This window comes from Pipistrellus hanaki (assembly GCF_964339955.1).
Source record: "Pipistrellus hanaki genome assembly, chromosome: 18".
In the NCBI taxonomy this organism is placed as follows: domain Eukaryota; kingdom Metazoa; phylum Chordata; class Mammalia; order Chiroptera; family Vespertilionidae; genus Pipistrellus; species Pipistrellus hanaki.
Genome location: NC_140520.1, coordinates 24149059 through 24259207, shown reverse-complemented (window position 1 = coordinate 24259207; position 110149 = coordinate 24149059). Strand labels below are relative to the sequence as shown.

The window sequence follows — 110149 nt, the reverse complement described above, 5'->3', positions numbered from 1 at the left end:
ATTAAATGTTTGCTTCATATCAGGCAATGCTCTGCATGCCTGATATATACAAAGTAATTTAATACTCAATTCTATGAGATAGATACCATTATCTCCATTATATAGATGAAAAACAGAGACAGAGGGGGGAAGAGAGGGGTTAAGTAACTTGCCCAAGGTCATACTGCCAGTAAACATCAGATCTTGAATACAAACTCCACAATTTATTTTTTATTCTTTTATTGATGGACATTTGGGTGGTTACAAACAAGAATGCCTTGAACATTCTCACTTGTACTCCTGTGCACACATGCATGAATTTCTCTAGGGTATATATGTTGAATAGTTAGGTATTAGAATATGTGAATGCTTAACCTTACATGATAATGCCAAATTGCTTTCCACTTTACAATCCCACCTATAGATGTCTTTTTTTTTTAAATTGGTTTCAGAGTGAAAGGGAGAGGGAGAGGGAGCAATAGAAACACCGATGAGAATCACTGATTGGCTGCCTCCTGCACATCCCCTACTGGGGATGGAGCCTGCAATCTGGACTTGTGCCTGACCAGGAATCAAACTGTGACTTCCTGGTTCGTAGGTTGACACCCAACCACATAGCCATATCATTTCTCCATTTTTCAGTCTAAAATGGTATATTCATTGTAGTCTCAATCACTTATGAGATTAAACATATTTTCATGTGTTCAGTCATATCCTCTGAAAGTATCTGGCTTCTGTCTTTTGCTCATTTTACACAGGATAATGATGAATATAAGTGTAGATAACAGGCATTGTTGTTGTGTGTTCCTAGTTTTTTATGTATACAACTTAATCATTATCCTCTTTTACATGATGCTGAATTCCCTTAATAGGATCTTGCCTTTTACATCTCTATTTGTAAGTGCTATTCATCTGGAACTTTATTTTCTCCTACTGAATGAGTCTGATTCCAGTACAGTAATAGTTATACTGAACCTCATAAATGAGCTGGAGTATTCTTTATTTATTCTTTGAACCTGCATTTTCCTAGACCATGGTCTATTTTGTCTAAGTTTGCAAATATATTAAGATGCTCCTGATAGTCTCTTATCATTTTTATCTTTACTATATCTATAGGTACTTTGGTCATTCATTTCTTCCATTGCTTGTGAATGTCTCCTTGCTTCTATATTGCTTATTCTATTGTTCTTTTCCTTACACTTAGTCTCGTTCCTTAGTTTAAAACCACGTCCCTCAAAGTGCTGTTTCTGTGGCATCGCCCAATTTTCCAAATGTAGTACTTATAGATTCTAAGTTTTCTCGTTTCATCTGTAAAGTTTTATTAAACTTGTAAATATAAGATTTTTAAGAATTAACTTTTATCACTAACCTCTAACTTATTTCTAATTATCCATTTAATACTATTTGAAATTTACTATAACTTATTTCATGTCTAGTACATGGTCAATTTTTGCTGATATACAAGGATTAAAAAGAATATTCTCTGTTGATTAAATATGTTCATTGACTCAATAGTGAAAATTAAATTACTCAAGTCTGTATTCACTAATTTTTTCAGTCTGCCCGATTTATCAATTAAGAGCTGTTGAAATCTCCCATTATGTTGTTCAATTTGTTAATTTAGTCCCATAGTTCATACATTTTGAGGTCATTTTACAAATTTAAAATTGTTATATATTCCTTGTGAATTGATCATTTTCCAACTATTTAGTAACCTCTATCTTTACATATAATAAAGTCTAATTTTATGTGATCACTAAAACTATACATATTCTCTTTTGCTATTTGCCTAATGATTGTTTAACCCAGCAAAAATTTTAAAAAATTAAACTGTTGGTTAATTTATTTTAGTCTATTCATATTTATTTTAATTATCTGATGTCTTATTGTCATCTTTTTTCCTCCTCCCACCCATAATTTTTTCCCCTTTTTTATAATAAGTTATTGACTTCCTATTCCATATGTTAAGTTTATTTTCCTCTACAATGACTATCTATTCTTTAGCAGTTATACTTGAACATTTTACTATACATATTTAACATAATTTTAAACAATATTTTACCCATTTTCTCAAAAGAACCTCAAAATACTTTAATGCTAGTCACCCCCCTCTCACCTTATAAGTCATTGTCCAGTTTCAATTATATCCTATTTTACTAGTAAAAGTACACATTAATGTTGCATAAAATATTTAGCTTTACATTTGTTTACAACTTTCCTTCTTATAAACACTTCCTTTTCCTTCTTGAGATCATGCTTTTGCAGTCTCTTTAATTAAGGTCTATTGATGGTAAAACCCGTTTTCCATCTAAACATGTCTTTATGGTCATGTCTGAATATGTCCTTCAGTCTTGCTTGGCTCAAATTTTAAGTTGAGTAGTTTGTTTCAGAATTTTGAAGGTGTTATTTTACCATATTTTGGGTATGTAAATTGTTGCCAAAAAGAAGCCTACTCAGTATTTGTCTCATCTTCCTGATCCTTTCCCCACTTTGATTGCTTTTATAATCTTGTTTGGTATCTACCAGTTACATTCACTGGGGTTAGGTATGAATTTCATCTATATGTGCTTGGGATATATATTGTGTTTGCTGAATTTATGAATGCATTTTTTCCAACAAATGCAGAAAATTGTTATTTTTTCAAATATTGCCACTCCTCCATCCTCTCCATTCTTTCTCTCCCTAGTACTTTAGTCCTCAAAATTATTCCTTCCATACCTCTTAGTATTCATATCTTCCAGTGGCTCATTTCTCCTTGCTTTGCACTGAGTCATTTTTTAGCTTTAGCTTTCAGTTTATTTGCTGTCTTTTCAGCAGAGTCTAATATGACATTCAACATTTCCAAGGATTTTTTTTTTTCAAGTAACAGTTCTCATTTCTAGCAGTTCTATTTGTTTTATTTTTGCACATCTGATTGTGGTTCAATCCTTCATGTATATTGGCGATGAAACCTTGGGAGAGTTTAATTTGAAGATGGCTATTTCTATAGGTTCTTTCTCATGCTAGTTAGTTTCAACTTGACTGGTGATCTCTAGTCATGAAATATTGTAACATTGCTTTATTTTAATCTATGAGAATCTTCAGCCTCTACCTTGCTTCTGTCAGGAGTTAGAGGAGACTACAAATTGAGGACCACTCCAACTGTCCTGGGTAGGGTAGCATCTCAGATTCAGAATACTCTCCTCGTTTCTGGTCTGAGGCAAACTGCATAAGGCAATGCTGCAATTGGTATTTGCCATGTGAGTAACCACAGCCCACCTATATACTAATACAGTATTTATAACTTCCAACTCAAAATGCATTCATTTTTGTGGTGAAAGAAAAGTAAAGGTATGGTCTTTGGAGATCTCCCCTACTTCCCTTGGGTGTATTAATGCACTCAAAGGTACATTTTTATTCAGGATCTAGGTATTTCATAGAACCTAGTCTAATGTACTGCTGGAAGAAAAAAAATCTTATTTAATATAGTAAAACAATTATGCTATACAAATACAAGAAAGCACATGATTTATTGCAATCTTTACTGATTCAAATCCGGAAAGGTTTCCTACCACTTGATCAGAACTTGGTCAATATTTTGGAACTGGGTAAACATTAGAAAGGTCCTACAGTATGAACTTACCCAATAGGTTGTTGCCCCACTTTGTAGAAATTTCTCCTGTTGTTCTATTACTAAGATATTCAGCCAACCCTGACTATTCAAATTTTCAATGTCCTGATGAATATGTGATCCAGATCAAGAGGACTAAAATCTGTGAAAATAAACCATCAGTTTGAACATTTAAAAATAAATAATAATGATATGTTACATGAAGCTTCCATCTAGATAAATAATTTTATTGCAGGGCTAAACAAGGCAGCTGGTGATTTCATTTGTCAGAAACACACCTAATAGGAGTTTGGCAGCAGGTCTGGCTGCTGTTGTCTTAAAAGCAGACGGCTTGTTTGCATCTTTATTATTCATAATTTTGGTCAGTGTTCTCTGGATGATCAGGAAGCTCTTTGTGCTTCACCCTAATCACTGAAGTAGTGAAAGGAGATACCCACAGCAAGGAGTGCAACTGCAAATGCTGCAATCATACCTAAAATTAAATAAACACAAAACAAATGGAAATGGAATGAGTGGAAGAAAAGCTTACTTGACTCTAGCCTCTGAAATGCAGGTAACTGATGGGCCTAACCAATAACAGAACACACACACATGCATATTCTTACACACATATAGACATGTCCTAAAAGCTGACAAAGTCTTAGAGGAAATACAGCAATAAGTTGTTAAAAAAGTAGATTGCAAAGGTTAGACAGGTAATCATGTTCTTCATCACTTTAACGAAATCTTAAACAACAAAAAATAGTGTCTTATACATGTATGCCCTCACACACATCTAAGAGAAAAACACATAATTTAAAAGGGTCCTATCTATTTACATTGAAATTCCAATTGTCTCACGCCATTAGGCTTAAACCAAAAAGACAGCTCCAATGTGCAGTGGTTCTCAATCATTAAATGCAGTCACTTGGTTAGCTATTGAAAACTACAGAAACTCAGATCACCATTCTAAAATCTAGGAACTAGTAACTCATTTTTGCCCCTAGATTATTAAGTTAAAAAACAAATAAACAGCCGAAACCGGTTTGGCTCAGTGGACAGAGTGTCTGCCTGCAGACTGAAAGGTCCCAGGTTTGATTCCGGTCAAGGGCATGTACATCGGTTGCGGGCACATCCCCAGTAGGGGGTATGCAAGAGGCAGCTGGTCAATGTTCCTCTCTCATCGATGTTTCTAGCTCTCTATCCCTCTCCCTTCCTCTCTGGGAAAAAAACAAAAACAAAACAACAAAAAAATACACACACACACACACACACACACACACACACACACACACACATATATATAAAATTAATAAATAAAAATAAACAAACAAAAAACCGGACTAGAGAATCAATCTCTCTCTCTCTCTCTCTCTCTCTCTCTCTCTCTCTCTCTCTCTCTCTCTCTCCTCTCCTCCCCGCCCCCCCACACACACACACACACACACACACACACACACGTATAAAGAATTTATGAAATTAACTTAAGTTTATCTAGTAAATAAGTGATAAGAAAAACAACTAAAACTAGCTGTCAAAAACCTTAATACTTTCCATGAAACAATAGTGTACATGTTCTTTGATCAATAAGTCTGAAAAATGTGAAAGTGACTTCCATACTATAGTGGAACCTTTTAAATACTGAAGTGCATTACAAATTTTCGTTCTCAAAGTTGACTTTTTTTCATAAGAGATATCAAATCTGCAATAACAATCCTGGGAAAACCAATTTGGAAAGTATTGGTCCTACTATACTAATCAATTCCCCAAATTCAGCCTGCTTCTCTCCTAAAAGCACCAATAAAGTTAGGAAGTGTCATCTTTGAGGGCCCTTGGGATAATGCATCATTTGTACATCTTTTCATCTCCAGGTCACAGCATGTTCCACAATTCTCAATAAATATTGGCTTAATCTAGTACCTTTAAGTAAAATAAAACCCAGTGATTGTAAAGTAACAAGAAAACGGAAGTCCAAAATATCATCTTTTTCAACCTTATAAAAGAAATAAAATACCCATGTTTCGCCGAATTTTCGACACTATTGTAGTTTGCATTGGTTCTTTTGGTTGTTCATCATCTCTATTGTCCAATGGAGCTTCAGAATTCATAGAGGAACTCAGAAAAGCTGCAAGAGGATAATAATAATGAATCCTATTGTGGTTTTGACAATAATTTCAAATGATTAGATATTAGTAATAAAGATGGGATCAGCAAACTGCAGCCCATGAGCCAAACTTTCAGGGGTTGTTCAAACACCCACGGGCCAGATTTGCAGGGATTGACCAGACCTTCTGTGTTCCACAAAGCCTAAAATAGTTACTATTAGAACGCAAACAGAAAAGTTGTCCTGACTCTTGATCTAACCTGAAATTTGAACTATATAAGCAAAATATGGTAAGTGTGACCTCTAAAAAAAAAAATCACTGTTAAGCAAGGCAAGCACAATATCTCATTTTATAGATGAAATATAAAACCTGGGAAGTTAGTGCATATTTGAGGTCATGGGCAGCAGATTGAGGATCCAGATACGAGGTTTTTTTTTTCTTCTTAATTATGGGTGAGAATAATTTTTGTAGGTTTGCTTAGCTGCATTTATTTAACACCAACTAAAAGTATTTGAAAAGAAAACATTCTTAGAGATCATATAGAGCAGTGGTTTTAACCTCTCTCCTCCTAGTGCTAAAGAGTCTAACATAAACTCCGAGCATGTACAGCCAGTGAAAGCAGAATGACTCTGGTTGAAGTAGGGGTGGGCGGCTCCTGGAGCCAGACTCCCTCTTCCTCGCAGGGGGCAGTGAAGTTCGGTTCTATAGAACTCTGGGGAACTATGTTTGAAAGCAACTACTTCATATTGATCCCTTCATTTACAAGAAGAAAACCACAGTGAGAGACAATAAATACTACTGTTTAAATTCCAAGTAAAATAGCCTAGTACATGGGTTTAAAATGTGCTTATAAATGTGTGTATCCCAATATCCTAGCACATAAGCTTATTGAAATAGATACCTAACGCACCAAAATGGATGAAAGAAAAAGGGAAAAATGCCTTGTTCTCATCAATTTCCCATGAAGAAAAATTTACTGTCATTTTCAGAAATAATCCTTCATAACTGCCTCATTAGAATCAAGAGAAGTCCCATTCTTTTTATATCCTCTTAACATATAATAAAGAACTTTAAAAGCAAACATATTTTTCCTTTTTCCTACTCCAATATCAAGCTGTCACAAAGGCAAACAAATCCTTATTATGAACTGTTTCTAAAACTATTCAGTCTCTTATATTTCTATAGCTTCTTGTTTGCTAAAGGGCCAAAACACCTTAGATCTAGACTACATTAGCCTATCAGCTTCCAATTTCCCCTAACTTCATCTGACAAAACTTGAATGGGAGGTGGGAATGGAGGAAGATGAAGTAGGTAAAGGGAAGACTGACGGAGACTTGACTTGGGGCGGTGAACAGACTTTATTTTATTTTTTTTAGGGGGGTGGGGGGGGTGAACACACAATATAGTGTACAGATGATGTGTTGTAGAACTGTGCACCTGAAATCTGTATAATTTTGTTAATCAATGTCACCCCAATAAACTCAATTAAAAAAATGGAACGGGAAGCATCATTTTATTCATGTTAAAACACACACACAACAATCTTTGGCTTTTCTATCAGCAAATATCACTGGTAAAAAACTTTTTCTTTGGGCCACTATATCTTTGTATCAGGTAATGAATAAACAAAAATACTGATAAAGCATGAATTATTTCTATTTGCTAAAGGAATTTTTTTATTTAAACACTTATATATAATGAGCACAAAAATGGTTTTATTTGTCATGATATACATTTAATATTGAATTGTTATATGTAAAGATTTTTTTAGTAATAAAAATGGGATCAGCTAGTAATTTACTTCTATTAAGAAGAAACTGGTCAAAATCCTGTGATTTGATACAAATTCAAGTTAAGTTTACAGAAACAGCATTTTTCAAGAATAAATAAAGCCCTGTCATAACTTACTTTTTTGTGAAGGCCTGTAGGCTTTTAATTCAAATCTCAGGTACTATGTTATTTTACCAAAATTTTAATTTAAATGTTAATGACATATGTTCAATAAGAAATTAGATTGTAACCATTCCTTAAAATCAAATAAGTTAACTTCAGACAAATCATGTAAGAAAACAACTTTCTTGAACAACTGTTAACTGAAGAGAAAACAAGGGCCATGATGAATACATGCTGTCCACGTGTTCCATTTCCCGCCAAGTTTGTTAATAGGTGGGCAGGACTATTTAGAACCTTAAAATGAAACATTAGGACTCGAACTCCTTTGGTTAGTTGTCTTCTTCTCCATCTCTGACTCCTAAATTAATGAGGTTTCACTATAGTCAGGGATTTAGCCAAAAAATATAAGTTCTGTATTACTTTTTCCTCATAATTAAATTAGCAACATTTAAGGAAACAGCAAAAAATAATTTTAGTCCAGATAGCAAAATAGAATTAGTAAAATGAGTTTCATCCAATTTTAAAGGTGTGTCTCCAAATTTTAGCTGATACTGTGGATAAAGCACATCTGAATTATTAAGTTAATATCTACTAGGAGGTGACTAATGCATCTAAGTAATTTTAAAGCCAAAGTTATCCCTAACCTTAAGTGAGTCATTTTGACAAATTGTTCTTCATCCCTTAAGTCATTTAAAACTATGTTATTTTAAGATATTTACTTGGCAAATATGTATTATAAACATAGCAACTACTTGGCAGCATATTAGAGAACAGAAATAAGTAATAATCAAGCTAAATACTTATAAGTTTAATGCTAACTGTATAGAAATTGACTTCAATTTATAAATTTAAATATTTGAACTCCATTATGGTTTATTATATATAAAAATATTAATTTATTTAGGAAAATCTATGCACACTATAAAATATTACTTTCTACTTTAACATTAATATTTTTCATTATAATTCAGGAATCATTATTTTACAGCCTTATAATGCTAGTTATTATCATGCTGCCTTTATGTTTAGAAAGCATTTTACCTAACATTTTTACTAAATTCTCATACCAACCCCAAGAGAATCTGAGGTTCAGAGGGGACTTGTTTAAGGTTATACAGCTGCAAGTGGCACACCTGGACTAAGCTAAAATACTATCTTGGAAAAATTATGCATCTAACATTTTTGAATAAATTAGTAAGTGAATAAATGAGTGACTAAGTGAATCTAATTCTAAACCAATAGGATGTTTATGTAAAAGCACTTAATTTTTATATTACAAGGTTTATGTTTTCACCCTACTTCATATTTGGGAATATGTCATTTCATTATTAAAAATACACTAATTACTAAATCATTCCTTCTAATTTAAATATTTGATGAAGCAAAACGAATATAATTCTATAAAAGTAATATTCTTGGGTATAATATAACTCAAACCAGTGTTCATTTCCTAAAAAGCCTAGAGTTACTTTTACTGTATTCATCCTTCCAAATGAACTCAAATGTTACCTGCTCTGAGAAGATTTCCCTGAATCCCTTACAGGTATAGTGCTTAAGCTAAATAAAAGTAGTAAATAAATAAGACTATAGTCTTAAAGTCTGTATTGGTTAGGTCCCATGGAAAGATAATAAAACAAAACTGTTAGGAAAAAAAAAAACACAGATTCTAGAGTCAAACTGCTTAAGTTTCAGCTCCACCATTACCAGGTATGTAACCTGACAAAGTTGTTTGACCTTTCTGACCTTCAAGTCTCTCATCTGGAAAATGGGGCTAATAATAATCTGCATCATAGAGTTGTTGTAAGGATTAAATGATTTTGTATCTGTAAGGCTTTTAAAACAGTATCTGGAATGTAAGGTTCCATATAAATAGGTAATGCTGTTATTTGAGTGTTAGGTTTAATTCAAGGTAATACATTTCAAGGAAGGCAAATTCTATATAATAAAAAGATAATATGCAAATAGATCTATTGGCAGAATAACCAGTTGCTATGACATGCACTGACCACCAGGAGGCAGATGTTCAACGCAGGAGTTGGCCCCTGTGATCAATGCATTCCCACAGTGGGAAGGCCTCTCAGTAAAAAACGCAGAAGCCGAGCTCAGTAAAAAACCCGAGAGCCTCTCCCGCCCCTGTGGCAGTACTAAGGATGTCCTACTGACGACTTAGGCCTGCGAGGGAGTGGGCCTAAGCCGTCAGTTGGACATGGACATCCCCGAGGGCTCCCTGACTGCGAGAGGGTTCAGGCTCGGCTGAGAGAACCCCTCCTCCCCCAGTGCATGAATCTCGTGCACCAGGCCTCTAGTCAGAGTATATTTAAATAAGTAGTTTTTAATTTTTCTTAAGTTATCAACCCTCTGAAAGCTATAGATCTCTTTCCCAGAAAAGATAATACAATTACTTTAAAGTGATTTGTGGATATCCCGAAACCTGTCTATTACCCCAAGGTTTTGGACACCACAGGTTAAAAATTCCTCATCTAGAGAAAGGCAACCAAAGTGGCAAGATAAAATGAGGTATGAAAACTATAGTAAAGAGAATAGTTAAAGGTGTATGGGAATGGCTGGCTTTCAAGTATTTAGAACATAACCGTTACCCTCAAATTTAAAGCATGGACCCTAAAAAGCAGTACTCATGTTTTATTGCTGCAGATTACTGAACAAAGTAAAGATTACAGGAAGGCAGACTGGTATTAGGAATAAGGAAAAATAGAGTCTAACCATCCATTTGCAAGCAATATAGATTCAGGATTCAGTATTATAAGACAGAGGATGAACCAGGACAATTCCAATGATCCCACATAAAGTGCATTCAGATATCAACAACAGAATGGGTCAAGAATTACTGGTAGGCATTAGTGAAAGAAATAAACAAAACAAATAAAAACCTCCACCCTCATGATTCTAAGTTTGGTTTACAGGGATATCACAGTCACTAATATGGGAAAACGTATTTTGAAAAGTAGCAATTATTTTTTCAACTAGTCTACATTCAAAATCTCTATTTGAAAATCGTTTTCAAAATACTGAAACACAGCTGCTGCTTTAACATCAGGTAGCAAGCAATTTGGAGTGTTGTTATTGTTTTCCTTTAAAACGAACTTACTATTCCACATCATGATTAATACTAACCTGGAGCTGTTAAAAATCCAGCCTGTTAGTCTCCAACTAACCCGAGGCTTTACTGACAGATTTGTAAATCACCAAACAAACACCTACTTGACATCATACTAACAAGAGAACTCTGAATTAAACACTCTACTTTGTGAGGGGTGGGGATTAGTTAAGCAAAAGAGGAACAAATATAAAAATTAGAATTAGAAAAAGGACTTAAAAATTGCTATATTCTAATTTCATAACATCCATATTCAAAAGCAACTTAAAAACTTTATTAGTATATCAGAAGTTTCAAGATTGATAAATGGCTATGTATGTAATATTCATTGATATTTGCAAATAACTACTTTCATCACATATTTTTTAATGTTTCAGGAAGTCTGTCATACCTGCCTGTACACATTTATTCAATGACATGGTTTCATAGCCTATTTTCACTAGAAACAAAAACAAAAATGAAGCAAAGCCAAACAAAACAAAAAAACAGCCTTCCAAAATGCAAGGTCAAATGTAAAAATGATGGGTAGGAGAAGAAAATGTATTCACAATTAAGACAGTTTGGCAAATCTATACTCCATAAAAATAATTTTTGGAACTGCCCATTTCAGCTTAATATCCAGTTATATAAAGGGGGTAAAAAAAATAAAAATAAAGGCAAGTAGTATGAAAAAGATATTTAATAAAGTATTTTTAAAAACACTGTGACATCATCTTTAACCAAATAATCAAAATAATGGGTTTTGAGAAAACTTCTATTATAATGAAAGAAATACCTCAAAACTATATATTTCCACCTACTTAAGGCAACTCTTGTTTCCAAATCTACTTGCTAGGCTTAGAAAAACCTGAAATATCTTAAATGTTGATTCAACTTCCCAGAAAAACTGACTACATGTTTATATAATATATGCAGAAACTAGACACCTTTTTAAGTGCCTCGGAAATTATCTATCAGAACTAGCTTTAAGGAAAAGACATATTTAAATTAACGTCTCATAGGTGATCTTAGCAATAGTCTAATCAGATTCTTAAATAACACCATGGAATTACCTGTGTTGATTTCCTCTGTAATTTCCAAATCTTCAATTTGAATCCTATGATCTAACATCTCTATAAAATGGTCTCTGATTTCTTCAGCTGACTCATCACCAAATTTATAATCACATAACATCACCGTGGATCCCGGAATGGGGACAAAAACTCGGTGAGGAAGGATGTGAAACTCTTTTTCAGAATCTAAAAGAAGAAACATTATCAATATTTAGATAAGTCGGTCACTGGTATCAGTGACATAAATTCTGTAAATATTATAAATGAAAGCATCATATACATACCAATAGAAATAAAACCTAAAAGTTGTTTTTATTCTCTAATTGACTTGACACAAAATTGCTATTACTGAATCCTGTTTTATTTCAATATCCCTGGCCTCTGCAAGGGATCTAAATGATATTCCTGTGAAATATAAGCTTATCACTGCATTATAAACTTAAGGCATATAAGGATATTGCTGATTATATATTCTTGTATTCTTTCTATGAAAGAATAACCAAGAGAAAATTTTGTCCCTGATTATTATTATTATTTTTTTTAACTTTACAATTTCCCCCTCTTCATGCAAGTTTGGAGCCAAATTAGTGGCCCATCTATATGGAGTGTATAGAATATGACAGCATACATTTTTATATATGTATGTATAAAATAGTCTCACCACTCACATAATCTACAAAGTGCTAGTGGTCCCCTCTATCAAGCCTGTGTATGACAGCAAGTTATATTTTATATACTAACCTCACTACCAACTCCATCTTGTTTTTTTTTCATTTCCCCTTCGTCTCATTCTTATTACTAATATTTATTATTCTGATCATTAATCTTAATTAAGTTCTTAGTTACTCCTAGAACCTTATTAGATGCTGTACATAATAATGCATACATATTCTGTTTTTCAAATCAGGTTATTATGCTTCTTGAGGAATGGAATCTGGTCATTGATTTGTTTCTAGCACATTGCCTTGAACAGAACAAATGTTTAATGAATATTTAATAAATAGACATACTAAATGCTATAAACTAGAAGTAATATTCCTGGAACAACAATTAGTGCTACATATTGTCATAAATAGCATTAAGTGATCTTAGAAAAAATAACCTGGATCTAAATAAATAATGAAGAACTATGTTTCACTCTTCTTTGAATACTCACGAAGTAAGATATATTCCCCCCAATGTCTAATATCACTGGTCCAAACAAACACAACTGGCTCTATACCATGATTCCAGTGAACTATCAATAAAGATCAAGCTTCTGTATAAAGAATGGACTCTTTCAGCAATGGATGTAATTTTTAAATCTACTACTGTACAGGCCAAGTAGAAAAGCAGGGCTCACATTGATAGTAACCTTTTTTCTTGCCAAAAAACTAGTGGTAGCTTTATATAACTGCAAACAGAAGACAAAGAATGTCTGTCAGGGGAAATGCAATGACTTAAATTATGTGTTTCTGCCATATTATACTTATTATCTGCTTTTCATAAGAAAAGGGAAAAACAGTTTTACTCTTTGAACAGACTGCCACCTATCTGTAAAATTATATAACTACAATTTGTTTTGCAGCACGTTCACACAGATGGTTAGGCATCTATTATTTTATTTGGGGCCAGATTCTTAAAATAGGTGAAGTTCAAAACTTTTAATGATGGCTATAATATGTATGTATAATTGGCATGCAAACTACAGTCATTCTAGTTTTGCCTAAAATAGATAAATACGTCATAAAATCACATGTTAAAGATTTGGTTATGATGAATTTAAATTACTCACTAAAAAAGAAAATGCTCTTATAATTTCAAATTAAAAAGTTAATTTAGCCATTTAATATCTAAATAAAACCAAGTTTTCTAATTGGTCTGGGGCTAAAAATGGGAGGGAGACCTTTGTAAAAAGACACATCTTAAAAAGTATTCCAAAAAGGAGTCCTTTAGGAATAGTCCCACAGCAGAATATCTACAGTAGTTCACCGTTATTTCAAAAAGTTCAAAACAGAAAAAACATTTAAATTTAAGCCAATACGATCAGAATTGGGCTTCTATTGATTAATAGAGCCCCAACTCATGCTGAAGTATTAGAGTAATTTTTGTAAAATAGGTGCTATCTAAGCTGACTCTTAAAAGAGCCATTTGCATGCAGGGATGAGAAGTGCCATCCACAGACTGAAACCACGACCACAGGCAAAAAGGATTGTACATGACTGAGAGGACAAGTGATATGAATGGATATGGTGTAGCAATAAAAGAAAGTAAGAGGTTTCAAAACTGATGGCCTCATTTTCATAAGGAGTAGGACATCCTCTGAGAGAAGGTTGCGCAGGATTGAATGGAGGCTGACACAGAATGATGAAGATGGTCTGAAATACTTTCTATGGGGAAAATCCCAATAAGTAAAAAGAATGAATAGAGTTCACATATATATTTTTAAATTTTTTTTATAGTCATTGAAGTATTATGTTCTTTCACCTGGATAGCCAGCATCCAAAGATTATTCTTGTTTTAAAATGAGGAATTTAAAGTTAATATGCCCTTTGCAGACTTCCTGATGCATGCAAAAATATTCTACGGCATATATTCTACATTTTACCATTCTACAAAATCTTACTAGCATAGGAGAAACATAAACTAGGTAAAATGAGGACTAAATCTAAGATCTAACAAAATATATATATACTTTTTTATAATATAAACAAATGGAAACTATATTTTTTATAATATAAACAAATTGAAGTTTCCATTTGTTTATATTATAAAAATATATATTTATATTTTGTTTATATTTGTTTATATTATACTTGCAATTTAGTCTTTTATATTGATATCCTAAGATCAACTTACATGTTAATGGAATAAGTGGCCTGTTACTAAAGTTTAAAAAAATATATTTACACTTGCGTTTCTTCTGGAAATATAATGCTATACTTCACAAAAATTAAAGTTAAGAAATTTTAAGACAAGTATCATTAAATAATTCCCTTCCTTCATCACCTCTAACATAATAGCAACTACTATTTATTGATAGCTTGACTTAACTTTAAAAACAGCACCTTGTTTAATCTCACAGGCTCAAAAAGTAGCTACTATAATCTCTGTGTGTGTTTTTTTTTTATAAGATAATGGATGTTTAGATAGGTTGAATCATTTGCCTAAAGTCACTTAACTAGTGGCAAAATAGACAAAGAGCCCAAGACCTTTAGTCTTTGTTCTTTCCACCAAACTACAATGCCTATTCTCTTCACGTAGCCTTAAAGGTTATTCAATTGCAGTGAAAAATGTTTTTTATTTTTAAATAATTTAATTTGTAACTTCTGCAACTGCTCTTTGAAGCAATTAATTATACTGAATGGACATCATCAAAATTTTCAATACTCACTCACTTATAAAATGATACCAGGACAGTCATATAATATCATTTTTATGAAGCATTTTTAAACAGAGTAATTAAATAATATGTGTGATTAGATAGATCTTTGGCATTAATGATGGATATATGTCTACATCTCTGAAAATCTCAAAATTCACTGTTCAGCTGTAATCATACTGTTGATCAGAAAGTGAGTATTTAACACTACGAGAGCTATACCATCCACAAAGCCAAGTAGCAAAAACAGAGCCATAATGAGGTGAGGTTGGTAGGCTGACTAGGTGGCTAAGTGACCAAGTTTCACACAAATATCTCAATCCATTCTTATATGCTGCATATAAGAATCAAAGTCATGTCTCAGCATAACTATTCATTTCACTATCAGTGGAGAGAACCTCAGGGTTATTTGTGAAGTACAGCAAGGACAAATATGAAATCTGGCAATTCCAGAAATCTATCATACTAGCAATATAAAAAAGATGATTAGCCCACTGAACCTAATATACTATTTACTAAAAGAAGTTAATTTTGTAGAGGAGCAATGCTTTCTTCTATAAATATAAAAATACTCACTTAACAAGTTAATATATATGTTTCAATTATATGTATATTCAACTGTGAATTCCTAATCTACTCACATTTGAATGGTAGCAAGATGAAAGATGAATATGTAACTCTAACAAGCATTCTCAATACTTTAATTTTCTTTTTGAATAAAATAAATATATTTAATAAAAATTATAAAAAATTGTATAAATTGTTTATGTATTACAATAGATATAATAGTTAGAATAAATAGGTTATGACAACATGGCCCAAACTTTTTAAATTTAATTAAAGTCTGTTAGAGTAATTGATAAGAAGTATATAAACTAGTATACAAAAAATTTGGTAAGAATAAGATGTCAATTGCATATAGACCACAAATTAATACCTATTAAATAATATATTATATAAATATTCAACACTAATACATGTTTTGATTATGAATGAATTATTTTAAAAACCTAATATATATTAATTTTTAAAATTAGCTTTAAATGTTAGCACAGTTTTCTAAACTGGTAGAAATTCATGCATAAATTTTTTTAAATCTTTCTAGAAATTGTTTTAAATATTGATAGATTTCCTATTATAAGGTGTTCACAAATTATTTTTTGTGCAACTGAAAGTTCTTCATTCCATGAAAACAATAAAAGATGACATAGTTATTAAAGATAGATGTAAGTATGAAAAATGATTTATCTATTATATCTTGACATCCTATCTACTGAAAGCATGCCCAAAAAAGTACTTAATTTTATACTCATAACTTTTTTTTCTGGAATTTCATTCAAAAGCAGATCCTCAAATAGTATTTCACAACGATCAGCAACTGTATTCAATATATCTCTCTTCACTGCCTACGGAAAAACAAAACAAAACAAATTACAATAAGAAACAAAATCTGTTACTATAGGTTTGCATTTTTATTACTAAGAAACTCTTACATAACTGGTCCCCCTGTATAATCACATCCACTAAAATAAGTGATACATCATTCTTTTTCAAATGTCTACTTAACATTCTTATTAACAACATTAATAGTTTAAAAGCAAATTTGCCTGCCCCATTTAAATAATAAATTAAAACCAAATAAAGAAATGCAGTTTTGCATCTAAACACATAATGCTACTATTCTGAACTAGGAAATGTATAACTATGATAAAAGTGCTAGTCATGGCACTTTTTCTTAATTACAGAAATTATAGAATACTACCTAGTCATTCTTCCAGTAAATACTTTTCCTATTATTTAAAAAGTTCAATTTCCTTTAAAGGAAATAATTTCCAATGTACTAAGACACACCGTGGAACACTTAATGAACTTGTATAATCATCATTTTAAAAAAGACATAAAATAGACATTCTACATATGAAAATCTTGTGATCAATTACATGGTATAAATTGTACTGCCTAATCGACTGGGCCTTTATTAGTCAAAGTTAAATTAATAAAAATGAAAGCTGATATTAAAAAAATTAAAACTTAGGTCTTTTGAATAGTCATGTTAACACGCTTCTGCTTTTCATGGACCAGTTATTATTCCTTTTGTACCTGCACAGCATCCTTAACCTTGGGTTTATTGCTATGAATGTAAGCTCTGCATTTCACAGCGCCCTTAAGGTTTACAGAACCGCTGCAGATCTGGACGGTGGCTGTGGATCTGTGGTCTGAATTCAGAAGCTGAAAAGACAAAAATCACTTTAAGTTCTAATAACTAGCATTATATTAACTATATAAACTACATTAATAACTACATGAAACATTTAAACATTATAGAAGCCATTTCGTAAAGTGAGAAGACAGTTTTGACTGAACCAAGTATTTGAAAATTTTCTCCATATATTATTAAAAGGCCTTCATATTTCTCCTTATATAAGTTATATATCATTTGTTAAGTATTTGAGTATAGTCAAATACTTTATGTTAAACTTTTAATAGTTTTGGGCCAAAAGACTCAAACATTAAAATAATGTTTTTTATTAAAATAATGTTTCTTGCGAATAACTTTCTAGAACTGGATATTTTTTAGTCTCTTACATCTCTAAAATTCTTTGACTCTCTAATTATAAACATAAAAACAGAAACAATTTCATTAAGCTTATTCTTAGAAATAATGTACTTTAGATAAGAAGGATTTTAAAATATTTACCAACTGCGTTAACACTCTGACATCAAAAGAACAACTACTTGCTTGAGCATTTCCTCGAGGTTTTTTCTAGGGGGAAAAAAGTTAAAACTATATTACTGAGGTCAGAATGGAACATAAAAGACAATTTAGGAACTATCTTACACATACTAAATAACTTAGAGGAAAAAAAAGTATTATTATTTGTTTTATTTTAGCTATTTCTATAGACATGTTACTTTGTATATTCTATAGCAATCAATGTATGTTGATAAAAACAAAAAACAAAACATTAATTCCCTACTTTTATTCCTCTAAAGCAAAGACTAGCAAACTATGGTCTATTGGTCAAATTGAGACTACCACCAGCCTTTATAAATAAAGTTTTACTGGAACACACTAAGATCATTCATTTATGTATTGTGGCTGCTTTCATGCTACAACATCAGAACTGAATAGCTGCAACAGAGACCAAACGGCCCTTATTTCTGCAGTTTGCAGGCCCTTGCTCTGAAAGGAGAGATCATAAAGTTCCTCTTCAGATCAAAGCTGTTTTAGGAGCCCATGTAGTCCCTTCTTTAAATAGCAAAGGTTAGTCTTCAAACTGCCATAAGGGCAAGATTCTAATTATCTACAAAATAATCTCATAATTTTATGAGAAAAATGTCTGCCCTTTACTTCAAAAGGCCTTAGAAATAAGAAGTAGGTAACAACTGTTTTCATGAAGGAAATAATGATAGAACTAAGGATACGTCATCTTTTGTTTTTCCTTAACACAAATAATTTCATTAGATGATTTTCTCTGAACTCACCTGTCCTTCTAATAGGTCACAATCTTCAGCTTTAACTTGTCCATTAATCAAATAAACACCATTTTCTATTTGCTTCGCCCAGCGTGCAAGTCCATTCTTATAAGAAACACAACGGGGATATCTTTCAGATATGATGCCATCTCAAACTCCCCACAATCAACTTTTCCTCCTAATTCACTGGCATAGTAAAAAGCTCTATTTGGCAGGTTTTTGCACCTTATTCATCCTATATAATAAAAGCCTAATATGCTAAGTCAACTGTTCAACCAACTAAAGCGTAATATGCTAATGAATGCTAAGGCCGCTCAACTGCTCACTATGACGTGCCCTGACCACCAGGGGGCAGATGCTCCGACCAGTAGGTTAGTTTGCTGCTGGGGTCCGGCCTATCAGGACTGAGCAAGATAGGCCAGACATGCCTTGGATCCCTCCCGCAGTGCCTCCCCAGCCCCAATAGTGCACTGGTGGGGTTCCTCAACCTGGCCTGTGCCCTCTTGCAATTTGGGACCTCTTGGGGGATGTTGGAGAGCCAGTTTCAGCTCGATCCCACAGGCTACCCACCTCAGGAGGGCACCGGACACAGGGCTCACAGCTGGCAAGCACTGCTGTAGCAGCTTGGAGCTCTCCAGATTGGATCTGATTGGGCGTGAGCCCGTGGCAGGATGAGTGAGAGCAGTAGGTAGGAGCTGCAGGCGGCTTTGGACTGTGGGTTTCAGCCCAATCCCCTCAGGCCACCACGAGGGACCCCCAACCATGCATGAATTCATGCACCGGGCCTCTGGTATTTAATAATAGTTTTTCTAATCTTTATCTCAGACTACCATTTACATCACTGACTTAGAAGGTTTAATCACTACATGACCATAGTCAAATAAGTTCAAAAATTCCCATTATCTTTTAAAAATGTGACAAAAGAAAAAAGCCTCAAATATATAAAGCAGTATTTGCCTCCAACAGAAATGAGATAGAAACAAAAGAATGATACAAAAATTCTTAAAAGGGACTAAAAAAGAGAACACAAAACTAAAAATCATGCAAAAGCAAAAAGACCAAACAGTAAACCTTCTTACATAACTATATTTTACAATGTACATAACTAAGTTAATTAGCATATTTATGGAGCACCTATTATGTTAAATATGTTAGTATTATGACATTGTCCCTCCTCTAAATTTGTAATCTGGGGTAATAAATTAGTTACCTCTAACAATATTGTTACAATTAGAATGCAATTTTTGAGGATTATAAAATGAACAGTAGACAACCAGAATAAAAGCAAATTATCTATTCAGCAATCACCACAGAAAATTCATTTTACCCTGATACCTTTGTATTTTTCTCCAGAGTATAGCTGACAGAAGTAGTAGACAGTGGGATGTGAATATTAATATGAACTGTACACTCTAAAGAAAGCCATGAAGTTGATAGTCCATTTTGATACTTCCAATCTGCTGGTTTTGCTGAACTCTTTAGTGAGAGAGGGGTAAAAACATAAAATATGTGCTTTAAGTCATCATATGTACAACCTAGTAACTTGAACAACCTGATAGTTAATATGTTTGGCCATATTCTTTGGCCTTATTCAAAGGGCAATAGGTTACAACTAAATAAAAACAAAGCATGCATTTAATTTTAGTAATCTTCAGAATACTGAACTTGGTGACTCCCTCCTCCAGCAGTTGGCTGGCAAAAACCAGGTGGTCCATGTTTAGAATCCCGAGGAGTCCTCTGGTCCTCTAGCTCTCATCTATAGCTTTGACAATGTTAATTCTGAAGCTGCTGATGTGAAACAAATAACCACTGAGTGACTTTCAGGTGCCAGATGTTCTCCTTTCTATCCCATCCACCTTAACAGAATTCTACAAAGTTACTTTTTCACATTACTTTTAAACACCTTAGTAAACGTTAGTTTGGATTCTGCTGAGTGCAAATAGCTTGCTTACTAGTCACTATAGCTACCAAAAGCCCACATACTTTTACCAGCCTCTCAAATATAACACTAAACACATAAACAAGGCAAGGGGAGTTTAATAAACATATGTTAAAAACAAAACAAAACACAACAAAAACCACATAAATTTTCCTTGACTGTAATGAAATATTTCAAAATAAAAAAAAATATATACGTGGTTGTGGACATCAATAGGAGGGAACAGCACTGAAAATTTTTTAAAACTAAAGAACTGAATTGTATTTTAAAAATACTAGTTTGCAACATAGAAAATCTTTAAAGAGCAATTTTTCTTACCTTTGGATCATGGATATCATAAGTTCGACAAAGTATTCTTTACTAATTAAGGATAAAAATGACCCAGACCATCAAAAAATAAAAGCAAAACAACTATAAGCATCCAAGAATTTTTACAAAATTATACCACTTTACACACAACGATATATACAAATATGTATGTAATTGTACAAATATATATATATATAAATTGCTCAGACTATAGTTGTGGTGCTTTAAACTATTTCTATGGCTTATAAATCCTACTAAACATAATGAATAAAAAGCACTTGCTCAAATACACACCCTCTGTAACAAATAGATGTGCTGTTTTGGATGGAGTCAAGCCTGAGAATCTTATTGGGTCAAGGGGCCTGTACATGAAGCTTTCTAGTCAAATATACAAAGGGGTTTAAAGCCCAGTTTCTGCAGGAGTGACCACTGTGTGAATTTTGTCTTCTCCAAATCCTGATTCCTTGGGCCCTTGCATTCCTGCACTCTCTTCCCAAGGCTGTCACTTGCTTGGGAGGCATTCTTGCCCTGGCAAGATGTATAGGAAAGAAGCTAAGGGGACCTTATAACTGGCTTTTAGTGCCATTTGATCTTGGCTGAAGTTCTAAAAATTTCTTAGATATCCTAACTGTCCATCTCAGTGCACCTGTGCTTTGAATTGAACATTTTACCAATAGCTATTGGAGGTTAAAATTTAACATAATAAAAGCATTACTTTGCTTAAGCTGTCAGCTGGGGTATCTACTTCTCTGTAGGGGATTTATCGTGCTGGTAAACAGTTCTCAATCCCTAGTCCTTGACACCTCTGTCAAACTCTTTGCAACCTTGAGGCATAATTATATTATTATTAGTAGTAGCAGTAGTAGCTGTTGTTATTGTGCTAAGTATGTGTTATTTACAGAAAAACTTAGAAACTAAGCTTACTTTTAAAATAATTATTTAAATAAATGGGGGGAAAACTTATAAGAACATTATTTTGGAATTATAAACATTTAAAACACAAACACCTAAATAAAAGATACTTTTTTGTAGAAGAGCAAATGTGAAGTGTCACTCGATCTGAGACTTCCTCCTCCGTGAAACTCCACAGTCTCTTTTTACTCATAGATTTTTCCACAGCAAATACTAGCTGAAATAGAGGAAAACACACATCAATTGAACGCAAAATGAAAGAAGAAAAGTGAATACAGAAAAACATACAATTATAATGTCCCTAAGCTCAATCTATTTAAAATTTCATGATTCTACAATTAAATTGTCTTTTCTTCAAAAGAAAGAGTGAAACTGATTATTAACTGTTTGGGTTCCATTTACACAATTGCTTTTCTAAAATAGAAAATATAATCCATCATCATTAAGACTCTACTGGACATAAAATTTAATGTTTGGCAAACATTTAAGTGAAATATAGAATAAAGGCTTTATTATAAGAGTGAGAAAGGACAAGTTATTTTTAAACTATAAAAATGGAGCATGTCACCCATTTGGCATTTCTTATTTAAATGTCACAAAAGATTGCCAAAACCGGTTTGGCTCAGTGGATAGAGCGTCAGTCTGCGGACTGAAAAGTCCCAGGTTCGATTCTGGTCAAGGGCATGTGCATTGCTTGCGGGCACATCCCCAGTGGGGGGTGTGCAGGAGGCAGCTGGTCGATGTTTCTCTCTCATTGATGTTTCTAGCTCTCTATCCCTTTCCCTTCCTCTCTGTGGAAAATCAATAAAATATATTTAAAAAATAAAAAAATAAATGTCGCAAAAGATTTAAAGCAATATATAAGGACACATATTGTACAATATAGTAGCAACATAAATTTAAAGTGACAAGAAAAAGAGAAATAGTTGACATATATTTATACCAGAAATAAGAATTATAGAAGGGCATACTTGATATATGGAGAGGAGTTATAATATGGCTCTAAACTTTCTAACAATAATGTGTATAACAAAACCTAATTTGTTACCTACTGCACATGGTCCATAAATTAGCTGAAAACAACTGATCAGAAGAAGCACAACTTTTTTCATAATTATATCAAAAGAAATTTCTTCAAAGACAATGTTATGTGATATAATGAACAAAGTTCTTAACAATGATCTTATGTGAGACGCTGGCAAGTTTTATAATGTTCTTTCTTATAGTGTTCCTCAATGCTGGCCAATGGAAACCAAGTTAGATAATTCAAACTCAATAATTACAACATTCTGAGTACACACTCACCCCCACTCAATCCAGCACCAAACACAAAAGGATGCACAACCAATGTTATTAATACATAAAGATTTAGATCATATTCCAAAATGCTATTGAGACAGAGTAACTGTAATATACATTTATTAAAAACTAGAGGCCCGATGCATGAAATTCGTGCATGGGTAGGGTCCCTAGGCCTGACTGGCGATCAGGGCCTTCCAACTGCAGGCTGGGGCCTTCCTTCATTCCGCACCACCACCTGATGGTCAGCGCATGTCATAGCAATAGAACTCCTGGTCTCTTGGTCAAATTCCCTTGGGGATACTTTGCATATTAGCCTTTTATATATATAGAAGATGGGAAAGACAGCAGAAGGTTGAATAACTTTCCAGGGGAGGGAAAAATCTCCATTTTCTTCCCTTACTCCCTTAGGTACAAATATCAAAAGTTTGACAGTGGTCATTTGATAAGTAAGGTTATAAAACAAAAAGAATCTGTAGCATCTGGAATTCTTGGTTGCACACTTTTTTACTAGAAAAACTTGTGGGGACTTCCTGTGGGTTTTTGTACTTTTTAAGATTATGAGGTCCGCTTCTCTCTTGATGGGGGAAATAACTTTTTATTATTTATTTTTAAATATAGTTTTATTAATTTCAGAGAGAAATGGAGAGGGAGAGACAGAAATACCCATGATGAGAGAGAATGACTGATCGGCTGCTTCTTGCACGCCCCCCGCTGGGGATCGAGCCTGCAACCCTGTCATGTGCCCTTGTCCAGAATTGAATCTAGGACCCTTCAGTTCACTGGATGATGCTCTATCCATTGAGCCAAACTGATGAGGTAGGAAATAACTTTTTATAGAGATGAAAGCTGGCTGCAGAGTTTATTTTAGGTTGTCAGGGGAAACAGGTTGTGAAACTTCATGTTTACATGTAGACTTTATTACCCAATTCACTGATGTGGAAATAAAAACAAAAACAGGGGATTCATAATACTCAGTCCAGGAATAAAGAATAAATATCTGATTATTGTGATGACTTTATGTCTTACTCTCAGGATACTGAGATAATTGAACAGAAGAATCGCAAAGCCTATTAATTTCTCATTAGAGCAATCACTTGGAACTAAATGAAAGGTCTGATAGAATACTACTATTGTAAACAGAAACAGTTAAATCATTATAACTTGTTTCATAATAATAAAAAAAAATCTTTAAATTAAGACTATTTTAACATCTGCAGCTTTGACTGACAATATAAATATTGACATTATACACAAGATACCAAGCAACTGGGTGGGAAAGCTATGTCAACATAATCTATAATAATAAAAGCATTATATGCTAATTAGACCAGACGTCCTTCTGGATGTCCTTCACAGATGGCCTTCAGGAGGAAGTGGGGCTGCAAGTGAAACCTGGGTCCCCAGTGCCAGAGGAAAGCCAATGCTGGCAGCTGGGGTCAGGAAGGTCTAATCTTGCATGAGTTTTGTGCATCGGGCCTCTAGTATAAAGAATTATGGGACAGAAATTCAAATATGTATTTCAGGAATACATAGATCCAAATAGCACCCATTAAAATAAGATGTAACTTGACTACATTAAGAATTTTTATATTTCAGACTTACTCTGCGCAGGGTATTTTGAAAATCATTTCCCATTTCTAATGTTGTAATAATAAATATTCCAAGAACTAAAAGTCCCCCAGGAAGCATTCTGGATACCTAAAAATAGAAATATAGTATTAGCCAACATAAACATTTGGCATTATATACAATCCTTTGTGTCTGAGAAGCTAAATATTAAATCAGCAAATCCCTACTGAGTACCAACTATATGAATAGCATTGAGGCAGGAGCTTTGAGAAACGGGTTAAAATGCTGAGAAATGGATGATAACCAAGGCAAATGGGGTGTCAGTATGAACACAATCTTTGAGTTTTCTTTATACACTATGAAAATACTGTGCTTGGCACAGAGGATATAGCCATAAACAAAACAGATATTAAACCCTGTTCCTCATGAAACTGAGTCTAGCTTAGACTCATATCACCTTTTTTTTTTTTTTTTTTTTTGGACTATTGCTGTTATATGTATTTGGTTCTGTCTCCAGACGCTCTACTCTCCAATTACACTGACCAAGGCATTTAACTGCCATGTGTCCAAAATGGAAACCAACCCCACACGCCACGATACTTTTAATTTAATTTTAAAAAGTCAATTTGCAATGAATGTTATAAAAATAAACGTATTACTCACAATTTGGGTATTCTTGATTATTTTCAGTTGAAAATTCTCACAAAAAAATGATTTTTTAAAGCATCTATAGATGCTTATGGCGTACAAAAGGTTAAAGTTAATTTCTAAATTACTGACAGATCATATTACCTCCTTCTCAAAATAAGGTCTAAACTTTACCATAGAGCTACTGTCTACCAAACAAACTCCTCACTTCTTAGGATAGGACTCCAAAGCCATCCATAACTGGCCCCTTACAGTCTTATGTATAACTATATTCTTTTATATATCCTGTATTTCAATTATACCCAATTGCTTGCTATTTTCCTAACATACCTTTAACTTTAATGCCCTCAGGTCATTTATGCATACCTTCCTTTGGACATTGAATTTGTTCCCTAACTTCTACTGGCAAAGTCCTATTCATGTTTCGAGTTCAGAGCCTTCTATCAAACTGTCTGAATCCAACCACTGGCATTTAGTCATTCCCCCTCTATATTTCTGTAACATTTTCTATTTTTATCTCATTTCTCTTATAACTGGTTTGGGTAATGTCTTTTAATTGGTTAAAACATAGATTCTGAGGATTTTTTAAAAATTTTAACTGTCATTTTATTGCCTCAGTGCCTAGATTAAATCTTTAAAACAATTTGACCAGAAACTATATTATCAATGACTAGTATTATTTAAAGAAAAACTGAAAATAAGCTAAATGAACATAGTAGGAGATAAGTTTAAAAAATGTAACAGATAAAAATTAACAATGGAAAAGCATAGCATATAAGATCAAAAAGTCAGACTGCCTTGGTTCAAATCCCGGTTCCACTACTTATTCTGTAATCTTGGGAAGGTTACTTAACTTCCAGTAAGACAATGCAAGTTGTGAAAATTTAAGAATGAGTACTCTGAAATCCTACTCTGGTAATCTGAGGATAAAGTGCTTTTATTGTGTCAGTCAATAAACACAAATTTAACTATATAAGGAGAAAACTCTGGTGACCTGGTTAGCATGTTCTGTGACCCATTCTTCATCCAAGTTATCCAGCTGATCTTTGGGAGGCTTGAGATTCTCATTTTTCTCCTCTTTTGGTGGTGTTCTAGTGGCAAGGATCACATAATCCTTCTGTGAAGAACACTTAAAAACAAATTAGAAAAACTTACTAGAGTGATATCTGACTGAAGAATGTAAAGCTCTTATGGCATTCAAAAATAGTAATATTTATAACAGCTTAAATTGTTAATGTCTATATTATAATGGAATCTATACAGAGATCAATTTTCATAAATATGCTTACAACACTTTCCCCATGTGTCATCTTTTAATATATTTAATATCAGCCTCTTATTTATTTGGACATCCAAATATGAATCACATAGTGTTCACTAAAAATGACTGACTGGATGAGTAAATGAACTACATTTAAATAAAAAGAAAACAATTATGCTCGGTTAATTTTCTAGTTATTATATTTATTTCCTATATAATTTGAACATATTGATGGTTCAATGAAATAAAGCAACAAATAACCTTATGCATCTTACTTTCATTGAAATGACAAATACTGTGTATCAACAGAAACTAAAAACAAACAAAAAAAAAAAACCACAAAAAAATGACAATAGTGGGAAACTTGCATATGTGTGTCCACAGAAAAACAAGGGAACACATAAGTGAAATGGTATCAGATTTATGTTCCCCAGTTCTAATAGCAATTAAATGGTAATCGAAGGTGGGAAACCCAAATATAAATTTAGGAACATCTAACAGCCTCGTATTATTACAGTGGAAGGTTCCTATAAAGAAAGAATAAAAATAAGGCTGATAATACAAGTTAGTATGTGGTCATCCTCAGACATGACCTGAAATTCCCATCTTTAGTGTCATCTTGAACTAGAAAAGAAAGAGAATTTATTTCTATAAAAGTTTTTTCCAGAGAGTTACATTCAAATGTACACAGGAAAAAGTACCGGTAGGTGCTGATTAAGAAAGCTATTCCTTCTCATGAAAGCTATGTCTTTGAAAAGAAAATGACCCTGGAAGTAGGAAACAGATAAGCTTGACGGGAAGGAGAGAAAAATGATGAACCCTGGAATAAAGAGGAAGAAAGAACATGTGGAAGGGTGGACGCAATTAAAAGGCAGCATGAAGCAACACCAGAAGGAACATCCCAACTTGGGAGACGCATTTGTGAGAAGCCATCTGTGTGCACTGAGGCAAGTTTGGAAGAGAGTATTTCTCACTAGACTTTTATTTCACTGAACCCATCTTTCTCTAAAACTCTCCTTCCCTTATATTTAAAAATAACAATAATAATGGGAAGTAAAGAACCTTAAGTAAAAAGTTCCTAGCAGCATGCATATAAGCCTAACCAATGGACACAGACAACGGGGGGGGGGGGGGGGGGGAAGGGCATGAATGAGGGGATTGGGGGGGATTGTTAATGGGGGGATAAGAGGGAAAAAAGCTATGGAGGGGGGAAAAATCATAAACACCAGCATCATAAAAGATTTACCATTTAGCACAAAAAAATAAACATATAAAGTTAAAAAAAAAAAAGTCCCTGGCAAAGGAACCCTATATTAGATACTGTGTTTCCAGAATAAAAAGGAAGTTCAGGTTGTTGCCAAGAGAGGCAGGCTGGCCGTCCAATGAGAGGCCTCATAGGATGGGACTACCTGGGTGAACAGTGCAGGGTCTGCCCTCTGTCTTACAAGTTCAGAATCAGGTTTGTGACCGTGAAGGTGTGACCAGGGGGGGTCATGGGAATATGGGATAACAAGGAGAGTTAGTTATGCAATGTGAATACTCTAAGGCATCGTGATAAAATATCCGGAACTAGAGCTGTGTCACAACAGAGCTTCATTTGCTAACAGGCCTCAAACTCGAGCCCTTGGGCCACAGTGCACTTTCCCCTAAACAGAGTTTAGCTGGATACAGTGTTTGTCTATGTTACTCCCATAGTTGCTGTTGCTGCTTTGTATTGCTGACGAGTCCTCCTTGCTTATTAGCACAGCCTTCCTTCAATTGTAACAAGTCAGTTGGTGCTTATGCTTTTTAAAGTAACTGTCCAAATCTCTATTCCATTTTGTGTTGACTTTTAAGGCTTAACTTTATGGGGGAAATAGAACGTGTGTAATTTTCAAATTTCTCCCACCTCTTCCCACTCCCTCTCCATTAAATTAACATTTTAGTAAAAATCAATATGGTAAGTACTATACTATGTAACAAAATATAGGATGACTGTTGCTCTAAGACTAAGATAAGACAAATTAAAATGGGAGTAAACCTGTCAAAAGCTACTTCTATAAAAATACTGAACCATCAGGAATTAATAAAGATTAGAAGGAAGTACAAAACACTTTGGAAACACACACACACACACACACACACACACACACAATGTAAAATAATAATCAGTAAAAATTCTAATTTTGAAGTTTCCACATTATAAATTATTTTTGCATTGTCAAACAGGAAAGTGTTCTGACTTGAGCACAAGTCTGTCATACTGCTGCACCCCATTTTTTCCTGAAAAATCCATTTTAAATTTACTTCTACATTCCATCCCTCCATCACCGAACCTTGAGTTTATTGTTAAACAGCATGGTTCAACTTTAAATAAACAGGTAATTTGTCCTGTCAATTAAATACACAGTAAAAGATACATACCTGTCCTATTAAAAGACCTGAGACCAAAGACTTTCCTTGGAGACTGAGGTTTGAGAGATACTGGCCAATAGTCTCTTCTACAATGTAGGTTCTTCCCATTATTGAGAATTAATTCAATCTCCTAAATTACAAGAAAAAAATACAATATTTTTTTTGGGGGGGAGAGAAATATAACTTGTAACATTTTCCTCATCGGGGAGAAGTAGAGTGAGAGAAGTGGTATTACCTCAATGTTACCCTACACCTTGCAGTGATTGCTTATTAAATAGGGTATTCTTACTTGCAAAGTTCAAATGTAGTTTCAAAATTCTCAAAACAGTGCTGCAACCAGAGATGATGTGAGACTGACCAACCAGAGTTGATATGAGAGATGAAACTCAATACCACATTTCCGATAAGGGAAAGGACACTAAATTAGTAGTCAACACACCTGTATTTTTATTTCAAATGTACTACTCCTTAGTTGTGTTAAACTTAATAATCTATTGCTAAGCCTCAGTATGCATTTTCAAACAGAAAAGATAGTTTTTTTTTCAATCCTCACCTGAGGATGTCTTTGATTTAAAGAGAGAGAGAGAGAGAGAGAGAGAAACATTGACTGGTTGTCTCCCATGAGTGCCCCAACCAGGGATCGAACCTGAAACATAGGTATGTACCCTGACTAGGAACCAAACTGGCAAAGTTTTTGGTGTACAGAGGACATTCCCACTGAGCCACATGGCCGGGATGATAATATTTGATTTGCTCACGGGGAGGTAGAGAACCTAAGCATACTGTGAAGAACTACTACATACTAGAAGTTGTGCCAGGTGAGATGCTATGAAGGTAATGTTTGATGTCTGCTCTTGAGTAACTCATAGAACAAGAGCTACTGAGGTAAATAGCAATGCAATAACATTTGCATAGCTTCTACTAAAACAAAAGAAAGGTAATGTAACTTGCCCAAGTGACAAAGCTGGTACATGGCAAAGGTACAATGTGAACTCAGTCTGGTTCTAGAACCCATGCCCTTAAAAACCATGCTTGGAAAGAGGAATCAAACTCAGTTTCTCTTCTAAACCCTTACTAGGAGTAACTCCCGACGGTGGATGAGAACCAGTATATTCCTCTTACTGGCCTGTGTTCCTTTGATTTGATTTTCTGTGGCTAAAAAACAAAGATGCCAACTGAAAGAGTAGGCAATAATGAACGATGATCTCAAAGAGTTCACATTGGGTGTGGGGGACAAAAATGTAAAGAGGTGATATTCCAAAATATTATAAAACATATAAAAGACTAGGTACACAGTTGGCAGCATTTTGAATAGAGATAAGACGTCTTTTGAGTTTTATAAAAAATTTCACTCTGAGTCAGCACAACAAAGTGGAAGCAACCAGAGATGTGCAGGGGTGGCGTATCTGACACCGGTAAACTGTCACAATGATCTGCATTCTCCAGAACGAAAGCCCAGAGGACTGGCTCCAGCTTGACATGGCCTGCTGGATGCTGTGGTTGTTGCTGCTGCTGCTGTTTTTCAAAGAGCCTGTTCAGTTTTGTCTCGAAATGCATTCAACGTCTTCCTACCTCTTTTCTTAATCTAAACAGTTTGCACACAATTTTTGTTTAGAGTAAGTCTAGAACTGCCTGTCTAAATCATGAATACCTCCATAAAAGTAAGGGCATTCGACTTTGATAGTGCCTTAAAGTATGCATTTCTGTGTTTTAAACTTTCCTCTACTTCATCATGCTATTCCACTCCTTTCCTTCTGGCCTAATAATTCCTAATGCTTGCAAGAAAGAGTAGTGACAGTGACTCCAAAGTTATGGTATGTACCTGTCTCACCTTATTTCTTCCAAGGTGACACCTACTGGCCATGTCAATGTATAAGAAACTGAATGCAACAGGAAGAGGAAAATGTGTTGGGTTGTGAAATCTGGTTGAACGTTAGATTTTTTTTGTTGTTTAGTGCTCCTTTCAAATTTTGAAATGTAGCCAACGATACTTTACAAAGGACAAGACTAAAAAGGTGACCTTTGCTTACAGTTCAATTTTTCCTGAAAAACTGTGCATCAGCAAGAGCTTTCCAAGTTGTCCAAACACTGTGACTTGAGACAACTCTACCGCCCTGCACTCTGATGACCTAGTCTACAAAATAAACCCTAGCAGGATCCCAGAGGTCTGAAAAACCTGTCTAAAATTCAGAATAACTGCCCTTTCCAAATGCGCGATAACAATATGATAATATTGTGTACCTAGGGCATAGTACAGTACTGCACAGTCCTGCAAGTTTAAAGTGATTACATAAAATATTTCAGAGATTTTAAAAAATCAACCCTGAACTCCTTACTGACATTCGAAAGAGGCCTACTACTGTGGGAAGTGCAGGGGGAAGGACATGGGCAATGCTTTCTGTTCAATAAAAGAACTTAAGTTATTTTAGGAGAGCGATCACACATGACGTCATCTTTAGATTCAGCTTAGAGGCCAGAGTTACATCTGGAAACAAGCAGTTCTCTTCAGGCGGTGGAGTGAGAAGTGGTTTATAAGAAATTTGCTTAAAAATGTTTGTGATGGCAGTTTTTCCATTTAAAAAATATATATAAATGGAAGGTCCCCTTTTCTGCAATGTTACCTTGGCACACAAAACAGAGGTGACACTCCAACACGCCTCCGAACTTCCTTTTTGGAATAAAATCTTCGTCCTAAAAAATGAACCGGGCGGGCTCCTTACATTCCTGTTTGGCTCCCTGTGACCCACCCCAGCACACACACACACACACACAACACACACACACTCATACACACACTCACACACACATACACACACACACTCACACTTACACACACTCACTCTCACTCACTCACACACTCTCACTCTCACTCACACACACACACACACACACACACACACTCACACACACTCACTCTCTCACACACACACACACACACACTCACACACACACACACACTTACGGCATCTAAGTAGCTCTTTCCAATAAGGTGAGTCTGTCCAAGTTGGATTTAAGTGTGTGGTGCCATCGTGTCTGTCCACACGTTTCCTACAGCCTGTCTGTTTCTTCCTTAAAAAAGGGAAGTTCTCCTGTCCAGGTGCGCGCGCGCGCACACACACACACACACACACACACACACACACGCACACACACAGCCTTCGTCTGCACGCGTTGCAGCCTAAGGCTGAGTCACCTGCACGCGTGGCAGCACACTCACCTGCCGGCCCGTGCGGGGAGCTGAGGGTCCAGGTACCAGCCTCCAGGGACCAATTCCCGGCTCAGGGCTCAGGGACCCAATAATTCATCCGAAAGCGACGGACGTCCCCACCCCTTTACTTCCCACTCCCCACCCCGGGTCTCCGGAGGGGGCGGCGCAGACTGATGACGCAATGGCCCCCGGCCTCCGCCGCCGCAGTTCCTCTGCCAAAGCGCCTGCGGGCCGCCCCGCCCCCTTCCGGGCACCGTGCACAGCTGGGCGTTAGCCAGGCGCCTGCTATCCGAGCCTGCCGCGGCCGGTGCCCTCTAGCGGCTCAGTGTCTAGGAGCCGCCAAAGAGGACTCGCCATGGCCTCGCGAAGCTTTGACGGTAAGCGGGCCCTGCTTTGCAGGGAGGGACGTGGGTTATAAGAAGCACCGTGTGGCGCCACCTCGCGGACAGTGGCCACGGAGAGCGGGGGTGGGGGGGGGGGGGGGGCTGAGAAAGAGAAACAGGAAGAAAGGAGGAAGCTGACCGGATGTTACGTAACTGGGCTCCCCGAGGCATTTGTGAGAAAAAGAAATACATTTCCCAGAATCCCGCGGGGCTTACCGCTGATGAAAAAGGGAAGTCGGAGGGCAGGTGCGGAGTCGGAGGCGGCCTCTGCACTGCTCCCAGGATGCACCGCTGCCGGTTGCTGCGCGCGCATCCGGACGCGGGCGCCGCAGCGCTGGTGGTGGTGCCGCCGCCGCCGCTAACGCAGGGTTTGGTTCCCCAGGGTCCCGCCGCGGGAACCTCCGGCGGGCCGGCGCGCGCGAGCCCCCGAGCGAGGCCGCAGAGGTGGCCGCCCCGGCTCCTGGGTCCTCCTCCTCCTCCTCCTGGCCTTCGCCTTTCTTCGCCGTGTCCGGTCCGTCGGCCGCTGCCGCGGCGGCGGCCCCCGGCCTGGCGGACATGGCGGCGGTGTTGCAGCAGGTCCTGGAGCGCACGGAACTGAACAAGCTGCCCAAGTCCGTGCAGAACAAGCTGGAAAAGTTCCTGGCCGACCAGCAGTCCGAGATCGACGGCCTGAAGGGGCGGCACGAGAAGTTTAAGGTGGAGAGCGGTAAGTGACGCGCTTCCCGCCCTGAGGTGGGGGCCCGGCTCCCGCCTACGAGCTCGCTCTCTATTTCTCTTTCTCTCTGGCCGCGACTTCCCTGGTAGCATCGCTTCTTCGCTCTCTTGGGCCCCCCCCTTGGCCTTGTCTTCCCGGCCCCTTTCACTGAATGATAAGCAGGAGCCTTTTTGCAAATCTGACTCCACAGTTGGGTCCGTTTTCTTTGTCATTGGGGCAGTCTCCCAGAACGAGGAATGGTGACCGCCTGGGGGTCTGTTTACCCCTCACCGCAGAGCCTACGGCCTCTCTCTGAGCCTAGAGCACCCCGAATGTCGGTTGCACGGGCCGCCACGGTGATTGCCGCCTGGTTGTGTGCTCACCTGCATGCTATCTGTCTCATCGACTGCCTCGTGCGCTTGTTTTGAGGGTGCGTGCGGGGCTCTGGTCCCGTAGGAGGAACGAGATGCTTTGCAAAAAAAAAAAAAAAAAAATGCATAGGTGCATATAGGATGGCGTTGGCAGCGAAGTGAACGTTTACGATGCTGGACTTAACCTCTGAAAGCGGGAGTTTAATAGGAAATAATGTGACGGCCTATTGGTCATGCCTGCAGTAGACCCTCCAGTAAGAGCAGAGTTACCGACTATGGCGACTTGAACGTTCTTGGTAAGAGAGAGGTTAGCCATTGGTAAAACACTGACTCCCTGCTGTTTGCTTCGGTTCACCCAGTTTTGTCTTCGGGGATTGTTACTGGGTTTTGTTTGCTACGTTGGTTGAAAGTTGTGAATAAGTTTTTACTTCAGAAAGTGTTGCAGAATTGACATTGAAAATGAATTTCCCGCGTCCCCAAGGTGAATCTGGTGTACTGCATTGACACAAAAATATTGAGCAGTCTTTGATGTGCCTGATAACAGTGCTGAACAGGGCTTAAAGCCCTTCTTCCCGTGATAAGAACACATTTGTTTTTACTTAAATGTAGTTATTGTATACTTTGGGGGTATATTTTGGCTGTTTTAACACTAGCCTTTGAAAGCAGATGGTTTTTAATGGAAATGATTTTTTTCTCCATTTAATAAAGCTTATTTGGCTGCTTTTTATGCTAAGGTATCTACTGACCTGTGGGGAAAATACTGAGATAGAAGACAAGTTTTCTGCCTTGAAGAAGTTCTTAATCTTGTGTGATAGACTAGTAATTTGCAAAATCCCCCTCAGGCCTTGTTTTCTTTTGTCAGATACTTAGCATTTAAGTCCTTTGAAGTCATTTTCAGTGCTACTGGTATTGACCTTTACTCAAGTTTTCTTACTTGGAGTGCAGTTCCAATACTATGTCTTAAGTTTTAAAATGAAGCTTATTAAAAATAAGTGGCATTATCGAAATTGAGGTACATGTGTGCTTTATTTTTTTTCTCTGCTCTTCTGTAGAACAACAGTACTTTGAGGTAGAGAAGAGGCTGTCCCACAGTCAGGAGAGACTTGTCAATGAAACCCGAGAGTGCCAAAGCTTGCGGCTTGAGCTGGAGAAGCTCAGTAAGTATTTAATTATATATATATTTTTTAAATATATTTTTATTGATTTCAGAGACTAAGGGAGAGGGGGAAAGAGAAACATCAACGATGAGAGCCAATCATTGACTGGCTGCCTTCTGCACGCCCCTTAGTGGAGATGGAGCGCGCAACCTGGATATGTGTCCTTGACAGGAATCCAACCAAGGACCCTTCAGTCTGCAGGCTGATGCTCTATCCACTGAGCCAAACCAGCTAGGGCTTAATTACATCTTTATCATATTCATGGAGTATTGAGATCTTCTGACACTTTTGTATACTTTGGAAACATCTAATTTATATGAAGATACTGTTTTCATTAATGGTAATATTTTGATTTTTCATTCAGTGGTAAAGACTATAAAAAGAAAATAGGGTTTAATGGTCAGGAGGCCTTGGTTCTAATTCTGAGTGCTATTAAAATGTTCTTTTGCCATATGTAACTCATAATGGTGCCTGACTGTTGCTTATAAAATGGCTAGAACCACATGCCCATCTACTTACTATACAGATCAAATGTGATATTAGAAAGCATTTTGAAAAGAATAAAAGCAATTAGGCAACTGAAAAGGTAAAGAGAGTGCTTAATTATTTTGTTGTTGAAAAATTAAAACCTTTTTGTTTTAATTTTATGTAATAAATATTTATTAATCTCAATATATTTTGTACTTAATCCTAGTTCAGGTGAAAGAAGAGTAGCTAATTTCCTTAATTAGCTACTAAAAAGTACACAAGATTTTAATTAAAGGTCTTGATATTTATTGGGAAAATGGTGTGTATTTGCTTTGTCTACAATAGAAAAAAGCAAATGTCAGAAAAGACCTGGTAGAGTATGGGGCATAATATTTGTTACTAGATACAGATGGATTTTAATTTGATTAAGAACTTAGGAAGTAAATGATAAGGAGAATGGTTAAAACATCCATCTTCTTTCTTAACCAGGTTCATGCCCTTTGGCTATTTGGGTCATACTTTTTTCAGCTAATTTTGGCACAACTCATTTTTAAAACATGACATACATATGATGGTATGGTATGGATAAATTTGTAATGAAGGCATATGTACATATTGAATAAATAGATCCAGTTTATTGTCTATACATTGTTTTGCTTTGGCATAATAAGGACTATACAATAGTGATGCTAAAGAATTTCAGGAAAATGACTGATTATAGCTGCTTGTGTTAGATCTGGAAAAGGGAGAGAGAAGGGAAGATGGGGTAAAGAAACATAAACATTTGAGGTGTATAATTACATTTATTTTTTTTATTTACTGGATGTGTAAGTTTGTAAAGCAATAGTAACTTCAAAGCAAAATAGAAAATTTAGACTAATTTTGTAAGGTTTTTTTCTTGTAATAAGCCAATTGTTTAAATAGAACTTGACACTAGAAATAGTAATAAAGTATTTGCTCGTTAAATTGCTAGCACATAACATTTTAATTGAAGAAAACTTAAAGTTAACTCTTTCCTAATTACCTTCATGTGTTTAGCAGAGAAACTATTAAGGAGAGAGAGCCCATTCATTATATGTGGATATTTTAGGATTGATAATTGAATATCAAGTATAATTTCCTTTCTTCCATGTTAAAGTCTCTCTACAGTGATTAATAAGCCGAATTATAATCACAGTGTCTATTGTGATTTATTCTGTATACATTCTTCTATAAAGAAGTTAAATGTTATTAACTATTTTGGTATGTTTTAGCTCAGTTTTCTTATTTGTAAATTTAATTCACTTTTTTTATGTTTGACTTGCAAGATGTCATTGAAAAATAAGGAAGTTGGTAATTACATATGCTTTTACCTATAAATGTTGGCTGGAATGATCACATGGAATTTTGGAGACAGGATAGCATATTTTAAAATTTGGTCTAGAAATACAGTAAATTTGGGATGTATTTATGATTTGGAATGCAATGTATAACTCAGTTTTTCTGAAACTCAGTTTCTTAATTTTAAAGTGTATATGAGTGGCAGTTGGGTAAAACCTGTTCATTGCAAGTTTTAAGCCTGTGTGTGATCATAAAATTTCTTTTATCCAGACAGTCAACTGAAGGCACTAACTGAGAAAAACAAAGAACTTGAATTTGCTCAAGATCGCAACATTTCCATTCAGGTAAATGTTATTCCTATGAATAAAACTAATTATAAACATGATACTTGAGGAAGTTTTCTATTCTGATGGATTAGTTATTTAGTCAATGGGAAGATGAAACAGATGTTCTATTAGAAGAAGCTATTAGCAAAAGCATATACATAAGTTTCTTAATTGAATCTTTATATGTTTTATTGATAGATTGGACATTTTACTCATTAGAATATAAATTGGTACTTGACATAAAAAAATTTAAAAAAAACTTGATTTTTAGCTCTGAAGCGCTCTTAAGTTGTGATTTTTAAAATTATTGTAAGTAAAGTGCCAAAGAATTAGATGTAGTATAGATGGACGTTCATAAGTCCATCTAGTCACTCACACACTTACCTACTTGCCTTCCATCTTTCCTTTCTCTGAGAAATTATCTATTTAATGCTTATTATTGCCCAGGCATTATTTCAATTACTGAGGATATGGGTGATTACACATCAGAAATTATTTACTTAGAAAAGTGAATGAAAAACAGACTGGATAGGATTACAAGGATTGTTGACCAATTTGTTTAATAAAATGATCATACCCATAAAAGACTTTAGACTCCGTTGCTTTTTTTTTTTTTATCAAATTTGTATTTGATTTGAGTTTGAAAGGTATAAAAAAATTCAAGAGGGAAAATGGGCAGGGGAGTTTTAAAAAAGCAAAACAGAAGTAGCTGCATAAATGGCTAATGATAATGTGAGATGTTGCTCTACTTCACTTATCAGAAAAATGCAGATAAAACAGTAACGTAATTATCTTTCACCTTCCATGTTAGCAGTAATTTATTTTTTGTTTTAAGAGCAATCTGTACTTTGACATGAGTGGCTGGAGAATTGATACTTATGACTCAAAAGCATATAAATTGCTGTTGTCCTACTACAAAAGCAGTTTGACTATGACTAAATATGTTAAGATTTTTAAGTAACTTCATTTCTAGGGATCTCTTATTGGGAAACTAGAGGCGCAGTGCACAAAAATCATGCACTGGGGAGAGAGGTGGGCAGTCCCTTAGTCCAGTGTTTTTCAACCTTTTTTGGGCAAAGGCACACTTGTTTCATGAAAAAAATCACCAGGCACACCACCATTAGAAAATGTTAAAAAATTTAACTCTGTGCCTATATTGACTATATATAAAGTAATTCTCTTGAATAGGAATCAAATAAACACAAAGAAAGTATTTTATAATTACTTTATTATGAAATATTAAGTAAACAAAATAGTGAAAAATTATAAAATTCTTGTCTTGTCTGCACCTACGGCACACCAGGCAACATCTCGCGGCACACTAGCGTGCCGCGGAACAGCGGTTGAAAAACACTGCCTTGGTCCAGCCTGCGCCTTCTTGCAGTCCAGGACCCTCAGGGAATGTCTGCCTGCTGGTTTAGGCCTGCTCCCCCATTCCCACTCAGGTTCCAGCCTAAACTGGCAGTCAGACATCCTTATCGCATTCGTGACTCTTGCAGTCTGGGACCCCTCGCTTCTTACCACCCGCCTGCAGCAGAGGCAGGAGAGGCTCCCACCACCTTCACTTTGCTTGCCAGAGCACCACTTAGCCAGAAGCTGGGCTCCTGCTCCTTAGTGCTGCTTTGGAGGCGGGAGAGGGAGCCTGGGTTCTGAGCAGTGCTCCCGGTGTGAGTGCACTGACCACCAGGGTGCAGCTCTTGCATTGAGCGTCCACCCCCTGGTGGTCAGTGCATGTCATAGTGACCAGTCCTTCCACCGTTTGGTTGATTTGCATATTAGGGTTTTATTATATAGAGGATAATTTAAACTGAGGTGTAAATGTGGTGACAGCAAAAAAATGAGTAAATTAAATGCCCTATGAAAGTATATTTAAGTAGGATGCTTTCAAATGATAGCAACATGTTTTTCATGAGGCAAGAAAAAATAATTTTTAAAAATCTAAAGCATGAACATAAATGTTGAGAGCATAGGTAATTTTTAAACTTTCTGCTAAATGAGCTAGAAAAAAACCAAGCCATTTTAAATCACAGCTAACATGAACTAAAGTGACCATTTCATATTCAGGTTCTAAATTGATGATCAGTTTGACTTATTTATGTATGTGTTATGCTTACTCCTTTGTATGACAGAGCCAGTTTACAAGGACAAAGGAAGAATTAGAAGCTGAGAAAAGAGACTTAATTAGAACCAATGAGAGATTATCTCAAGAACTTGAATATTTAACAGGTATGAAGAAGTATTTTAGCCTCTAACTCCACTCTTTTCCTTTCTCTTCTAACAGTGCTAAGAATTAATCTCCTGTACATGTCTATTGTTTATTTATCATAGCTCAGAATAGAGTTCTATTGTTTCTCCCACTTATTTTATTTAGATCATTACCAAGGATTTAAAGAAGTGTCCAGACATGTATGCTAATGAAAAACATCTCAAGTAGTAATTTAATTTAGACCAAGATCTACATGCAAAGATACTCAATAGAATGTTATTTGTAATATTGAGTTGAAATGTTTCTAGAGGCTGAAATCATTTATTTTACATATACACCTTTCTAGTATAAGCTGTCCACGAGTATTCAATATAGGAAGCTAAATGGGGAGCCCATACTTAGAAACATACACTGAAGTGTAGATAGGAGGCAGGAATATAAAATATATAAACATAGGCTATAATATATAGTACAGTTGGTATATTTCGGTAAATATGACATGCATTTTACAGGTATCAAGTTCAGTTTGTTTGCTTTTTGTAAGCAATTTGAAAAGTTTTAGTTCTATTAAAAGAAGAATTAAGTATGTATTCTGGTTTTGTATAGGAGATCTTTATATGTATCTTTTTTTTTTTAACTTAGCAAGTAGCTGTTTGTGAAATATTAATAGAACTTTGGTTATATGTCAGAAAAATTAATGTTAATTTTGTATATTTAGCTTAAAAGTATTGCATTTAAATAAAACAACCAGTATAATTTAAATGTCTGATTGGGTTTAGTAATTTGGTTTTTCATCATCTGCTTACTAAAATTAAATTTGTATTAAGTATCTCAGAAGTAAATTATAATAGAACAATTGAAAACTACTTAGTATTAAATGTTTATATTCTTAGATATGCATTTTTTAAAATATATTTTTATTGATTTCAGAGAGGAAGGGAGAGAGAGAGAAACATCAATAATGAGAGAATCATTGATTGGCTGCCTCCTGCAACAGGCATGTATCAGACCAGAATCGAACAGGGGATCCTTCAGTCCTCAGGTCAATGTTCCATCCACTGAGCCAAACCCACTAAGGCCTAGATAGACATTTTTGATGTTTGACTCCTCTAAGCAATAATTAGTTATTACTTTCAAATTGTCTTCTGACCTTTCTAGAGGATGTTAAACGCCTAAATGAAAAACTTAAAGAAAGCAATGCAACAAAGGGTGAACTTCAGTTAAAATTGGATGAACTTCAAGCTTCTGATGTTTCTGTTAAGGCAAGTAACGAATAATTCCTAAATATATAAAATATAATTTTTGCTTAAAACTCACCTAAATTAAATTAAGGCAAGATATCTATAAAGTAACTAAAGCTGTGTTTTGTTTTTTAATGTCAGGGAATTAAGATAGTTTTAATTGAACTGTTTTGGTTATGTTATATTTTAATGTCTTATTCTTTTCTGATTATGTTTTCTGTTGAGAATCCTTGCAGATACGGTACTTATTTCTGTTATAAGGTATTCTGCTTCTGTTTCTTGGCTGCAGACAAAATTATAAATATATATTATGTTTTACTATAAATTTTTTTTAAAAATTTCTTTAGCATCGAGAAAAACGCTTGGAGCAAGAAAAGGAATTGTTGCATAATCAGAATACATGGCTGAATACGGAGTTGAAAACCAAAACTGATGAACTCCTGGCTCTTGGCAGAGAAAAAGGAAACGAGATACTAGAGCTTAAATGTAATCTTGAAAACAAAAAAGAGGAGGTATGTTAGTAAAATTGTATCTTTGTGTTGGTTACAACTTCATTTGTGTGACCATTTTTTAAACATTTATTCAGTGGTGAACACTTGTAAATGTATTGTAGGATTAAGGGTCACATGTGGAGAACATAACTTGTAAACATTTTGCCTGGGAAATTAACCAGTTGTTTTGAATTGGAATTTATGAAATTTTTTAAAAGTGGTGGTAAATTTTTGTGAGCTATATTCAAATGTGTTCCATAAACTATTATTTATTTATTTTCTCAAATATCCATATTTTATATAAAAAGTTTTAGGCTATTGGAGATTATTTTGCATTTGGCAGCTAAATTTCATATAATTAATTTCAGTTAATATAGCATTCTCCCACCCCCAACCCAACTCTACTTTTTGTTTCTAGGTTACTAGAATGGAAGAACAGATGAACAGCTTGAAAACTTCAAATGAGAATCTTCAAAAGCATGTGGAGGACCTGTTGTCCAAACTGAAAGAGGTACAGTGACCACTGTAAAATGACTCTTACAGAAATAATAAAGCACTTAGGAAACTGTTTACTTTATAAAATTATTTTATGCTTTTAACTGGCACCACAAAATAGTCAGGACACTTACCTAATCAGATATAGCAATTGTATGCTATGTCCAAAGTAATGTCTAAAAATGAGTATCATGCCGAAACCGGTTTGGCTCAGTGGATAGAGAGTCAGCCTGTGGACTGAAAGGTCCCAGGTTCGATTCCGGTCAAGGGCAAGTACCTTGGTTGCGGGCACATCCCCAGTAAGGGGTGTGCAGGAGGCAGCTGATTGATGTTTCTCTCTCATCGATGTTTCTAACTATCTGTCTCTTCCTCTTTGTAAAAAATCAATAAAACATATATATATATTTTTAAATATATATGTTTTTTTATTTACTTATTTATTTATTTTAATATATTTTATTGATTTTTCACAGAGAGGAAGGGAGAGAGATAGCTAGAAACGTCGATGAGAGAGAAACATTGACCAGCTGCCTCTTGCACACCCCCTACCGGGATGTGCCCACAACCAACTTACATGCCCCTGACCGGAATCGAACCTGGGACCTTGCAGACCGACGCTCTACCACTGAGCCAAACCGGTTATGGCTAAAATATATTTTAAAAAATAAAATAAAATTAGTATCATTAATTTTAATATTAGAGTATTCCCCTTTTATTATCAATATTTTATCCTTAAAGTAATTCATCTTTATCATGGAAACTGATTTTAATTTTATCTCATTACCATCCAAAACTTTTTTTTTCTTGGGGCTTGATAAGCCTTTTAAATTCAATTTAAAGGTGTCTGGTATAATTGATACTGTTTTTGATTTTTTTATTTTTTTTTATTTTTTTTAAGGCTAAGGAACAGCAGGCTAGTATGGAAGAAAAATTCCACAATGAATTAAATGCTCACATAAAACTCTCTAACTTATACAAGGTAGGTATCCTGCCTCACATTTTAGTGTCCTAATGTTATATTATTGGATGTTGTGGTAACTTTTTAAGTTTACATTTTAGAGTGCCGCTGATGACTCAGAGGCAAAGAGCAATGAGCTGACCCGAGCAGTGGATGAACTACACAAACTTTTGAAAGAAGCTGGAGAAGGTAAATTTTCAGTTATGCGAAGATTATTGTATTTTTAGATAGTACTTTTTTCTTACCTTTGTGTAGATTGTTGGGTTTAAAAGTTACATTAACTTTTTTCTTACCTTTGTGTAGATTGTTGGGTTTAAAAGTTACATTAACTTACATTGACAGAAACTCTGGTATAGAAGAAAGATCCTGGATTAAGATATTTTAAATTATTTTTTTAGCAAATACTGTATTTGAAAATATAGTTCTGATTTTTATATTTTGTTTAGCTAATAATTTTATGTACAATCTGATTTCTAACAGAAAAAAATTTCCCCATGAAATATTTACTTTGATAAGTTCATAGTTTGGTTAAATAAGTTTATAGTTTGGGTACTTTCTTAATTTATAAACTAGCAACCTGTTGCAGGAATATTCCTGCAAGACTTCCTGCAGGCTTTCCTCCTGCCACCGCCACCTCTTCAGTCCACCCTGCCATGCCTGCAGCCACTGCCTTTGCAGCTGTGCATGCTGCCACCACCGCCCACCCCACCAACCACACCTGCTGCCTCCCATCGCCTCTGCGGGCCTCCCTGCCCCATACTCACTGCCAGTGCTTTCCCTCCAGCAGGCCCAGTGGCCTTGCTTTCAGCTTTCCCTCCCTTCTATGCTATCTTCAGTGTTCACTCCTCTCTCGCTCCCCCCACGTATGCAAATTAACCACCATCTTTGTTGGGTTAATTTGCGTACCCCACCCTGATTGGTTGGTAGGCGTGGCTTGTGGTTATAGCAGAGTGATGGTTAGTTTGCACATTACTCTATTAGATAAGATTCACTTTTAAATTATAGTGTATTTTAAAGTCTTTGATTTTTTTATATTTTTGCTTTTCTTGAAATATAAGTTTTTTTTATAGTCCTTTTCAGTTATTTCCTATCTTCTAAACTAGAGATCAAATTAAAACCCAAGAGATACTTAGAGGCACTTTTTTACAATTTGAGTTCCTTTATTTTCCCTGTGAATAGGAGACATCAAAAGAAGAAATAGATTTGCCAGGCCCGGACACTTTAGGATTTATGCATAGAGCAAGAGCATTAGTGGGCACTATCAACCACAGCCTGTCTAGAATATAATATTGTTAGATGGAGGGAAAAATGACTATTCTGTTACATTTTGTAAACTCCAACTTATTAATTACATGTTTGAATATTGTCTTTTAAAATATTTTTAGCAAATAAAGCAATACAGGATCATCTTCTAGAAGTAGAGGAATCTAAAGATCAAATGGAAAAAGAAATGCTTGAGAAAATACGGAAATTGGAGAAAGAATTAGAGAATGCGAATGACCTGCTTTCTGCCACTAAACGTAAAGGTATGGATTAAAATGCTTATTAATGGTTTGAAATACTAGGACTTCCCTACATGGTCTCATTTAATTTTACTAATAGAATTGCTCTGTAAAGGGATGTAAAAAACTCCATCAAGCTGTAGTATTAGAATGTACTTTAGTTTAAGATTAATACTTTATATGTACTCTTTTTGTATTGTCAGACAGAAGTACCATTTGGTCACGCATAATTGTATTCATTTTCAAAATAGTTTTAACCATAATTACTGCATGATTTTTTTTAAATCATGTTATATTACTCTTTGATGTCATAATTTTAAATGTTCGTAGGAATTTATATGTAACTAGAAGCCTAGTGCATGAATTCGTGCACGGGTGTGTGGGGGCAGAATGCGATCTGCCCTCCAGGCAGGCAGTGGGATGCCCTTGCCAGGAATCCAGACCTTTCGCGCCTGTTATCGGGAGCTACATGGCGGCTGCTTTTAAATCCTTTATTCTTTGAGGGGTGTCTAGAGAGGGGAAGTGGCCGAGGCCAGGCAGCACTGTCATGCCAGTTCATATCGGTGCCTGGCCCATTCTCCTGAGATTGGACATACAGGACTACTGAGGGAGTGGCTGCTGCCAGGGCAGTAGACCACTGGGACAGGTCTGTCAGCAGAACAGCACTCCTGCTGTGGGAGTACACTGACCACCAGGGGACAGCTCCTATGTTGAGCGTCTGTCCCCTGGTGGTCAGTGCGTGTCATAGCGACCAGTCATTTGGTTGGTTGGTTGTCTCGGCTTTTATGCATATAAATAAAAGTGATACACAGTAGGTGTCACATTTTACTTAAAAAAATTTATTAGTACTTTTAATTTCAAATTTTACAAAAATATACTAGATTTCTATGTGTTGACACAGGAGCCATATTATCTGAAGAAGAGCTTGCAGCCATGTCTCCTACTGCAGCAGCCGTAGCTAAGATCGTGAAACCTGGCATGAAATTAACTGAGGTAAGAAAGATATTAAATATTGTTATTTTCCTTCATCAAAAGTATTCATATATCTCTGTAACATAGTCCTCAGTAAAATTAACCTTAAAATCATCTGAGGATTAATGCGTTTTCTGAGAAAGGTTTTCTTGGTTCTTAGCTCTGTGTAATATATAGTAAATATTCCCTCTGTGAGTGCTACTGAATGTTTATTATGAAGATAGCCAGACTATGTACTTCTCTTGTTATGCTTGCATTTGAAATGAACCCTCTTCTACTTTCAGCTGTATAATGCTTATGTAGAAACTCAGGATCAGTTGCTGTTGGAGAAGCTAGAGAATAAAAGAATTAATAAGTACTTAGATGAAATTGTGAAAGAAGTTGAAGCCAAAGCACCAATTTTGAAACGCCAGCGTGAGGAGTATGAACGTGCACAGAAAGCTGTGGCAAGTTTATCCGTTAAGCTTGAACAAGCTATGAAGGTTGGTTCCATTCCCAAATTTTAGCTGTAGGAAAATACATTTGAGAAACGGTAATTATACGTATTAAAGCTTGTCATTACATTATGAAATACTTGTAATCACCAAATGTTCTTACCTTTATTTAGCTAAAACTGTGAGCGCCTTTTACCTTTTTAAAGACATTGGGGATTATTTCTATGTAGCAGATGATAAATAGCCATTTCAAGTCTTATTTTTGTAATAGAATGCTTCTAAATTTAGCATAGTCATTTTTTGTCAAACAGTTATGGTGCGAACTTGATCATTAACTGCATAATGTTGCAGAAGTGAGGAGAACTAGGTTTGCTAAAATAATTGAGGTCATAGAAATGTATCAGCCTCAGAAACTAATGGAATCCTCATGTAGTGTGAGGGAAAAAACAGTTGTGATAATTCTGTCTAGAAATGACATTGTTTCACCATAGGGCTGAACTTCAAGATTTATTAAATAATTTTTTGAGGAAATTCAGTTAAATCAATTTATATCTGCTATTCTAAACTGAAGTTCCCCCCCCCCTTTTTTTTAGAATAGTATAAGTTGTATCTTTAATTAAAACTTAAACTTTTGTTGCTATTGCTAATACAATTTAAAAAAAATTTTTTTTAATTGATTATGGTATCACATAGTTGTCCTTATCCCCCCATTCCCTCTAATACAATTTCAACATTATCAACATTAGTTTAAATCGGGGTATGTTATATCTAATTATCTCTCCCCTGAGTCAAATGATATCTACCAGTCTTACTTTGACAGGATATTGGCTTTTTGACACTCCCTTTTCTCATCTGGTTTGAGAAGTGGTCCCTTGCATCTAATAAGATCTTGAGTTTCTCGCTGTTGAGAAGTGAGAATTTGCCCAGAGCTTTTTGTCTAAAGGGAATAGTGAAGTAGAGGGGATTAAGAATCAGGAAATAGCACCTATTATGGAGAAACCTGTTTTTTTCTCCACTAATTTACAGTTACAGTGATTAAAAAATACCTGTCTATACTAATAAAATGGTAATATGCTATAATTAGACCAGGAGACCGGACATCTTTCTACTGTCTGACTTCATTCTGGACAAAGCACAGTGGTGAGGGTCAAGGAACAGCCAGTTAGGGGCAATCAGGCTAGCAGGGGAGCAGTTAGACTGCGATCAAGCCGGTAGGCAGGCAAGTGGTTAGGAGCCAGGGGTTCCAGATTGCAAGAGGGATCTCGATTGGAAAGGGTGCAGACTGGGCTAAGGGACACACACACACTACCACCTCACCACCACCCTCCTTGTACACGAATTTCATGCACCAGGCCTCTAGTTTTTTCATAACTGCCAGGGAATTTAAAGATAATTACTATGGTTTTTGAATAGCCAAATCTCTGTCCTTAACATACATCATGTGTCCTTTAGTCAAGATTCTATGATGGTCATTTGTTAGATTTTTAAGGTTTTATAACCAAACTGGAGGTCCAATACATGAAATTCATGCAAGAGTAGGCCTTTATTGCCACGGCTGTCTGGATCCCTCCCTCGCAGCTGGGGTGGCTTCATCGATCCCATGGCTGTCGTCCTGGCTTCATCCCAGAAGGACATGCAGTCTAATTATGCTTTTATTATTATTAATAACGTCCTTCCTTGGCATCCAATCCCATTTTGAATTCAGTAAATTTGTATTATCGTCTTTCATGAAATTTGCCTGCTTCATTTGCCACATACTTTCCTTTTGAAATGGGTTAATGCATGCCTTTAGGGCACTGTGCTCAGAAATATTTGAAACACCAAGAGAAATATGAGCCATCTTTCCCTTCAAGTTTTAAAATTTTTATGTAAAAATAACACATTAAGAAACAAACATTTGAATTTGAGGTAACACAACATTTAAAAGATACACTGTTTATATCAGGCTCCTTACAACTATGCTTCAAATTCCCTAATAAGACTATGGTGCCAAACTTTACAAAGCACTTTTTTTGTTTTGTTTTACAGGTTTGTGACTTTGGCAACTGATTCTTTAGAATTAATTCTTAATGCTTTTTTTTTTTTTTTTTTTTTTTGCTGCATCTTACCCAACATGTTTTACTTAATTTATTTTCAGATAACCAGTGTAATAATTATTATTGTAATGTAGTTCTTTGTTTTTGTCTTAGTAACAAGTTTTGAGATTATTTACGTGGTATCATTTGAATTTGATGTGCATATAAAATTGTAATTGATAGTTAATTTGGGGGATTGGCAGATTGCCAATACTTTTCATACAGTGATGAGTTATCTTTGAGATATTAAATAAATACATATATTCATATTCATAAAGAATATCTCTTTGGGGCCACTATACTATTGGATATTAATATTATAGAATATTTTTAGTTTATAAGTTGATTGCTGTGGTATTTGAGTACTACATATTTTTGTTATTTGCATAACTGCTTCATTTGTATAGCTCTTAGAAGGAAATACAGAATTTTCATTTGAATTTACATTTTGAAGGAGATTCAGCGATTGCAGGAGGACACTGACAAAGCAAACAAACATTCATCTGTGCTTGAAAGAGACAACCAGAGAATGGAAATACAAGTAAAAGATCTTTCACAACAGGTTAGAAGTTTTTCTATTTCCCCCCCCTAAACTGACAGCCCAGTAATATCTGAATCTGTTTGCAGTTATCTAGGAGAGAACTACCACATGTGAAATTCTCATCAATTATGAATACTGTTTTAGCAGAATTGCAGCTTAGTCTTTGTTTTTCCATAGCCCCTCCCTTTTATCCCTTTGTCATTAAGGTCTGATAAATTTTGAAATCATAGGTACCAATTGTTATAAATGAAATAATTCAAAGTTTTTTTAAAAAAAAATTTCCCCTACCCATGTCCCGGAATATAATCAAATTACAGATTTCTGTATATTTTTTCATCTCATTTTTTTATAAGTACAAATACACATGAGCATATATAAACATACATTAGTTTTCTCTGTTTTTACTGCTATAGTAGAACATTGCCACTTTTTTTTTAACTGAACTTGTCAGGAAATGTATATCTATTTTTGTTATGTATTTACTCTTTATGTGTGTAGACCTACAAACAAAACTTAAACACAAGACAAAAATTTTACATAAATGGGATTAAAACTTAGTTTTCATGCTCTTCTGCTCCATTATATAATACATACATAAGGATACAAGTACAGCCGGAACCGGTTTGGCTCAGTGGATAGAGCGTCTGCCTACGGACTGAAGGATCCCGGGTTCGATTCCTGTCAGGGGCTTGTACATTGGTTGTGGGCACATCCCCGGTGAGGGGTGTGCAGGAGGCAGCTAGTCGAATATTCTCTCTCATCGATGTTTCTAGCTCTCTATCCATCTCCCTTCCTCTCTGTAAAAAAATCAATAAAATATATTTTTTTAAAAAGGATGCAAGTACAAGCATATACTTGTACACACACAATAAGTATCTATTTCTGTGTATCTTATAGGGTCATTATTTTACAACAAATTGAGCCAACCGTGCTTCTGAAATTGTAATTTGGCTGCTTTTTAAAAATAGCCTTCATTATACACTTTTATAGAAATGAAAATAATAATAAACTTTTTTTTAGCTTTTAATCTCTTAAATATATGCTTGAAACTTTAAGATAATGTAATATGTTAATGGTGTTTATGAAGTAATCTTTCCATTTGAAAATTTTCAATTTTTTTTTGTCCAGAATTAAAGCCAATACTATTTGATAATACATTCAAATTTTGTTTTTAGATTAGAGTGCTTCTGATGGAACTTGAAGAAGCAAGGGGTAACCATGTAATTCGTGATGAGGAAGTAAGCTCTGCAGATATAAGCAGTTCATCTGAAGTAATATCACAGCATCTAGTATCTTACAGAAATATTGAAGAACTTCAACAGCAAAATCAGCGTCTCTTAGTGGCTCTTAGGGAACTTGGGGAAACCAAAGAAAGAGAAGAACAAGAAACAACTTCATCCAAGTAAGTTATTGGCTACTTTGATTTATTAGCAAACATTGAAAACCTCTTAAGTACCCCCTAGCAGTGCTGGATAAAGAAAAAATAGTGATTTAGAAGAGAGGAAAAAATGGAGCAATAATATGAAAAATAATTCTCTCAGGGACCTGAGTGTGTGGATGAGCTCAATAATTAGATAAATGGATCATTTTAGTTCAGTGTGATTAAAACTATATGTGTGATTAAAACTATATAAAGGGCTAATATGTTAAATGCCCGACCATCCAATCAATTGCTGTGATGCAAACTGAACACCAGGGGACTAGACAACACAGGAACTGCCATGATGCACAATGGCCATTTACAGAAAAACGGCACTGCGGACCTGACACCGACAAACCAACACTCAACTTCCTCCAATTGGGACACAGGCCCTGCTACCACCCAAGAGTTACAGCCCACCAAATTGCAGCCAACGCTGCCGAGACCCTGTGACGCAAAATGCTGCCCACAGCCCAGCCCAGCAGCAGTCACTGTAGGTGTCCGGTAGCAATGCCTGGCTTCCTCTCCCTAGTGACTAGCCTTGGAGTTTCTTAGCCCAGGAACACAACTTGCTTTATAGCCAGGTAGAAACATTTTACAGTTTAATAAAATTTCTGGGAAGCATTTTCCCCATGCCTCATCTCATTTAATCCTCACAGAAGTGCTGGAGTAGGTAGATAGGAGATTGATTCGGTATTTACTTATTATTAGCCGGAAAACGGAGATTTAGAAAGCTTGGAAACTTGACCCGACTGAAAAGAAGAAATGGTGGACCTTGAAAATGACTTCAGGTTTTCTCATTGCTCAGAATATAGACAAATACTGCTGCAGTTAAATATTTCACCCTTTGTTCTCACTGCATGTTCTATAATAATAATCTGCTTCATGTTGATATTTATTGCTTTGTTGCTAACATTTTCCTGAAAGAGAAGTTGGGGTGCTTCACTGGGCTGGAATATGTTTAGCTAAATCAGAAAGCAGGTTTAATTAAGCAAGTTTATCCTATATGTACAAAAGGCCAAGTTGACTTGCACATGCACAATACATACAAAGTTCTCGTGCTAATTGCATATGTGTTTCCTTCTGTCGTCAATCATGAATTTTTTTGACACTTCTATTACAGAGAAAGGGCGGGTAACAATATTAAAATATTTCTTCTCATTAATTTCTTGGGAGCATAACAGACCCGACTTCATGGGTCTGTTATGCTCCCAGGAGTAGGCTTTCATCTATAACTAGTAGCCCGGTGCACAAATTTGTGTACATGGAAATTGTTTACTCTGCCTAAATTATTTAGGCAGAGTAAACAATTTTTTTTTTTGAAGTGTGCTTGGTGCTAGAGGAGGAGGAGTGACTATGAACACAAGAAGACTAGAGTTTAGACTGAGTGGAATCAGTTTAATTTTTGCAAACAAATAGATGATGAGTGCCTGAGTCCTATGATGGGGCTTTAGAAGCAAGCAATTCTTATCAGTAGGAGAAAGGTCATACGAGAAACAAAAATATTATGCTTAATGATAAATGCTCAAATACTTAGTCTGCATACAGTACAAATTATATAATAACTACTGTTTAAGCTCAGTAAAATAGACTTAGTTTTTTGGTGTTTTTTTTTTTTTTTTTTGTAGAGTTACTGAACTTCAGCTCAAACTTGAGAGTGCCCTCACTGAATTGGAACAACTCCGTGGGTCCCGACAACATCAGATGCAGCTTGTTGATTCCATAGTTCGTCAGCGTGATATGTACCGTATTTTGTTGTCACAAACAACGGGAGTTGTCATTCCTTTACAAGGTAGGTCTTTTATGTGTTAAAAGTTTCTAAGTATTTGGGAGAAATTTTTATGAAATGTATCTTAGGGAATGGATTTTGGAACATAAGCAGTATGTATGGTAACTTCAAATTTGACTACCACATAATTGATAACAGGTCATTGATCCTAAATACCATTAATTTAGATATTAAAAAAAGAAGAAATGCTGACCATTGTTGAAAAGTGTGCATCTTAAAGGCAGTGAATTATCTTTATTTTGGTCATTTGGATTTAACATTTAATCTGCAAATATACGTAATGAGAAACCAATAATCTTAATAGGCTATTTAGTAAATTGCTTGTTTAATAATTCTGTAACCTATGATTTTATTTAAATGATGTATTTTCAAAGAAATGTTTTAACTTTATATATGTATGTATTTCTTATTTTTGTGTATATATATATATATATATATATATATATATATATATTTCTGAAGCTTCTAGCTTAGAGGATAGTTCTCTCGTGTCAACTCCAAAACGTTCGAGTACATCACAGACCGTTTCCACTCCTACTGCAGTGCCTATAATTGAGTCAGCAGAGGCTATAGAAGCCAAGGCTGCCCTTAAACAGGTAAAGGCCACACACCTTTATCATCTTGGATAAGGTATTCGAGAACATTGTCATCTTCCAGTAATTTCTCTTAATATTTAGTTGCAGGAAATTTTTGAGAACTACAAAAAAGAAAAGGCAGATAATGAGAAAATACAGAATGAGCAGCTTGAGAAACTTCAGGAGCAAGTCACAGACTTGCGATCACAAAACACCAAAATTTCTACCCAGCTAGATTTTGCTTCTAAACGGTAAATTTTCTTTAGTTCAAAAATTAATGAAACGTGGAGCTCTTTTCAGCAGCATATGTGCTAAAATTGGAATGACAAAGATTATCATGACTTCTGCACAAGGGATGGCTCTCAAATCCATGAAGCATTCCATTCTTTTTGACATTGGGTGGTGGGCACACAATACAATATACAGGTGTTGTATTATAGAATTATACACTTAAAACCTGTATATTTTTACTAACCAATGTAACACCAATCAGTTTAATTTAAAAAAGAAATCACATTTAGGTTATAAAAAAAACAATAAGAATACTTCAGTGTTCAAATGAAACAAATTCAAGGCTTAATTTTCAATAGTATTACGTTTTTGTGGACCATAATTCAGATGAAAAGGTATGGGGTTCAATTTTAATTTTGTTCAATGATTCTCATGGGAATTGCTCAGGGATCCAGATAGTTATTTAAACTGAAGTTCATGTGAGGAATGTTGCTAGTTTTTCTTTCTGGGGTTGAAAGGCCTAATGTTTCTGTAGGACTTTATTATTTTATAAATGCACCAGAGCATGAGGAATAATGTTAGCCAATTTTATTTAGCCTTTGATATTTAAGTAGAAGACAAGCAGGTACTAGTTAATTTGGGGGAAATTCACTTTCTTGGCCACTTACAAAGGAATAATAAATTTAATTCCCTAGTAGTTAGATCCATTGAATACTTGTTAGTTTAACAAATAGGACAAATTTTATTTCTATAAATGCAGGCATACCTTGGAGATGTTGCTGGTTCAAATTCAGACCACTGTGATGAAAAACTGCATTAAAGCAAGTCACATCAATTGTTTGATTTCCCAGTGGATAAAAGTTATACTATAATGTATTAAGTGTGCAATAGCATTATGTCTAAAGAAAATGTACATACCTTAATTAAAAAATATTTTATTGCTGCTTGGCCAGGGTGGCTCAGTGGTAGCATGTTGACCTATGACCCATGAAGTTTGATTCCTGGTCAGGCCATATGCCTGACTTGCAGGCTCAATCCCCTGTGTGGGACATGCAGGCAGCTGATCAGTGACTCTCTCTCATCATTGATGTTTATCTATTCCTCTCCTTGCCTCTGAAATCAATTAAAAGAAATTTTTTTTTGTAAATAGTGTATTGCTTTAAAATGCTAACTGTCATCTGAGCCTTCAACAAGTCATGATCTTTTGCTGGTGAAGGGTCTTGCCTTTGTGTTTATGAAAATGCAGTACTACAAAGTGCAGTAAAATGAGGTATGCCTGTATTACATGATAAAACTATATTTTATAAGGATAAATTCCAAGTATGCTATTCCAAATAAAAGCATCCTTTTTGCACTATGTTCATAACTCTAGCCAGCTATTTTCTAAGATTTTAGGTACTTAATAAGATGAGCCCTGGCCATGTGGCTCAGTTGGTTGGAGTCACAAGTGGCGGGTTTGATTCCTAGTCAGGGCACATACCCAGGCTACATGGTCAATCCCCCATTGGAATGTGTGTGTGGAAGGCAACTGATCTATGTTTCTCAGTATTTATCTTTGGCTCTCCCTTTTTCTCTCTAAAAAAATAAATTCATTTGTTTAAAAAAGAAAGTTATGGATGAGAAAAGAGTGGCAAAAATGTATCACAAACCATGCATCCATATCTAAAATTGCATACTGCATTGTGATGGATGTCTGGTTGAGTCAACATTGTATTGGTATTTCTAATATTAAAATTCTTGGAATAAGATTAAAAGTTAATTCAACATGAAATACTATGCTTATTTAGAATTTGAATTTAACTGCTAATTTTGGAGTTTAGAAAAAAATATGAAGGTGTTATATTATTATAAAGCCACTTTTTATGTATACTTATTTAAAATTAAGCTAATGTGAAATTCTTTAAGGAATTAAGGTGGGCTATGGTTTTCAGTGTATTGCAGTGTGGGGAATCACTTTTTCAGACTGGTGGAGTTAGTTTTATGATTGATAGTTTATGACTTATGTCTTATAGAATTATTTTTCTTTCATACAAGTTATGAGATGTTACAAGATAACGTTGAAGGATATCGCCGAGAAATAACATCCCTGCATGAGAGAAATCAGAAACTCACTGCAACAACTCAAAAGCAGGAACAGATCATCAATACAATGACACAAGATTTGAGAGGAGCAAATGAAAAGCTAGCTGTTGCAGAAGTGAGAGCAATTTTTCTCATCTGATTTGCATTATGAATTGCATTTGACATTTGTTTTTTAAGTTATTTAATTTTACTGGTTGGTATGACATAGATATTTGAGAAGTTTGTGTATTACAAGTCCTTGATCAAGGTTTGAACTGCACAGGTCCACTTATCCATAGCTCTGTATATATAAGTAGACCCAGTATAAGTAAACCTGTGCAGTTCAAACCCATGTTTGTTAAAGGGTCCATAATAGTTAGGACCCCCCCCCCTCTAGGTGTTTTGGCTTAGTGGATAGAGCATTGGCCTCTGACTGAAGGGTACCAAGTTCGATTCCCGCCAAGGGCACATGCCCAGATTATTGGCTTGATCCCAGTAAGGAGCGTGCAGGAGGCAGCCAATCAATGATTCTCTCATCATTGATGTTTCTCTCTCTCCCTTGCCTTTCCTCTCCGAAATTCATAAAAATAAAATAAAAAAAATAATAGATCCAAGACTGGGAATCTGTAGGTGGAGGGCCAACTTAAATTACACGTGGATTTTGATCTGTATAGCTAGTTGGTATCCCTAACTGCCTCGTATTTAAAATGTCAGCTGTATCTAGTTCATCAGCAGGATGTTTCTAAAGAGGAAAGAAATTTGTTTTTTATACTAAGATTTTCTTACAAGTCATCCATTTCAAAATTTGTAAATCACTAGCTACAACAAAGACAAATGAATATTTTATCCATTCTTGCTGATTTCTTTAAAAAAAAAGACAGTATAAAATTACATTAGTATTATATTTCTGAATTTCAACATGAATATAAATGTCAGAACTGAATTTTTTGATGACTAATTCTTATGTAGGGTTTTGCTTTTTTATGAAGTCGTCTCAACTTGTTTTGTTTTGTTAATCCTCACTTGATGATACTTTTTCCATTGATCTTTAGTGAGAGTGACAGGGAAGGAGAAAAAGGAGAGAGAAGCATAAACATTGATTGGTTGCCTCCCACATGTGCCCCAACTTGGACTAGGGAATCTAACCTGGAGCCTGCAACCCAGATATGTGGCCTTGATCAGGAATCAAACCTGTGACCTTTGGTGTGCAGGTCGATGCTTTACTGAGCAGCCCAGCTAGGACTTGTGCTCTCAACTTTTGATCACTACTTGTGAACTAGGTAAAGTTGTTTCCCACTTTACTTATTGAGAAATAGATTCAAAGCTAAGTAATATGCCTATTTGGGGGCAATCATATGACATGAGTTGGTTGCAACTTAAACCATGGTTTTCTAAATCTATGGGCTATATTCTTTTTATAGCTCCTTTGTGGGGAATGCACTTTTTCAGACTGGTGGAGTTAGTTTCAGGGTTGATAGTTTATGACTTATGTAAATATGAATACTTTGAGGGTATTGATCTTTAAATCACCCTCCAAGGTCCCCTGAGATTCAGATGTATTTTTCATGGGGAAAAAAAGTACACCAGTCAGCACTCTCAAACATATAGTAACCACACTACCTTCTAAAACTTGCCTAACTTAACACAAGTAGACTGTAGCATAATTTTGCAGTTGTGTTTCTTTTACTCTGGAATTTTTTTATTTTTTATTTTTTTAAATAAATTCGTTAGGACAAAGAATTATATGAATTTGTGGTAAACACAAGATTTTTTTCCTTTGATTTGTTGGTGTTCCCTATTATTTTTGCTTCATATTTCAACACATGAAACTAAGTTATATTTTCTTATGTAATGAAAAGGTATAGACTCAATTAGCATTAAGAACATGGAGTAATGAGGGATCATTTTAATTTTGTAATTGTATTACTATATTACATCTGACATTGTTTTTCAACATCTTTTTCATTTGCATTTTCTTCAAGGTAAGAGCAGAAAATTTGAAAAAAGAAAAGGAAATGCTTAAATTGTCAGAAGTTCGTCTTTCTCAGCAAAGAGAGTCTTTGTTAGCTGAACAAAGAGGGCAAAACTTACTGCTAACTAATCTGCAAACAATTCAGGTAACCAAAAAGACACAGAGAAAACAATTTTAAAGTTAAATGTAAATAGTTTTCACATTGTATCTTCTCAGTTTTCATAATTAGAAAATGTATCCATTTTTACCATGTAATGATCATTGAATTTCGAGGTTTATTGAAATGTGTCGGTATTCTAAATAAAACATGAAAGATCTGAAATTCAGGCAATTGACAGTTTTGGTATGCAGGTCTGCATTTACAGAGTTGTATGTAGTTTACTTGTTACAAAATTTAAATTTTTGGTTTTATTTTTTGCTTTAAAACTTAAATCTGAATTACTATTTTTCCCGTTTCCCTTTTCGCCTATTAAATAGATGTTTTAATTTGTAAAATGTTAAAATAACTTCCTTGGCAAATGTCATAGATCCTAACTTCATGTAGAAATTGGTTATAATCCTGTAATCCCCTATATCCTTTAATTTGTAATGCTTTTGCTTCCCCCCTTTAAAAGTAACAAAAAAATATTTTCTTTGTCTTAGGGAATACTAGAACGATCTGAAACAGAAACCAAACACAGGCTTAGTAACCAGATAGAAAAACTGGAACAGGAGATATCTCATCTAAAAAAGAAGTTGGAAAATGAGGTGGAACAAAGGCACATGCTTACGAGGAATCTAGATGTGAGTCTTATCAGGTTTCTGAATTTCTGTGGATTTATGTTCAGCAATCAAGCTGGTGTGTGGACACATAGCCATCTCATGTTGAAGCGTGGTTTTAACAAGACTTCTTACAAACTCAAGTTTTTGCCTCTTTGTATGCCTAACAGTTTTTATTAGGTGCCATTCATTATGAGTTTTACCCTCTTGAGTGCTGGATATTTTTGTATTTATGTAACATTTGATCTTGTTCTCTTGAATGTTGCTTTTTATGATTATTAGGCCAAAAGCAGTCCTTAGTCTAGAATAAATGATTCCACATTACTGAGGATACACCTTCCTGAATACTGCTTCTCAGTGTTCGATGGATTATGAGTTTTTTCAGTCTGGCTATTGGGGAAAGGCATTATTCCTGACTCTGGCAAAAGGCGCTATGTCTGTTTGGATGATTCTTTTTGCTGCCTGGGGTAACTTCACATGCATGCACTGATGAGTTTCACTGAATACGTAAGAGGGATCCTCTGCAAAGCTCCATGGTATTTTTATCTGTGAAGTTCTCTTCTAATACTCTGTCTTAGGAATTGGAGCTAATTTAGCCTTCTTGTACTCTGAGCTCTGTGTTCTCAATTCAGAGAGTCTGCTGGTCTCTGTATCATTTCCTTACACTGTGCCATAGCCTGGTCACTTTAATCAGTAAGCTAGGGAAATTGTAGAATTAGCCTTTCTTGTGTCCTGTCAACCCACCATTGTGAAATTGTTTCATATATTGTGTCTATTTTTGTTTCTTTTTTGGGAGGGGCCGGCGTGAGGGGGTGGTTCAGATGGGAAGATAAATCTGGTTTCGGTTGCTTACCTTGGCCAGAGTTTTAAAGTTCTGTACAAAACTTGAACCGCTAGTTTTATTTTAGAATCTAAAAACAGTGTTTGTAGGGTTAATGTATTTTTTCTTTACAGGTACAACTTTTAGATACAAAGAGGCAGCTGGATACTGAGATAAATCTTCATCTTAGTACAAAAGAACTATTAAAAAATGCTCAGAAGGAAAATGCTACATTGAGACAACATGTCAGTACTGTGGAAGTCCGGCTGGCTTCTCTGTCCTCACAGAGAATTGGTAAAGGTAAATATTTATGCTGGTAATAAAGTATTCTTCAAAAACATTTGCAACATCTGCCAATAAATAGCCTTTTCTTTGTGGATACTAGCAAAAGAAAAAGCAACACCTTAGTTTTATATCTAAATTAATAGATTTGCAGACTTGGAAGGTTCAGAATAGTTCTGCAGGCATCTGACCAAGGTATGCTCTTAGTTTTTTAATTGTCAAAATCATTTATTGATACCTTTTGTGGGCTGATAATTTGAATTTTAAACTCTCCCTTTTGAAATGTAGTTATTTGTTAAATCTGTAACTGTAAGGATCATTTACAGAAATAATTGATTTGTTTAGTCTTTCCAGAGCAGTATTCCTAATTTTTGCTCATAATCTCAAGTAAAAGATTTGTTTCGTTAGATTTTGCTTCTCTTTTGGAATACAGCATTTCAAATGAAAAGCCTTTATATCCAGATACCGTTTTGCTATATGGTTTTATTTCTTACTAGGAGAGAAATAAAAAACATAATTGTACATATGTGTGTGTATGTATATGTGTTTATACATAAGTACTTATCTAATTCATAATAGTGTACATATGATAAACTAGTAGTCCTTTCTTATTGATACCATTTGATAAATAGTTCACTGCAATTTTTTTCCATTTCCAAGGATTTTAGGATGAAAATTTGGCTAAATGGTTTAAGATTTGGTGTTTTACACTAGCAGTGTTTAAATAATCAATTACCTTCAGATAGCTCCTCAGTTGAGTGGCATATTTTGTATTTTTCTCTTAAATATTCTTTCCTTAATATTTGTAACAGAGTTCAATTTTTTTTCAAATCACTAACATACTGACAGAATAGCTGTTTTTATTTTTATATTCAGCATTGTTTGAAGTACAATTCATAAGTTTTTCTACACTTGAGCCTTAATTCTAATTTCACAAACTCTATGATAACAGTTATTTCTTACATCATTTAAAACGTTAACTTTAAGAAAGCTGTTAAATCTTTTAGGTCAGGCTAGCGACAGAGAAGATGTGGATGATCTTCTGAGTCAACTGAGGCAGACAGAAGAGCAGGTGAATGACTTGAAGGAGAGACTCAAAACAAGTGCTAGTAATGTGGAACAGTATCGAGCAATGGTTACTAGTTTAGAAGACTCTCTTAATAAGGAAAAACAGGTATGTACAATTTTGAATTTAATTTGAATGCATTTCTTTCTCTCCCTCCCTCCCCCTTTTTTAATTTCTTTTTTAAATAGAAGCCTGCTATGTGTAAGGCACTGTGTGGTAAGATCAAGTTGAACTAATGTCCTTACACTTTTACCTCTTAAAAGTGCTTCATTTTAATAAGTGAGATAAAAACAACCCATGGAATTTGTAAAACATGGGGGAGGGTATAATCTCTATAGGAAAGGTTAAAGATCAGATGTTGATGTGAGTGGAGGTAAGGGTATTTATATTTAGCTCCTGAACAAGTATAGCTTCACAAAACAGATGGCATTTGAAAGTACCATTTGGGTAGTCAAAGAAAGTTATTTTGTAGCAGAAACCCTCAGCTGAGATAAAGGCTTCATATGTTGATAGTTTAACAACTAGTGTATTGAATTTGTGAAGTTAATACTGAGGAATCAAATTGTAAATGTAGTCAGGAACCAAATGTGAAATGTTTTGAATGTCATATTTGGTAAAATTGCTCTCTCTCCCTCCCCTCCCCCAAACATGTTAACAGCAGTAATTTGCTTTAAATAGAAAGATTAATGTGGTAGATTTAAGGATACAAAATTTGTTTTGGAGGCTATAACCATGGTCTAGGGCCACATTTTAAAAGATCCTTCTGTATGTGAGTCATGGAAATCGGTATATGCACGGGGGAATTCTTTCAGTAGAAAGGACAGATTTGGCAAGTGGATATGAGGATTGAGAAAGTAAATGACAATTGGAAATTTCACTTCAAAAGAAAAATGGCCAAAAATATTCAAGTTGAAATGTAAATAAATTATGCTTATAGTTTTAAATGTTTCTGAACTCTTTAATCAGCATTTGATAGATTTTTTTTGTTTTAAAAAATGGCAAACAATAATTCTAGTACTTTTCAAATTTAGATTTGGAAAAAGTAATGTTGAATTTTAAATGTGTATATGATATTTGTATCCTACTATTTGCATGATGGTGAAGGTGACAGAAGAAGTGCGTAAGAATATTGAAGTTCGTTTAAAAGAATCAGCTGAATTTCAGACACAGTTGGAAAAGAAGTTGATGGAAGTGGAAAAGGAAAAACAGGAACTTCAGGATGACAAGAGAAAAGCCATAGAGAGTATGGAACAACAGGTAAATGAGATTATCACCATATTAATATTTTTGTATGTATTTGAATTCTTTAAAAAAAAAAAAAACTCCTTTGTTACCATTTGGTTCATCTCAATAGCTATTGATTGAACACATACCCAACAATTTTATTTAGTTTTCTGTTTTACTTTGTATATATGTTTGTTTTCTTTGAATATTTTAGACTAGAGTAGTAAGTGTCAGTGCTGCTTTTTAGAAGCCTCTGCCTGAGAATTGATCTTTGCAAGTGTAATAAGAATGGAATATGGAGCTGCAAATTGTATACATTATATCAGGTTGTAACTATTTTAAATTTTGTAAGAAGTCCCTTTTGCTAATTAGGCTTTTAAAAGTCTGTCTTTACTATTTTAAAAGTAAGTTTGCAATTGACTCTAGTTTTAATCTTCTTTTAATTTAGTTATCTGAGTTAAAGAAAACACTCAATAGTGTGCAGAATGAAGTACAAGAAGCTCTTCAGAGAGCCAGCACAGCTTTGAGTAATGAACAGCAAGCCAGGCGTGACTGTCAGGAACAAGTAAGTGTTGTTCTCATAGCCGGTATTGATAAGTGAGCTTTAAACCTAGAGAACAGTTCCTGGGCTGTGTTAATGCATTTTGGGAATTGGTGAGCCTTACAAAAATATAAGGTTATTTTTGATTTTCTGGAACTTGTACTAAGATCAGTTGAAAAGGATAGATGAAGTTTAAAAGTAGATTCCTGATCATTATCAAAACACTCTTGACAAATGGAAAAAATTTAAAGATAGGAATAGGAGATTATACACTTGCTCTTTTTATTATTATTATTATTATTATTATTATTATTATTATTGCAGTCTACTAGTTTAATTATAACTGTATTATAGACAAGATGGTTAGAGATACTTTTTTCAGCAAAATATTTTAATTATTGAGTTTACAGATTTTTGTACATCACTTTTTAAAGATTATTTTTATTAATTTTTAGAGAGGGGAGGAGGAAAGGGAGCGAGAAAGAGAAAAATCAGTGTAATAGCAGAGCATTGATCGGCTGCCTCCCCCACTGGAGATTGAGCCTGCAACCTGGGCATGTGCCCTGACTGGGAATCAAATTAGCAACCTTTGGTGCACCAGGCGAAGCCCAATGACCTGATACCAGTCAGGACACACACCATTCTTTATAAAGATTAAAAAATACAAAATCACATTATTTGTTTTAAGTATATGTATACACATGCATATGGTGAAGCTTTTTATATATTTTCTTATGAACAAAAATTGATAAAACACAATTCACGGTAATGGGCATTATTAAAATGGTAGAATGGGAAATGAATGTAAGAATATTGCTAATGTTCTCATTTTTAAGTTCAGTGGTATATTAGTAACTTTGGTTACTGTTCTTTATTACTTATATGTACATAGCATGTATGTGTTTTTCAATTACTTTAAACAGTGTAATACAGGGGGAAATGCTTCAAAGGTAAATTAGACAAAAATGAATTGCCATTGGCTTAATGCCAAACAGTGTAACATTGGAAATTAAAATCAGGGAATGTATCTATAATTCAATTTTCAAATTTTTTATTTCTTTTTGATCACTTGAAATTTTAGTGTGTGTGCATATATTTTACATAAGTGAGATATATTTAGCTTTTATTTATAAGATCTGTTCCAAATTACTACAGAGTCTTCATAATTTTCATTTGAACCAGTTTTTTAATATTTCATTAAGTGGATATTAGCATAACTTTTAATTATTCCATTTTGGTGCATTTATATCATCTCCACTTTTATTATTTTAAATAGTGCATTGTGCATCTTTTCTTTTGTACTAACCAGCTTTGGCTATTTAATCTTTTGTGTCAATGGTGGAATAATTTCTTATAGGCTAAAATAGCTGTAGAAGCTCAGAATAAGTATGAAAGAGAACTGATGCTCCATGCTGCTGATGTTGAAGCTCTACAAGCTGCCAAGGAACAGGTTTCCAAAATGGCCTCAGTTCGTCAGCATTTGGAAGAAACAACCCAGAAAGCAGAATCACAGTTGTTGGAGTGTAAAGCATCTTGGGAGGAAAGAGAAAGAGTGTTAAAGGTATTATTGCACATCATAATAGAATGTTTAGAAGGATTGAAAAGTTTGAGGTTTTCTTTTTAACATGTGTGGGGAAATGTGCTATAATGACAGAGTCTTGGCTTACAGGATGAAGTTTCTAAGTGTGTATCTCGCTGTGAAGATCTAGAGAAACAAAACAGATTACTTCATGATCAGATTGAAAAATTAAGTGACAAGGTCATTGCCTCTATGAAGGAAGGTGTACAAGGTCCATTGAATATATCTTTTAGTGAAGAAGGAAAATCTCAAGAACAAATTTTAGAAATTCTCAGGTAAACCAAAAATATTCTTAATGCTTTATTTCTGTGGTCAACTATGAAATGTAATACAAATGTATAAATTAGAGAAGTCGTGTAAAGCTCATACCATATCTTGATCAACAAACCCACTGCCACTCACACAGAGGTTATGTGACATATGCTTATTTAAATATATGGCTTTAAGTTGAATTTAATAGTAAGAATTTGAGTGGGTTCTTTGAAAAACTAAATGCCTTTCAGGTTATTTAAGAGAGATACAAAGTCACCGTCTATAACATATCATTACTTATTAATGAAATCATTATATAAAAATAGTTATTAAAGTGAATGGATTATGCCACATTAAAATTTTCCAAGTTTTAAAAAGTTGCTATCATGTTTTTTATTCAAATAAGATCTTATATATTCTTGTAGATTTATACGACGAGAGAAAGAAATTGCTGAAACGAGGTTTGAGGTGGCTCAGGTTGAGAGTCTGCGTTATCGACAAAGGGTTGAACTTTTAGAAAGAGAGCTGCAGGAACTCCAAGATAGTCTAAATGCTGAAAGGGAGAAAGTCCAGGTATGTATCCAAGCTTTAAGAAAGCAGTTGTTAAACCAAGGTCATTTTAGTTTCTGACAACAAAAAATTTAATTTGAAATGCATATTTTTCATAAACTCAATTTATTAAACATTATTAGACAGTGATACAGTTAGTGGTAAGACACTAGTGTTAACCAGACTGCCTGGTTTCAATTCTAGCTTTATGTCATTAGATGTGTGCCTTGAGTATACTGTTTAACTTCCCTAATCTTAAATTTCTGCATCTAAATAATTCTATATAATAAAAGGCTAATATGGAAATCAACTGAATGGTGGCAACACAGGAGCTGCCCCCTGGTGGTCAATGCAGTCCCCCAGGGGAGCACCACTCAGCCAGAAGCCCTGAGTTGGGTTCACAGCTGGCGAGGAGCGGGCCTAAGCCGTCATTTGGACATCTGCCAAGGGCTCCCAGACTGCAAGAAGGGGCAGGCCAGGCTGAAAGACCCCTGCTGCCCCCCTCCACCCAAGTGCTCGAATTTTGGGCATCAAGCCTCTAGTTGGGATGATGATGAGGATTAAGTGGATTTTTGCACATGACTCATTGAAAATCATGTCTGGTGCATATAAATGATTAAATTTCATTTATTTTAATTATAGTTATCATCATATATGCATTTGAACAGTTTTTCTAGGATGATATGGTGGATTGAAACTGCTACAGAATAGTTTTTCCCCAGCAAAGGAGCAAAAAAAAAAAATAATAATAATTATCAAAGAAAGGAAAAGAAGATGCTATAGTAAATGCATGGTTACAACACAAGCTACACTCCTTAACCCTCACTAACACCCAAAAACTTACTGCATGACCTTATTGTGAGGAGATGAATTAATACAGCAGTCGCCAACCGGTGGTCCATGGACCACTGGTGGTCCCTAATGTCCAAAAGGACCACTACATTAATATATAAACTCACATCTGGAAGGAAGGAAATTAAGGCCTGGAATCTTATCTTCTGTTAACGACTGCTAGAGAGAAACCATTGACATGGGGAAGGGAATAGATTTATGGAATTTATATTTTCACACAGAAATTAAAAATTCCAGAATTATATCATGTTGAGAAAGCAATCCAAATTCAAATAGATCCCATCGTAGAAATAATAAACAGACCTGATTCAGTGGAGTTAACACTTGGAGGATCAGTGTTTCTAAAAAAGATTGCATACTGTCTCCTTTGCTGTCCTTCGGTCTATACTCTATAGAAATGCAAACAGTGCTAGAAAATGTCCAGCCCACAAACAACTTCAGAGGGGAAAACCAATTCTTACATAGAGTAGGAAGAAAGTAAAGAAGTAAAACATCAAAAGTAGTAGAATATCTACCCACTAAGAACACTGTATCATGGCAACCATGAGCCATAGCTTTAAAAATGGTTAGGGAATAAGGTAACACGTGTAAAAGATGGATAATTAATTACACCCAATGAGAACAGGATAAAAGTTCTTTGCAGTTCAGTAAATATTCAGTAAAAGTGCTCAAAACTAAAGTGATGGAACAACAGAATGATATGAAAAAATTTCTAAGCAAAGGGTAGAGGGAAAGGACCAAAATAACCAAAATAATTTTAAAACTATAATAAACTAGAAGTCCAATGTACAAAATTCGTGCAGTAGTAGTCTTTGCAGCTGCAGGCCACTGCCTCCATCCATCGGCTGCAGCCCCAGCTTCATCGGGAAGGTCATCGGAAGGACATCCAGACAGTCTTTGGCTGTTCAGTTGATTTGCATATTATGCTTTTATTATAGATTTCGTATATCATGAAAAAGAACAGATATAGAAAGAAATTTGGATTGCTGTTTTTACCTAAGGGTAAAATGGATTATTTGTTGATGGGGTTTGTTGTACTCTTTCATATTTGTGATTTTTTGCATTTGTTTAAAGTCTTTGTAATAAGCAGGCATCACAGAAAAATAGACATGTAAAATTCAAAAATTTTAGTTTTAAAATGACATAATTCTCACTTTTTTGTAGTGAAGATTAGAACTGGTAGGAAAAGGTAGATCTTTATTGTTAGATGTTGGTTCATACATGTGTTTGAAATCTTTAGGTAACTGCAAAAACAATGGCCCAACATGAAGAACTGATGAAGAAAACTGAAACAATGAGCGTAGTTATGGAGACCAATAAGATGCTAAGAGAAGAAAAGGAGAGGCTAGAGCAGGATTTACAGCAGATGCAAGCAAAGGTTTGTAACTTACTAATCAATATTGGAGGCATGTTGTTTTTATATGAATTTTTATGTCAGGTGTTAAAAATAAAAATTGGCATTATTTTCAGGTGAGGAAGCTGGAGTTAGATATTTTACCCTTACAAGAAGCAAATGCTGAGCTAAGTGAGAAAAGTGGCATGTTGCAAGCAGAAAAGAAATTATTAGAAGAAGATGTCAAGCGTTGGAAAGCACGTAACCAGGTAAATGCAATTAAATCTATTCTGAAACATGGAAATGTTAATTTTTTTTTTTAATTGGGTAAAATTTAAGGGGATAATTTATTTTGAAGAACTAGCATAAGTTACTATACTTAATAGTTTAAGTTGAATATGTTACATGTAAATAAATACAATTCGGTTTTTAAATTTTTTTGGTCATGTTTTATATAAACGGCTAATTTTTAACTCCAAATTTAGACTTTCACTTTATCTCTAAAATACTTTCATACATGAAACAATGGATTTTTATATAGTTTATTGGAACACTTTAAGAAGACTTGTTCACTGGAAAACTTAAGAGGACAAAACCATATCACATACTAGTATATGGTTAGAAACTCCAGCTCTATATTCAAACAAAAGGTTGAAAACCTGGCTCGCCAAGTATTAGTTATGTGACTTGTCAGAGTTTCTTAATCTTTTCAGCCACTTTTCCGCATATGTAAAAGGGGACGTATCACTTTTCATGTTACAAAAATTAAATAATGAGAGTAAAGCAGCAGTTCACCCATCACCTAGTACCTAGAAAATGTTCTAGAATGGTAACCAATATCTGAATAGGACTTTGGAATGTAAGAGCCCATTTAATCTTTATTTTTCTTAATCACACAAGTAATATGAAAAGTCAAGAAAGGTGAATGATCTATCCAAATCTACCTATATTTCTATTGTGCTACCTTCTGTCCTGTTTAATTAGTTATATTTGTTTTTTTTTTCTAGATTATAAGCATTAGAAACTTTTTTTTCCTTGTAAATGTCACTTGAATGAAAAAGGTGTTTAATGTTAAAAGCTTGTAGGTTTTTTTCTTTATTTGGTTCCATTGTAACTGTTCTGAAATTTTCATTTGCAACTATGAAAATACATTTCTCTTTCTATTTTGGCTAGACTTCAGCTAAACTAAAGCTTTGATCTTCATTATCTTGTAGTTTGGTGATTCATTATTGTGTATCCAAGACACCTAATGTAAACATAATTAAGTATTCTGCTGTTATATAGTACATTGGTTTGATAAAACCATTAAAGCTATGTTATGCATTTTTGTTATTTTAGCATCTAATAAATCAACAGAAAGATCCAGATACAGAAGAGTATCGGAAGCTCCTTTCTGAAAAGGAAGTTCATACGAAGCGCATTCAACAGTTAACTGAAGAAGTTGGGAGACTTAAAGCTGAGATTGCAAGGTATAAGAAAGAAGCCTTAAAATGTATATAATACATGAACTCAGAGAAGCTATTTCTGCTCTTTCTTAGGCTCCCCAAGAGCTTCCTAGTTTTAAAAAGAATGGAAAGTGCTAGACCTCTTACTTTCCCTTTATTATTTTAAGGAGCCAAGCAAGCAGTGGCTTACTTTATGCTTTCATATATGAATTATTTCTATTTTATGACTTTTTTAAAAAACACAGTTATGAATCTAAAGCTAAATGTGGTTTATTTTCTAAACAGCCAGAATAACTTATAAATATGTTTTTATTTTGGTTAGAATATATTTATGAACCTATTTTGAAATACTTTAATGAAGAATTTACATTAAATTTTTTTTAATGAATTGATATTGTCCTTGTAAAGATAAGTTGAATATTAAAATTAATGTTTCTGGTTTACATTTTAAAGGATTTAATGTCAGTTGTCCATGTCATAGTCTCTATAAATGTTGGGTGGTTTACAAATTTTTATCACATGTATTTTTTACTTGTTTTATAACAGTAGTCCCGCATTTTATTTCTTCAATAATATTACTTAATTTTAAAAACAAGAAAGTTAAAAATTCAGAAATTAATGTTTGCAGAGTTAGTAGTTGTTAAACCCATACTCTTAATTCAGGGTCATCTAATTTAAGTTTATGGTAAAGTACAGGGCTTGTCAAACTTTAACCCACAGTCTTGTTTGGTATGGCCTATGAGCTAAGGATGATTTTTACATTTTAAAGCATTTTTTGAAAGGAAGAACAGATGACAAAGACTGTATGTATGTGGTCTACAAAACTTAACGTTTACCCAATACCCGATCAAGTAGTTAATTTTGCTATCAGGCAAATGTGGACAAACACTTAATTACTATTATATATAAAATTGTACATGTTACTTGACCACTTATACCTCAGTTTTTCTCATTTAAACATGGGAATGTATTCCTTTCTAATAAGCAAATAAGATCTTTATAAAAGATCACAGTTAATAAATTAAAGTACCTTTTGGAGTATGTGTGGGGTTTTAAAAAGATTTTCAAATGAAAATCTTACCAAAGCAATACTAACACTACTGTTAAAGGATTTGAAAATGAGTCTCATATACCTTAGTCTTTGGTTATTTATTTATTTATTTTTTTAGATCAAATGCATCTTTGACTAACAATCAGAACTTAATCCAGAGTCTAAAGGAAGATTTAAATAAAGTAAGAACTGAAAAGGAAAGTGTCCAGAAGGACTTAGATGCCAAAATAATTGATATCCAAGAAAAGGTCAAAACTATTACTCAAGTCAAGAAAATTGGGCGTAGGTACAAGACTCAATATGAAGAACTCAAAGCACAACAGGATAAGGTATTTTGAAGTGATTTTTTTAATTATGTGTATATATTCACACGTGTGTATATATATATTTATGTATATATATAAAATATTTCTTGGCATAGTTTTGATCTACACAATTTTACATATCAGGGTTACATATAAAAATCTTACTCATAATTTTTTTTAAAATATATTTTATTGATTTTTCACAGAGAGGAAGATAGAGGGATAGAGAGTTAGAAACATCGATGAGAGAGAATCATCGATCAGCTGCCTCTTGCACACCCCCTACTGGGGATGTGCCCAAAACCAAGGTACATGCCCTTGACCGGAATCGAACCTGGGACCTTTCATTCTGCAGGCTGACACTCTATCCACTGAGCCAAACCGGTTTTGGCCTTATTCATAATTTTGATTATTGGCTTTTAGGTCCTAAATTTTCATATAAGCTAATTTATGATACTGTTATTTAAAATTAGCTCTTTAATATGTCCCAGAATGCACTATAAATTCATGAAGAAATTTTAAATGAATGTTAAGTATTTTACATCAATTTTCCTGTTTCAAATACTGCCCCTTTTCAAAACTATGTTCTCAAAACTCATAGCTGACTAAAATCATGTATATAAAAAAAATGTTAGTTCTTTACAATTAGGCTGTGTTGTAGTTTTATTTACTTATTAAAATAACTTTTTTTTAATCCTCAATTGAGGATATGTTTTTATTGACTTGAGAAAGAGGAGGGTAGAGGAGAGAGAGAAAGAGGGAAATGTTGATGTGAGAGAAACATCAATTGGTCGCCTCCTGTACTCACATTTGCATCCTGACGGGATGGAACCAGTAACCTGGGTATGTGCCCTGGCCAGAAATCAAACCTGCAACCTTTCCTTTGTGGGATGATGCTCCAACCAACTGAGCCACACCGGCCAGGGGTGCCTGTTTTATAGGTTTGAATAAGTAGTCGATATTAACCACCTATCTAAAGTAATTTTTAAATCCTTGTTATATTTTGAGTTGCATTTTGTTTTTAATTCCCAAAGATAAAGAACTTTATACTGACCTAATGACATATTTCATATATGTTGGATTTTTTCCCTTCATATATATTCTAATCTAAAATTCTTACCGCTCAGTTTTAACCACTGTAAGTACACTTTACTTTGAGTAATTTGTCATTCCAAATAATTTTATGTTAATGCATCATTGTCCTGATTTGCTGGTTAATATTCAGTTTTATGGGAAGCCCTAACCTATTTAATAAATTACTTTTGGACACTAAAGTTGTCCTATTGAAAATTCATTTATGAATACCCTTATATTTTTTTTGCATAATATGATTAGTTTTCTTAGATAAACTTGCAGAAGTGGGATTACTGAATATAAATGTGGGAGTTGAGTTTATTATGACTATTTACTATATTATATTAGATCATGGAGTCCTCAGCTCAGTCTTCTGGAGACCATCAAGAACAGAATACCTCAATCCAGGAAATGCAAGAGCTAAAAGAAACCCTTAACCAAGCTGAAACCAAGTCAAAATCACTTGAGAGTCAAGTAGAGAATCTGCAGAAGGTATGAGTGTGAAATAGTGGAAGGTGCATGTCCCAATTTTTTCCTTGTTGAATACCTAAAGAAATAGAATGCAATATTATTCAGTCATAAAAATGAATTTTAGATATATATGAATATATCTTAAACACTGACACTTTTCATCATATAGATGTGTATTTTATCCTTTTTACTTTGAATAACTCATGTCTGAAAGTAGTATCTAATCATCTTCCAAGTGTTCACTTACTTGGTTTGACCAGCATTTTACATTATACTTCCATTTAACCTAAGGCAAAATAATATTTTACATTTTAACTCTGTAGAGCATACAGTTTATATTGATTTGATTGCTTTACCTAGTAAATACTTGGCTTTCCTTTAAAAGACATTATCTGAAAAAGAGACGGAAGCAAGAAATCTCCAGGAACAGACTGTGCAGCTTCAATCTGAACTTGCACGACTTCGTCAGGATCTTCAAGATAGAACCACACAGGAAGAGCAGCTCCGCCAGCAGATAACTGAAAAGGAAGAAAAGACAAGGAAGGCTATTGTAGTGGCAAAATCAAAGATCGCACATTTAGCTGGTAAATTACTATGTATATTAGGTTTCTTTTGTTAGACACAAAATAAGAGCATTCTTAATTTTCAAGTGATGAGGATGTCCTTGGTATAAAAGTTTTTCTTGTTAACTGGTAATGAATAGATAGGGAGTAGTGCTACCTTTCTGCTTTATTTTGTAACTTTCATGACCTTTTCGTGGAGATCCATTGGGGCCACAGTGTGTCCAGAGGCCCTCTGTAAACTCCTAGGCAGCATTGGATCTTACCAGCACAGGGATTTTTCCATGCCTCACTTCACTGAAGACCCCTCTACCATAGTTCTTCCGGGAAGATACCATGTCAAAGTATCATCGCAGGTTAAGGGGGAGCCCTGTGTTGCAATACACAGGGTCTCACTGTGTCTTGCTTGCCAGACTACTTAGTAGGTAAATAAAATGCCAAATTAGTTAGGTTTTATTATGAGCAATTTTTTTTTTTAATTTCTAAGATAGTGTCCCAGCAACAAATAAGATTTTAAAAATAGTTATTTTTTAGTCTATACAATAGGTTGTATGAAATGAAAGTTTTGCAATTTATAATATTGTACTTAATACCACGCTGCAATATTAAAGACCATATAAAAGGACTTTTGCTGGCTGTAGTTTATAGTAGTTTCTTTATTTTTTGATCTTTGCCAGGAAAAGTAACTTTTTTTAATCTTGGAATAAGTATATTTTATACTAGAATAATAAAATATAGATATGTTTAGAACTTTGCCTGTTGAGATATATGTAGGTCAGAATTATTGTAAATGTAAAGGTTTAGGAAAAGAATCTTACTAGTATACGACCTTTAGTATGTATTAATAAGCACATAAACATTCTTTATTTCCAATGTTTGATTATACTAATAGAATCACAATTGCTTCTTTAGGTGTAAAAGATCAGCTAACTAAAGAAAATGAGGAGCTTAAACAAAGGAACGGAGCTTTAGATCAGCAGAAAGATGAATTAGATGTTCGTATGACTGCTCTTAAGTCCCAATATGAAGGTCGAATTAGTCGCTTGGAAAGAGAACTCAGGGAGCATCAAGAGAGACACCTTGAGCAAAGAGATGAGCCTCAAGAACCTACTAATAAGGTGATTAGCTAATTTTGTACATTTTACTTGAAGGTACCTGGTGATTGAGGATTCCTTATCAGTGAATTTTAGCTAACCCAAGAGTACAGAGAGAATTAATAAAAAGTAAAACATTCTGATGCCATATTTTAGTGGAATCTTGTGGGATAGACACAGTAATCTATAGTCTTCTTTTTGTATAGGTTCCAGAACAGCAGAGACAGATAACACTGAAAACAACTCCAGCTTCTGGTGAAAGAGGAATGTGAGTTTTAATCCTTTTTTATAGTCTCTCTGTTTTTCCTTTAAAGTTCAGGAAAGACCTCATGATCTTTGGGGAGAAAAACAAATCTGTATCTGTTACAAAAGTATGTCCCATTAGGTAGAACTTTGTGACAAAGAAAACATGTTTCATCTTTTAGTCTCTGATTGACGTCTGAGATAGGCTACTGATTTTCTCTGTGATGTTAAGGATACCAGTACAAGAGGCTGGGCTGGAACTTAGGGAAAGTGGTCAACTCTTGGATACATTTCACAATGTCAGGATGCAACACTGCAGAGTATTTTCCTGCACAGATTTCAATGCTTAGATTCAAAACCTCATCAGTAAGAGTTTTGAAAATTTTAGTGAACAAAATGTATAGAACTATATTTACTGACTCTTTAAATTTTTTTTATTCTGCCAAAAGTCTACCTAAAGCAGTGTTAGGAAAAAGAGAATTAAATTAGTAAGGTCTGAATACATATTAAGGTAATATTTGTTGAACACTCACTTCAGGAAATATATGTGCTTTGATTTTGATTGAGTATATGTACTTTATAAACAATATAGTTATTCAATGATCTTACATTTTCCCCTCAATAAGTGCCAGCACATCAGATCCACCAACAGCTAATATCAAGCCAACTCCTGTTGTGTCTACTCCAAGTAAAGTGACAGCTGCAGCTATGGCTGGGAATAAGTCAACACCCAGGGCCAGTATACGCCCAATGGTCACACCTGCAACTGTTACAAACCCTACTACTACCCCGACAGCCACAGTGATGCCCACTACACAAGTAGAATCACAAGAGGGTAAGTAAAATAATACAGATGTGAGTGGCCTAGCTGCTTATTTAGTTTTACTGTGAGAGGATGACAGTAACTTTAAGGGTAAATGAGGCTTCCACTAAAGCTAAAGTCAGACATGTAATAAAAATGGGCAGTTAATAGTTTTAAGTAATACCTCTCAGGACACTTGTTAATGCAACAGATTTCCTCCCTCCCTTCTTACTTTGTTGTGCTTTGAAAGAAGGGAGGAAACTTAACCTGATAAGTACATGGCATGTTTTTCCAGGACCAAAATTTTCACTTATTTTTTTAAGGCACTTTTAAAAAATATATGTTTTAATTGATTTCAGAGTGAAAGGGAGGGAAAGAAAGAGGATCACCAGAGGGAGAGAATTGGCTGCCTCCAGCACGGCCTCTACTGGGAATCAAGCCCACAACCTAGGCATGTGCCCTGACTGGGGATCAAACCAGCAACCTCTCAGTGCAAGAGCTGACGTCCATCTAACTGAGCCACACAGGCCAAGGCAAATTTTCACTTTTAAGAACTAAGGAAGATAATACAAAATTCACTTTGGAAAACCATACAACGTCACTGGTTGAACCCAAACATCACTTTTTTGTTGAAATTGATCACTTCATGGCTTTCTTCGCTTTGTTCCCATGATACTTTCCTATTCACTGCAGCAGTTACAATTCAGTTAAATACATACCTTTTTATTCCACTAGATTGAGTTCTCAAAGAGCAAGAATTTTCATTATCTAATCCTTTTATCCAACCCCAAGATAGCTAAATGTTTAGTAAAATTTTACTAAATGCAATTTTCTTGGCTTCTTGTTTAAACAAAATGATGCTTAGCAAATACTCATATTGGACACTGGCTTTTAATTTTCATTTATTTTATATAATTTAAATAGAATAATAGTTCAAAAATAGTTTCAGATATTTAATTCAACTACCTGTCAGTCCCATAGACAGCACAAAAATGCCTAACACATTGCCTTTACCCTCTGTTTTTGTCACCTATAACACAGACTAAGGAGGATAATTCCAGCTTTGATAAGAAGACTTAATATATTAAGTATTATAATTACTTTTCAGCTATGCAATCCGAAGGCCCTGTGGAACATGTTCCAGTTTTTGGAAGCACAAGTGGATCTGTTCGTTCTACTAGTCCTAATGTCCAGCCTTCTATCCCCCAATCCATTTTAACTGTTCAGCAGCAAACACAGGCTACAGCTTTTGTGCAACCCACTCAGCAGAGTCATCCTCAGATTGAGCCTGCAAATCAAGAGCTGTCCCCAAACATAGTGGAGGTGGTTCAGAGTTCACCAGTTGAGCGGCCATCTACTTCCACAGCAGTATTTGGCACTGGTAAGATTAATTTTAAAATGAAATTATAGTAGGCCTGTGTGGTTGTAATTTCTTAGATATAATACATTATCTTGGGTATTCTGCCGGGTACTAAAGTGGATAATGTATTCCTAACATTTTATTTCAAGTTTAGTTTTTAAAATTAACTTTGTCTAAATTGAGTTTGTTATCATGCTCTAATTCAAGTTTTAAATATGTAATTTCAAAGTTTCAGCTACCCCAGGTTCTTCTTTGCCAAAGCGTACACGTGAAGAGGAAGAGGATAGCACCATAGAAGCGTCAGACCAGGTCTCTGATGACACAGTGGAAATGCCTCTTCCAAAGAAATTGAAAACTGTTACACCTGTAGCAACTGAGGTGTGTCTTTTTGTTCATTTTCTTTCAAAAGAGAAGTTATTCTTTTAGTTATAGCATTACTAGGTGAATAGACTTTTTGGTCTTAAATCCAGAAAACTTCCTTAATTTACCATGAAGTTTCCACTGACAATTCAGGTATTGTTACTATTACCAACAGTTTTTTAAATCCTTTATGTAAATTTAATCCTTTGATTAAATTAGTTCCCTTTTCAATTTTAAAAATACAGCTACAAAACATAACTAAAATTCCCTTGCATTTTTTTTAATTCAAAGAATATATATAATCTCATGCACATTTTAAACTGTTACTTACTATCTTTTTCTCAGATTAACCAAAATTATAGTTATTTTCTTTTTTTGAAGATAAATAGTAATGAGTTATTTTACTGTGAAACATTGAGACTACTAAATTTCATGAGCATGTATTTAATGCTCATAAGACTTATTTTGCATTACTGAAGAATATGATAATATTTTATGAGTAGGTATAAGTGAACATTTCTGATGTACAGTTTTATAAAATTACGAGCTTTGTTTTATTGGGAGAACTAGCTTAATTAATGCATTATCTCGTGAATAGATGTGACTAACACTTGTATATTGGGATTCAGGAAGAAGTTATGGCAGAAGAAAGTACTGATGGAGAGGTAGAGACTCAAGTATATAACCAAGATTCTCAAGATTCCATTGGAGAAGTAAGTAAAACATTTATCCATAGATTTTTTTTTTTTAAATTGCTCTGCTACTGTACTATCAACTAATCAATTGGCTGTTCTTGACATTGAAATATGTCATAAGTATGAAGTATGCATTGGAATTTGAAGACTTATTACAAACTTTAAAATGCAGAATATCTGGTTAATCTGTACATTGGTTACATGTTAAAATAATGTTTTGGTTCAGGTAAGTATATTATTAAAATTGATTTCCTCCATGTCTTATCTTTTTAAATGACTACTAGAAATTTTTAAATTGCATATGTGAATCACACTGTGACTCTTGTTATATTTCTATTGGATAACACTAATCTTATAATATCATTTTAGTAGTTTTGACACACATCTGTATATTTTGTGTGTGTGTGTATAACTATTATTTTTACTTGATTTTAGAGAGGGGGAGAGAGACATCAACAGGAGAGAGATACATTGATCAGTTGCCTCCCAAAGCTCCCCAACTAGGGATCAAACCCGCAACCTAGGTATGTACCCTGACTAGGAGTTGAACCCTCAACCTTCTCATGCATGGTATGACGCTCTAACCAACTGATCTACACTGGCCAGGGCAATTTTTTTTTTCTTGTATTATCCAATGATATTTATAATCCCTCTATAGGAAGACAATAAAGAAACCCAAAGGTTAGCTGAAACCGGTTTGGCTCAGTGGATAGAGCGTCGGCCTACGGGCTGAAGGGTCCCAGGTTCGATTCCGGTCAAGGGCATGTACCTTAGTTGTGGGCACCTCCCCGGTGGGGGGTGTGCAAGAGGCAGCTGGTCGATGTTTCTTTCTCATCAATGTTTCTAACTCTCTATCCCTCTCTCTTCCTCTCTGTAAAAAATCAATAAAAATATATTTTAAAAAATATTCATCTCCCTTTAAAAAAAAAAAAGAAAAGAAACCCAAAGGTTAATCTTTTGTTTTTAAAATTAATTCTTTTGAAAACCATGTTTTTAAAAATAAAATGCTCGTAGCCTATATGTGTTCTTTAGTCTTTACTTTGATGTATAATATATTATTGATAGATTTAAGTATATTCAACTTTTTATAATTTTTTTTAATTTTTAAAGGGAGTCACCCAAACAGATTATACGCCAATGGAAGACAGTGAAGAAACTTCTCAATCTTTACAAATAGATCTTGGAGCCCTTCAGTCAGATCAGCAAACAACTTCATCCCAAGATGGTCAAGGCAAAGGAGATGATGTCATTGTAATTGACAGTGATGATGAAGAAGAGGATGATGATGAAAATGATGGAGATCATGAGGTTTGAAATCACCCATTTTTGTTTTTAATTTATCTTTATTGTTCAAAGTATTACATATGTCTCTTCTCCTCCCCCCCACCCTCCCTGTCACTACCTCTGGCCCACTGTTGTCTATGTCCATGGGTTGTGCATATGTGCATATAAGTTCTTTGAAATGCTGAAATCATCCAGACTACTAATGCATCAAACAATAGATTCTGATTTTCTGTCAGTATAAATCGGTGATTTTGCTTTTTCTTTTACCTTGATTAGCTCCTAAATTAATATTTTATAGTGAAATTGAGTGTAGAACAGTGATGGGAAACCCCTTTGTTTTTTTTAAATGATTGCTAAAATGATTTGTTAGACTAGCTAGACTTAATCGTAAATCTCACTGTAGATGACTGGATTTAATTGTAAGATCTATGGTTTCTAGAAATAATAGGAGCAACTCAGATCTTCCCCCCCTACCACCCCCCCCCCCCCCCCCCATGGAGCACAATAGTCCTTTTCAAAAAAAATGAGGTATAATAATTGAGGCATTTTGACACTCTGTGTTTTATTTTGAGAGTTAATCCTATATTGACAGCTTCACATTTCAGATTCTGTTATTAATCAAACCTCATACTAAAACACAATTTTATCAGTCTTCAATGCCACGTACTAAATTTAAAATTAAAGTGGGTCACTTGACACCTTGTGGACATCTAGGAGCTTTAAGCATTGAACTGATTAGTTTCAAAGTATGTTATCAAGATGTTCAGAACATATGGGCCATATCCTAGATCTTTATATGTAGGGATCTTTTTAATAGGACTATGAAGAAGATGAGGAAGAAGATGATGATGATGAAGATGACACAGGGATGGGAGACGAGGGTGATGATAGTAATGAAGGCACCGGTAGTGCAGACGGCAATGATGGATATGAAGCTGATGATGCTGAGGTAACTGGTTAGAATTTTGACCATGCATTTTAAGGAATTCCTCAAAAAAAAAAACCTACTGTTCTTCAAGGTTATTAAAAGGCCTCTGTTCTTAGAACACTACAACTTTTTATACCTTTGGCTTTGTTTCTACACCTTTAGTGTAACTGATTAATATTTCTTAAGAAAATTATATTTGATTTATTTGTACTTAGTATTTATATTTTGTTTTTAGGGTGGTGATGGGACTGATCCAGGTACAGAAACAGAAGAAAGTATGGGTGGAGGTGAAAGTAATCAGAGAGCTGCTGATTCTCAAAATAGTGGTGAGATTCTTAGTCTCTTTTTCATGGAAGATTCTGGTATTTTCTAAATTAAGATTGCATTTATCACATAAAACGTGGTTAGTTAATTGGCAAGCTCAAGATTTATGCTTGTCCTAGCTTTGTCAGTTTATCCTGTCATAAAGTCTGCTATATTTATACCTGTAAAGTGCAGACATTATACTATCTTCTCTACCCCATTGGACTACTGTAAGGTTAAAACATTGAAACCTGTAAAATATTACAAATACCATGTGTTGCTGCTGTTCTTGTTAAGTGAAAAAATTAAATCAGGTACTTCTAACAGCAGTTCACAACCAGAAGAGGTCAGTCTAACAAGCTACATGTTTCAAGAGTGGATATTGGAGCTTCCCAATATTCATATTGTCTGCTTATCCAATTAATAAAAGCCTTTTTGACCAATATAGCATGCTTTTTGTTAAATTTTTGAAATGATGAGTTCTGGAGGGCCATTGAAATGGAGGCAGTAAAGGATTATGAGATTCATAGAAAAAAGATTTAGAATCATTTTTAAAAATTGGTGATCATCTAGAATTAATATATCCTGGTTTTATAGATAATATTAAGCCAAAATCATGAGTTCCAGTATAATAAAAAACATATATTTAGTCTAATGGAAAACAGTGTCTCTGAGTTTTTATATATACTTATTTTAAAGGCACTACAAGGTGCCTTCATTTGAATTAAGGACGGGCCAAATTCTATTTTAAATTTTTTAGGAGAAAAATAAACTAATGACTTTTAACCATATAATTAAGAATTGTATTTAAGAGATGAGGTAGAATGAGTATCATTAGTCTTAGGTAATACACATTTTATAAAACATTTGTAGATTAAAGATACATCTTTTGTGTAGTTGGGATAAAGAGGGGATTTTTTATATTTATTTATTGCCTTATTCTGAAACCAAAGTTCATGACCCTGGTGCTTTGAATGACCAAAAATCACAATGTCAGAATTCAGGGTGAGGAAAGGTTTATTGGTAGAGAAGGAAAAGATGGGAGACCTAATAGTGCCTTAGATCCATTTTGCTCGCTGGACTAAATTAAGGGGTTGAGGGAATAGGTATGTGGAAGCACTGACCAGGCAAGTTTTAATTTGAGGGCCTTGGAACTTAGCCATTTATGGTAAAGGGTGAACAAGACAGGATCTTCCTGGACAAGGGACCCTTGGCATCGGGAAGGATCACAGTGTTCAAGTTCTGGTTGTGTCCTGGTCCTTTGGTGGGAGTAGGGTGGGGAGTGAGACTTTGGTTCCAGGTGCAGCTGAAGGTCAAAGTTTTCTCTGTTTTGCTTCATCTGTGACTTGCAGTTTTGGTCTGTTGTTTCTGAAAAGCACTTCAGTGTTTTGTTGAACAGGATTGGACCATGTTTCTGTGGTTACAAATCCCCCCTTTTTGTTGTTCATTCCTTAATCTTGAGGGAAATAGGGCAACCAAGTCCAGGTTCAATTAAAAGGGAAGATTAGCTGTTGTCCATTGTGCCCCTGTTATCCAGCTTTTACTCCCATCTCTTCCATGATGGTCCCTGAGCCTTAGAGGGGACAAGCAGAGACCATAGCAATGGCAGAGGTGGCAGCAGGCCAGAATACCTGTGCTCTAATGAGATAAAGAATAAAGTAATTTTTGTTGTTATGTCCTCAAACCATGATGAGCAGGCAAGGTTTAGGAAAAGGGCAATTTTAGTTCTTAATGATTTCAAGTCACTACACACGAATTCAGCATCCAGTCCAGTTTACAAGTAACAAACAAAACACAAAAGGCCATGGACAGTGCTAGAATCTAATTTCCACAAAGGTATATTGTAGTTCCTATTGAAATATAACTTTCTCTCTAAAATCACCCTGATTTTTACCAAAAATAGCCTAGTGTATCTGCAAAATAAATCTAGTGTCAATAAACTTGGCCTCTGTACTTGTCTAACTGCAGCAAGAATAGTAATTAATCAGAGGTACCATTAAATGTGCTTTTCTGGAATTTTCATAAGGAATATTCAGATTGAACTTTAACCGCTCTAGACTAAAAAGCCATAAACTAATGAATATTAACCATATAATGAAGAATAGTCTTTAAGAGATGAGGTAGGGAGAGATTAATGATACATGGGTAATATACACTTTATGAAACATTTTGTAGATTTAAGATACATCTTTTGTGTAGTTGGGATAAAGAGGTTTTTTTTTTGTTTTGTTTTGTTTTTTTTGCCTTAATTCTGAAACCCAAATTCATACCCCTTGTGCTTTGAATGGCCAAAATTCAAACTGTCAAACTTATGCAGTACGTATAGATTTGGGTGAATTTCTCTGTTAAGGTTTCCAACATATTCTGAAGTTCTTTCTTTGTATCTCCCAAAACTCAACCTTAGTTCCTCACCTCACCTGTGAATTACATAAACAAGGCTATTTTCCCATAGGGTTTTTTATTTGCTTCAGAAGTCAATCTTAACTCTTCAACGATTTCTGGTCACATCTGTATCTGCATGTCTCTCTCAAACATAACTTTTCAGTCAAAGCCTTGGTAATAAAACCAAGTTTTCAATTGTATCCCGTTATAAAGAAAACGTTATTATTGAACTTTGGTGGCAAATAATAACCTTGCCATGAAAATCAAAACACTCCTTAGATATTTCTAGATTCTGGAAGGATCTAGTAAGGAGAAAAAAATAAATGTTTCAATTCTGCTAAGAGATATAGTTTACCAAATTGCTAAGTCATTAGTAAATACATTTCCTTTTATTTGGAAAACAAAAGATTAAAAGAAGTCAACAATTTCAAATGAAAACATCATTAAAATTATAACCCTTTTCATCAATTCATTCAGTTCAATGAAATTGAACTTGTTCTGCTTGAATCCAGTTTTTCCTGTTAATGGCAAGGTTGTCTCTCAGGGTTTATATGGTTTGCTCAGTAAAGTGGTTATCTCAGTCATTAGATATTGTGTAAGTGGGAAACAAATTTTCTAACAGTTTCTTTGCCATTGTAAAGAACCTTGTGGCAGAAGAAAGCTTCAACTCATCCAGATTACATTCAAAATCCAGATTTTGCTCTGGAAGATAACCTATTCTTAGTGCCTATAACAACAAAATATGTACATTTTTCTTTGTCATATATAGGTGTGTGTCTTTCTTTAGAGCCTTTTCCAAATTTCTGATAAAGTACTGTAAATTCTGAAAGAAAAGTAAGAAATGCTGTTTACATAGCAAAACTTTAGTTCTTGCTATTTAGGAGATTTAGTTTTCTTAACTAATCAAATACCTGATTAATATAACACAAAATTATTTTGACAAAGCACAGAATATTTGCTTTCTAGGCAGACAACTTTTTCACAGTTGCAGTAACAGAGCAGTAGTCTTTTTCAGTGAAGACCAGTAGTCTTTTTCAGTATCGACTTAATTATTTGGCTAATAAACACCAGTAGAATACAAATATTGTTTAATTCTGTAAATTCTGAAGTTATGCCTATTTAACCAAACCAATTTAAAGCCAGCTTTAATATAAAATATTTTTTTAGATTATGTGATTCTGAAAAGCATCTGGGTTAGTCTGTTAGGTTTTTTTGAGAATTCTTATATAAGCACAACTTTAAGCCAATTGAATATAAATTAGCAATTCTTATATAAGCACAACTTTAAGCCAATTGAATATAAATTAGCAATACTCCACAGGGTAGATATTGATATACATAAACATTCAGACCAATGGAGACAAATCTCATAGCTTTCATTTTTGTTTTTAAATCTTTATTATTGAGGGTATTAGAGATGTCTCCCCCCCCCCCCCCCCCCCCCCATTTCTTCCTCCACCCAGTTCCTATTCTGTCCCAGGCCTTCACCACCCTATTGTCTGTGTCCATAGGTAATTAATATAAATGCATGTAAGATCTTTGGCTAATCTCTTACCATTCCCCTCCTCCCCTTCCCTCTTAGATTTGTTGGTCTGTTTCCATGCCTCTGATTCTATTGTATTCACCAGTTTATTCTGTTCATTAGATTTCTTACTCGTTTTATTTTTAGATTCAGTTGTTAATGTATTTATTGTCTCTTTATTCATATTTTTTATATTTTTCTTCTTCCTCTTCTTAAAAGAATACCCTTCAATATTTCATGTAACACTGGTTTGGTGGTCATGAACTCCTTTAGCTTTTTCTTGTCTGTGAAGCTCTTTATCTGACCTTTAGTTCTAAATGATAGCTTTTCTGGTTGTAGGCCATTTTGAATATTTTTTTACCACTCGTTTTTGGCCTGCAAAGTTTCTGTTGAGAAATCAGTTGGCAGTCAGATGGGTGTTTCCTTTTGGTAACTAGCTGCTTTTCTCTTGATGCTTTTAAGATTCCCTCTTTGTCTTTAGCTCTTGGCATTTTGATTATGATGTGTCTCAGTGTGGGCCTCTTTGGGTTCCTCTTGTTTGGAACTATGTGCTTCCTGGGCTTGTAAATCTATTTCTTTCACCAGATAGGGGGAGTTTTCTGTCATTATTTCTTCAAATAAAATTTCAATATTTTGCTCTCCCTCCTGGTACCCCCATAATGCAAATGTTGTCCCAGAGACTCTTTACATTATCTTCATATTTTTCTATTCTTTTTGCTCCACTGATTGGGTGATTTTTGCTTCTTCCTTTCCAAATCATTGATTTGATTCTCGGAATCATCTACCATTGAATCCCTATAAATTATTCTTTATTTGTTAGTGTATGCTTAATTTCTGACACATCTTTTTCATGTTTTTGACATTCTTACTAAGATCCTTGAATGTATCACTAAGTCCCTTGAAGCTCTGTTTGAATCCCTTGAATGTCTCATTAAGATCCTTGAGTAACCTTATAACCATGGTTTTGAACTTTGCATCCAGTAGTTTGTTTGCTTTGATTTCTTTCATTTGTGACATGTTTCTTATCTCCATATTTTGGCTGCTTCCCTATTTTTGTTTCTATGTATTAGGTAGAGCTGCCTAACTGGTAGAATTGCCTTGGGTAGTAGGTGTCCTGTGGGGCCCAGTAGCCCAGCCTCCCAGTCACTTCAGCTAGGCACTCTAGGTATGCCCTTGTGTGGGCTGTGTGCATAGTCTTGTAGCTGGACCTTGATTGCTGTTGGCATCACTGGGACGAATTGACGCCCAGGCCAATTGGCTGTGAGTTCCAACTGCGACTACAGTGCAAGAGCAGCTGTGCCGAAGACACCCCTGTGGAGCAGGACTTGCTTCAGTAGTGCTTTGATGCTCACTGAGTCTGGCCCTTTAGTGTGTTGCTTGTGGATGTGTACAGTTGTAATCTGGTATGCTCTGAAGCTGTCCACTGGGTGCACTGGCTCTGGGTCCACCGGCAGGAGCTCTACGGAGAGAAAATCCTATAGATGGCTGCTACTTGTATTGAACTTGTGAAGCAAGGCAGGCTGGTGCTAGTGCAGGTCTTGGGCCTTTTATTTATAGTCTTGGTACACTGACTCAAGCTGCTGTTTGTTTCAGAGATTTTAGGAAAGTCTGAAGCCTGAGTCAGGACAGGCCATTCATATGGAAAAGCTGCTACAAACAGCTTGGGTGGGGCTGCAAATTGGATGGGGTGGGGTCTCAGAGAATCACCAGGGTAGAGGAAACTGTGTGAGCCAAGCTGATGGAAACTCAGGGCTACCAGTCAGCTCTGAAATGAGGGAGGTCCCAGCACAGGAACAGTGATCCCTGGAAGGACCCCCATGTTCCTGCCCTGAAGCCAGACAGTCCACTTCCTTCCTGTATGTGTCTTGGTCCCCCAAAGCCACCCAGAGGTAGAGATCTAGTCAGAGTAAGTTCATGCACTGGCCCTTTATGGGAATACATGGGTCTCCAGCAGCCTCCATGTCACTCAGCCACAATCCCCGCTGGTTTTTACAATCCAAAGTTGTAAAGCTCTGAAACCCTAGGCTAGGGGTCTGGTGTGGGGCTGGGACCCCTTGTTTCTCACAGTAGAAGAGCAGCTGAAATATCCCTCCTGATTTAAAAAAATAAAAACAGCAAGGGTACCGGTCCAGCCCATTTTGTGCCTCTGACCCTCCGACGAGTCTCAGTGTGCTTTCTTTTTTATTTCTCTAGTTGGACTTCCATTTGTCCAGCTTTCAGGTGGTTCTGAATGATGGTGGTTTCGTATTTCAGTTGTAATTTTGATGTGGTTGTGTGAGGCAGCAAGTACCGGTGTTTACCTACTCTGCCATCTTGGTTCTCAATCATATGCATTTTAAAGCATTCGCTTTTATGGCCCAAGCGCAGTGAATAACTCAGGGTTGTAAAACTGGATCCAAGTGATGTTTCTGGCAGATGGACTGAGTGAGTGAGGATTTTACTCAGATGACCAAGCTTTGCATGCTATAAGAATTCCTTTAAAGCTATTATTAAAGTAATTATCAGTCAAAGAATGCATTCCATTGTCTCCAAGGGGCCTGAGAGCCTCTTCTTCAAGGGTGCCCCTTAACATGGACACTTGTCAACAAACACAAACAACAGAAAATGGAAAGTGCACAATAAAGTTCAAATGCTCAGGTTAAAAAAAAAAAAAAGGTGGCTTCAGGAGGCCTGAGTTAAAAGTGGTAGATTTTCCTGGAGGAAGATGGCTAAAATGGAGCCTGAGCACACATGGCAGCTGCCACATGTCTGCAGATGAAGATGTGGGAGGGGAAGAAGCCACAGACCCAATATCACTTCTTAACTTCAAGTCGATGAACAAAGTACACACAGCGAGATCAACATATAACACACAAACAAGGTAATTGATCTTAGATAAACTATAACAGTTACAGATTTCAAATTCAAGTGGCCAAACGAGTTCAAAAATCAGGTAAAAATCCTATAATTATTCTCTTCTCCAACAGGGAAACAAAATAAATGTGGTTTATTTAAAAGGAAAACGGAAGAGAAAGGAGTTCCTGGTTGTACAAGCCAGGATGACTTACCTACTTCCCAGTCAAATACATTGGCTTGCAGACACAACAGATATACTTCCCACTGTCTACCACAAACAAAGACACAAATGAGTAGAGCCCAGAAGTCCTGAACCTGCTCTTAAATGGAGGCCCCCAAATAAGTTTAAAATGCAGGTAGTTTTGTCCCAAGGTAGAGAAAGCCCACCTAGAGGATTCCGGGGTGCACACCCCCAAAATGGAGCAACTTACCCCAAAACAAAACCAATGTAGATTGAAGTCCAAAGGCATTTTCTTTTTTTCTTTTTTATAAATTTTATTGATTTTTTACAGAGAGGAAGGGAGAGGGATAGAGAGTTAGAAACATCAATGAGAGAGAAACATTGATCTGCTGCCTCCTGCACACCTACTGGGGATGTGCCTGCAACCAAGGTACATGCCGTTGACCGGAATCGAACCTGGGACCCTTCAGTCCACAGGCCAACGCTCTATCCACTGAGCCAAACCGGCCAGGGCCAAAGGCATTTTCTTATTCCAAATGAGCTCTGTGCTGATTTGGCCAGCGCCTGCCAGGGAAAGTACCTTCCGAGTCCTCAGGGCAAAACATCCTTGGAGGCTGTTCCAGGTTTGGCCTACCATAAGCACTGGCTCCTGACTGGCTCACCAAATAGTTACTGAAAGCAAAGTTTGTGTGCCCAGTGCTTAGGCCAAAACTCAAAATGTTCGAGCTTGGAGTAAGAAAAGGTTTATTGATCAAGAAGATGCCAAGGGAGAAGATGGGAGGCCTAAATGGTACCTTATATCCATCTTACTGGCCTAGGTTAATGGTTTTTAAGGGGCTAGAGGGAATAGTGCTGACAAGGCAAGTTGTAATTGGGGACCTTGGAACTTGGACATTTATGGTAACAGGCATCAACACTGGATCTTCCTGGACAACAGTTTCTTGGTGTCTGAAAGGGTTCCAGTGTTCAAGTTGGATTATGTCATGGTCCTTTGGTTAAAGGGGGAGGAGACTTTAGTTCAGGTATACAACTGGAAACCAAAGCTCATTCCTCTGCATGTGCTTCACTTCATGACCTGCAGTTTTGCTCCACTCTGAAATGAGCTTCAGTGTCTTTTTAGGATAGGTCCATTTTGAGCTGATTTCTGTAGTGGTATCTCTAAATGCTATGTATTTTTAAGGGGAAATGTTCATATCCATTTTTCCCAGATAGAAAGCATATAGCAGATGCTCATTGAATACTAGCTAGAGAGTTTTCCTTTTTACAATCATGCAGAAATTGGCCTGGTAGTCTGGATAAAATTTAATTAGTGGATAGATTATGTACATTGCCAATAGTTACAAAAATGCTTTTTCTGAGCATGTATACTTGTATTGAATTAATTCTCACAATAAGCTTGTCAGGTTTAAGTACCAGTGTAGAATCTGAGAAACAGAAGCAGAAATAAGCAAAGTGACTTAACCAAGGTCACAAAGCTATTAAGTCTTAAAGCTAGAATCTGTTCTAGACCTAACTTTTAAACTACTACCTTATTGAACTTTCAAAGTAGGTAATAGTTTCTGATGTTTCTACCATGTATATTGTAGACCCAGACATCTGAAGAATCATTAAATTCAAAATTTAGGAAAACCAAAATATGAGTACCATTATTAGGTTTTTCCCAATAGTCTTCATCCTGTTTGAGTGTAATACTGATGCCATAGTAGTCTTACTCTAAGGAATTTGCCAAAATGTATTAAATTTTTATGTTATCATGTGTTAGGCTAAGTGTTTATGACTACTATTTGAAACCTTCAGGAAAATCTTTCTTGTAAATTACATCTGTTGCATTAACCAACCAAAAAGATTAAGGAACTTGGCTAAAAGCCATACTACTGATAATTGCTTACCCATTATCTCTGGGCCCACCATACCTCACTACTTTTTACTTCTGAAATTACAGCTGAGGTGAACATTCCTAGTGGCAAGATGGATACTTTAGGGATTGTCCACATTACTTTGCAGTAAGTTTAATAGTTCAAAATAAGCTTCTCTTTTCCTGTAGGTGAAGGAAATACAGGTTCTGCCGAGTCCTCTTTTCCCCAGGAGCTTTCTAGAGAACAGCCATCATCAGCATCTGAAAGACAGACCCCTCGAGCACCTCAGTCACCAAGGCGTCCACCTCACCCGCTTCCCCCAAGACTAACCATTCATGCACCACCTCAAGAGTTGGGACCACCCGTTCAGGTATTAAAAGTAGTGGCCGTTCTGAAAAATGAACTTTTAAAAATCTTGGCTCTTTTCCCTTTCCATTAAATATTGCCTCTCCCCCCCACCCCCACACTCCCTCGAAATTAAGTTAACCCTTTAATGTTTTGGCATATTTTTATAAATTTTTTGAACTGAAATGAATCTCTGATTTCCTTGAAAAGGCAAGGCTGACGAGAAGTTATGCATAAGATGAAATGGTTATAGTCATAGCAGATAAAAGTCTGGTCACTGGTTATACAGATTACAAAAGGAAAAAGATTTTCTTGGATTTTAATTAACGTAAATGTATTTTAGCAGTTGACCACCATCTGTTTTGAAGTGGTTTTTTTTTTTTAAAGGAAATTCTGTTCTGCTTAACAAAACATTCTCTTCGTTTTTTAATAATCATACATATTAATTCCCACTTTGAAAATTAATGAAAGTGTGCATAACCCTTTACATGTAGCCTAATCAGAAGCTCTTGCAGAAACAGAACAAGTGCAAAGGCTCTATTAATAATCGAGCTTGAGTTTTAACACTTGAGAGCATGGAACATTTTCAAGTGTAGATCTAAAATACCATTTGTGAAGAAAACTGCATTATGTCAAAATATACGTAAAGTCTTAAAAGAGTGTGTATGGATCCTTTAAAATATACCAAATCTATGAGTTTAAAATTGACTAAATTGAGAAACAGTTTATCTGTAGTTAGTACTGCTAGTAATCTTTCCAAAAGATAAACCATAAAATTCAAAAGCATACTTACTAATGAATAAATTAGTTACAAAGAAATGATATGATCAAAGATTAGTTTTAAATATTGATTAATATTCTGTCTATTAGTTAATGAAATATTTGTTGGTTTAATGTTACAGTCTGAATAATTAAAAAGTTGTCATAGTTTAAAACTCTTTTCTTTAGTATAAAATTAGTGGCAGTTTTTCCTGAAGAAATATTCTGATGATGATTATATAATCTGCTAGCATTTTGGTTATTTTATTACCAAGTAAGCATAATAAGCTCCATTGATATTTAGTGTTTGTTTCATTGTCTAATTCCTTAAAAACAAAAATGTTATGCCTTTCTTGGCCCAGAGAATTCAGATGACTCGGAGGCAGTCTGTAGGACGTGGGCTTCAATTGACCCCAGGGATTGGTAGCATGGTAAGTGCCTACTCCCCCCCCCCCCCCTCCCATCCCCCCCAATTAAAATCAGTTTATTTGTTCAGCAAATGTTTGTGTAGTCGGTATGTGTGTTTCTGTCATGTCTGTATAATTCCTTTTTTTGTTTTTGTTTTAGCAGCAGCATTTTTTTGATGATGAAGACAGAACAGTTCCAAGTACTCCCACTCTTGTGGTGCCACATCGTACTGATGGATTTGCTGAAGCAATTCAGTAAGTGAATGAAAGAGAAACATTTTGTGACTAATCAAATTTTTACTGCTTTGCTGTTAATCTGTTTACATTTGATTGACTCATATTCCTTGAGTCTTCTGTGTACTATTTTCAGGGGGTAGTATGGGAGGGTTGACAATGTAGTGTTGGGGAAAATTATATAGAGGGAATGAAATACAGTTGCTTCATCAGGAATTTGAAGTTTAGAGTCAGTGTAATAATGGTTAAGAACATGGAGTTTAGAGTTAAAATACCTGGGTTTGAAACCTAGCTGTTCTGCTTACTAGCTGTATCAAGTTATTTAGGTTCTCTGTTCCTGAGTATCCTCATGTTACTTATGGGAATGATGATGTAATAGTTCCCACCTTATAAGTTGTGAGAATTACAGAATTTATGTTAATATGTTTAGAATATTATTAACAGATAGTAAAATGCTTTGTAGACTGGTGGTGTTGATAAATACAGTGATCATGGTGGATAGTATTGTGAAAGCATTAAGCATATGAGCAAATAAATATAATCTTAATAATCTAGGAGAATAGAGGTATAAGCAATAATCTTTATTAACACAAATGAAGAATTTATTTATTTCAACAATTAAGAGGAAAGAGTCCGAGAATACTTAATGGGAACATCATTAAATCCTTAACACTTATTGAGCATTTCCATAAATCAGTTTATTTAATCCTCATACCAAGAGAGTGTTATTGTTGCTCTTTTGTAGATAAGGAAGCACAGAGCTGTTAATGAATTTGCCAGAGGTCAAACAGCCAGGAAGTGGCAGTTTTTGGTTTCAAACTAGTCACTCTGGCTCTAGAACCTATGTAAACTATTATGCTATACCACTCCACTTAGAGGATAAAAAGGCTTTCCATGTGAAAATATATGTGCTTAATAGATACATAGAGATATGTTTAGTATTTACATAGATACATAGAGATTTCTAACAGATTCAAGAAATAGGCATATAGTTCAGAGACATGAAAGTTATTTATATATAAATCATGTTTATATGAAACACATGTAGTATGAGTTAATATTGTTACCAAAATCTTTGCTGATATTTTGAAAAAGTATAAGAATTCCTAATCGACTTTTTGTTTTCCATCATTTTCCTTCCCATTTTGTTTATGCTCATTTTTTCCTATATTTTTATCATTGTGCACAGGGTAACTTTACATTTCATCTTAAATCAATTTTTGTCTATTTAGTTCCCCACAAGTTGCTGGTGTTCCTAGATTCCGGTTTGGGCCACCTGAAGATATGCCACAGACAAGTTCTAGTCACTCTGATCTTGGCCAGCTGGCTTCTCAAGGAGGTAAATAGCTAAAGACTTGTATTTCGTGGGTTTGCTTATATTTGGTAATAAACTACTGTGATGTGATTTTTTTAAAGCACACATAAATATAAAAGAAATTGAAATCTTAATTCCTCTTAATTTATGGGAAAAGCTGTAATATATATACTATTTACAAAACATCGTCTTTTATATAAATCTTTTCAACAAAATTCTGAGTTCTTTGAACATAAACCCTAGCTGCTACATTTATCTCTCTTCTGGCACCTAGTATAGCATCATACGTGTACTAAGTGTTAAGAAATATTTCTTAAACCAGTAAACATACGAAAATACTACCACCCGTTCTAAAGTTTCTAGAAGAAATGCAACATATTTGTGCTTGATTTGACAGTTTCCATTTTACCAATAAAACACACAATTTAACATTTCTAGTTAAATGCATAATACAAGTTAAGATACTTTCCATTAACGTTAAAAATAAGAAAAATGAAATGTTAAAAATATGTGCAATAAAATGATTCCTAAATTAAGTAATAGTGTTGATTATTTGGACATGAATTATGCATTTCTGGAATTAATGACATTTAATCTTCATTTGGTACCCATATAGGCCACTATATTCCTAGGAAGCTATTATATAGCATTGTATAAGTGAATAGGGAATGCATACTACTTTAGTTAAGTCCTAAGCAAAAGACTAATCTGTAGCCCTCGTATAAGTCATATAGTATAAATTTGTCCCTGATGGTTTAGGATATTAGTTTTAACACTATGCCTCTACAATATGAAATTGTGAGTTAACTTCATATAAATTCAAAATTTTGTGTGGCAATTTCTAGACTTGGAAGATGCCACCACTTTGTATCTTTGGGAAAGTTAATCAACCTTCTTAAAATTTAGTTTTGATAGCAAAAAGGGGACTAAATAATGCCTTGCAGTTTTGGTGATAAGTAGAATCTAACATAGTTGGATATTCAGTCAAGTTACCTTGTATAAAACTATAAGAACAGCTTTAGCTGTTTGTTTTTTTAAGATACTTATATTAGTGTTAGGGAGCTTATAGGACGTGTTTAAATTGTATTAACATTCTTGAGAGATTCATGTTTGCTTGATGGGCTAATTATGGATTTTAACAAAGTTGTGTCTTTGCTGATCCTTTTTTTCTTTCAGGTGCCTCGCATTTGTCACTTTTTTTTTTTTTGTATTTTTCATTCATTAATATTCAGAATTGTCTTTAGGTTTAGGAATGTATGAAACACCCCTCTTCCTAGCTCATGAAGAAGAGTCCGGTGGCCGAAGTGTTCCCACTACTCCTCTGCAAGTAGCAGCTCCAGGTAGGTATCCTGTGACTGGAGTGTGTGTTTCATTGGTAAAATGGAAACTTGTGAGGCATCTTTTGGCTGAAAATTAGATAAACCACAAAGTTAAAGTGTTCGTTGCTTTTCTGGTCTTGTTTTGAAGTGAACGTATTTACTGAGAGTAGTACCACCTCTGATGCTTCAGAGCATGCCTCTCAGTCTGTTCCAATGGTGACAACGTCGACTGGCACTTTATCCACAACCAATGAAACAGCAGCAGGTGATGATGGCGATGAAGTGTTTGTGGAGGCAGAATCTGAAGGGTAAATGTTTACTTTGTAATATTTGCTTGCTTTAGATTTGCCAGACTTTTGCATTTGTTTTCCTTTAGCCAGGAAACAATCTGTTGAGCTGTATTTTCAGTTGCATCTTATTACAAAAGTAAACCAAGCCATCTATTTTGAAAGATTAATTTTTGCATATAATAATATTTTGGGACTTGGAGGTTGTTATTACAGGAGACAAATGTTAGCTCCCTAAACATTGTTCTAGAATAAATATATTATGCAAAATATTTCTTTAAAATCACTGGTACTCTCCCACTAATGTAGCTGCTTGAACTTTTTCCAAAAAAAGAGAAGTCAATCTGTGAAAGTTAGGAATATTAGAAAATGATTTAACTTTCCATTTAGTAGTGGGCTTTCAAATGAACCTCACTTATCCTTAATGTGCATTTAGAACTTCTTATAAATTAGAAATTATCTAGTTTTCAAGACTTGACTATTGGTAATACATGTGTTATAAACAAAGTAGTCTTTGAGAAGTTTAATTTATTTTTAAATATATTTTTATTGATTTCAGAGAGGAAGGGAAAAGAAACATCAATGATGAGAGAGTGTCAATGACTGGCTGTCTCTTGCTCACACCTCACTGGGAGTTGGGAATTGAAACCTGACCTCTTGGTTCATAGGTCGATGCTCAACCCCTGAGCCACACCAGCCAGTCAGAAACCTACTTTTTATAAATAAAAAGTTGGGCTACTTCATGAGTCATAAGCAGAGCTAGAAGTAGAACCCAGATTTCCTGCCATGTATGCAGGTCACTTCATAGAAGTCATTTCTAACCCATACAGTACCTTTGCAAAGTGTCGTTTTACAAGTGAGAAAGCTCTGAGTCAGAGCATATACCTCTGGTGGCTGACTCCAGCCCCATATGTTTTATTTAGCTTCACACCTGACCAACACTGTTCAGCGTAGACACATAGTCATGAGAGAGAACTTCAGGTACATTGTTACTAATAACTACTAAAATTGAAGTTGTTTTGTACACTCTTATCTCACTTGCTTTTCGATTGCTTTCCTGAATGGGAGAGAGAAATGGCCATTGAGCCAGGGATTCTACCCATAGCCTGTCTCATCTGCGCCAGAGCCCCTTTTGAGTTAGAGGTCTGTTATTAATAGTAGTGACTTGTGAATTATTTTATTACTATACTCTCCTAGAAAGTTGTTTTGAGGTTTATCAAAATCTGGATAACATATCTCCTGCAAATGTTAAGAATGTAAACATCCCTTATCAAAAAGAAAAAGATTATAAAAGAGAAAAACTAAATTTGCAATATGTCCCCTACCCCTTTAAAAATATATATGGCTACCAATATCAGAGTTGGCAGTTTTGATTTAGAGTAGAACTCTGCATTAAGTGATAAATTATATGGAAAAGAGTTTGGAAACAATAGGATACACTCTAGAATCAGTTTTATATTTTCTAATCAATTTTTACCTTTCTTAGTATTAGTTCAGAAGCAGGCCTAGAAATTGATAGCCAGCAGGAAGAAGAACCTGTGCAGGCATCTGATGAGTCGGATCTTCCTTCCACCAGCCAGGATCCTCCTTCCAGCTCTTCTGTAGGTAAGTCCCAGCTGTTGACTACATGTAGCTTTACACATCACTCTTGTTTGCCAGACACTTTTATTGGTAACAATTTTATCTTTTCCCCCCCCTTAATTGTAAAATGCTTTATTTAAAAGGGAATTTTATTTTCTTACAAGGAACTTGGTTTATATTAAAGAAAATTGGTTGTATTAGTGGTGCTAAAAGGGCTGTGGAGGAGGGGTGGTTACTAAGGAGTAGTACTATAGGCCTCTCTTGCCTAAACCAGAGCAGTTCCATTTTTGTTTGTTCTACATATTAGTGTTCTACAGCGATCTGATAGTTATTGAGCACTTACTATGTATCAGACAGGAGGCAAAGCCCTTTATATATTTACTCATTTAATTCTCACATCATTCCAATGTGGTAAGCATTCACCCCCAATTTATAGTTATGGAAACTGATGCACTGAAAGGTTTAATAACTTCTCCAAAGTCACATAACTAGTAAAGAATAGGCAAGCCTGAGCAAGTGCAGAGACTCCAATCTTAAACATACTAAACCAACTTGCCTATCTCAAAATTTTTAGGTAGGGAATTACTTTTATTTTAAAAAAAAAATACAGTACTCAGTCATTCACTCCGACTATTTTCATTTTGAATTGTTATAGCAGCCATTCTCCAACTGCCAAGTTTTATGGAAAACATGCAGTTACCACGTTCTTAGTCATGGAACAGTGCCATCTCAGGGTCTCTTCTCCCTCTCCGCTGCTTCTCTGGCACACCAGCCTATAGCAGCATCCCTAGTTTCCAATCTCACATCCACCTTTTAGCAGCTAACTTTGCTTATGAATGTCCAGTGATTTAATCTTGCAGCTGAGATTGTATTAATGATAGTTGTAGACTTTTCTAATTAGTGAAATTTAGTGCCCCCCATTATATTCTAACATCCCATGAAAATTGTTTTTTCTCAACAGAATTGGAACTAGTTATATCATGCTAGAGCTTATATGGAAAAATATGGTTCTTGTCCCCTTTTCAGTATAATAGGAAATCAGAATCTTTATTTGAAAATATAACACACTAAACTTTCCCACTTGAGCAGTTATTCATTTGGTTAAATATTTGAGTGTCTACCACGTGTTGTCGGGCAATTTCACAGAAAGCACTAGTAAGAGTGACGTTTAAGTAAACACTGTGCGGTCATTTGGGGGAAGAGCATTCTAGGATGAGAGAAACAGCAAGTGCAAAGTCCACGAGGCAGGAGTGTGTGTTCAAGGTCAGCAAGGAGGCCTGAGTGGCTAGACTACAGTAAGGACGGAGAGATTAGCAGGTGACAGGGTACATCTAGTAGGTCATGGTAATTGCATTGACTTTCATAGATAAAGTTTGGGGAGGGTTTCAGTTGCAGTGACATGATCTGACTTAAAGACTTGACCATGTCAGTTTGGCTGCTGTGTAGAGAAGAGACTGAAAAAAGTAATGAACAGAAACAAGGAGAAAATTTGGAGAACATTCCAGGTAAAGATGTTTTAGACAGGATTATAGAGTTCAGGTTATGGGAAGAGGTCATATTTGGGATATAAATACAGGAATTTCTTATCCTTTTTAAAAAACTTTTAAAAAACTTTTAAATATTAAACTTTTAAATATTGTTTTTCTTCTTAGATACTAGCAGTAGTCAGCCAAAGCCTTTCAGACGAGTAAGACTTCAGACAACATTGAGACAAGGTGTCCGTGGTCGTCAGTTTAACAGACAGAGAGGTAAATTTCTAACATCCTGACTACATGATAGGATGATAAACGGAAGAATTTTTCTCATTTAAGCCTTCAACTAGTTATCTCATTTTTTAAAAATGTTCCAAGGATTATGCATTAGGTATGTGATGTTCAGTAATACATAAAATATAAACATTTTATAGACAGATATGTATACCCTTAGATGTAATGAATATGTGCTTCTATTTCTTCCTTGAATTCAAAGATTTAGAGAAGTGCTATGTAGTTATTTGGTACATCTCTGCCTATTATACTAGCGTGTAAAATTTTAATATCTCCAGTTTTCTTGCTATAAAAATATTATGAACCAGAGTATGTGGATACTCTAGTTTGGGGCTAGCTTCTTAAAAGATTCATTCAGTTTGATTTTTTTTTTCTCTTTTATAGGTGTGAGCCATGCAATGGGAGGGAGAGGAGGAATAAATAGAGGAAATATTAATTAAATGTTCTATAAATTGTAATAACTGTGAATAAGATTGTTCAGTCTGTTTTAGTGTTATGATTGTCGAGTTTAAAGACATTTTGTATTTAAATTGGTATGCTTATCTCAACATTCTTTATTAATAAAAGGTATTTCAGTGTCAGATTTCATTGTTTGACTTGTCTGTTCCTTTTCCCACCAGTCTAAGGACAGTTGTACCAGACTTTGGATAAGGTCTGCCCAGGAGGAGGAGTAACGGCTCTTGCTGTCCTGCTGGGCACATTCAAGTTATAGGCTTGACCTAAATAGAAGAGAGAGATCATTTTGTTAATTATAGCACTTGAATATAGAAATATTTGAGTATAACCATCAACATAACCTAACAAAAACTTCTGCCTTGACAGATTGACCTTTTAATAAAATTAGGTTTAACTCTCCAAGTAAAAATCAAAAGCCACTTGGGTTTTACCCTTTTCTTAAAAATTCTGATGTCATCTGTATAGGCAGAACAACACATTTCTGGGTTTTTCAAAGAAACATCAGATAATTTAAAAATTTGTTTCTCAGGAACTTATTTCTGATTTTTACGGACGGTAATGATGCAAATCAGTGTAACTTTATGGCAAATGGTGCCTCCACTAAATGCCAAATACTGTTTTCAGGAGCAATTTACGTAAGTAATTGATATTTTATCAACAACAGACTCATCCCATGAAGGAGAGGGCAGCTTTCAGTTGCAGTCCTTTCAATTTAATGTGAAAGAAAAGCAAAAATTTAAACTTTCTCTTCAGGGCAATTTAATTTCTCACCTTCAGCCTCCATTGAACACTTGGTGTTTATGTTTGTATTTCAGAGATTAGATCACATCTTTGAGAAGCTATTGAGATTTTACTTACCCCTAGAGAAAGCATAGTAATCGTAGCCGTCAGGTTTTCTGATGTTGGGCAGGGATATAGCTGAGGTAACCACATTGGGAAGTCCTTTCCACAGAGTACTTATTCTGGCCTCATTGTGGAGGAAACCTATAGATGATATTGGAAAGAGTCAGACATAGAGTATTAACTCCAATCTGGTCATTTAGCAGCTCCGTTACCTTGGATGTTATTTAACTGCAGTGCCTAGTTTTTACCCTCTCATAAATGGTGCAAATGACTACCTTTTATCACTGTTTCCAGAGTTACAGATTTGTATATAATGTTCTTGTTTAAGAGAGAATTGAAGGTACCATTTATCAAGTAACATTCAAACTGCATTCCTTACCCACAAAGGAAAAGGATTGATCTTTGAGCATTCACTGAGGCACATTGATGTTTTGCACCAATAAGCTTAAAATATTAGGGTGGTTTGGTCAATATTCATATTTAATAAGCCTTACATCTACTTCATGTGTAAGAATTTTTAACACAGTAAAAAGAAAAAGAAAAAAACATTACCTTTGTCTTGATAAAGGACTCTGATGGGCGGCGAATACTGAATTCTGACGGTGTGTGTGAGAGATCCGAGATCCCGTTCAATGCGAAGTCTCCTAACCTGTCTAACCTGTGTGTTGTACACGGGGTAACTCAGAGCAGGCCTTCTTCCAGTGCACTTCGTGTTGGGTTCTTGTCTGTAAGTGTACTTCTGAACACTGCCCCCTATTAGAAAACATAATGAAAATTAATTTAGTCCCCCCAAAAAGAAAAGAGCTTTTACAAGGTGGAAGAAACAATGTTTTTCATAATGTCTAGACAGTAATGGCTATTAGTCAAGGGTATTATAATTACTAGCCGAAACCGGTTTGTCTCTGTGGATAAGAGCGTTGGCACCCTGCAGACTGTGAAAGGTCCCGGGTTCAATTCCGGTCAACGGCATGTACCTTGGTTGCAGGCACATCCCCAGTAAGAGGTGTGCAGGAGGCAGCTGATCAATGATTCTCTCTCTCTCCTCCTCCTCTCTGTAAGAAATCAATAAAATATATTTTTTTTAAAGAAAATAATTACTAAATCCTGAAATACTTGAATGATTAAATCCAGATTGCATAGCTATGTACAGTATTTAACTTTGTGTGAGAGTAAATGATTCTATTTGCATGTTGAGAAATCTAAATGTTTCTCAGTGCCCTTAATTTTTTTAATTGAAATTATTTGATCCAGCTATTAAAGACATCTTTTGACAGTAAACACAGTAGTAAATGAAAATATTCAATAAAACTTTTCTGGCAAATCAACTGTTAAAAGTTATGTAATTTTGTCAATTATGTAGCACATACCTCTCTTGAAAAAATACACAGATTCAGGTCTCTCCTTATATTTAGGTATTGAAAGAGCTCCCAGTATTTTTCCATTTAGTCCTCCAAATCCTTTTACAATCTGTTTGGGATACCCAGGATCTTTTACATCATTGGTGAAACGCCAGTACTGAGAATCCTGATCATTTAAAAGAGGAAGTGATGTTAACAGTTTGGGGGAGGAAAAAAAGGTTATAAATTCATTCTTAGATTTTTAAGTGTAGGGAGAAAGTTTTAATTTAGGTATTTGAATAAATTGACCATTAATGTTACCAAATTGTGTTAACCTTTGATTAAATTTTGATGGTAATTTATTAAAATATGGAACCCTTCTGAAGTGGAGTTTAAGCTGACTTATGTTTTCATAAACAAAGATTTGCTGATTTCTCTTACAAAGGTATTTTTCTTACCTTAAAGAAGAAAGTTTTTCCTTCACAGTTGCACCTAGTAAAAACAGTATCGATGGGAGAGGGAATACCCCAGACTTCAGTAATTCTACGAGGAGGAGATGGTGGACTGAGTGGATTTAACATCCAAAAGTAATGACCTAAAATTGAAAGTGATAAATCAGCCTGAATGAATACTAAAACTTATCCCAAAAGAGACCAAAATGAAAACATTTTTAATTATCCTGAACCATTGAATGTGTTAACAAGCATTCTATGACCAGAAGTTTAGTGAGGACTGTACTAGCACAGAACATAGTGCTTGAACATTTGAGAGTAAATCTCAAGTCTGAAATTTGACATATTTTAGTTTTTCAGTTTCTCTTGAAAGAGCCTTTGATTTTGTGACTTACAGAAAATCACTTTTCTCTCAATTTATTTTTCAGAAACAAAGAATTATAATTAAAGGCCTACTAAAATCTCTTCCTCTACTGAGCAAGTCTATGTATGAATTACTTCCCTTCAGATTTAATCTAAGTAAATGAAGACTGGACTAGTGTCAGTACAGAAAATTAACATACAATTGCTGTTCTGGGATTCCTCCACAAAGGGTAATTAACACTGCTGAATACATCACAATCAAGATGTTATAATATTCGCCCTGGCTGGTGGTGTTCAGTGGTTAGAGCACTGACCCTTGTACCAAAAGATCTCAAGTTCAATTCCAGGTCAAGGGCATGTACCTAGGACAGGGCCTGAGTGGGAGGCAACCAATGTGTTTCACTCACATCCATGTTGTTTCTAGCTCTTCCCTACCTTCCTTCCCTTCCACTCTTGAAAAATCAATGGAGAGGGGGGAATATTATTTTCAAATACAATAGAACAAGGAAAACAAATCCTAGTGTCATTTCATCTGATAGGAAATATGAAATTAAAATTTGAACTACCTTTTAATTCCTAACGGTAGGAACAATTAGCATCATTTCACGCTTTTGTTACTCCAATGTCTAATTTTATTAATATTTTGGTAATTACTATCAGGTTTTCATATACACTGAGTGGCCATATTATTGTGTTTAGAGATCATAATCTGGCTCCTCATTGTATACATATATAAAAGGCTAATATGCAAATTGTCCCCTCAACCAGGAGTTCTACCAGCAAGCAGGCCGGCCAACCATCCATGTCCCCTCCCCCTGACCAGGCTGGTACCGGACCTCTAATATACACACATGCACACACACTGAGTGGCCAGATTATTATGCGTTCAGAGATCATAATAATCTGGCCACTCAGTGTATTTCATGAGGTAAGGTCATTAGTCAGGTTCCCCTTCAGAAACCTCAACCCAAACTCCTGACTCCTATGGCTTTGGTTCTCTTAAATGCCAAGAGCAAAATGAGGGGCAGAAAAAGGTTTGTGCAGAGCTCACCTCGAAATGCAACTAATGTTCCATTGGCCAGAGTCGTCAGTCCATCTACCGATCTACCGTTGCATAAATTGGTTTCATCTGAAATAAAGTCAATACAAAACAAAATGAAAAAGTGGTTTTTTTTAGTTGTTTTTTTCAAATTATCCCAGTTTTATTTCCTCTTCATTTCTTAAGCTCTTGAAGGGTATTATTGTTTGAAATGTGTGGATTTCACAGGTGAAAGAGAAGTGATATTTCATAATTGTTTTACTAAAACTAAAGGTGATACTATTTTAAAAAAGTATGTAAAAATAAGTGATGGCCTTGACTAGTGTGGCTCAGTGGATTGGAGCACCCTCCCATGCAAGGATGGACTGCCAACTACATATGTTTGCTGTTCTGTACACTGGCTCCGCCTACAAATGCACTAAGTCCCTAAAACTAGGTCATTACTCCTTTTTCCAAATACAAATCATCTTACTGTGATTACGCCTCTGCTTCTAAGAGAAGCTGTAAGACTTCACAAATTAATTAAGTTCAGGATTCTAGATAATTTATATATTAAAACAGGGCATTACAGTTCTGATAGACACGTTAACATTAGAAACTAAAAAAACGAGTCTCTTTACCTGAAAGCATGGGGTCGTTGCCAATGCCTTGTTCAGGTCCTCCCTCTCTTAAGGCAGCTCCTGGGATAAGTAGAGGAGTTAACACTGGGGGCCTGAGAATCACAAAAGGTTTTTCTCCTCCAGCATCATTTGCAACAACATCTGCATCTTCATCCTTTGGATTTTCTTCAGCCATTTCTGAGTTACTAGGTTGGTTAGAGCTGGTGGTGGTTTGGAGCAGGGCAGGGTTCACTGTAGGTACCGTTGATGTGGTCCTCTTCGGGGGAGATGGTGTAGGTTTTGGCTTTGTCACCTTAGGTGTTGTGCTTGGCTTTTTGGTGGTGGTGGGCATTTGGGGTGCTTTGGTAGGCTTTGGGGGTTTAGCAGTCGCTTTAGGATTAGTAGCTGTATCTTTGGATGTAGTTACTATGTCTTCAGATGTAGTCTCTTCCGTCGTAGTTGTCTTTTTTGTTGCAGCCGTCACTTCCGGTGCAGGAGTCGTTTCCTTAGGAGTAACTTTGGCCGGTGTGGTATCTTTGGTTGTGGTAGATGTCACCTGCTTGGTTGTACTTGTTTTGGATTCAGTGGTCTTTTCTTCTGCTGGGGTTACTGTCTCTTTTGTTGTAGATGTGGCAGTTGTAATTTCAGTTGTAGTGTGCGTGCCTTTTTCTGTTGTCTTATCCTTTGATGTGGTGGTCGTTTCAGGTTTGGTCCCTTCAGGAGCCTTGGTTGTAGGGAGAGCAGGTTCCTCGGGACTGTCTTCAGGAGCTTTTGGTGTGGGTTCTTCAGGAAACTCGGGAGTTGATTCAGCAGGGTTCTCAGGAGGAGTGGGAGGCTCCTTGGGGGTGGTGGGCTCGGGCTCCTTGGGGGTGGTGGGCTCGGGCTCCTTGGGGGTGGTGGGCTCGGGCTCCTTGGGGGTGGTGGGCTCGGGCTCCTTGGGGGTGGTGGGCTCGGGCTCCTTGGGGGTGGTGGGCTCGGGCTCCTTGGGGGTGGTGGGCTCGGGCTCCTTGGGGGTGGTGGGCTCGGGCTCCTTGGGGGTGGTGGGCTCGGGCTTCTTGGGGGTGGTGGGCTCGGGCTTTTTGGGGGTGGTTGTAGGTTCCTTGGTAGTGGTGGTGGTGGTGGTCGTGGTGGGAGAAGATGTGGTTGTGGTTGTAGTTTCAGCTTCAGTTGTAGTTTTAGCAGAAACTGATGTGGCTTCCAAACCTTCAGATGTCTTTTCTGCACTTCTCGTCTCTTTACCTGAGGTCGTCTTCTCCGATGTACTAGCTGAAGTCTCTTTTGATGTTTTAGAAGTCTCTTTAGTTTCAACCGTTTTCTCCTTACTTGCTGTTGAAGATGTGTCTTTGGGTGCTTCAGGTTTCGGTGAAGGGCTGGGTTTAGGACTTACTGTTGTCACTGTTGTGACCTTGGAAGTTGTGGTGGTAACTCTAGTGCTTGGAGTGGGGGGCGTGTCAGGAGTTGGGGTGAGCCTGGAATCGTCATCATCCGATCCACTTCCAGCTTCATCTACAGCTGGTGGTTCTGGGGCAGGTTTCTTCTTAGGATTTTCTTTCTTGTTATCTTTTACTAGAGAAAAAAAAAATACATCTTTTATTCTTGAATAGTTTGTCTTCAGGAATGATGTAAAGCTCCCATTCTTATTGCTGACTGTGTGACTAGGCAGGATGCTAACCTCTAATATGTCTATTAACTTATTGTAAAATGTTAAATACTCAACTTGTCTTATTGGGCTGTTTTAGGGAATGAATGAGATAAGGGATAAAATGCACAAGTAAAACTATACAGTAGAGACATGACAAATTTGAAATTACCCATATGGTCAAATAACACTAATTCATCTCTTTACATTAAAGCTCTTTGGCCTTCCCTTTCTCTGCTCCTCTTTTTCCTCATTGCTCAGTGTCCCTTTCTCCTGGAAACCTAGTTCCAAAATCATGTAGATTGACTGCATCCATTAGCTGAGAGGTCTCTACAGCTACATCCAAGGATGCTCCAGTCACCCCCCTGGTCCCTGCTGAGTCATTTCCACGCCCAGGGCTGTTAGCTCTTCTCTTTCTTCTGCCCAGTCCCACAGGTATAGAAAGGATATTAGGATGCTATGGCAGCTAAAAGACCCCTTTAACAGGATTTGCCATAGCAACTACCCCACGGGTGAACTACAGAGCCCAGGGGCACATCATGAGATGAATTCATTCAGCAAACATATTGCACTTCCATCAGGTGCAGGAATCTCTGGATGACTCAAAGATTGAATATCTGGCTATTAATCTAGAGAGAAGGCTTCAGGGGAAATCACAACCACCCAGGAAATAGTTCCTTAGAACTCCAGTATCCAAAATCCAGGACTTCCTGGGGAAAGAGAATAGAGTTTAGAATTTCAGGAAATAAAAATCAGAACAAAGGGAACCTCTTCAGGAGGAAATAGCCTACTCCCGTGGTTGGCAAACTGCGGCTCCAGAGCCACAGGCGGCTCCAGAGCCACAGGCGGCTCTTTGGCCCCTTGATTGTGACTCTTCCACAAAATACCGTGTCCTGGGCGAATCTATTTTGAAGAAGTAGCGTTAGAAGTTTAAAGAATTTGGCTCTGTTGACTGAGTTTGCCGACCATTGGCCTACTCTGTAGTACATTTTCTACTACAGAAAAATCAGGCAGATAAGACATCTAGATTCATTAGGAAAACAGTAAAGAGGATTTGTGAACTGGAGAATAATACTGAGTTTCCCAGAGAGGTGTATGAGAATTTAGTAAATTAGCATTTTAAAGCAGTATATAAGTACTTGTTAAGTAAAATAAAAAATCTGGAGAAGGAAAAATGAAAAAAGGAAGAGAAAGAAGGAAGAAAAATGAAAAAAGGGACTGAAATGGAAAACCACCATCATCTTTGGCGCCATCCTGTGGTTCCACAGTTTCTGCTAGAGCATTTTATCCTTTGCTTTGGTTGGTTTCTGAGCTGCTTGTCACTAATTTCCTAAAGGACGTTTGCACTGGTATTTTCTAAAATAGCTTTTATAAAGTTATACACCTCCCTCCCCAAATATTAAAATATCTTCAAATCACTCTATCAACACGCATTACATAAGATAATTATTATGGCATTGATATAGTCTTTGATCTTTATCAATGCTCAAACCTTTGGGTTTCTTCTTTAATTCTTTATTAGCAGCTGAATTTTTGGAAGACTTGACTTTCCGAATACTTGAAGAGGAAGAGGAAGAAGAGGAAGAAGACTCTTGATTTTCAGAAACAGAATGTTCTATAAATCAAATAAAAAGGTGATCACACCAATTGTGATTTAAGTCAAGAAAGAACCGCCAGTCCAAACACAACAAGAAATGCTATTTACTAATCAATAAATGTCTGTGTTCTGATTTTGTCAGTAGCACAATCAACTGCCCTTCTAATTAATTGTCAGTTAAAAGATACCTGAGCTTATCACAGATACTAGCAATCCTTTATATAATAAAAGGCCAATATGCTGTGTCCAACGGTTCAACCGTTTGACCAGTCGCTATGATGCACACTGACCACCAGGGGGTAGATACTCCAACCAGTAGGTTAGCTTGCTGCTGGGGTCCAGCCAATTGGGACTGAAGGAGATGGGCTGGACATTTCCTGGAGTCCTCCCACAATCCCTCCCCACTCCCGATCATGTACCAGTGGTGTCTCTCAGCCTGGCTTGCGGGGATCGGACTGAAACTGGCTCTCTGATATCCCCCAAAGAGTCCTGAATTGCCAGAGGGTGCAGGCCAGGTTGAGGGACCCTACTGGTGCACAAATCCATGCACCAGGCCTCTAGTATAAACTACAAAATCTTATCTAAAAAAAAGAAAAAAGACTTATTTCCTCTGATTATTTTAACTTAAATCCATACTAGGTTCAGTAAATAAGGAAAATAAATATCTGAGTGTTTATACTTTTAAGTAAACAGAAAGCATAATGAGCCTTTAATGACTCAAGATTATCCTCTTCTACAAGGAGTCGGTCACCTATAGGTTATTTCATCTCAAACTTCTGTCATCTTCCTACCTTCTGTTATTTCCTCTGATTCTATAACTTTCTTAGTCGTCTTCTTATCTGTTGATTTGGGTGAACGTTTGGTGGTTGATTTGATGGGTGGACGTGCTCTTGCAGGCGGAGGTGCAGCCCTTGAAGATGGTGGTGGTGTGGGGCTATCCACTGAGGCCAAGCAAGATAGGTTGGTTAACACCTGTTCATACTCATCGGTAACTAACTGTGAAAGCCATGGATGCACCTGTCTTCAAGCTTAGATGCTGATTTGCCCAGCCGGCGTGCTCAGTGGTTGAGCATCCCATGAACCAGGAGGTCATGGCTCCATTCCTAGTCAGGGCACTTGCCCAGGTTTCAGGCTCAGCTCCCAGTAGGGGGCGGTACAGGAAGCAGCCCATCAGTGATTCTCATCATTGATGTTCCTATCCTCTCTCCCTCTCACTTCCTCTCTGAAATCAATGAAAAACATTAAAAAAAAAAAAAATAGATGCTGGTAAAAACTACTCCATACCAATTAATTCTGTAAAATATTGGTCCTCGTGTTATGACAGGCAGCAAAGGCCTAGGACTCAGCCTTGCAGGACTAGGACTGGAATTTGTCTGTCATTGAGACCTTCGGACAAGAGCGAATTCGTTTTGAACATCATTTTTTTGTTTGCAAACATACTTATTCTAGATGATTTCTGGGGGTATTTATTTAAAAAGTGCTTGAGTTTATAAACTCCATCCCTTTTGTCTGCCTTCTGTGGTGAAAATAATTATTCCACGTGGATGAGAAATAGAGTAATTGCATTTTTTTGTTGTTGTTCTTTTACAAGTAATGATGCCAATTTACCTTTCAGTTATGTGTTCAATCACGAAAGTTCTAAATGAATATTTACTTTTGTAAGAACTTCCACAGCTTCCCATGATGCTTTTCTCAAAACTAGTCAAACAGCTGTTCATGGTTTGATGTGTTTCTTTTAAACTTTTGTCACCCCTCCTCCCACCTCTTTTCATGTCCAGAAGAGAGGACATGTTTTGATCACTAGGAACCAGAAGAGGAGAGGGGCCTATGAGAGAGTGGGAAGCAGAGAACAGTGGGGACGCTCTGGGGGGCGGAGGGTTGCCATAAACCCGCATCTTGCCATTAAAAAACATCTCTGAACTCTCTGGCTGCCAAGCATCTCAGAACTCTCTGGCTGCAGTCTCCATGAACCGACCACCGCACCTCTCTCCCTGTCTCCCCCTACAAACGCGACAAGTACCTCAATTTGAGAAACTGTTCTGCCACGCACTAACTAGTGATCTTCAGCCACACACTTAACCTCTTGGCTTTTCTCACCCACATTCGTAGCTCGACTGCTGATTCCTTCAGTTCTTGAGATGTGATCACTGAAATATAGATGCCTACAAGCAGTACCCAGCAATCTTGAGATGACTGAAGGCTGAGTGAACAAGATAAATTGGTTGCTATTCTTTAAAAGTGAAGTAGTGAAGCTCTGGGGGTGTTCCTTTATTTGTATTTTCCACAAACCTCATGAAATCTGATCCACCTAAGGCATTATCTTTATTAGCAGGTTCTCTCCATGCTTCCTCACTCTCTAACTGTCCTCACTCCCCACCCAGCCTCTGCCCAAGATGCATTCTTAGTGTTCTGTCTCACGGCCAGCACGGTTCTCAGGGCGGTGAGTAAACATGTCCTGCCCACACGGGTCCTGAAAGCCGCAGGGACTCTGCTCTGAGTTTTCCATTACAAGGGTGTCCTCTCCGATATTCCTGGAAGGCTTTCCAACGAAAACACGGAACAGTGAAGAAAGGCCCCTCAGCTCAGCTGCCTGCCCTCTCTCCGCTGCTGGAAAGGAGCAGGCCTGCAGCCTTGTCTAAATAGAATGGTCGGGTTATGCAAGCAAAGCTGATCTACACTTTCTTCCACAAATTGTCTTGTTTTGGCAAAGAAGGCTTTAAGAACAAACATTTGGTAAAAGAATTGTTTTTAAATCTTGGGCGGGGGAGAGGCGGTTGGTAAAATTTAGATGGTTTTACTACCCTCTCAGCACTTCTTCCAGACCCATAACCAGAGAAGATTTTAAGGTGGGTCTTATCCCTTGTTGTTGACTCTCAGGCACAGGACTTGGAGAGAGAGGGACTGTCAAGATGGGAAGAGACATACAACGCACAGTTAACAAATTCTCGGTAGGTTTGCTTGCAAATTTAGCGCCTTACACTAATTCACAAATGTACTAGTTCAGAAAAGCTAGAAAGTGTGGATTCTCCCTTTAAATACACACTGAAAAACATAACTTTGTAAAGCACAGATAGTTCAAAGGACAGCTGACCATTCAGGCAAGGAGAAATCCTCCAGGGAGCTGGTTACTGTTGCTTTAACCTGGAACTGAACCACACCTACAGAGAAAAGCATTTGCACTCAGGCCTCCCTCTGTCACTCAGCCTGCGCCCCTGGAGCCTGCCAAGCCAGGGCGTGCTGTGGGAGGAGGCGGCGGCCAGCCAGCCCTCAGCTCATCTTAAGTGAAACAAAATTAGAATCAAGTAACTTAAATGTTAGTGAGATCAGCACCTTAGAGGGGCGAACTGTGTGTCAGACATCAGTGAAGCTAAGGTGGGTGCACAGCTCTGGCTGCACCCAGAAGCGCCCACGGGGGCTGATGCTTACCTTCACAGAAATCGTCGAAATCGGAACAGCACTTGCCATACTTCTTACACTGGTCGTCACAGTCACACTCCCTCCCTCGTTCAAAGGTCTCGGAGCAGCGGCCTCTACAGGAGAGCTCTATCCAGAGCAAAACAAAACACTGCGCATTAGGATTAGTGAGGACAACACAGCCACACCCATGAAGGGGGCCCCTTTCCCACCTTCTTTCTGGCCCACTAGAGCCCCCAAAGGGCATTTCTTAAGTCCTTTGTTTAGGAAAAGGGATGAGTTCCCAAGTGGAGACAGCCCACGTCAAGGAAGAAATAATGGGGACATAGGGAAACTTTTTATGCCCTTAGAGGTCCCAATGCTACCCAAGTCATATCCATGTATGGACAACAGGAAGTGGGAACTGTTTCAATAGTAAATGACCTTTCATGGGAAATCCCGCCATCTTTTTTCCTCCTCACATCACAGTTTGTAATAGATTCCTGTTAAATAGTCAGATCCTACAGCAATACATTCCAAATGGGTCAATGTTTCAGCTCAAAACTAAAGGTCTGTTTATAATGCAGAGACCTTTATTATGACAAACTGGGTAAGGAGTAGAGGTGAAAGACAACGTAATCCATGGCATGGACTGTGAAGACAAGGCTTGCATATTTCAAAAAAAGCCTTGGTTAGAGAGTCAATCACTCCAATGAGGCCTGTTTGAAATAATTACCTTACACAACACAACACATAACATTGTACAAGAATATATTTATGAGCTTCACATGCAAATTCTAAAAGCAAATATAACAATTTTAATTTTTATAAATTAAATATGACATGTTTCTGTGTTAATAAAATGGCCCAAAATATATTCATGTGAAATATTACCTACCATTCATCGAAAATTCAAACCTTTTGGGTTTTCATTGAAAGTCATCATTAAACACTGATGCTTCATCATGAAAGTGCCATTTTTAGGTAATTTAGAAACATGTCAATATTTTTTTTTTTTTAAGTCAAGTAGTAGACAAGATTTTAGGACCATAGATTCTTCTGGTGAAACTTCTGAAGGGCCTCCTCCCTAAGCTATGAAGTCTCATTACTTTTTATTTAATGATTCCAGAGTCACAGTGTTAAGTCTCTATTGAAGACAAGACATTGTATTTGGCACTTATCAGAAACCTTGTGCAAGGACAGACCTCCAGGACCCCCTTCACTTCCCCGAGTAGTGACAAGTCTTGACACCACCCTTAGGGACAGCATGCTGCGACATTTATGCAAGGGAAGGGAAAGGCACTTGAGCCACAAGAAGCGCAGGAGTGTGAACAGAGCACAGCAAGAGACTCTCAAGAACAGCGATGCTTGACAGAGGAGATGCCAGCGCTTGGCACTTACCCACAGTGCAGAACTTCTTGAAATCAGGGCAGCACTCCATGTAGAGTTGACAGTTATAATCACAGTTGCAGGGGGTATCTCTAGAATACCCTTCCCCACATCTCCCTGCACAGCTTGATAAATCTAAAATCATACAATATAGGTAAACATGGCCAAACCGCTTACAGAAAGGGAGAGGTCTCGTGAGGAGGACAAAGCCATTGGGGGAGAGAATTGTGTCCATTGGAAAAGGATGGGAACAATAATTAGCCATAGGTCCAGGTGATCTTTGCCTGATCTTTTATAAGACCCACTTTATTCTTTCCTAGACTAAGAAGATAAATACACTCTTGAAAATCAAAGTAAGAGCTTTGTACATTCCTGGGAGGGGGGTGGCAGCTACAGCTCTCCTGACGGTGCCTCTCGGTGCTGGGTACTGAGTCATACGTTATCTCTAACGCTTTTGAAAATGTTGCCGAGACTCTGAGTAGCTTCTCTTTCGAGATAAGGAAGCTGAGAGGCTGAAATTTTACTAATTTGCTTCAGGGCACCCAGCCAGTGAATAGGTCCAGCATACATGTATTACAGGTCCATGAATACCTGCTAATTATTCATATTGACCTCTCACTCTCAGAAGTGTCCTGATTTGGCCCTAAAGTATATAGTTACTAGAATCCCAGTGCATGAAATCTGTGCCTGCACCCTCTCATAATCTGGGACTCCTCGGGGGATATCTCACAATCTGGGACTACTGGCTCCTAACCGCTCACCTGCCTACCCGCCCGAACACCCCTACCACTCTGCCTGCCTGCCTGATGGCCCCTAACCATTCCGCCTGCCTGCCTCATTGCTCCTAAAGACTCACCTGCCTGCCTGTTCGCCCTGACTGCTTGTCTGTCTGTACACCCCTAATCCCTCTGCCTGCCTGCCTGTCTGATCGCCCCTAACCACTCTGCCTGCCTGACTGATCACTCCTAACTGCTCACCTGCCTGTCTGGTTGCCACTAACCACCTCTGCCTCAGCCCCCGCCACTGCAGCTTCGTCAGGAAGGACGTCCAGAATGATGTCCAGAAGTTCGTTCGGGTGTCCTGTCTAATTAGCATGTTACACTTCTTTTATTAGTATAGATCTTAAGTCAATAGCCCATTTAGAATTTGAACTCTAATAGATCTGATTCTAAAACCCAAACTTTCTCAACAATCACAGGGCCTGTCGTTCTTGATGAATTTAAAGAAAGCTGGCTATACTCGCATAAACTCTCCTACGTGTCCTTTCTCTTTTATTGGTGGGGGGACCTGGGTCTAAATGTCAGGGAAGTCAGATATTTACAACCACTGCTAAAATGACTGCAAAATGAATAACTATTGAAATAACACATGGACATGAATATGAAAGTCATAAACAGAATGTTTCCGGGTAAAACAACAACAACAACAAAAAAACAAAACAAAACAAAAAAAAACACAGAAGCTTAATTATCCTCCAATGTAGTTTCAAAATCATTTGGAAAATACTTTGAAATCCTCCCTGAAAAGATAATCATAGAAAAACAACAATTGAACCCGTCTCTGGAATAGAAATTGGCAGGTGCAATGTCCTAAATCCATAGAGGGACTTTTAAGACACACTGGGGGGAAAAATAATCTCAAAATGATGAGTCCAAGAGTGTGAAGGTCTTCATATGCAATTTAAACAGTAAATATTAGGAAAACTTTCAGAAATGTTTGCATACATATGCACACAATACACACAGAAATGCATATATAGTGTATGTATATAAATACATATATTATATATAAAGAAAAAAAGGGAATGGGAAGAGGTTGAGAAGGCAAGAAAAGCAATTGCAACATCAAAATGTTATTTACCATTAGCAGATTTCTGAAATAGGAAATCAATGTCTTTACAGGAAAGGTTCCTTTTCACAGATTACATGTCTGAACTTCTCTTGCTCTTCATTTTAATAACTAGTTTTAAATTCATTTACTTAAAGGAGAGTAACCCGTTTTAGTGAACAATCGACTATCACCGAGGAAAGGTGGGTTAGAAAAACACACCCAGTGCTGTGAGCCTTGTAATTTATCATGAAAGAGCATCAGGGTCTGGAGATACCAGAGCTGTCATCGTTCTTTCTGAAATGCTTACATTTGATTTCATGCATTTTCCCATCTTTTCTTATCTCAGCGATTCTGAAACTAGGCCCATAGTGGGCAGTTACCTTTCTTGCTCAGGTTCATGAGAATTTTAATTATTTTACTGGAAATGTCTATGTCATGAATGTAATTTCACCATAACAATCATGCACCTAATATCAAATGGCATTCACATCTGTGTAATGCCATATCTGGTTGAACAGTCCTTATATAAAAAAGAGGATTTTATTAATCATTTTCAAGATTAATAAAATGCCATTTCAAACACTGCAGATGTCCACTGAATAAGTGATTTATCAATACTTTATTTGATGTAAGAGATCAATTTCCTTGTAACATTTAGGTAAAAATTATAGGCTATTTAAATACTGATCTGATCAATTAATCAAATAATATTGTATCATCCCAGAAACATCTCCATAGGCATTTTTCTTTTAACTTTTGAGATAACCCTGGGAATAACGAATACAAACATTATTCTATAGGAAAGCTCAAAACTTCTTGAAAGATTCTATAATGCAGGAGACAAAGAGTGAAAATTCCAAAATGCTCATAAAAGGTGCATGTTTTTACATACTAAGGTTGTACTTTGCATTGAACTTAAATATACACATTTAGACATCTATTTCTGTTGTTGGCCTAAGAGTCAGAACTGAATGATGAGCCTTAGCTGTGAAATAAAACAGTTTTTGGTGAAGGTACCTTGAGGGGAAACTTGCTGAATCAAGAAAACAGAAAGCAGCAGCAGCAGCAAATGAATGGGCAGGATCTTCCACTCCATGGCCATCGCTGAGAAGAAAAGAAAAGTGTCAGGAAACCCCTCTTTCCTCTCCCCTCGCGCTCACTTCGGTGCTGCACTCACGTTTCGGTAACTTTTAAAATACGATGTAGGGATAAAACAGAACTTATAGTCAGCTTTCATTTCCTAGTAATCATTTGACTGCTGGATGTAATCTTATGCAGGAGAAATCAAGTCACCATCTCAGTCATGCCACTGAACAATTTCATTCTTTAGAATTCCCCCCATAGAATACAAACTTATCTGCACATGTGATTAAAATCAAAACAGGTACTTACAGTG

General features: G+C 35.9%; 3 protein-coding genes across 11 annotated transcripts; 1 reads left to right on the top strand and 2 right to left on the bottom strand.

Moving 5' to 3' along the window:
• Positions 1 to 3470: 3470 nt before the first annotated feature.
• On the bottom strand, positions 3471 to 32266 carry ODR4 (odr-4 GPCR localization factor homolog). 3 transcript variants are annotated; one of them, XR_014793279.1, is made up of 16 exons: positions 32123 to 32266; positions 31527 to 31596; positions 28915 to 29035; positions 26245 to 26379; positions 24636 to 24731; positions 21842 to 21948; positions 20829 to 20865; positions 19907 to 20047; positions 18581 to 18676; positions 17793 to 17858; positions 17195 to 17323; positions 16412 to 16500; positions 11734 to 11921; positions 5583 to 5693; positions 3868 to 4061; positions 3471 to 3731 (listed from the first exon to the last, which is right to left on the bottom strand). XR_014793279.1 is itself a non-coding variant. In XM_084865227.1 (15 exons), exons 3-15 carry the CDS (start codon positions 29011 to 29013, stop codon positions 3994 to 3996), a joined length of 1362 nt encoding a protein of 453 aa, XP_084721353.1. In that variant the 5' UTR covers positions 29014 to 29035; positions 31527 to 31596; positions 32123 to 32266; the 3' UTR covers positions 3801 to 3993. The 3 variants fall into 3 exon arrangements, 2 of the variants coding, with proteins under 2 accessions (XP_084721353.1, XP_084721354.1); XM_084865227.1 differs by lacking the exon at positions 3471 to 3731 and having other exon boundaries at positions 3801 to 4061; XM_084865228.1 differs by lacking the exons at positions 3471 to 3731; positions 31527 to 31596 and having other exon boundaries at positions 3801 to 4061; positions 32123 to 32258.
• Positions 32267 to 32340: 74 nt separating this feature from the next.
• On the top strand, positions 32341 to 94402 carry TPR (translocated promoter region, nuclear basket protein). 4 transcript variants are annotated; one of them, XM_084865220.1, is made up of 52 exons: positions 32341 to 32490; positions 32879 to 33202; positions 34614 to 34718; positions 36777 to 36850; positions 38962 to 39058; positions 40197 to 40300; positions 40627 to 40791; positions 41189 to 41281; positions 42164 to 42244; positions 42325 to 42412; positions 43609 to 43749; positions 44627 to 44718; positions 44982 to 45179; positions 47661 to 47768; positions 48923 to 49149; positions 50796 to 50959; positions 51419 to 51552; positions 51634 to 51782; positions 53797 to 53959; positions 55806 to 55940; positions 56438 to 56578; positions 57509 to 57674; positions 58664 to 58830; positions 59827 to 59979; positions 60395 to 60511; positions 61845 to 62048; positions 62157 to 62341; positions 62744 to 62891; positions 64960 to 65097; positions 65190 to 65321; positions 66391 to 66521; positions 67667 to 67877; positions 69276 to 69419; positions 69784 to 69982; positions 70871 to 71076; positions 71259 to 71320; positions 71922 to 72130; positions 73206 to 73478; positions 73687 to 73835; positions 74447 to 74530; positions 75623 to 75820; positions 76614 to 76745; positions 76960 to 77050; positions 85992 to 86173; positions 87270 to 87338; positions 87478 to 87569; positions 88781 to 88887; positions 90108 to 90203; positions 90331 to 90490; positions 91956 to 92074; positions 93703 to 93798; positions 94201 to 94402. In XM_084865220.1, the coding sequence occupies exons 1-52, from the start codon at positions 32469 to 32471 to the stop codon at positions 94254 to 94256; spliced, it is 7281 nt and encodes a 2426-aa protein (XP_084721346.1). In that variant the 5' UTR covers positions 32341 to 32468; the 3' UTR covers positions 94257 to 94402. The 4 variants fall into 4 exon arrangements, with proteins under 4 accessions (XP_084721346.1, XP_084721345.1, XP_084721348.1 ...); XM_084865219.1 differs by having other exon boundaries at positions 87475 to 87569; XM_084865222.1 differs by lacking the exon at positions 90108 to 90203.
• Positions 94347 to 109882, bottom strand: PRG4 (proteoglycan 4). Of its 4 annotated transcripts, XM_084865223.1 has the most exons (12): positions 109771 to 109882; positions 106936 to 107058; positions 105568 to 105684; positions 102933 to 103082; positions 102037 to 102159; positions 98927 to 100471; positions 98319 to 98396; positions 96911 to 97047; positions 96483 to 96639; positions 95668 to 95868; positions 95131 to 95256; positions 94347 to 94535 (listed from the first exon to the last, which is right to left on the bottom strand). In XM_084865223.1, exons 1-12 carry the CDS (start codon positions 109853 to 109855, stop codon positions 94438 to 94440), a joined length of 2940 nt encoding a protein of 979 aa, XP_084721349.1. In that variant the 5' UTR covers positions 109856 to 109882; the 3' UTR covers positions 94347 to 94437. The 4 variants fall into 4 exon arrangements, with proteins under 4 accessions (XP_084721349.1, XP_084721350.1, XP_084721351.1 ...); XM_084865224.1 differs by lacking the exon at positions 106936 to 107058 and having other exon boundaries at positions 109771 to 109881; XM_084865225.1 differs by lacking the exons at positions 102037 to 102159; positions 102933 to 103082.
• Between the last annotated feature and the right edge of the window lie 267 nt (positions 109883 to 110149).

Bases quoted from the DNA above. Each gene is read 5' to 3' on its own strand.
- ODR4 (XM_084865227.1), bottom strand. From the start codon at position 29,013: ATGGGAAGAACCTACATTGTAGAAGAGACTATTGGCCAGTATCTCTCA. The intron at 26,380-28,914 runs GTATGTATCTTT...TTTGTTTTTAAG, and splicing joins CAGGTCTTTTAATAGGACAG to TGTTCTTCACAGAAGGATTA. The intron at 11,922-16,411 runs AGTTATGAGTAT...GTTTCTTCTTTT, and splicing joins AATGAAATTCCAGAAAAAAA to AGATTCTGAAAAAGAGTTTC.
- TPR (XM_084865219.1), top strand. From the start codon at position 32,469: ATGGCCTCGCGAAGCTTTGACG. The intron at 87,339-87,474 runs GTAAGTGCCTAC...TTTTTGTTTTAG, and splicing joins CCCCAGGGATTGGTAGCATG to CAGCAGCATTTTTTTGATGA. The intron at 90,491-91,955 runs GTAAATGTTTAC...TACCTTTCTTAG, and splicing joins GTGGAGGCAGAATCTGAAGG to TATTAGTTCAGAAGCAGGCC.
- PRG4 (XM_084865223.1), bottom strand. From the start codon at position 109,855: ATGGCCATGGAGTGGAAGATCCTGCCCATTCATTTGCTGCTGCTGCTG. The intron at 107,059-109,770 runs GTACCTTCACCA...GTATGATTTTAG, and splicing joins TCAGCAAGTTTCCCCTCAAG to ATTTATCAAGCTGTGCAGGG. The intron at 95,869-96,482 runs GTATGTGCTACA...GTTTTCTAATAG, and splicing joins TGTGTATTTTTTCAAGAGAG to GGGGCAGTGTTCAGAAGTAC.